The following is a 144,179-nucleotide window of genomic DNA, read 5'->3' as shown; positions in this document are numbered from 1 at the left end:
TTGAAGGAAACAATAATGGCCCTAAAAGTAGTAGAACATTTACAATGCATTTACACAGATATTTCAGCATAAAGACAAATTAACTACCTCCCAAAAGTCCCAGCTTTCACAGGACAGTCCTGATTTTAGGGGCCGCATTTTGCAGGCAGTCAGGAGCATGGGCCAGTTGGGCAGATTCCATGATCTCTCCTGACCGGCCCGGGAGCTTAAACGGGGCAGCACAGACCTCTAATTCAGCACCCACCTTGGACACCAGCAGCAGGAGGTGGCTTTCCTGGTAAGACAGGTGGTCAACCACTTCGTCTTGACCGGACACCTGAAATGTTGGGGGTATGATACGTTCCCTACATGGATACCAGTGTCCAGGCTCATAGAGGGCATTTAAATTCCCTATAGGGCATTTGGTAAAGCGTCCAACATGAACCCTAATGCCATCTACCCTTGATCCACATCTATCATTTTGATATATCCCAAGTTTTGTAATTATTTTGGCTGTTTGGCACCAGAAACTTTTTAGTAAGTCATCCACTGTGTTTGTTTGGGTCTCTATAATTAAATAAATAATTAGAACTAGAAGAAAACCAGAACATCCCATCAATCATTCTGCTCGCTTCACATAGTGAATTCATTATGACATAAACAAACCAAGCTTGTACATCTTTTGAAATCCTTCTGTGTTTCTGCTAATAAAACTTAAAGCACTGTTTACAAGTTTATTTGTAGACTATTAACTTATTAGCCGGCTGTAGATCCATACGGACTTTCACTCTTGTTCATCCTACGAGTAAAAAAGTCAACTGATCAGGCAGCAAAGTATAGAAAGCAGAGATTCTGTATCAACATTTACAGTATGGAAAAGCTACAACTCCTAAAATCCAGAAGAAAAGATGGCGGTAGAGATGAATAAAGGGAATTAGACCACATTATGCTGGACTGACCGCTAAAAGATGGGTGAAAATGTTTGTCCATGTCCTAAAAATGGCAGAAAACATCCGATTACTCTCTCAAACTTCACAGTATCCCTCATACAAGAAAATAATGGGGGTTTTGCCCACCTTTACTAACCAAAAGAAATCCTAGGTCCTAACTAACCTCCCTTGAGTCCCTGGTAATATGCCCTCCCCCCCATGGGCAACTGCAAGGATTTATTGATAATGAACTCATCGCAAATGTCTTAAGAATAAATTGCAGAAAATTGCAGGCAAAGAAAACAAGCAGTCAGCCTTGCGTCTTCTTCACACATCAGGTGCTTTCTGCCCTAACCCAAAAGCTGGCGCTACAATGTTCATGCGTAGAAGAAGAAAAAAAAACAAAAAAAAGAGATTTGCTCCCACAGACATATTTATTTCATTCTTCCTTTTCGGTATTTTTAAGATTTACCATCCAGATCTTCTAAATGTACAAATCAGCAGCAAAGGACATTCGCAGGGCAGCCGGTTGCCGTCGGCGGCGTGTCCAGCGACATCAGCGGGACTTCCTGCCTGCTTCCCGCAAAGGGGGGCTTTGGGGTAGCCTGAGCTAGAAAAGTTCTCAGGTATGGGCATAGATAGTACACTGAATCATATCCACTGACGGCAAAAATCTAACAGGCAATCCTACACCAGTAATTGTTAATGACATCGCTACTTAAAAAAAAAAAAAAAAAAAAAAAAAAACAGATTTCAACTTTCAAGATTAGAAATGAGTGCAGCCCTTTAGGCCTTGCTCGGGACCAGTACACTCAGTACTGAGATATGCCCACACCTAGGAACTTTCTAAATGACCCCGAGACTGTTAAAATATTAACCCTTTAACAGCTCACATGAAGATTTTATGTAGTGACTGGCCAAATGTGTTACCCATATGGCTCCTCATGGAAATCTTAACTTGTCATTATTTAAAGCGTGATGGTCGGTGACCGCTCTGTTGCTTAAGGACCTGATGGACTTGCCATAACTGATAGAACCATTTATTCTGGTCTCAGAAAACCCTGAAAGAGAATGTCCAGCCGTCACTTTGTCACCTAAAGCTCAAGCACAGTTGGGTTGCTCAGGAGGACACTGATCCGAAGTCCACCAGAAGAAACAAAATGAAGGTCATGGAGCGGCCGAGTCAAAGTTCTGACTTGAAACCCATTGAGATGCTGAGGTGTGAAGGCAATTCATGCTCGAGAACCCTCCAATGTGCCCAAATTAAAACTATTCTGCCAAGAAGAGCGGCCAAAATTCCTCCACAGCGTCATAAAAGACCTATTGCCGGTTATCACAAAGCGTTTAGTTGTAGTTGTTGGCTCCAAGGGTGGCCCAACCAGTTACTAGGTTTAGGGGGGGAACTTAAGTTTTTCATGAGCGATTTAGGTTTTGATTAACTCTTTACCTTCAATAAATGAAACAGTCATTTAAAAGCTACATTTTGTGTTTACTCGTGCTGTCTTTGTCTTATATTAAAATTAGTTGGATGATTTGAAACATGAAAATGTGACAAATAAGCAAAAATAGAAGAAATTGGGTAGGGAAACATTCTTAGCCACAGGTCTGTAGGTCAGTGAGGGTATTTAAACATGCAAGGGATAGACATATGGCTCCTGAAACCAACACGGGATCAAAGCCTGATTAACAGGCAGACTAGATGTTGTTTGTTGGGTTCGAGTTGGCCCTGCCTGGCACAGAACAGATTAGGCGCAAATCCCCGTGGTTGGCACGCTAGTCTTTATCTGTGTCATATGAGGGTAACAAAAGAACCCCCAGGACAGCGTTCTGGCACATGCTGGACGCTTCCGCTGGATCCATCCCTAGATAGAAAACAGAAGCAAAAAAAACGCCTCTCTCTTAAATTCTGTTACAATTGAACCACAAACCGAGCCAGGAATTCCCAACGATTGCAGAAACCTGAATCACCCCCCATACCCCCCCCACCGGGGGCAGATGCTGTTTATTTACAAACCTCTACAACTACCACAGTAGCGATGAAAGAGTTAACAGCAGCTTTCATTTACTTCGTCATCTCATTAATTAGTTTTGGATTTTAATTTTGGTATTATAGTGAAAACTCTGACACAAGCGCATATTCACTTAAAATTAAAACCAGCAGGACATCAATCAGAATTAAAAAGAGAAGCAAGCGCGTACCGCAGTTTATAGTAGTAGCGAGTAACACACACTAAGTTTGCTAAATAAAAAAAAAACTCACTGTACAGCACTTAATTATGAATAAAATATTTAATAATAAATAAAAATATACAAAAAAATCCACATAACCAAAATGTTATACAGCTGAGGAAGATATGTTTTTGTTTTTGCGAAACGTGTCCTGTGGCGCTAGCCTGGCCAGGTAAAAATATTTAAATTTAAATATATTGATATTTATGCGATTTCTATATCCTCTATTGCAGAATTTTGTTTTGAATATATATAGTGTTTTATTTTTTTATTTAATTGGTTTTTTTTGTTTTGTGAAAAAAAAATTATGTTATTAAGTATTATTTTATCCAAAAGTGATCTGGCAGGGTGGAAGATTCAGGCCATACATACACAGAGATGGGGTGAGGCAGCAGTGCAGGTGGGAAAGGGGGCCACTATCTTTACACAGCTAGGGACGGAGATCACTTTCTTTGTGAGCGAGACGTAGAGTCCTTCACAACCATACGCAAGAACTCTAAGGGTTTCACTCGGAGACTCCGAAGACACTCAGCCTCGGGGGACGATGAGCACTTTGGTGCCAAGACACATGACATCCCCCTTGCAGATGCCAATCACATGTCCTGACAAATGACCTACGTACCGCCAGTCACCCCCAGCCCTGGCCCTGGCTTGGCGAGTGTTCGGGGGAAGCCGCTTGGCTCGGCAATGATTCGCTTCTTCAACTTTCAAGAGGCTAATCAGCGTCTCTTTAAAAAGATGGAAACGTTGCAATTCGCATGCAAGCAATTGGCATATTCCTTAAATGCTGGGCCGCAGTCAAGTTGATTAGACTGCCAATGGCACCAAGACGGACGGGGGGACATTTTCAAGCCCCGCCACGCCAAATACAAGGGAATTGAGTGAAGGAACTCAGGGCAAGTACCGGCCATACGGGCTAGATGTGACTGCTACTTGGAGGGGTTCGTTAACTAAACTCGGAGTTTACAGGAGCGATTGAATATTTCATCATTCACTATTATGAAGGGTCAACCCCAGCACATTTCTCCTGGAAGAAGGAGTTGATTGTGAATAATGGATAGTAATTGCAGTACGATTCTCTTGACTCACCGATTTAAATATGCATTACGTAGGGGCAACTCAGCCGTTCTTTTAAAATCAGCATCTCCAAAGCAATTAGGCTGAAGACAAAAACCTCTATATCTAAGTAGCTTTGGTAAATACACGTTATGATGCTAAAAGCTGCGTATACAACGAGATCAATTTATTGATGTATGGGGGGGGGGGTTTTTTAAAAGGCATTATAAGCACTGGCGCAGGTGGATCATCTTGTGGCTTTCCAGCTGTTTTTGATCCACAACGTGAATATTTACAAACATCAGAACAGTAATGGGCTGGCCAAGGACCATGGACACCGAGGCTCATCATGATCAGGGAGCTGTCTGTTGTCTGCCTTAGCTACTGGACGTAAATCCAATCGGTGCCGGATTAAAATTCCATATAGCCCAAGACGGGGAACAAACGGTAGGGTCTCAATCTCTATAATAAACATCCAGAATCCGAAAGGCATCATTCCTGGCACAAGCCTTTAGTCTACTATATCTTGGCTCGAGAGGAGGTCCCAGGATGTAGACGTGCCCAGCAGTGCACCATGTGGACAAAGGCCTCAAGAGCAGTGTTCCCTCTAAGCTGTGCGCACATAGCTTTTTTAGAGAGCGCACATGTCCAAAAATTGCACAACAGTTTTTCCCAAAAAAGAAAAAAAAAATTCTAATTTTTTTGAAACTTTATGCAGCGCGGATATTGTGCGCACAAAATTTTTGCTCTGTGAAACTTTTTGCACAAGAGAAATTTTCTGCGCACGCCAACTAAGAAAAATTAGATGGAGCATTGCTCAAGAGCCATCACATTGTGTTGCCCCTAGAGGTGGGTTTCAGGGATCCCTTGATCTCCACAACCAGCCCATGGCCAGACTCCAATAGCAGAACCAGAGAAGTTGGACCCAATGTGTCGACCTGTGTTTTAGGAAGCCATCTAAGATGCCAACAGATACTCTACATCAGAATCTGACCCAGCCTGTTCACAAAATCAATACAGAGCACCGTTATTGAGCATGTTTAGCTTTCTGGACAAAATATTTTGCCTACAGCCCAGCAGCTCATTACTATGCCAGCAAGGGGTTAACATATTGTGTGCCTTGAGAGATAACACAGATCTTTCATATCTTATCTCTGAAAGCATAGTGGGTGCTAATCCAAACACTGTCAGCCTTCTTCCAGTGTCTGTGAAGTCCATGCAATGCTAGCTCTTACACCTTTAAACCCGGGGGATGCAGATTAATCACATGGTTACTTATAAAACAGCTCCCCCAATAAATGCTCCCGTGAAGCCACATAATCTGGGGTCCCTTCAAAATGATTAACCCTTTTTAATCATCAAAGATATTCAACAACACTTACCAACTGTAGTAGCGAAAAGCTAGCTCACCAACACTAGTCCTTATGAAAATCCTAAACGTATATCCCCATCCAACCTGTGTTCAAGCAGGGGGTCACATACTAGCAAGGAAGCCACCATCGGGAGCACCTGTGTATCTAATCAGAGTAAAGGACTCCAGACGGGGGGGACCCTGAGATTACAATGAAGCCCCTGAGACTCCGGGTCAGACTTTCCCATCGGAAACACAAAACAAGTTACTTTTTTCCAGATACCTCTATTAAGCCATCACTGCTCGCTTTACCTGTATAAGTGGATCGTCAGGGTCTATTAAACAGGGAATTTAAAGAATATTTTACTGGTCAAAAATGGGTTGACTGACAATTAACCCCTTACCACACTACAATTAATACTTAACTTTTTATCTGCTGGATAGGGGACCGCATAGCATTATATGTAATCTAATTAATTAGGGATACAGGATTTATTTAAGATTATTTTAATAAAATCTCCCAGCCGTGATGTCATCATATAAAAGGTAACAGATCTGATTTCAAAGAAGCTATGCAGCAGCTGAGCAATAACTACTTTGCACACCCCTTGAAGGGTTAATTTTAGCTTGTGTTCACATCAGATCAGAGTGCATTCATTTACCCCCCAGTAGGATCCATTTAATTTAAAAAGCATGGAGCCCTCTGACACAAAAAACCCCCTCCAATAATAAAACCACAGCATTAAGCTTAAACCCAGGGCTTGAGGGACACCCACATCTGGCATGATTTAAATTAAGTGGTTAAAGTCATGTCATGCTGGTTCCTGGGTTACAATGAATCACTCTCCTAGTGTGTGCTTCCTAAAAAAAAAAACTTACATGCAATGAACTCACAAACACAGGATTGCAACATAGTTTTCTCCAAAGAGAAGCAAACCTCATCATCCCTAGCCACACTGGCTAAGACTTATGAGAGTTGCAGCTTTACAGAGGCTTTATGGTGACCACTATGTAAACCCCCCCCCCAATTAACCCAAAAGTTGCTCACCATTCAGCAGAAGGAGGTGAAGGAAGGGAAACCAAGGTCTGCAGGCTCTCCAGACTAAATCCAGAGCAGATCCAGCACAGGTCACAGCAGCCCCCAGCACAGAAAGCTTGGTCTCAGCTCCACAATGTGTGCAGATTACAGAGCCCTGGGCTGGACTCACCACCCTCTCTCCTCCCTCTGTTTCACTGCACAGGAGGAGCAACCCCAGCTCTCCTCAACCCAGACTGCCCTCAAAGGCTGTGGAATGAACTGGTCTGGTTATGGAGACATCTCTGGCCAGAGGATGAGGTTCTGGCACCAAATGATTCCTGTGACTGCTGAACACCTGGGCCACAAATCAGGTCTCTGCCTTAAAGTTTCTTTAAAGTGACCAGAAGACATCCGATACGAAATATCTTCCCTTTACGTGTAGGATACATGATTAAAAATCAGTATGGATCTCAAGATGTCTAATAGGTTTATGGTCTCCAATGGGACATATTGCTTTAAAGCCGCTCCGCAACTTTTCACCGAATATACGGGTAATATTTTCCCGTTCAGTACATGATGCTGAAGTTGGCTTTTTATTCATTTTATTTTTTAATATTTTTGTTTTAGTCCTGAAAGATGTTACTGAATACTAAGAAAACGTTAATATTAAATTATTCAGATTGTGTATATCAGGGAAAACAAGTAAACTGGCAGAAAGGGGGATAACACACTAATTTCAGCAAAATGTATCTGTATAAACATCATCTAAAGCGTCTATATTGATCCTGTTTCTATACATTGGGTACCCCGCTATATGTAAATTTGGCCTGGGCGCTGGTGATGGACCAGCTGGTGGTCTCCCCGCTATGAGGAAGTTATTTGTCATTAAGTCTGACTTAATGGTTTGGAGGAGACTTCTCAGTGTTGCCGGCATGTAGTCAGGAAACCCTTGAAGCCTGGACCGTGGTCTCTGTGTCAGGGTGTGATGGATTGCCAGGGGCTGATATTGTGAATTAGCCCCTGCTATATAATCCAGCTGTAGGGGCTCAGATACTGGACTGCCCCAGCATTCATCATGTTGGGGACCATCTGGACCATAAGCAGCACAACTGAGTGGACCCTGAATTGGTTACACTCTGATCGCTCGATCTACCATTTCCGAGACTCAAACACCTTCTTCGACCTGGTCTTACAACTCGGAGGTCCACCTCCATCTATGAAATTGTAGCCTCCAGTTGTATACATAGAGCCCCCATTAATCTGCTCTAGTTCTTCCTTCCCCCCAAACTTAGCAAATTCAGGAACAATTGGAGGTGCTGTATTCCCCATACAGTGCACTTCCTCGCTCTCGTGTCCTGCCCAGATGCTAACTGGACATCGGTGCCCAACGAAGGTGAGTGGCCCTGGTAGAGGGCACCATGGTTTCCAGCCATGTATTCTTCAACCTGTTTTTAAAATTAAATCCCTCACCTCTAGGAGAAGCTGCAGTGCAACACTCCCGTTGTGGTCTTGTTTTTGCTCAAAGCAGCCAATCGGTAGCCGGAATGTGCCCCCATTCATAGGGAGCATTGTTTATCCCTGAACCGTTTTAACCTGTGCCAACTCCGTATGTGATGTGCGCTCGGCAAAGTGGGCCTGCGACGAATTCTACTCAGAATCTCCAACAGACAGACAGTGACAAAAAAAGTTTCAAAGCTTCCAGCAGCTGCTGTGACGCCATCGACCGAGAGTTCCCCTTTAAGACTAAATGTCACCAGATGAATGTGCCAAGCGTTTTCGCCTGGCATGTGGGGGAACAGAGTGAAAGCCCCCAGTTCTGAAATATTTGGGTCACTGGGTTTTTTGTAACATATTGTGCACATGGAGGAATACGCTGAATCCGGAGGATGGTGCAGCTGAATCCGTCGGTGCCCATCGCTCTGTGCCCATCGCTCTGTGCCCATTGCTCTGTGCCCGTCGCTCTGTGCCCTTGTTTATTGTAGTATGGAACTAAAACATCTGTTACGCCAGGCAGGCTGCATAACTTCCTCCCTCTGCCTCTCGAACGAGACGTTTCCCATCGTGGAAATTAACTGTTAATAATTTCATTAAACTTTGCAATTGTGCGTCGGTGCGTTAAGAATACAGAGCGAAAAAGAACTGGGTATTTAAAGTGACAGCGACACGCAAAGTGTAGAAGGGTTTGTCATATTCCTCTTTCCTTTTGAAAGCGTGTTGCAGAGATACATGCGAGGAAACAAAAGAGACAGGCGGTGTGTCCCCAATAAGAAACACGGCACATTACCATAGATTTCCGAGATGGTTCCTGTAAATGCAGGCGCCTATAGAAAGAGACACTATGCAATGTTTATTAGACATCCCCCGTAAAGGAGGAAAATCATCTGCCGAGAATAAGATACCGTCAGAAGAGCGCCTTGGGAGACAATTTTGCTTAAGCCCGGCTCTATGCAAATCTCTCACGACCGCCGTCACCAACAAGTTCTTCAGCCCTGAAATGCCTAATGAGGGGTTGAGCCCCAAGCTACGGGGACATGGACTTAGACAACCCCAACAGCGAGGAGGAATAAACAGGTAAAGTTCAGTACTGAGTGTTATAGGCAATGCACGGGTGGATCCAGATACCTGCATAGGTAAACTGCAGGCTGGAGTCACAGATGGGTGACACAGGATGCCAGGGGTTAATACAGGAATGGATGGTCAGACAGCAGCCTGCCCGCCGGTCACTGGTCCTGACAACGTGACAATAACAGGTCTTACATCACATAACAACTTGGACTTCCAGAAACAAAAGGTGAGGAGGGCTCTGCTCAAACCAGCCTATAATTTACATACAATTAGCAAAAAAAAAAAAAACATTTTTATTCTGGATCGTGTCCATTTTTGAAGATTCCTTAACGCTATATAACTGCACCTCCTGAAACCAAGGCTTCTGTTCTACAGCCGTCTCGTTCTGACCTCATCCTCTGAAAGACATGTTGATGGAGATTGCATGGATCAAAGTCGCTCTGGGGGGTGACAAACAATCAGAGTAGAAAATGCCTGAGCATGCTGGAGGTCACACAAGTTAATGGCCCATTCTGTCTTCTCCCACTCACATGGGAAGGCTTCTGATCGTATACATACCAATAAAATATACTCAGTTATATATGTTGAGGTCATTCTTCAGATTTTTTTCTTATTAGCTGTGTCTTTTCGTGTTGCCTGGGAGTTTTTATTTCAAGTAATGGAAACTGTAGGAAAATATTTACTAGTTTGGAAGGATTTACTAGTAAGGGAATATTTTACAAAGGCCGTGTTGTGCCTTCTTCTTCTCCTTCTTCTGCAAATACTTGGTGATTATTGGCTTGGTTGGATTTAGAGGAGGGCTGGCAACCTTCAGCCGGTGAGGCAAGTCCATCCAAGTGGTGAAAAACTCAGAAAACACATTTGTCAGACAACATACTCGACGTGTACAATCCTGCCCTGTCCAAAACACATCTACAGAAAATGTATGCATGAAAACACAATAAGAAGAAGCATGGAAGGGATCAGGTAGTGATGTAATAGATGTAAGTTGAGTGGGCAGCCCCAAATTTTAAAATCAGAACGGCCCAGGGGACAATTTCACCCCTGCTCTTCTCCCCAGCGCTTCCAGTCTGGATTTACCCCCAGGCTCCTCATTACCAGACCTTCACAGTACCTCTTGGATCTCTGGACAGAGTGTTGGGGATTTGACCATGTTCATTGTCTACTCAGCTGAACAATATCCTAACCTTAATGGATCTTCCATGGAAACTTTTGGTGTCACAGCTTCTTAGAGGTCTTTCAGGCAACCTTGGGTATCCAGGTGGTGGAGGTGGCACTCAGTTCTAATTACTCTCCTGCTCGGGTGCCGCCTCCACTCTTGGCCATATTACATATTCTATGTTAGCAGCAACGTTACATTAATTTTTTGCAGAAATTTCGATTCTTGCCAGTGATTGGCTGCTTGAAGACAGGTGCGAAGAACCAGACTCCAAAAGGAGTGGAATGCTGGAGCTGGAGCTTCTCTTCAACATAAGTGATTTTTTTTCCCTCCAGGTTTTGGTAAGGCGTTTCCCAATGATATGAGGGCAGTGGAGCATCTCTACTCTCTCATATCCACATCTGGATTGTATATGGATCTTCATCGGATAACAAAGGCAGATTGTGACATCTGATTGGAATTCATGCAAAAATCAAAGGAACATCTGCATGAAAATCCCCCGAGTATTTCACGGGCCACAGTCTAACGAGATGCGCAGGGTCTTGCAACCACACCAAAGACTTCGACTTAGTGACCGATTACCAGTATAAACTGGGATTATATTGGGACAAAAGGACCTTAAATGATAACAATGGTGTAACAGCGCAAATGTTTAATATTTAAATAGAAGAGCGCGTGTTTATATGGGAAGATCAGGGAACATTTCAACACGGAGGAAGAAAAGAGAAACGATGCATTTTGGAACCAGTAAAGATTGGACTTTATATCCACCAAACGGGAGTCTAATATTTTCCAGGCTCCCGAGATTTTAATGGGTTGTGACTCACAAAGCTGGAACACGTAGCCGCCGAGGACTTAATAAAAGCCTTCCTTTGTGTGATGGTGAAAAATGGAATCGGAGGTTGAAGCTTAAAAATGTAAAATTATTAGAATTATATGACACGCTAGAATCAAATAATAATAATGATTTTGTCCCATTTTGTACCTATGTGATTGTTTAAGTTGCGGGAGGTATGCGGTGTAACAACAATCTACGCAATGTGGAACGGAAAATGAGCAAATGTGTGGATCAAAGGGGTAATTTGATGGATATCACACGGGGGTTACCACGGTGACTAGCGTGCGATACATCTTGTGGTGGTTGGAATTTTATGCAATGTGCCTGAGGGAATATTGTTGGCAGTAAGGGAGTCTGTAATGCGCATGCACTCAGGGGTAGGGATATGTCTTCTCTTGCCGTGGAATGATAATGTCTTTTATTAATGTTTGTTGTATTCTCAGACAGTAAGTGGACCCCTTTGATGGGATGATAGAAACGAACCTACTACCTACTAACTGCATTCTTGTACCTTCCGCATGGTTCTTACTGTGGATTTCCCTGATGATTCATGGAGGACGTTAACCACGGTGTCCTCTGTATCAATCAGGAGAGATGCTACCAGCGCTGCCATCAGAAATCTTAGGGCCCTGTACAAACCTAAAGACAAGGCCCCCCAACAATGCCCACATACTACTCATGCCTGGGAACTTTCTGGCTCTGGATACCTGGAGCCCCCCTTACGGGATGTGGGTTGGAGGGCTATGAAAAATGGACTCTGAAATGCATTTGCTTTGAAAATCGGGCTGAAGTTATTTTAAAAATACATGTAACTTGTGTTTTGTCTGAAGATCTTCTGGCTTCTAGGGTAGTAGGTGGTACGCGGTGTACAGAGAGATAATTACAGCTTTGAGCGTCTTCGGTTAATAAACCCCTCCAGGTTAACCTTTGTCTGAAAGAAAAACACTTCACTTTCTGTGTTAATCCTTTTCATAAAACAACAATGCTGACAATCAGGATCTGCGCTTCTGTCTTAAAGGAGAAAGACGTAAGGGCTATAAAACTCTGGAATGGACTACCAGTGGAGGTGGTGACAAAAACAAAAACACTTCACAGAAGGGTATAAAGGGGTAAATTCTGCAATTTAAAAGTTGATTCTAACTGCCCAAGAGTCATGGAGGATTTTCCCACCTTCTGCAACAGATTGGCATTTGTTCTTGGCTAGTTTGAACTCTAGAACAAGTGTGGCATGTGGCCACATGGCCATGATTCATATGCCTCCGGCCCTAGGGTCAGGGCTGATTTTCAGCCCCAGTCCTGTACTGGTAACAATACATAGAGGGTTATAAATACATTTAAAAAATAATAATTCTGGTACAAAATTTGAAACTGGTCTTGGCACCATAGCAACTGATGGAAAGTTCCTGCGAGTGGGGTCTTGCGTCGGTTGCTATGGTAATTGAACCTGAAACGCTATTTGATATATAATCCGAATGCAGTTGCCCCAAAGCAGAGCTAAAATGGGGAAGAAAATAACCCCTGGAACCTTAAGGCCTCTTACTACCCTCTAGGGCACTGAAGGACCCAATCTGCCATTGGGGGGGCAGTAAAGGTAAGTATGCCGCACCACAGGCCGGTTCCCCATATAGCCAATCCGGGTAGATTTTCTACTTGTTTAGCAAAATGTATGCAATATTGGATTTTAGTTAGAAAACATACTGTATGTTTTGATGAACCTACATCTTCTATAAATAAACTAATTGCACTTGGAAGGACCCGGATTGCATTGTAATGGATTCTAATATACTGTACATACCCAAAACTTCCCTCTCTACTCCACCCCGAAAAAAATGTATTACTAATACCCCCCTTAATAACACAATATGTATTTCACGTGAATGCAGTAGAAACCCGCACAGCCTGTCAGCCCACATTTAATTTCTCCAAGTACCAAAGTCGATTGTGTCTTTACGAGGTGTTAACCGGTTAATTGGGACCGTGAAATGACGTGCCCTATGACTCCGGGCTGTTAAACTATAATTGCACAAAGCTGTTGGGACTCAAACATACAGTACTTGGGCTTTAGAGGCAGAAAAAGAAATAATGTAACGAAAAGAAAAGCTTAGAATGTGCGTATAGAGAGTCCATCGCCCAGTGTGGTCTGCGAGTGCGGAATTTACCGTGTTTGTGAGTACAGAGACAGAAGTCGTCATTCTTGGTGCTGTAGAATCCCAACCCTTCCTAGAAATAATTACTTAATCACGTCAAATTCAGACGCTTGATTGTCATGTGGCATAAAAACATGAACTTAAAGTTTTGCTGCCGTAGAGACTGAAAATAAACTTCTTATAACTTTCTTTGTTGTTTTCATGAGTTTAAACATACGGTGGGGAGAGTAAAATGACAGATCAGGTTAGCTTTTGTCGGAGGGGGGGCAGCACTTTTAAAATAGCCACCTAGGCCATTTATAGATAGAACTAGGACCCCGTCAGAGGGACCCAGTATCTATAAGCAGTTCAGTAAAGAGTAGGTTTAGGGTAGACAATATCCAGGGCTGGTTTTAGCACAAGGCAGCCACCTGGGATGCCTGAAGGAGCAGGGTGCCAGGCACTTGTATATTCTTCCTAGAAAGATAGGTCTGAAGTGGTGGCGGCCCTTGGGCTGCTTTATTAGGGACAGATCCCCTGATTAGGACCTACTTCCCTATTTCCTCCCCTGATGTCCATCTTTTCTAGGCACTCAGAATGTTTTCTAGGTATGAGTGTATCACAAGGTTCTACAGCCGCAAAAGTCAATGATTTTCTTGGGGGTACCACACTGGCACACAGAGGTCCCAAGTCTCACGGAAATTCTCTCTCTCTCAATGTCTCCCTACCTTTTCCACTGACCATTTCCGCGTCCCCATCTCCTTTCCCGCAGCTCCGCTTCCCCCTTTGCCTCTTCTTCTAAAGTGATCTTTCTTCGTCAACTTCTCCAGGTATCAACTTAACCAGGCCTCCAGGAGCATTTCCGCTCCACAACCCACACCACGTGGAGAGCTTCTCCCCTGTTCCACCAATTGGGAGAGAGGGAGTACGCAGAGGCTCCACCCTTTCGAAGAAGCGCTCCGTGAGGTCTGATCAGCAGAGGCGATACTAGGGAGAAGCAGCCAAAGAAAGAAGACAGATGAAGAAGAGGCAAGAGAAGAAGCAGAGCTGCAGGAAAGGAGACAGGGACAGGGAACTGGTCGGCAGAGAAGGTAGGGAGACATTGAGAGAAAGTGTAAGAGTGTGTGAGAGAGTGATTAAGTATGTGAGAAAGAATGGTTAAAAGTGAGTGTGATATTAAGACTGGGGGTGTTTTTACATTTTAAGGTGAAGGTGTTTGGGGAGGGGGGTATAGGTACAGCCCTGTAATAATTTTTTGATAAAACAGCAAGGGAAAGCAGAAAACAAGCTAATAAATTAAACACAGTAATTGAGGTTGGGGGCAACCATAGAGTATTGTTGCCAGGGTTGTCTAGGAATGGCCCCGGGAATATATTTAGTAATCATCAGTTTGAATAGTTGACAACTTTATATATTATTTTTAAATGCTGCGTACTTTGAAAGACACGCACACTCTCTTCTTACTAAATAACCCCATATAATGATGTTTAGAGGTTAAATCAGGAAATATATTCCTATGGGAAATGATCCATATGTGTGGCACAGTCATCTTCACTTCCTATTTTTAGGATCAATAGCATTATTTCTCCCTCATATCCCTCCCTCCCTGATTGCTGCTGGTTGGTTCAGGCAGCCTTTATAGGGTGAGTGAGGAGAAGGGAGAGAACTTCAGGGCAGGGATTGTTGGCTGTGAATTTGGCCTGAAATCTGGTCATGAGTGATGTACCTTTTTTGGGACAGTCATCATCATCAGGGCCAGATTGGGGATGGTAGGGCAGCTCTGGCACTTTAAGTCTGATGGCTGGATGTGGATGGCAGCACGTTAGGTTTTATGCTTACTCAGCATGCCGACGGGCATATCCAGCTGGAGCGTGTGCCAGATGGAAAGTCCGGGCCTGCCCATCATTTTTGTTCTTTTATTTTAACTTTTCAAAAACATTGCGAAACATTTCACAATAAAAAAAAATTGTCATTTCACATTAACAGAAAAGGTATTAATATTTGACAGATGTTGGGATGCTTCGGAGGAGATACTCCAAGCAACATGGCCAGTCTTCGTTAGTTCTTCTCTAGATAAATGTATTTAATCCTTTACATGCTGGATGAAAGATTTACAGACTCTAATACTGAAGGGATTAAGAAGAATAAGAGATAAAGCAGTTTATTTACTGAGGGAGGGGGGCAGGGCCGGCCCTACAATGGAGCCGAGTGGGGCAATTGCCCAAGCGCTTTTTTTTTTCTTTTTTTTTGAAGCGGAGGAGAGAGAGGGGCGCCGAGTGGTTTTCGCTTACCTGCTCTCTCTCCTCCGCGAGCCCTCTAGCTCGGTCTCGGTGCCGGCTTGTAATGCTGAGCGTCGGAAGTGACGTCAAATTCCGGCACTCAGCATTACAAGCCGGCACCGTGGCAGAGCAGGGAGACTCGCCGCAGGACTGTTTAACGGTAAGTACAAAGGGGGAGGGTAGATAATGGCGTCGACGAAGTTTAAAATTACGCCCCCCTCCCCCCCCCCGGCGTCGGCAGGGGGAGCGGCATTTTAAACTTCACCCCAGGAGGCATTAAGTCTTGGGCCGGCCCTGTTACAGGGTTATGATGATTTATGAGATGGTTATATGATATAAGCATATATGATATTCCATCAACAAAACCATATAAAGCAGGGACGATGGGCAGACTCTGAGCCGTCAGATTCTGTGTCGCTCTGCCGTACGCGTTCTGTGTTGTTACCATTTTGTTCTGTTGTTTTGAGTTCGGGGGTCTGATTACCCTCCCCGTGAATCACCGCTAATAGCGTTTTGTGACTAGGTTTACATTCGCTGCTGGTGCAGAATACATGCTCTGCCTGACAGGGTGGTAGGTAAGTGAACAGCCTTTCAGAAGAAATGGTAGAGCATAATGCAGCGAGGGAATGTTAGGCTGATTAATGTGTCATCAGCCTGGTAAGGGCAAGACCAAGCTGCTCCGATCACCAATGGGAAGTATGGTTCGGGGGGGGGGGCTTTTAGATTTAAAATAAATACTTAAATATTATATCTATAACTCGCATTTATCGTTTTATATACATACGCTTTCGCCTGCATTTTCACACTTAGATGTTAATGCAAAAATGTATTTGCGGATCTCGAGTGTTTAGAACTTCATTTTTCAATGCATTTTCTTTTTTAAATAAAGAGGCGTGAAGGGCTAACTGTATAACTAGACGACCCATTTGTAAGCTTACCCTAATTTCTTCATTTCCGAAAATGTTTCTATTTTTTTTTTCTTGTGCAGCTGGACAGTAATGGAATCTGGAAATGTTACCCATGAACAAGAAGTTATTCCCAATAAAGAGACAGATTAACACAGTTTGTGAAGGTCCGGCTCTGCAGTTCGCTCTTCTTGTACCTCGATATGTATAAAGTGAAAGAATGGCCACCGACTTTAGAGATTTGGAAAATTATTAATTTACTGTAGATGGATGAAGAAATCTGTGTATATATTAATATATCGCATTCCACATAAATAAAATAAATATATTTATGTATTTAAATAAATATCTTTAAGGCTATTTGCACCATATTTTTATTTTTTATATTTTATCATCTCTGTAGTTGTTTCCATTGCTATGTTTCTGGAATTCATGTCACCTTATAATGAAGCATGTCTGCTCTTATCTAATTAACGAGCATGTTAATTGTGGATTTATTCAATAGAATTGCTTAGTCCTTCCTACGAAAAGCTTTCTGGCGTTGGCCCTTCATACCGGAGAGCAAGATCACAAAGTTAAAATCCTACTTTAACAAATAAACCCTGTGATCTACCAAGCTAAACACTTGGGTAGCATTATACTACTTTAATGCTTATATCAAAAGTAGATTAAAGGACTGTCCATCCCTCTGGACATTAAGAGGTTAACCGTTTATACCCATAGAGAAGAAAAAGCAAAACAAATTTCACCAGAAAATCTCCACATATTATAGCTGTCCCTTAAAAAAATGGCGTATATAGAAGCCCTTATTTTCCTGCACACTTTGGGCCCCTCATCACTGGCTGCAGGTCTGCCTGTGAATAAGAATAGAGTTTATAAAGTAATGCTAATTTGAAACCTACTGCAAGTTAAAAAGTACAGTTATACACAAAGGAAAGATGCAATGTGTCCTTATAACACAAAGTGCATTGCTATTTTTGTTCTTTATTTTGTAAATGCCTTCTATACGTAAGATGAGTGGCACCCGGTGCGCTACTGGCCTATATATCTATATAGATTAAACAAACAAAATAAAGAAAACCCAGCTGCAGAATTATCTAACAAAATTGCTGAAAAGGGCTAATCTAAAGTTTAATAATTACAATTAATACAATTATGGAATGGTTACAAGAAAGGGAATAATGCCGATAAATGAATGACATATAAACATAAAAAAGGATAACGCAAAAAGGTTCATCACTAAAATTATAATAATAAAATAACTATGACACCTAGTTTTTAAAGTTTTAAATATTAGAAGCAGAATACTCTAGATGCATTGATAAGTAAAAACGTAATAAAACCTCAGGTCCTGGTGGATTTAAAGACCTATTCTACGAGTTGCTGAGAGATTGTATAAAGAGATTTAACTAATGTGTCTTTAAGGAGATCTTCATTGCACTGATCATGTATTTGCAATTGCATCGGGGGGGGGGGGGGGGTGTTTACCGCTGCACCGTCACTCTCATGTAAAGATTGTGCAGTAGGAGGAAAATTAACTAATTAATTGCATTCAAGTGATTCATACTAATCAGTGATAATCACTAATGATTTGATTTCAAACAATATATATATCAGTTACAACAAGATCATTCATCACAATATCTGGAACATCTATTACCACAATTAAGCCATAAGGAACAAAAACCACGAGAAATAAGATCTTAAAGTTTGGTGGTAAATTGCTGTGGATTAATGTCAAATTGTTATCAACAAAAGGTGTTTTATCATTTAACAAAAATAAGTAAAACCTAGGAAATTTAAAATAGTTTAAAGTGTACAATATCGGATTGTTCATTAGCTTATTTGCAAAATATTATCTTAGCTTATTATCAAAATACGTGAGATTAAATAAATTAGTAATCATTTAAAGCACACATGATGCATTACTGTGTATATTGTATACAGTTCAAATCATAAACTTATAAATAGATATATAGTCACCCGGACTTTACTAGAAACAAATGAAACAATTAAGATAAAGCTTACTGTCCAATTTATTAGCTACTATTGCTGATATACAGTATAACTTAAAAGAAAAACACTTATTTATGTAGCAGACAATTGCAATTACTCACTTTTTTGCTTCTGAATAAAGCATTTCATTTGCTACATTTATTTTAGTGTTGCAAGATGTAAGTAAATGTAACACTTTTATAAGAGGACCCTGATTATAAGACGACCCCCCAAAATCTGAATATTAATTTATGAAAAAAGAAAAAGCTTGAACATAAGACGACCCTATAGGAAAAAAGTTTTACCAGTAAATGTTAATTCATGTAAACCATGTGAACATTTTTTTTAATAAAAGCTATGATTGAGAAAAATATTTTGTTTTTATTTCCTTGCAATGCCTTATACCCCATATATACCACTGTGCCCCATGATATGCCTTTTAACCCTCTAAATGCTACTGTGCCCCATGATATGCTTTTGACCCCCTATGTGTCACTCTGCCTCCAGAATCGCCTTATACCCCTATATGCCACTCTGGCATTTAGAGGGTTAAAAGGCATATTATGGGGAAGAGTGGCATATAGGGAGGTTTAAGGCATTCAGGAGGCAGAGTGGCGTATAGAGGGTTAAAAAGGCATTTCTGGAGGCAGAGTGGCATTAAGGGGGTTAAAAGGCATTTCACAGAGCACTCTACCTCCAGAAATGCCTTATGCCCCCCATTTAACACTCCCCCGCCCCCCCCCAAACTTACCGGTGCTTCTGACTTCCCTTTCATGTAGCCGGGGCAGCGTGTAGATTCCACGCACTTACGCTGCAGCCGGAAGGAGGCGTGGCTAGCAGCGGGGGTTGTCTGCGTCCATCGCGCAGACCTTCCCTGACTGTCAGAGATCAGAGTTCCCCGCACCCATGCGGCACCGGCACCGGTGCGGGGAACTCTGATCTCTGACAGCCGGGGAAGGTCTGCGCGATGGACGCAGACAACCCCCGCTGCTAGCCACACCTCCTTCCTGCTGTAGCGGAAGTTGTCTACGCGAATCCCGTAGACATCTACACGCTGCCCCAGCTACACACCGGGGACTCAGAAGTACCGGTAAGTGGGGCGGGACAGGAGGATCCAGGTCGCCTGCAGCTGCGGGGGATCTGGATCTTAGTCGTCTCATAGTCAGACCTATTTGAGGTCTGATTATAAGACGACCCCGATTATAAGACGAGGGGTATTTTTCATAGCATTTGCTCTGAAAAAAACCTCGTCTTATAATCGAGCAAATACGGTAAGTTATATAGACACCTGGGAACTAGCTTGGCACTCAAATACAACACGTCTGAATTAAGTCACCTGTACTCAAGGAGGGGTATGTTTCATTAATGTTCGTGAGCTCAGCTGTTCTGAGAAAAGTTAAAAGGTACGCTAATTCACTTACATAATAAAACTTTTTATAATTATGTAAAATAGTGGACTTTGAGCCAAAAGGTTTCTGACTATGCTTGGCTTGCTGTGTAATTTTTTAACTCAGAAGTGCAGGGGCTTCGATATTCTCTTTCCTTGTAAAAGAAAAATTACTACTTTTTTATGCCCTTTCTTTAGCAGATTATACAAATAGGACCTATGAGATCATCATGGTGTCTATTGTAGGAAGTATTGTGCTGGTATGTGGCGTTATCTTATCGCTGGCAATCATGAAGAGGTACATCATGTAGCATTGATAAAGATTCTGCAGAATTGACAGACAGATAAGGGTGATTTTAAGGATTGGGGACCAGCTGATCCCCATTATTTTCTTATTTCTCATGATATGAGGTCATGGACTTGCACCTTTTTCTTTTTTACTTGTAATTATATGTATGCCCTCAAGGAGTATTTATGCTTAAATGAAGCTATGTCTTTAGTTTTGCCCTGGCCTTATACATAATTAGGAGGGACAAATAACCTACCTCCTCATCCTTGTACTGAGTGTAATCTTGGAGTACCAGGACATCACTTCACGTAATAACGCCTCCAAAGGTCACACAGGTTGGCCAAAGGGGTATTAGGGAGGGTCTGTGCTTGCTGAGATCTCCAATACATAGGAAAGCCTAGATCTAGTCTAGTTTTTAGTTTACAGTCTTATTTAGTGAGTGATAAGACTGTCAAGCGAGCATGGAGAGTCTTCATAATGTGTTTTTACTCAGCCCAACAGTTGCAAGGGTGATATTGGGTTATTACATCAAAGCCAATACTTTATTGGGCAACATACAAAACAATGTAAAGTTACAAAGGTTTTCAGAAAGGTATGGGTCTCTTCTTCAGATGTAACATTTTACGTGAATATCACTTGTTTAAATGGTTCTTTGTCCTTTGTACAGGCTTTGGGGTGGCTGTGACTCCTCTTACAAAGAGTACCCAGAAGAAACAGGAGTCCTCAAGTGTCAACGTGAATCGGAACACACATGACAACTTATCCACAACTGACTTTAAAGGCCCGGTGCATTTAACTTATATTACAGAGTAGGAGAAACCACACTCAGAGATTCCCATCAGTAGGGTGAAGTTATTCAGAGTTGTATGAACCTTCCCCAAGAACATTGATTCAGAAGAAACTCTTTGAAGATAACAATGCATCAACATGATTCTAAGAATCGTTCCTAGAATCCTGACTTGGTTGGTCAAAAAACACTTGTTATGGCCACGTTCCCATGAAACCACCAAGCCGTTGAAGGACACTGGGATGGTGTGTACTGTATATATGTCTAGAGGAACTCTCAAATTATCCGGTACCTAGTTACCACCTACCACGTCTTAAACCATTTCGAAAACATAGCAAACATAATAAGAAATAAAATCATTAATTAGAGAGAAAAAAACATTGAAAAAGGTGAAAAAAGTGCATTGATATTCAATAAATGAATAAGAAAGAGTTAAATGAAGAGTTCACACTAGAATACTCCTTCAAGGCACCACAATATAATAATATTTCCATTTGTCGGGCCTTTGTATTGGATCCGCTTGCCATGGCAGATAAAATTGAAGATCTGTAATCAATGTGATGAAAACCTGGAATACATTTCTCATAATGGGATTCTGATTGAATTAATGTATTTTTAATTATGTATATTTTGAAGAAGCCAGGCTTTGTATCAACAATGTCAACATTTTGTCAGTTCCATTGTACAGTTGTGCCTATGTTAAGTATCTATCGTGTATTTAAAATATTTGAAATAAAATTAAAGGTGTAGCAAAGTCTTGGTATTGTTCTCACAGAGCTCTATATGCAAAATGGACACTTGACAGCATAAGTTGTATGATTTATATTGATAGGTGTGTGTTTGGACATCAGAGGTCTCTCATAGAAGAAATGTTGAAGAAAAGACCTCAGAGGTCCAGAAAGCTTATGTGCCTATACCATGGAACAGGTTAAAAAAGTATGAAGATCAGTGGGTGCTGGATTATGTAGCAAGAGGTAGATAATTTCGATACCAGTCTGGAGTTGTTTAATTTTTTATATATGACACTCCAGCCTAAAAAGCTTCCCACCACCAATTGGTGTACCCAAAACAAAAGTGCTTTGTGAAGACATTCTGGCTGTTAGGTACCCAGCCAGACATGTAGAGTATGTTCTCTCCTTCATACACAATGAAAGTGCACATCAGGTATTTTCATAATCATTTACTGGAGTTCTCTACCATAACACATAACCTGTGCCAAAAAATTCTAAACAACACAGATGCATTGGTGAGAAAAGTTTAGGAACTTATTTCTATAGCTAATTTTGGCAGTGATAGGTGGCCAAATGCCTGCCTGGCATGTGTGTCCTGAAGCCACTGGTGACATATCCTAGATTGGGTGGTATTTTTGGCTTCTTTGTTTAACATTTCCAGTTACAAACCCAACATACTAAATGTAAAAAAACAACAGTTCCAAAACGGCAATATATACTTTAAAAGCACTGTTAAAATGCTCAAAATGCATATAAAGTCTGGACACCTGAATTGTTGTTGGGGGTATGTTCTGTCAATTTAACTGATTTAGTGAAAGATTAGATAAATAAATGAAAAATATGCCGTTCTATAATTTTTATAACATTACTCATGCTAAATGTTTAACTATGATGTGCGTGGAGATGCAAACTACTTCTCTACATCAGAAAAAAGACGCACTGATGCAACTTTGTAACCTTTTAAATTCATAGATTGTCCTTTTTTGTACACCTGTGCATTGGTGTTTTTTAATAAAGCATGAAATGCCTGGCTAAGAGCCCTTAGGAAGCCAGCCCTGCAGCTCTTTAGCGTACACACTGGTTGGGCCCCATCCACTTGTCTGGATAAACTCCGATAATTTTTGCTATTACATATGGTTACAGTTACTTTGAGTCAATAGTATCAAAAACCACAACAGACAAAAATGGTAATTAAATTTATTTATTATTAATTTAATAATCCAATTAATTAGGCCACAAAGAGCTGATCATGGTGACAGCTACCTCTGGACTCACGTAGAGTCACCTTTCAGCACACAGGAGAGGAAAAACCCCATTAGGGGAAACCTCTGGGGAACCATGGCTTGAAAGATTGTCCTTCCCTCTGGACACTAAGAGGTTAACTGTGTATTTATACCTGTATAGAAGAAATGGCAAAAAGTAACTGACAAATAGTCATATTTTGTAAGTGACAAATAGTCATAATCAGCCTCTGTGGATGATTATGCCTCCACCACAAGCTCATTCTCTTAATAATAAGCCTGCCTTAACACCATCAGTTCAATATAAATTGACATAGCATTAAACATAGACATAGCATTAAATATAGACATAGCATTAAACATGGACATGGCACTTCTCATGTACATAGCATTAAATATAGACATAGCATTACACATGGACATAGCATTACACATTAAATATTGAGATACCAGTGAACATGGATATAGAAATACACATTGATATAGCACTACATATGGAGAAAGCACTACACAAGGACATAGCATTATACATAGACATAACATTAAACATGGACAAAGCAGTAAACATGGACATAGCATTACACATTGACATAGCGTTACCAATCGACATAGCATTACACATAAAGATAACAATACACATGGAGATAGCATTAAACATGTACATTGGATTAAACATGGACATCGCATTACACATGAAGATAGCATTAAACATGGATATAGCAATAAACATGGATAAAGCATTAAACATGGATATAGCACTACATGTGGACATAGAAGCACACAAGGACATAGCATTACACATGGACATAACATTAAACATGCACATAGCATTTCACATGAAGATAGTATTAAACATGGACATAGCATTTACACATTGTCAGGGTCCGTACACCAGACCCCGACGCACTGACTCACCTGAGTACCCGCTTATCGCAGGTACAGGGTCCAGTGCTGCGTCTTCGGTCCTCTCCGTCTCCTCTGCATTCCGAATGGCTGCAGCTGGGGGGGGGGCACGCACCTTCACTCAACTTTACATGTCCCCACTCAGAAATGGCGGGGAACATGCTTAGGTGACATCACGCCAGGGGGTGTGGCGTTCTTCAGAAAGCAAGTTTAAAACCAAGCACTGAACATTGCTCAGTTATTGTGCTTCCTCTACGAAGAGCCTTGTGCATTTACTTACCTTAATTTCTGTGCGCTAGGCCGGCCGACTCCTTGGACTCTGCTCACCTACTTTGATTCCTATGGGCCAGGCCCGCCGACTCCTTGGATTCTGTCACCTGCCTTCATTCCTCTGTGCCAGACCAGCAGACTACTTGGACTCTGCTCACTTACCTTGTTTCCTGTGCACCAGACCCACCGACTCCTTGGACTCTGCTCACCTACCTTGATTCCTATGCGCCAGACCCGCCGACTCCTTGGATTCTGTCACCTACCTTGATTCCTGTGCGCCAGACCAGCCGTCTACTTGGACTCTGCTCACCTACCTTGTTTCCTGTAAGCCATATCCACCGACTCCATGGACTCTGCTCACCAACCTTGATTCCTGAGCGCCAGACCTGCCGTCTCCTTGGATCCTGTCACCTACCTTGATTCCTGTGCGGCAGACCAACTGACTCCTTGGACTCTGCTCACCTACCTTGTTTCCTGTGCGCCAGACCCACTGACTCCCTGGACTCTGCTCACGTACCATGATTCCTGTGCGCCAGACCCGCCGACTCCTTGGATTCTGTCACCTACCTTGATTCCTGTGCGCCAGACCAGCCGACTACTTGGACTCTGCTCACCTACCTTGTTTCCTGTGCCCCAGACCCACCGACTCCTTGGACTATGCTCAGCTACCTTAATTCCTGTACATCGACTCCTTGGTCTCTGTTCACCTACCTTGATTCCTTTGCACCAGACCAGCCAACTCCTGTGACTCTGCTTACCTACCTTAATTCCTGTACGCCAGACCTACCTAACATGATTCCTGTGCGCCGACTCCTTGGACTCTGCTCACCTACCTTGATTCCTGTGCGCCAGACCAGCCGACTCCTTGAACTCTGCTCACCTACCTTGTTTCCTGTGCGCCAGACACGCCGACTCCTTGGACTCTGCTCACCTACCTTGATTCTTGTGCGCCAGACCCACCCACTCCTTGAACTCTGCTCACCTACCTTGATTCCTGTGCGCCAGACCCACCGACACTTTGGACTCTGCTCACCTATTTTAATTCCTGTGCGTCGACTCCTTGGACTCTGCTCACCTACCTTGATTCCTGTGCGCCAGACCGGCCGACTCCTTGGAATCTGTCACCTACCTTGTTTCCTGTGCGCCAGACCCGCCGACTCCTTGGAGTCTGCTCACCTACCTTGATTCCTGTGCGCCAGACCCGCAGACTCCTTAGACTCTGTCACCTACCTTGATTCCTGTGGGCCGACTCCTTGACCCAGACCCTGGATTCTGCTCACCTATCTTGCTTCCTGTGCGCCAGACGCGCAGACTCCTTGCATTCTGCTCACCTACCTTGATTCCTGTGGGCCAAACCCGCCGACTCCTTGAACTCTGCTCACCTACCTTGATTCCTGTGCACCAGACCCACCGACTCCTTGGACTCTGCTCACCAATTTTATTTCCTGTGCGTCGACTCCTTGGACTCTGCTCACCTACCTTGATTCCTGTGCGCCAGACTGTCCGACTCCTTGGACTCTGCTCAGCTACTTTGATTCCTGTGTGCCAGACCCGCCGACTCCTTGGACTCTGCTCACCAACCTTAATTCCTGTGCACCAGAACCAGGACTCTGCTCACCTACCTTGATTCCTGTGCGCCAGACCAGCCGACTCCTTGGACTCTGCTCACATACCTTCATTCCTGTGTGCCGACTCCTTGGACTCTGCTCACCTACCTTGATTCCTGGGCGCCGACTCCTTGGACTCTGCTCACCTACCTTAATTCCTGTATGCCAGACCCGCCGACTCCTTGGACTCTGTCACCTACATTGATTCCTGTGGGCCAGACCCGCCGACTCCTTGAACTCTGCTCACCTACCTTGATTCCTGTGCACCAGACCCACCGACTCCTTGGACTCTGCTCACCAATTTTATTTCATGTGCGTCGACTCCTTGGACTCTGCTCACCTACCTTGATTCCTGTGCGCCAGACCGGCCGACTCCTTGGACTCTGCTCACCTACCTTGATTCCTGTGTGCCAGACCCGCAGACTCCTTGGACTCTGTCACCTACCTTGATTCCTGTGGGCCGACTCCTGGACCCAGACTCTGTATTCTGCTCATCTACCTTGCTTCCTGTGCGCCAGACGCGCCGTCTCCTTGCATTCTGTCACCTACTTTGATTCCTGTGCACCAGGCCTGCAGACTCCTTGGACTCTGCTCACCTACCTTAACTCCTGTGCGCCGAATCGTTGGACACTGCTCACATACCTTCATTCCTGTGCGCCGACTCCTTGGACTCTGCTCACCTACCTTGATTCCTGTGCGCCGACTCCTTGGGCTCTGCTCACCTACCTTGATTCCTGTGTGCCAGACCGACCGACTCCTTGGACTCTGCTCACCTACCTTGATTCCTGTGCACCAGGACTGCTGACTCCTTGGACTCTACTCACCAACCATGATTCCTGTGCGCCGACTCCTTGGACTCTGCTCACCTACCTTGATTCCTGTGCGCCAGACCAGCCGACTCCTTGGACTCTGCTCACCTACCTCGACTCCTGTGCGCTGAATCCTTGGACTCTGCTCACATACCTTCATTCCTGTGCGCCGACTCCTTGGACTCTGCTCACCTACCTTGATTCCTGTGCGCCGACTCCTTGGACTCTGCTCACCTACCTTAATTTCTGTGTGCCAGACCCGCCGACTCCTTGGACTCCGCTCACCAACCTTGATTCCTGTGCACCAGGCCTGCAGACTCCTTGGACTCTGCTCACCTACCTTGATTCCTGTGCGCCGACTCCTTTGACTCTGCTCACCTACCTTGATTCCTGTGCGCCAGACACGCCGACTCCTTGGACTCTGCTCACCTACCTTGATTCCTGTGTGCCAGACCCGCAGACTCCTTGGACTCTGTCACCTACCTTGATTCCTGTGGGCCGACTCCTGGACCCAGACCCTGTATTCTGCTCATCTACCTTGCTTCCTGTGCGCCAGACGCGCCGTCTCCTTGCATTCTGTCACCTACTTTGATTCCTGTGCACCAGGCCTGCAGACTCCTTGGACTCTGCTCACCTACCTTGACTCCTGTGCTCCGACTCCTTGGACTCTGCTCACCTACTTTGATTCCTGTGTGCCAGACCCGCCGACTCCTTGGACTCTGCTCACCTACCTTGACTCCTGTGCGCCGAATCGTTGGACACTGCTCACATACCTTCATTCCTGTGCGCCGACTCCTTGGACTCTGCTCACCTACCTTGATTCCTGTGCGCCGACTCCTTGGACTCTGCTCACCTACCTTGATTCCTGTGTGCCAGACCGACCGACTCCTTGGACTCTGCTCACCTACTTTGATTCCAGTGCACCAGGCCTGCTGACTCCTTGGACTCTGCTCACCAACCTTGATTCCTGTGCGCCGACTCCTTGGATTCTGCTCACCTACCTTGATTCCTGTGCGCCAGACCAGCCGACTCCTTGGACTCTGCTCACCTACCTCGACTCCTGTGTGCTGAATCCTTGGACTCTGCTCACATACCTTCATTCCTGTGCGCCGACTCCTTGGACTCTGCTCACCTACCTTGATTCCTGTGCGCCGACTCCTTGGACTCTGTCACCTACCTTGTTTCCTGTGCGCCAAACCAGCCGACTCCTTGGACTCTGCTCAGCTACTTTGATTCCTGTGTGCCAGACCCGCCGACTCCTTGGACTCTGCTCACCTACCTTGATTCCTGTGTGCCAGACTGTCCGACTCCTTGGACTCTGCTCAGCTACTTTGATTCCTGTGTGCCAGACCCGCCGACTCCTTGGACTCTGCTCACCAACCTTAATTCCTGTGCACCAGAACCAGGACTCTGCTCACCTACCTTGATTCCTGTGCGCCAGACCAGCCGACTCCTTGGACTCTGCTCACCTACCTCGACTCTTGTGCGCCGAATCCTTGGACTCTGCTCACATACCTTCATTCCTGTGTGCCGACTCCTTGGACTCTGCTCACCTACCTTGATTCCTGGGCGCCGACTCCTTGGACTCTGCTCACCTACCTTAATTCCTGTGTACCAGACCCGCCGACTCCTTGGACTCTGTCACCTACATTGATTCCTGTGGGCCAGACCCGCCGACTCCTTGAACTCTGCTCACCTACCTTGATTCCTGTGCACCAGACCCACCGACTCCTTGGACTCTGCTCACCAATTTTATTTCTTGTGCGTCGACTCCTTGGACTCTGCTCACCTACCTTGATTCCTGTGCGACAGACCGGCCGACTCCTTGGACTCTGCTCACCTACCTTGATTCCTGTGTGCCAGACCCGCAGACTCCTTGGACTCTGTCACCTACCTTGATTCCTGTGGGCCGACTCCTGGACCCAGACTCTGTATTCTGCTCATCTACCTTGCTTCCTGTGCGCCAGACGCGCCGTCTCCTTGCATTCTGTCACCTACTTTGATTCCTGTGCACCAGGCCTGCAGACTCCTTGGACTCTGCTCACCTACCTTGACTCCTGTGCTCCGACTCCTTGGACTCTGCTCACCTACTTTGATTCCTGTGTGCCAGACCCGCCGACTCCTTGGACTCTGCTCACCTACCTTGACTCCTGTGCGCCGAATCGTTGGACACTGCTCACATACCTTCATTCCTGTGCGCCGACTCCTTGGACTCTGCTCACCTACCTTGATTCCTGTGCGCCGACTCCTTGGACTCTGCTCACCTACCTTGATTCCTGTGTGCCAGACCGACCGACTCCTTGGACTCTGCTCACCTACCTTGATTCCAGTGCACCAGGCCTGCTGACTCCTTGGACTCTGCTCACCAACCTTGATTCCTGTGCGCCGACTCCTTGGATTCTGCTCACCTACCTTGATTCCTGTGCGCCAGACCAGCCGACTCCTTGGACTCTGCTCACCTACCTCGACTCCTGTGTGCTGAATCCTTGGACTCTGCTCACATACCTTCATTCCTGTGCGCCGACTCCTTGGACTCTGCTCACCTACCTTGATTCCTGTGCGCCGACTCCTTGGACTCTGTCACCTTCCTTGTTTCCTGTGCGCCAGACCAGCCGACTCCTTGGACTCTGTCACCTACCTTGATTCCTGTGCGCCAGACCGGCCGACTCCTTGGACTCTGCTCAGCTACTTTGATTCCTGTGTGCCAGACCCGCCGACTCCTTGGACTCTGCTCACCTACCTTGATTCCTGTGTGCCAGACTGTCCGACTCCTTGGACTCTGCTCAGCTACTTTGATTCCTGTGTGCCAGACCCGCCGACTCCTTGGACACTGCTCACCAACCTTAATTCCTGTGCACCAGAACCAGGACTCTGCTCACCTACCTTGATTCCTGTGCGCCAGACTAGCCGACTCCTTGGACTCTGCTCACCTACCTCGACTCTTGTGCGCCGAATCCTTGGACTCTGCTCACATACCTTCATTCCTGTGTGCCGACTCCTTGGACTCTGCTCACCTACCTTGATTCCTGGGCGCCGACTCCTTGGACTCTGCTCACCTACCTTAATTCCTGTGTACCAGACCCGCCGACTCCTTGGACTCTGTCACCTACATTGATTCCTGTGGGCCAGACCCGCCGACTCCTTGAACTCTGCTCACCTACCTTGATTCCTGTGCACCAGACCCACCGACTCCTTGGACTCTGCTCACCAATTTTATTTCTTGTGCGTCGACTCCTTGGACTCTGCTCACCTACCTTGATTCCTGTGCGACAGACCGGCCGACTCCTTGGACTCTGCTCACCTACCTTGATTCCTGTGTGCCAGACCCGCAGACTCCTTGGACTCTGTCACCTACCTTGATTCCTGTGGGCCGACTCCTGGACCCAGACTCTGTATTCTGCTCATCTACCTTGCTTCCTGTGCGCCAGACGCGCCGTCTCCTTGCATTCTGTCACCTACTTTGATTCCTGTGCACCAGGCCTGCAGACTCCTTGGACTCTGCTCACCTACCTTGACTTCTGTGCGCCGAATCGTTGGACACTGCTCACATACCTTCATTCCTGTGCGCCGACTCCTTGGACTCTGCTCACCTACCTTGATTCCTGTGCGCCGACTCCTTGGGCTCTGCTCACCTACCTTGATTCCTGTGTGCCAGACCGACCGACTCCTTGGACTCTGCTCACCTACCTTGATTCCTGTGCACCAGGCCTGCTGACTCCTTGGACTCTGCTCACCAACCTTGATTCCTGTGCGCCGACTCCTTGGACTCTGCTCACCTACCTTGATTCCTGTGCGCCAGACCAGCCGACTCTTTGGACTCTGCTCACCTACCTCGACTCCTGTGCGCTGAATCCTTGGACTCTGCTCACATACCTTCATTCCTGTGCGCCGACTCCTTGGACTCTGCTCACCTACCTTGATTCCTGTGCGCCGACTCCTTGGACTCTGCTCACCTACCTTAATTCCTGTGTGCCAGACCCGCCGACTCCTTGGACTCTGCTCACCAACCTTGATTCCTGTGTACCAGGCCTGCCGACTCCTTGGACTCTGCTCACCTACCTTGATTCCTGTGCGCCGACTCCTTTGACTCTGCTCACCTACCTTGATTCCTGTGCGCCAGACACGCCGACTCCTTGGACTCTGCTCACCTACCTTGATTCCTGTGTGCCAGACCCGCAGACTCCTTGGACTCTGTCACCTACCTTGATTCCTGTGGGCCGACTCCTGGACCCAGACCCTGTATTCTGCTCATCTACCTTGCTTCCTGTGCGCCAGACGCGCCGTCTCCTTGCATTCTGTCACCTACTTTGATTCCTGTGCACCAGGCCTGCAGACTCCTTGGACTCTGCTCACCTACCTTGACTCGTGTGCTCCGACTCCTTGGACTCTGCTCACCTACTTTGATTCCTGTGTGCCAGACCCGCCGACTCCTTGGACTCTGCTCACCTACCTTGACTCCTGTGCGCCGAATCGTTGGACACTGCTCACATACCTTCATTCCTGTGCGCCGACTCCTTGGACACTGCTCACATACCTTCATTCCTGTGCGCCGACTCCTTGGACTCTGCTCACCTACCTTGATTCCTGTGCGCCGACTCCTTGGACTCTGCTCACCTACCTTGATTCCTGTGTGCCAGACCGACCGACTCCTTGGACTCTGCTCACCTACCTTGATTCCAGTGCACCAGGCCTGCTGACTCCTTGGACTCTGCTCACCAACCTTGATTCCTGTGCGCCGACTCCTTGGATTCTGCTCACCTACCTTGATTCCTGTGCGCCAGACCAGCCGACTCCTTGGACTCTGCTCACCTACCTCGACCCCTGTGTGCTGAATCCTTGGACTCTGCTCACATACCTTCATTCCTGTGCGCCGACTCCTTGGACTCTGCTCACCTACCTTGATTCCTGTGCGCCGACTCCTTGGACTCTGTCACCTACCTTGTTTCCTGTGCGCCAGACCAGCCGACTCCTTGGACTCTGTCACCTACCTTGATTCCTGTGCGCCAGACCGGCCGACTCCTTGGACTCTGCTCAGCTACTTTGATTCCTGTGTGCCAGACCCGCCGACTCCTTGGACTCTGCTCACCAACCTTAATTCCTGTGCACCAGAACCAGGACTCTGCTCACCTACCTTGATTCCTGTGCGACAGACCAGCCGACTCATTGGACTCTGCTCACCTACCTCGACTCTTGTGCGCCGAATCCTTGGACTCTGCTCACATACCTTCATTCCTGTGTGCCGACTCCTTGGACTCTGCTCACCTACCTTGATTCCTGTGCGCCGACTCCTTGGACTCTGCTCACCTACCTTATTTCCTGTGTGCCAGACCCGCCGACTCCTTGGACTCTGCTCACCTACCTTGATTCCTGTGCACTAGGCCTGCCGACTCCTTGGACTCTGCTCACCTACCTTGATTCCTGTGCGTTGACTCCTTCGACTCTGCTCACCTACCTTGATTCCTGTGCGCCAGACACGCCGACTCCTTGGACTCTGTCACCTACATTGATTCCTGTGGGCCAGACCCGCCGACTCCTTGAACTCTGCTCACCTACCTTGATTCCTGTGCACCAGACCCACCGACTCCTTGGACTCTGCTCACCAATTTTATTTCTTGTGCGTCGACTCCTTGGACTCTGCTCACCTACCTTGATTCCTGTGCGCCAGACCGGCCGACTCCTTGGACTCTGCTCACCTACCTTGGTTCCTGTGTGCCAGACCCGCAGACTCCTTGGACTCTGTCACCTACCTTGATTCCTGTGGGCCGACTCCTGGACCCAGACCCTGTATTCTGCTCATCTACCTTGCTTCCTGTGCGCCAGACGCGCCGTCTCCTTGCATTCTGTCACCTACTTTGATTCCTGTGCACCAGGCCTGCAGACTCCTTGGACTCTGCTCACCTACCTTGACTCCTGTGCGCCGAATCGTTGGACACTGCTCACATACCTTCATTCCTGTGCGCCGACTCTTTGGACTCTGCTCACCTACCTTGATTCCTGTGCGCCGACTCCTTGGACTCTGCTCACCTACCTTGATTCCTGTGTGCCAGACCGACCGACTCCTTGGACTCTGCTCACCTACCTTGATTCTTGTGCACCAGGCCTGCTGACTCCTTGGACTCTGCTCACCAACCTTGATTCCTGTGCGCCGACTCCTTGGACTCTGCTCACCTACCTTGATTCCTGTGCGCCAGACCAGCCGACTCCTTGGACTCTGCTCACCTACCTCGACTCCTGTGTGGTGAATCCTTGGACTCTGCTCACATACCTTCATTCCTGTGCGCCGACTCCTTGGACTCTGCTCACCTACCTTGATTCCTGTGTGCCAGACCCGCAGACTCCTTGGACTCTGTCACCTACCTTGATTCCTGTGGGCCGACTCCTGGACCCAGACCCTGTATTCTGCTCATCTACCTTGCTTCTTGTGCGCCAGACGTGCCGTCTCCTTCCATTCTGTCACCTACTTTGATTCCTGTGCACCAGGCCTGCAGACTCCTTGGACTCTGCTCACCTACCTTGACTCCTGTGCGCCGAATCGTTGGACACTGCTCACATACCTTCATTCCTGTGCGCCGACTCCTTGGACACTGCTCACATACCTTCATTCCTGTGCGCCGACTCCTTGGACTCTGCTCACCTACCTTGATTCCTGTGTGCCAGACCGACCGACTCCTTGGACTCTGCTCACCTACCTTGATTCCTGTGCACCAGGCCTGCTGACTCCTTGGACTCTGCTCACCAACCTTGATTCCTGTGCGCCGACTCCTTGGACTCTGCTCACCTACCTTGATTCCAGTGCGCCAGACCAGCCGACTCCTTGGACTCTGCTCACCTACCTCGACTCCTGTGTGGTGAATCCTTGGACTCTGCTCACATACCTTCATTCCTGTGCGCCGACTCCTTGGACTCTGCTCACCTACCTTGATTCCTGTGTGCCAGACCCGCAGACTCCTTGGACTCTGTCACCTACCTTGATTCCTGTGGGCCGACTCCTGGACCCAGACCCTGTATTCTGCTCATCTACCTTGCTTCTTGTGCGCCAGACGTGCCGTCTCCTTGCATTCTGTCACCTACTTTGATTCCTGTGCACCAGGCCTGCAGACTCCTTGGACTCTGCTCACCTACCTTGACTCCTGTGCGCCGAATCGTTGGACACTGCTCACATACCTTCATTCCTGTGCGCCGACTCCTTGGACACTGCTCACATACCTTCATTCCTGTGCGCCGACTCCTTGGACTCTGCTCACCTACCTTGATTCCTGTGTGCCAGACCGACCGACTCCTTGGACTCTGCTCACCTACCTTGATTCCTGTGCACCAGGCCTGCTGACTCCTTGGACTCTGCTCACCAACCTTGATTCCTGTGCTCCGACTCCTTGGACTCTGCTCACCTACCTTGATTCCTGTGCGCCAGACCAGCCGACTCCTTGGACTCTGCTCACCTACCTTGACTCCTGTGTGGTGAATCCTTGGACTCTGCTCACATACCTTTATTCCTGTGCGCCGACTCCTTGGACTCTGCTCACCTACCTTGATTCCTGTGCGCCGACTCCTTGGACTCTGCTCACCTACCTTAATTCCTGTGTGCCAGACCCGCCGACTCCTTGGACTCTGCTCACCTACCTTGATTCCTGTGCACCAGGCCTGCCGACTCCTTCGACTCTGCTCACCTACCTTGATTTCTGTGCGCCGACTCCTTGGACTCTGCTCACCTACCTTGATTCCTGTACGCCAGACATGCCGACTCCTTGGACTCTGTCACCTACATTGATTCCTGTGGGCCAGACCCGCCGACTCCTTGAACTCTGCTCACCTACCTTGATTCCTGTGCACCAGACCCACCGACTCCTTGGACTCTGCTCACCAATTTTATTTCCTGTGCGTCGACTCCTTGGACTCTGCTCACCTACCTTGATTCCTGTGCGCCAGACTGTCCGACTCCTTGGACTCTGTCACCTACCTTGTTTCCTGTGCGCCAGACCAGCCGACTCCTTGGACTCTGTCACCTACCTTGATTCCTGTGCGCCAGACCGGCCGACTCCTTGGACTCTGCTCAGCTACTTAAATTCCTGTGTGCCACACCCGCCGACTCCTTGGACTCAGCTCACCTACCTTGATTCCTGTGCACCAGACCGACCGACTCCTTGGACTCTGCTCACCTACCTTGATTCCTGTGCACCAGGCCTGTCGACTCCTTGGACTCTGCTCACCTACCTCGACTCCTGTGAGCTGAATCCTTGGACTCTGCTCACATACCTTCATTCCTGTGCGCCGACTCCTTGGACTCTGCTCACCTACCTTAATCCCTGTGTGCCAGACCCGTCGACTCCTTGGACTCTGCTCACCTACCTTGAATCCTGTGCACCAGGCCTGCCGACTCCTTAGACTCTGCTCACCTACCTTGATTCCTGTGCGCCGACTCCTTGGACTCTGCTCACCTACCTTGATTCCTGTGCGCCAGACACGCCGACTCCTTAGACTCTGTCACCTACATTGATTCTTGTGGGCCAGACCCGCCGACTCCTTGAACTCTGCTCACCTACCTTGATTCCTGTGCACCAGACCCACCAACTCCTTGGACTCTGCTCACCAATTTTATTTCCTGTGCGTCGACTCCTTGGACTCTGCTCACCTACCTTGATTCCTGTGCGCCAGACTGTCCGACTCCATGGACTCTGTCACCTACCTTGTTTCCTGTGCGCCAGACCAGCCGACTCCATGGACTGTGTCACCTACCTTGATTCCTGTGCGCCAGACCGGCCGACTCCTTGGACTCTGCTCATCTACCTTGATTCCTGTGCGCCAGACCCGCAGACTCCTTGGACTCTGTCACCTACCTTGATTCCTGTGGGCCAACTCCTGGACCTAGACCCTGTATTCTGCTCATCTACCTTGCTTCCTGTGCGCCAGACGTGCCGTCTCCTTGCATTCTGTCACCTACCTTGATTCCTGTGCACCAGGCCTGCAGACTCCTTGGACTCTGCTCACCTACTTTGATTCCTGTGTGCCAGACCCGCCGACTCCGTGGACTCTGCTCACCTACCTTGAATCCTGTGCGCCGAATCGTTGGACACTGCTCACATACCTTCATTCCTGTGCGCTGACTCCTTGGACTCTGCTCACCTACCTTGATTCCTGTGCGCCAGACCCACCGACTCCTTGGACTTTGCTCACCTAACTTAATTCCTGTGCACCAGGCCTGCCGACTCCTTGGACTCTGCTCACCTACCTTGATTCCTGTGCGCCAGACCAGCCGATTCCTTGGACTCTGCTCACCTACCTCGACTCCTGTGCGCTGAATCCTTGGACTCTGCTCACATACCTTCATTCCTGTGCGCCGACTCCTTGGACTCTGCTCACCTACCTTGATTCCTGTGCGCCGACTCCTTGGACTCTGCTAACCTACCTTGATTCCTGTGCGCCAGACACGCCGACTCCTTGGACTCTGTCACCTACATTGATTCCTGTGGGCCAGACCCGCCGACTCCTTGAACTCTGCTCACCTACCTTGATTCCTGTGCACCAGACCCACCGACTCCTTGGACTCTGCTCACCAATTTTATTTCCTGTGCGTCGACTCCTTGGACTCTGCTCACCTACCTTGATTCCTGTGCACCAGACTGTCCGACTCCTTGGACTCTGTCACCTACCATGTTTCCTGTGCGCCAGACCAGCCGACTCCTTGGACTCTGTCACCTACCTTGATTCCTGCGCGCCAGACCTGCAGACTCCTTGGACTCTGTCACCTACCTTGATTCCTGTGCGCCAGACCAGCCGACTCTTTGGACTCTGCTCACCTACCTTGATTCCTGTGCGCCAGACCCGCCGACTCCTTGGTCTCTGCTCACCTATCTTGATTCCTGTGTGCCAGACCAGCCGACTCCTTGGACTCTGTCACCTACCTTGATTCCAGTGCGCCAGACCTGCAGACTCCTTGGACTCTGTCACCTACCTTGATTCCTGTGCGCCAGACCAGCCGACTCTTTGGACTCTGCTCACCTACCTTGATTTCAGTGCGCCAGACCCGCCGACTCCTTGGTCTCTGCTCACCTACCTTGATTCCTGTGCGCCAGACCAGCCGACTCTTTGGACTCTGCTCACCTACATTGTTTCCTGTGCGCCAGACCTAATGACTCCTTGGACTCTGCTCAACTACCATGATTCCTGGGCGCCAGACCAGCCAACTCCTTGGATTCTGTGACCTACCTTGATTCCTGTGCGCCAGACCCGCAGACTCCTTGGACTCTGTCACCTACCTTGATTCCTGTGGGCCGACTCCTGGACCCAGACCCTGTATTCTGCTCATCTACCTTGCTTCCTGGGCGCCAGACGCGCCGTCTCCTTGCATTCTGTCACCTACCTTGATTCCTGTGCGCCAGACCAGCCGACTCCTTGGACTCTGCTCACCTACCTCAACTCCTGTGCGCTGAATCCTTGGACCCTGCTCACATACCTTCATTCCTGTGCGCCGACTCCTTGGACTCTGCTCACCTACCTTGATTCCTGTGCGCCGACTCCTTGGACTCTGTCACCTACATTGATTCCTGTGGGCCAGACCCGCCGACTCCTTGAACTCTGCTCACGTACCTTGATTCCTGTGCACCAGACCCACCGACTCCTTGGACTCTGCTCACCAATTTTATTTCCTGTGCGTCGACTCCTTGGACTCTGCTCACCTACCTTGATTCCTGTGCCCTAGACTGTCCGATTCCTTGCACTCTGCTCACATACCTTGATTCCTGCGCGCCAGACCAGCCGACTCTTTGGACTCTGCTCACCTACCTTGTTTCCTGTGCGCCAGACCCGTCGACTCCTTGGTCTCTGCTCACCTACCTTGATTCCTGTGCGCCAGACCAGCCGACTCTTTGGACTCTGCTCACCTACATTGTTTCCTGTGCGCCAGACCCAATGACTCCTTGGACTCTGCTCACCTACCTTGATTCCTGTGCGCCAGACCCGCCGACTCCTTGGTCTCTGCTCACCTATCTTGATTCCTGTGTGCCAGACCAGCCGACTCCTTGGACTCTGTCACCTACCTTGATTCCAGTGCGCCAGACCTGCAGACTCCTTGGACTCTGTCACCTACCTTGATTCCTGTGCGCCAGACCAGCCGACTCTTTGGACTCTGCTCACCTACCTTGATTTCAGTGCGCCAGACCCGCCGACTCCTTGGTCTCTGCTCACCTACCTTGATTCCTGTGCGCCAGACCAGCCGACTCTTTGGACTCTGCTCACCTACATTGTTTCCTGTGCGCCAGACCTAATGACTCCTTGGACTCTGCTCAACTACCATGATTCCTGGGCGCCAGACCAGCCGACTCCTTGGATTCTGTGACCTACCTTGATTCCTGTGCACCGACACCTTGGACTCTGCTCACCTACCTTGATTCCTGTGCGCCAGACCCGCAGACTCCTTGGACTCTGTCACCTACCTTGATTCCTGTGGGCCGACTCCTGGACCCAGACCCTGTATTCTGCTCATCTACCTTGCTTCCTGGGCGCCAGACGCGCCGTCTCCTTGCATTCTGTCACCTACCTTGATTCCTGTGCGCCAGACCAGCCGACTCCTTGGACTCTGCTCACCTACCTCAACTCCTGTGCGCTGAATCCTTGGACCCTGCTCACATACCTTCATTCCTGTGCGCCGACTCCTTGGACTCTGCTCACCTACCTTGATTCCTGTGCGCCGACTCCTTGGACTCTGTCACCTACATTGATTCCTGTGGGCCAGACCCGCCGACTCCTTGGACTCTGCTCACCAATTTTATTTCCTGTGCGTCGACTCCTTGGACTCTGCTCACCTACCTTGATTCCTGTGCCCTAGACTGTCCGATTCCTTGCACTCTGCTCACATACCTTGATTCCTGCGCGCCAGACCAGCCGACTCTTTGGACTCTGCTCACCTACCTTGTTTCCTGTGCGCCAGACCCGTCGACTCCTTGGTCTCTGCTCACCTACCTTGATTCCTGTGCGCCAGACCAGCCGACTCTTTGGACTCTGCTCACCTACATTGTTTCCTGTGCGCCAGACCCAATGACTCCTTGGACTCTGCTCAACTACCATGATTCCTGGGCGCCAGACCAGCCGACTCCTTGGATTCTGTGACCTACCTTGATTCCTGTGCACCGACACCTTGGACTCTGCTCACCTACCTTGATTCCTGTGCGCCAGACCCACCGACTCCTTGGACTCTGCTCACCTACCTTGCTTCCTGTGCGCCAGAGTCCGCCGACTCCTTGGACTCTGTCATCTACCTTGATTCCCGTGTGCCAGACTCACCGACTCCTAGGACTCTGCTCACCTACCTTAATTCCTGTGCGTCGAATCCTTGGATTCTGCTCACCTACCTTGATTCCTGTGCGCCGACTCCTTGGACTCTGCTCACCTACCTTGGTAGCTGTGCTCCAGACCCTCGATTCTGCTCACCTACCTTGATTCCTGTGCGCCAGACCCACCGACTCCTTGGACTCTGCTCACCTACCTCAATTCCTGTGCGTCGACTCCTTGGATTCTGCTCACCTACCTTAATTCTTGTGCGCCAAATCCCCCGACACCTTGGACTCTGCTCACCTACCTTGATTCCTGTGCGCCAGACCCTTGGACTCTGCTCACTTACCTTGATTCCTGTGCGCCAGACCAACAGACTCCTTGGACTCTGCTCACCTACCTTGATTCCTGTGTGCCAGACATACCGACTCCTTGGACTCTGCTCACCTACCTTGATTCCTGTGGGCCGACTCCTTGGACTCTGCTCACTACCTTGGTTACTGTGCTCCAGACCCTGGATTCTGCTCACCTACCTTGCTTCCTGTGCGTCAGAGTCCGCCGACTCCTTGGACTCTGCTCACCTACCTTGATGCCTGTGGGCCAGACCCTTAGACTCTGCTCGACTACCTTGTTTCCTGTGCGGCAGACCTGCCGACTCCTTGGACTATGCTCACCTACCTTGATTCCTGTGCGCCAGACCCGCCGACTCTTTGGACTCTGCTCACCTACCTTGATTCCTGTGCCCAAGACCAGCCGACTCCTTGGACTCTGCTCACCTACCTTGATTCTTGTGCGCCAGATGCGCCAACTCCTTGCATTCTGTCACCTACCTTGATTCTTGTGCACCAGGCCCGTCTACTCCTTGGACTCTGCTCACCTTCCTTGATTCCTGTGCGCCAGACCCGCCAACTCCTTGGATTCTGTCACCTACCTTAATTCCTGTGTGTCGACTCCTTGGACTCTGCTCATCGACTCTGATTCCTGGGCGCCAGACCCTTGGACTCTGCTCGACTACCTTGTTTCCTGTGCGCCGACTCATTGGACTCTTCTCACCTACCTTGGTAGCTGTGCTCCAGACCCTGGATTCTGCTCACCTACCTTGATTCCTGTGCGCCAGACCCGCCGACTCCTTGGATTCTCTTCACCTACCTTGATTCCTGTGCGCTAGGCCCGCCGACTCCTTGGACTCTGCTCACATACCTTGATTCCTGTGTGCCAGACTGCCGACTCCTTGGATTCTGTCACCTACCTTGATTCCTGTGCGGCAGACCCACTGACTCCTTGGACTCTGCTCAGCTATCTTGATTCCTGTGTGCCGACTCCTTGGATTCTGCTCACCTACCTTGATTCTTGTGCGCCAAACCCCCCGACACCTTGGACTCTGCTCACCTACCTTGATTCCTGTGCGCCAGACCCTTGGACTCTGCTCGACTACCTTGTTTCCTGTGCGCCAGACATGCCGACTCCTTGGACTCTGCTCACCTACCTTGATTCCTGTGAGCCGACTCCTTGGACTCTGCTCACCTACCTTGATTCTTGTGCGCCAGATGCGCCAACTCCTTGCATTCTGTCACCTACCTTGATTCTTGTGCACCAGGCCCGTCTACTCCTTGGACTCTGCTCACCTTCCTTGATTCCTGTGCGCCAGACCCGCCAACTCCTTGGATTCTGTCACCTACCTTAATTCCTGTGTGTCGACTCCTTGGACTCTGCTCATCTACTCTGATTCCTGGGCGCCAGACCCTTGGACTCTGCTCGACTACCTTGTTTCCTGTGCGCCGACTCATTGGACTCTTCTCACCTACCTTGGTAGCTGTGCTCCAGACCCTGGATTCTGCTCACCTACCTTGATTCCTGTGCGCCAGACCCGCCGACTCCTTGGATTCTCTTCACCTACCTTGATTCCTGTGCGCTAGGCCCGCCGACTCCTTGGACTCTGCTCACATACCTTGATTCCTGTGTGCCAGACTGCCGACTCCTTGGATTCTGTCACCTACCTTGATTCCTGTGCGGCAGACCCACTGACTCCTTGGACTCTGCTCAGCTATCTTGATTCCTGTGTGCCGACTCCTTGGATTCTGCTCACCTACCTTGATTCTTGTGCGCCAAACCCCCCGACACCTTGGACTCTGCTCACCTACCTTGATTCCTGTGCGCCAGACCCTTGGACTCTGCTCGACTACCTTGTTTCCTGTGCACCAGACATGCCGACTCCTTGGACTCTGCTCACCTACCTTGATTCCTGTGAGCCGACTCCTTGGACTCTGCTCACCTACCTTGGTAGCTGTGCTCCAGACCCTGGATTCTGCTCACCTACTTTGATTCCTTTGCGCCAGATCCTCCGACTCCTTGGACTCTGCTCACCTACCTTGATTCCTGGGCGCCAGACTCGCCGACTCCTTGGATTCTGTCACCTACCTTGATTCCTGTGCGCCAGACCCGCAGACTCCTTGGACTCTGATCACCTACCTTGATTCCTGTGCCCCAGACCCGGCGACTCCTTGGATTCTGTCACCTACCTTACCTTGTACAATATCTGTTACTATTATTATTATTATTTATATAAAGTCAACATATTCTGCAGCGCTGTATAATGTGTGTTATTATTATTATTGATTTATATAGAGCCACCACATTCCTTAGCGCTGTACACTGCGTGTTATTATTTCTTATATCTTCATCCTACTCTGCAGCGCTGAAGAATGTGTTATTATTAATAGTTATATATCCATACCATCATATTCCACAACACTGTACAATGTGTGTTATTATTATTCATATAGTGCCATCCTATTCTGCAGCACTGTAAAATGTGTTATTATTATTGATTAATATAGCGCCAACATATTCCGCAGCGCTGTACAATGTGTTATCATTATTAGTATTGATTTATATAGCGCCATCATATACCACTGCATTGTACAATGTGTTATTATTATTATTGATTTATATTTCATCATCATATTCTTCGGCACTGTATAATGTGTATTATTATTTTTGATTTATATAGCACCATCATACTGACATTTTCTAAAAGCAAGTGTTGCTATAAAGGGAATAAGGCCAATAAATTAATCACAAATAAACTTCAAAAAGAAAACAGCAAAGAGGTTAATCACTAAAATTATAGATACTGATAAAAAAGTTATGAACCCTGATAAAATTGGCTTACGTTTTTGAAAATTTCAGCAAACTCCGTACAATCTCCTATCAATACTTCACCGAGGAATAGTTTAAAGATAAAAATGGGATGAAAATTATAGTTCAGTCGTTGATTCCTGCAAACCAAGTAGGTTTTGGTAAATAATAGAAGAGTATTAGACACATTAGACTTTAGCCTTTGGCAGATTCAGATGGAATCTCTTCTTAAAATCTCTAGAAACCTTTGGATTTAATGTTAGAATGATAGACGCTATAGGCTTTATATACTATCCCTACTGCTACAGTAACGGGAACAGGTTTCTCCTCATCACCACTCTTATATATTCTCTCATTGGGACCCTTGGCCATCTTAAATAGAGAAAACGCGAGCATTAAATGCTTCCCTACTGCACACGGGGAGCCTTTATGCCGATGATATACGCCAAGGAAAATCGCCAAGGAAAATCTGGAGATCTCGGTATAAGAAATAGTGAAAGCTATAGACGAATACGCCATATATTCAGAATACAAGCTCCATTTAGAAAAACATTCCAAACCATGTGAAATGCAAATTGATAAACAAACTTTGTTTTCACCCGGGCTAAAGATGACATTAAACACCTAGGAATAAATATGTTAAATAAGGGGCTAAAGATGACATTAAACACCTAGGAATAAATATGTTAAATAAGTGGCGGAGGATAACTTCCTACCACAACTACAACAAACTAATAACAATCTGAAAGAGTGGAAAACGCTGGAGATTAACGGTGAGGAAAAATAAATTCTATTAAAGCCAATATTCTCCCAAAATTGACATATCTTATTCAGATGATCTCTTGTTTCTAAACCCTGATTAAAACTATTACAAACAGCATTCTCTAAATGTATTTTATTAGGTAGAAAAGCGTGATATAAAATATTATAATGCTAGCAGGTTGGTCCGTGCTCTCATTACCCAAAAATACAAACTAGAGATGTGACAGATGGCCCCATATATAGCTGGATATCGCTAGTATTAAAAATGTACTCACTTAGTATAAAACTAATGCCTCGATGCTAGATACGGTTTCAACTCTCTAGTCTTAAGCAATATATTCAAATTCTGGTTCAGGAAAGTGTTCCAATTTGGAAAATAGGGTGATTTCATCTCAACTAATCGGGATACTGGCTAAAAATATAACCGATTTTAACATTACATGAGAGAGGGTGCGTGAGAGGAAATGTGGGCTTCTGACAACGAATTTAATTTCTGAATTTAAATTGGCCCACCGGAAACAAGCAAAAGGTATTCTTACCTAACACTCCCTGAACCTGAGAAAAAAAAGGCTAGTTATTATTAGGCTTTTACCCATTTGTTGCCCAAATCAGGATGTTTTCAGTCGTTTTAGGTTTTTCAGCATCCGCTACGCTCTTCCTCTGTATGTCTCCATGTTTGAGGAGCTGCGTGTTATTGGTGTGATTGTTAATATTTGTGTTTTGCCCAAAGATCAGTAATACATGTGTTAGAGAGAGCTACATATATGTTTTCTCTGGAAGATAAATAGGGTATGTTTGTTACTGAGAGCTGTCGCCGTGTCTGTGTGCAGGAGTGTCTGTGTGTCAGAACTATGACATCATAAGACATGAGAGTTGCTGGAGATCAGCCTGCTGGAAAGCAAAGAAACAATCTCCCACGAGGCAGATAAATAGCCAAAACTGTATTAAAGATTGTAATGTGTATTTTTGTGTAATAAATAGTTTTTTGAATTCCCGGCTGTTGTGTGTTTATTACCGGGTTTCTGTTAAGTGTATAAGCGGAGAGAGGATGATGCTCACCGGTAAAATGTCTTTTTTTTTAACGGGTTCTGAAAACTAGAGACATAACGGATTTTGTTAAACCGTCACACTGTGTGCGGAGGTACCGCGATCAGCGCGCGTCTATCGTAAAGCGTCTCAAGTTAAAACATCGGGTTTGTTTGTTTGGTTTAACTTTATTTAAAATCCTCCCTGTTAAATAAAGTAAAAAAAAAACAACTTTATTTAACATGGAAGATGTTGGCAGGCCGGCCCTGCCAACGCTGACACTACCCCCCCCCAACTTCGTGGAGGACTGCCACGCTGCTAGATATTTTCTGCGGTGGATCCGGTGCCGGAGGCCCCCAGCGGGTCACATAATGCGCCTCTTCTCTACACCCCGCAGTAAATCATAGGGTGTCGGGGGGGGGGGGGTCTCCAAAAGGCAAAGCCAGCTCTGAGAGCAGAGATAAGGAACATCTGATCATGATTTTATAACTCACTGGTGATGTACCAATAGCACAAGATGTATTCACTAAAATGTAACAGGTTGCAGGAGGGCTAAACATATAACTCTCCAATTTCTCTGGAAATTGCGAAGAACCAACCCAGATGAGTATCTTCAAATCTATAAACTGGTCCAAACACCATAGCAGCTTATAGAATGTTCCTGCCAATATGTCCATTCTATTAGAGAATAAGTCCTCTGTTCATTATAACTATTCTATTACCGGTATATACTGCGCCACAGCTACCCTCAGCGACATATGTACATATATATATATATAAATATATGCGGAAAGTGGCCCTGCTGGTCCAGTAAAGATGTCAAAGAAAGTGACTCTTGTCTGATTCTAGAGTGCTTTCTATCCTCTTGGTGGGTTTACTGGTTTATTGATCAACCCAGGAGTGTGCCGAAGAGTGGCTTCTCCTGCCAGAAGGGCCTGAGCAAAGCCTGTACAACACATGGTTAATGTTGGAAGACCCTACTACGCATGCACAGAAAGCTCTCCCATTCATTTAAATGAGGGTGATTTCCTGCCAATGGAGCAGCTTCCCCGAAATGTAAATAATTGATTTTATTCATTTCTTTCCAGCTTTAGTGAATGCAAAGTGCTTCACTGTCCATGGTTTGTTGACGAGGCTGCCTGGGACACTAGACTGTCGCTTTAAGAGCTGATTCACTATGATGTGATACAAAAACAAAATGTAATATGCGTGTATTTATAACAATATTCTAATTGTGTTTTATGAATTATATAGATGCAGACGCTGGCTTTGGCACTTGTGGAATTATCTTGTGTGACACTGCCCCCTCCTGGCCAAAACGGGTATAAATACATTTGGTGATTTACAGGGGGAGTCCTTCTTATTGAATCTTGAATTATAAATCAGACTCCAGGATGGGGGTTATTATTATATACTGGAGCCTACTGGTGCTCTTTGGTCTATTAACACGCCGGAGGACCAGTGTGGATACATAGTTTAAACACTGAGTTCAGTGACATATTTAGGGCGATCCAGCATCTCCGTGCTACAAAACCATCGCACAATAACCATGTTTTGAGGACGCTGAGCGCGGGGAGGGATCCGGTGGCTGCCCTGGGTCGGGCCAAGTGCAGCATCCAAGTTAAAGGCACCACTGACTGAATGTCATAAAAAGTCATTTAATTAGACGTCAATTTTCCCAAGTATTAAAATTTGCTGCTCACTACTCTAAATACGGACAACGAATGCCAAACTACAAATACGGACAAGAAATATATGAACTATAGGAACAAAAGTATGTGGACATCCCTCCTAATTACTGAGCGTAGAGGATTCAGCAGCACCTGTTGCTAACAGGTGTATAAAATCAGCACACAGGCAGCCGTCTTCTTAGACATCGGCAGCAGAACGGGTCGTACCGAAGAGCTCAGGGGCTTTAAACATGGCGCTGTCATAGGATGCCACCTTTCCACAAGTCAGTTTGTGAGTTTTCTGCCCCGGTCCCCTGTCAGGGCTATTATTGTGATGCGGAAGCAGCTAGGAGTAATAATAGCTCAGCCACGATGCAGTAGACACTCACACTCACAGAGAAGGGCTGCCGAGTGCTGGAGCTTGTATAGCGTAACAATCGCTTGTCCGCTGTAGCATAATTCACTACAGTGCCCCACGTCTCTAGAAGGGAGATCAGCACAAGGACTGTGTGTCGGGAGCCTCATGATATGGCCTTCCATCGCCGAGCAGCTGCACAGAGGTCAAAGATCGATATCCACGATACTAAGCGTCGGCTGGAACGGCGTAAATCGCATCGTTCTCTGGAGTGATGGATCCCGCATCTCTACAAGCTTCTCACGTGTCTGATGGCTGAATCTGGGTTTGGTGGATGCAACACTACCTACCGGAATACATAGCGCCTACTAGACTTGTGAATTTGTATTCGGGACAACATGAGAACGAACAGGAACGGTGCGTATTTGTTGTTCAAACCGAATACAGAATAAACTAACATGGTGGCGGTAAACGTGGAAAATGAAAGGGGGGGGGCGGTTCCCACCAAGAGGAACACGAAGACCTCACCGGCTACAGAAAATACCAGCCGCAGGCTTTTATCCAAACCGTTTAGAAAAGAGATGGAGGTATTGGTTAAAATGATAACTTTCAGGATCAGTAATTTGAACTTCACCCACCGTTTAGAAGAAGCTGGGCTGTGTTTTCCTCTAACCAGAACTTGTGGCCACAGCGTTCAGGAAAGGTGCGCCAGCCACAGGACAAAGAAGCGCTGCGTAGCCAAAGAACACGGAAAGAATTCCACTTTTTGAATTAAATAATCTGTAACCATTTTAGGCTTTAAAAGGTCTTTAATGGGCAAACTTTTATTTTTTTTACTTGGGCATAAAATCCAGTGCCGTATACAGTAATGTAGGTTAACATTATCAAAAATCTAATTTTATGTCATTTTGTTCCAATAAACGCTGCACATATGGAGGCCGCCAGTGCTGTCAGTCATGTTATATTGTGGGCAACTTTTACTGTTCAAGCACCACACCGAGCGGATGCTTTATGGTAATGCTAACGAAGTCCGTCCCTTCATAAAGGCATTAAGATAACGGAACGAGAGCTCAAACGGCTAATATGCAGCTGCCTGTAATCATATCACACAAAATAACGAACAGCAAAATACCCGATCTATCAGAAATAATCTGATACCAATTCCTAGCCTAAAAAAACTAAATAAGCGTAAAGTGCATGTTATGAACTCCATTACATACAAGTAAGGCTCTCTCTCTCATCACAGATCTTCCATATATCAGAAGGTTACAGATATTTTCTACTGGTTTTCCCGATGCAGCATTACAACAGCTTGTTATTTTTATCAATCACATGAAGGCGACATTATTTATATGAATATATAATGGTAGAACGCACAAATACAGTACACTTTCCCCAGTCGCATGTTGCTATGCCTTAGTGCGGCATAATCTAAAAAGGACAATGTTTATATTGATAAATATCTACATCCCCCTTCCGCTAATAATTCTACCACATGACCTCTGAAAAACACAGAACAGGCCCTAGATCATCACACTCTTCTTTTTGAGCTAAATAGGCTCCGGCCACAAAAACTACATTGTTTATATAATTCAAATCTAGTACCAGTTATATATATATATATATATATATATATATATATATATATATATATATATATATATATATGTGTGTGTGTGTGTGTTTATGCGATAAGGAAGATATTACATGTAATTCCAAGCATTCTTGGATTTAGTTCCCATTGTGTGTATTTCAATCGGGAGGCATATCGTTTGTTCCTAAGAATATTGTTCTAATAGCGGGGGGAGCATAAAATCTAAATTAGGGAAAAAGGTCTGGAAAAGGACTATGTGCCAACAGAACGATCTGCAATATGAATAATGAACAGATTGTTAAGGGAACATGTACATTCTTTCCAGTCTTCAAAGGATCCACGCGGTGAGGAACCTTTTTACTTGATGTACAGCACCGTGGTGACATTATGAGGGTTGGTGTTCAAACTGTGCCGCTCGGGAAGAAAAGCACCAAGCAAGCGCTGTTTGCACATAGACTAAGAGCCACGGCCAGAGAGAATACACAATGCGCGAGGGGAAAACATGCATTTTACGGAACGAAAGGCAACAGCGAAGCAGAACTGCCCCCTTTCAACCTCGATATAGCTGATCGATTATAGAATGGCCGTCCGACCCTACAGATCAAGCTTCTTCCCACCGTGTACAATGAGTGGCGGGTCATGGGTCGGCCGGCACATTTAATCTTTATATATATAATCTGGATCATTAAATTGAAGGCACCCGTAAAAGTTACAGTTTGGGTGTGTTGTGCGTACCTGTACAATGTGAAACGTACATACCCGGGAATTCCCAGAGCCCCCGGCGCAGTTTCTTCCACATGACCCTCATCCAACCCACCACCACCTCATCACTTCGACACCAAGAGTAGTAATGGGGGGGTTATGCACCTTATTCAATAACCTTTCAACTAGTTTAACTCATACAGATTAAAGCACATGTACAAATGACTCGGGTTTGTCGGTTTCAGGCACTTTAAAGATCATAGTTTATTTAACCGTATAATAAAAAGCTAGTATACAGGTAAGGGGGAATCCGATAACTGCAACAATAGTTACTTACCATCTTGCTCTGAATGTACTAACAAAAACATTTCCCGTCATTTAGAAAGCCCCCCTAACATCCCGTCCTGTGCTTCACGATCCTACAAAACGGCTCCAATGCAAGTCCCCCCCGTACTAAAAGGAGATGATGAATATCGAATGGTTTATTTACAGGCTGAACCAGGAAAACAAAAATTAAATAAAATCAAGCCGTGGGACAGAGCTAACAAGTGAATGCGGACAACCGAGCCTAAACGTTAATGTGCTAATCTGCATAATCATATACATAAAAAAAAGTTTAGGTTTTTGACCTACAGAAAAGCTGTAATTGGTTGATTTGCAGTTTTTTTTTTTTTTTTTCTGGAAACGCGCATGCAACATCTCAGGATAGACAACTGGATTGTGTTTAAGCCCAAACAGACAGGACAGAGATTTACAGCAACATTAAGTTACGCAAGTACATAGAATTTAAAACGGAGCGCGAGATTTACCGTTCACAGAAACCTCACGCAAAACGAAAATAAAAAAAAAACCAAAAAATCATGAGTTACTCGTTGGCTTTACGGTTCGTTGTATGTTTTGGAGCCCATGAAATAAGGCTGAAATGTAATTCTGACTCTGGTTGGACAAAAGGGAAAAACAAAAAAAAAACAAAAATAAAAAAAAAACAAACACAAAAAACACTTAAAACAAGGGAAGGAAAAGGTTTTACTATACAACTGAAACTATTTACATTATGGAATGATTCCTAATCCCAAGCTTCCAAAAACCACTGCATGTTCTCTACTCTGTGCGAATACATTAAAGGTTTAAAAATGGCCAACGCGGACACTTCGTTTATTTTTTGTTACGGCCGTGGCAGGAGATATTGGGTAAAAGAAAAGGGGGGAAAAGGAAAGTTTATGGAGCAGCCCAAAAGTGTTAAAACTATTCTAGAAAGCGCTAAGGAAGAAATGGAAAAATAAAGACACGTATTTAGACTTTGGTGATTGAAAGGCTTTTCCGTGACGCGTTTCACTTTGACCTAGAACCTCTCGAGCGTTGGTGAAGAAACTCACGGCGAGCAACTCCTGCGTTGCGTGGGCCAAAGCTTTGCTGCCAGTTGTTTAAAATGAACCCTTCCAGTAGTTAGAGAGGAAAAAAAATGGTTTCCAGGTAACGAGTTTTAGGAGTAGTGAAGTGCCAATATGGCAAAAAGAACTCTTTCGACGGGAAGGTCGCATCGTTCCAGCAGAATCCTGCAGACAGACGGAAACCGATGACTTCTTAGCCGACGCAACACAAGCAAAATACAAATGACCGAGAATGCCGAGCAGATTCACGTACGATGAACACCCTGGACCACGAGCGGGTTTTACTTTGTAAAGGTGGACACCACAGCCCAGAGGATTTCGTTGGCATTGGGTTTCGTAGACTCGACCTCGGGGTCTAAGTCGAGCAGCTGCCGCACTCTTTTCATACCCAAGTCGTATTGGTCATCCAAGAGCGGTGCGAAGGCGTTCTCTATGACGTCGGAGGAGTGGGCAAGGTAGATAAGGGCCAGCAGACGCTTGTCCATGCGGTGGGGATCCTTCACCCACTTGTCAAGAACGGCCTCCTGCACCTTCTTGATGAGACGCTGCTTGATGGTGTTGTTGGTGAGCGGGTGGGTGGTCATGTCAAACAGCAGGAAGTTTTGTTTCTCCGTAGTGAGGACGCCTTTTTCCACAAGGTTTTTAGCCAGCCGCTCACGGACATTTCGTAATTGGAAGTGGAGTTTTAGAGGGTTCCATGTCTCACCTGAAAAAAATAAAAAAAAATTTTTTAAATCTAAAGAACACAAAAAAAAATAATTAAAATGCATCATGACAAACAAAAAAGGTGAAGTCTTAGTATGTTTTTACATTTATCCGCTAGAAAAAAATAAATACCCAAAACTGAAATCTACACTAATTACTAACATAACATTCCCAATATATTCCGATAGACAAAGACTCCTTGTTACACCCAACCAGCACAGCTGAAACGCAAGGAATCTTATTCACGCACCACTTAGAAGTTCGATCCAGCTCTGCACAGTTTCCGGGGTAGGGGTTTCTTTTATATGTTTTAAGGCTTCGTCAAGCATAACGTCACCGGTGGGGGCATCGGATTTGCAGATAACCTAAATGGTGGAGAGAGAGAAACATGTTAGCGGCATTCAGCACGTAAAGTAACAGGATACGTTTCTGGTTAGTAAAATATGTTGTGGCGTCACTTCAGTCAAAAAGACACAAGAAGTTTTTGCATTTTTATGGCGGACGCAGGAGGCCAAAAGTGAAACTTCTGTCTGTAAAACAGATATGCAGGGGGTGGTTTTGGGAAAAATGCTGTGTTAAAGAACATATGCGAGGAAGACATTTTATTACCCATACGCTACCATTCAAAAAAAATGTAGGGTCACTTACAAGGTTTTTTTTAAGAAAGCATTAAAAAAAATGTCCATTAAATGGGTCAGAAATCCAGCACAGATGGGGTTAATATTGTAAATGACTATTGTAGCTGGAAACTGCCGATTTTAAAGGGAATCTCTTCATAGGTGTACAGTGGCCCTTTATCACTCCCATCACTCCTGTGTTCCAATGGCCCTTTATCACTCCCATGTTCCAATGGCCCTTTATCACTCCCATCACTCCTGTGTTCCAATGACACATTGTGTTCACTGACCCAAGTTTAACACTAACTGATGGTTAGAAATCCCTTTTGTTATTATGTTTTTTCCCCCATTAAAAAAAAAACGATATATATAGATCCCTTGTATGAACAGAAACGGCTTAAGTTCACATGTGTGCGGTGACAGCATTGGCTATATGCGTTCGCGGCACAATGCGTGTCTCGTGTGTGGTACGGAGAATTGCGGTTTCACATTTATTATAGGATTACGTTAAGGAATATAACCGGAATACACCGACGAGTGCGATGGGCGACATCTTATTTGAAATAGTCTTTGCCGTCCACATGTTTACAGCTCTAGACACACAGCGGTAACTGATTACTTTACACATTTATTCTCGGCTCCAACATTTTACAGCCAACTCGCTAGTCTGTTCTACGAATCCCTACAGATCCTCCGTATCCTCTTTCCTAAACTAATCCATCTGGACTGTAAAGACTGGAGACAGTCCGGCCAGGACTATTTAAATGAACACCTGGGGAGACAAGGGCCATGAGCTGGCAATATTCTTATATTTAGTTTGTTACTTAGCTACAAAACATTAATTCCAGCCACAAGAAGAAAAAAAACGAAGGGTGAATCACGGGGTGGGCGAGACGGGGTGGCCCGGTAACGGAACGCTGCCGATTTCATGAAAATTAACATTTCCGTGACACTTTCAGCACATATACGCTCCGGGGTCAGACTCCGGCTAGCAGTGTCTGCCGAGCCAAGCCTCAGCCGAATGCATATGGGGGATTCTGCAGCTATCATATGCATTACAGGGCATATAACGGCTACCATATACTTACATGATTTAACATTCTGTATAATATATATATCACACACACACACACAGTAATATCAGCACCCTCGAAGTATAAGCAGTTATTGGCACCCCTATGAATTCATATGATAAAAATATACCTGAAAGTATATTCCTATTGGTATTTTACATTCTGTGGTACACCTGGGTGATTAGGGACAGGAAATTGTTCAGACATGACTTCCTGTTTCACGGAGGATATAAATATGAGGTAACACACAGGCCAAATGCCCTTAGCCATTCATCGCAATGGGTAAGGCCAAGGAATATAGCTGTGATGTGCGGCAAAATGTTGTTGAGCTTCACAAAATTGGGAGTGGCTATAAGAAAATAGCAAATGCATTGAAAATGCCCATTTCCACCATCAGGGTAATAATTTACACATTCCAGTCAACTGGAAATGTTCTGAATCAGCCTGGAAGAGGACGCGTGTCTGTTATACGCACTGTGAAGAGGATGGTTCGAGCGGCCAGAACATCTCCAAGGACCTACGCTGGAGAATTGCAGAAGTTAGTTGCATCTTGGGGTCAGAAAGCCTCCAAAACTACAATCCGACGTCACCTACATCACCACACGTTGTTTGTAAAGAATTAAAGAAAAAAGAGTCTACTCTCATCCAAAAAACAAACTCAACCATCTTCAGTTTGCAGACACTTTTTGGCTATAAACACCAGAGGTGGGTTTGATGCACACACAGAGAGGTAGCCATATGGAAAAGCACCTCATGCCCACGGTTAAATACGGCGGTGGATCTTTAATGTTTTGGGGCTGTTTTTCTGCCACAGGACCTGGACATTTTGTTAGGGTTCACGGCATCATGGACTCTACAAATATCAAAAAATATTACGTGAACACCCGACTGTCTCTGCCAGAAAGCATAAAATGGGCCGTGGTTGGATCTTGCAGCAGGACAATGATCCAAAATCAACGCAAAAATGGTTAACTGACCACAAAATCAAGGTTCTAGCACTGCCATCCCAGTCCCCTGACTTGAACCCCATACAAAACCAGCGAGGTGACCTGAGGAGGATCGTCCACCAGCATCCGCCTCAAAAACTGTACAGAGGAACGGCCCGAGATCCCTTTCCCGAGTATTCTCCAACCTCATCAGGCATTATAGGAGAAGACACAGAGCTCTTATCTCGGCAAAGCGAGGCAGTGCAAATTATTGACTAAAAGGGTGCAAATTATTGTGCCACAAATATATATTTAACATTATTTACTTCCCTGCTGCTGAGCACCGACCAGAAAATGGGGGATCAGAGGGGAAACTATATATTGTTGAGAATCGTGAGACGAGGAGGCGGCTGGTAGCCGGGGCAGTGAAAGGTCCCTTTGATGTCGGTGAAATCTGCTGTTACTCTGTGGACGCTGGCCGCTGCAGCTTCCTTACCTTTCTTGTCAGGAGGCTTTTACGCCTCATCCCTCCGGCTTCGAGTGTAATTCGTCCCCTGAACGCCAGTTCAATCAGCATACAGCCACGTAAGCCGGCCGAGATACAATCGTTCCAGAAGGAGGTGTAGCCCTGAAAGGAAACAAGTTAGGATTTCATCTGGAAAGTCATGTTTGACAATCTAACCATTCATACGAAACACAAACAAGCAGAGAAAACGCAAACAAAAGACACGCATGTTTCAAATTCCCTCACTGTATTACCCTCTACCACTTATCTACCACGCTCTCAGAAAAGTTACTTAAATTACTTCTAAACATCTGACCCTATATTATAATGTTAAAACAAGAGGTCACCCTAATCCGGCACTCTGTTAAATTGATTACATATTACAAAAAAAAGTTATACATATTGGGAGAGAAGCGCAGAATTCTACTTATCAAAGCAAGTTGATGATTAGATTTTTTTTTAGGAGAGAATGTTTTATTATAGGCAGGGATGTTTCTGAAAGTATATAAAAAAACTAGACCTTTTATGAGCCACCCCAAAAAAAAAAAAAAAAAAATGTTCTGCCTGCAATGGGTTTGTTTGTGTTTTTTTAAAGCACCGGGGGGGGGGGCTGGGTCGTATGTGTTACAGGATTGCAGGATTATAAATTCTGTATGAGATGTCCCCGTGTGGCTGCTTTGTGCTTTTATATCCTTCTGAAGACAGACTCGTGTAGCAGAACCTGTTGAAAGAATCCGCACAAAGGGCTTTGTTTTCAGCCGTTTCCTGCAAAGCCAGGAGCCCGACGCGTACTAAACATCAAAGGCGAGAGGAGGTCGTGAGAACCCAAGCCGCCTTTTACCGATTCCGACGGAGCAACGGCAGCACAGCCGGCGCGGGTGTAATGAGGGCCGGAATAGCGGTACTAAGACATCGGCAGGCATCAAGTGAACACCCAAGAAAGAATTCCACACCCCCACGTTTGGTTTTGCTTATCTCATACACCCGCTTTTGTGGATTGCAACTCCGATCACCTTCAGCCAAGCTGATAAGTGTTATGGGGGTCGTGTCTCACAACAGCAGGTGGACAAGAGAAGGCAGACATACTGGTGAAAATATATATATTTTGTTAGCTAAACTGTGTTTGCATAGTACATCACCATTTAACCCTTTATTTTCTGTGTGCTGTTGCGCAGCGAGCGTGTCATGTAGCTCGTCCTATAGATTTCAAAAATATATACGGAAGCCTACGCGTGGGGTATCCCTGTAATCCAGAGATGCAGCTCAATACATTTTTAGGTTGATTTCTCTGCAGTTACATGTAATCTATGCAAACAATCCTAAAAACGGAGAGGTTGGCTGGGAAAACAAAAATCAACGTTACAGCTCCCTTTGCCACGGAATGGTGAGCAACTGGTTGCATGACGCGCTCCTAGCGAAATACTCCGGCTTGTCCCAAAGGAGACAGACAGAAATAAAATTAAACATTTTCAAGTTTGGAAAAGTGTACAGGAATGTTCCCCGTAACGTCCAAAAAAAAACAAACACAAAAACCTTGAGTGGTATCTTGATCACTGAACTGGTTTGGGGTCCATTTTCATAGTAAAATATTAGAAAAGATGTTTCTTTTACAAATATTTGTATTACACATACTAAATGTTGGACTACACAACTAACAAGGGTATCAAAAGACACGGGTGCACAAAAAAAATTAAAAAGGAGAATCATGGTTAAGGAAATCGTGTAAAACATCTCAGGTGTTTGGGCACAACACCCAGAGTAAAGAAGGGGTTAATTTATTGTCCCAGGGGTCAGAGAAGAAGCTCTCTGCTTCACTTAAGCAGTCCCTTTACATGCCAATGCATTGTACCCAATGGCACCCTTTGCCATCATGCAAGTCAACAAAGCCATGTAGAGACTACCACACAATTACTCTAAGACCTACAATATAGAAGAAACTCATCAAATATCCTCTCCCATCAATATAGGAAATGGGAGTCTGAGTTCTGATGCATGCGGTTTTCTGCCAAACATTCTAAAACGTACACAAAGTTCTAAAGAAATAAAAGATTAATTAAACTAGAAGTAAAGCTTAAGAGCCGGCATGTTCTGTGCAATGGAGACAAATGGGGTGGGGGATCTTAGTCTGACCAGGATGCCCCTTGCTGTATATGCCACAAAGGAGATGGCTGCTCTCATATCGTAAGCGGATGATGAGGACCAATCTGTTGCACAAACTTGGGGAGCCATGTCAACATCGAGGCACTGGGGCGCAACATCCAGACTCCATGCAGCCTTGACAGTAACACACATTCATAGCACGGAAGGCTCCTAAACAGACAGAATGAGTCAACTCAATAAAGGAACCAAGCACACCAGCTTTTCACCTTCGTGAATCTGTTCACTATGCAAAGTTGCAGATGGAACACAAGCTACTTTAGTTTCCCTCACACAAATTCCCCAGGTAGCTCTCAACTGATATATTTACAACATAATAAAGAGCTTTAGAAAACCCTTCCTGGAGAAAACCCAAAAACTGGCCAATGTCGGCAGAAACCTTTTCCCTGAAAACCATGAAGAAAAGATCCTCCAAACTTTGGGGTATTTAGAATTCTGTAGAAAGGTCTTAACCACACTAGAAGAAAGACTATGAATCATCTCCATCATCCAACCCATCTATCTCAGGTAACTTGAGTTGGGATGGAAGAGTGGACCCTTAGAACTCTTCTGTCTGGTAGTCTGAAGGGCTCGGCCACCGACATTCTTATCAGGACCACCTTAGACAGGAGGGGAAGAGGTGGAAAAAATATACAGAAGACCTTCCTCCAGAGCCACTGGATCTCCTACTGGAAGCAGTGGAACAAAACGAACATCCTGTTGAATCAGGAAGCCATCAGGTCTAGAAGTTCTAGGTAGCTGTGTCTGCAAGCTTCTGACATGCTCCAGAGACCTTGGACTGAGCTTCCTAGAAGCGTATATCCACAGCTGGATGGCTTGCATCCATGGAGAAGACAACCAAGATCTCCATAAAAAACACTGAATCTTCTTGTCTGATAGATAATGTACTACGCTCTATCCTCCATGTTTATGCTCAAGAGACTAAAACTATAGAAGGCACCATTCTCAACAGGAAGTCCTGCTAGTGGCCTTGGCCACAGCTGGGTAAACATTAGGGATGGCCCACAAGTCCGTGTTGCCTCCGGAAAGGGGTAGAAACGACACACTCTCCTAGATGTTGACAGTCATTTCCCAGGATGTTTTCATTGCTCTGAGAAGCTTGGACAAAGTCTCATGCACAGGAAAGCAGTTTTGGTCTAACATTGCCAGAACAGGAGGCCATCCTCTAAACTGATGGTAGAAACTGGTGGTCTACTTTTTCGGCTGGTAAAAAAGGGTTCATCTTGAACTTTCCCTTCTCCGGATAAGGACAAATCTGCTGAATCTGGGTCCGAAACCGCTGGAAAGGCATCCTTTCCCTGGAGGAGAAAAACTCCAGAGCAGGAATCATGGCATGGACAAAATCTAACATGGACACCTAGTCAAGGAGATGAGGATGCAGTAGGAAGAAAGCTGTATCGTTGATTACAAAAGGAAGTCAAAAAGCATTTCTGTAACAGGCAGAAATACTGCATCACACTCCAGTGACGTCAGCACACTTATACAAACCTATAAAAAAAGTGAAGATCGTGCGCAGCCGCAACCTAAGGACCGTCTCCTACCAGACTGACAAAAAACTCCAGACTAACAGCCACGAACGGCAAGAAGGACTGAAGACATCTGGTGGCCCAGCGACCGGGGCCACCCTGTCTGCTAGTGTAAAACCACTAGACATGTCACCAAATTACTATCACTTTGCTCTCCTATGCTAGGTACCCTTTAAAGACCTCCATCATACCTTTACATCCTTTGGTTATTGCCCTATGGGTGTAAGCAATAGACGAGGCCCAAAAGGTTTCGAATAGTAACTTTTTTTTTTGTTTGTTTGTTATTGTGATGGTCTATTTGCAAAGTTAATTCACATACCTTGAAAGCCTCTTGGAGATCAGAAGAGGGCACAGGCTGGATCAAAGACATACGCACTATACATCTGCTGCAAATAGTGTCAAACATCCTTACACAGTCCATGTATTGTTGCAAAAAATACATTGGCTCTGGCTACAATCAGGTAAAGGCGGCAGGATTTGGTGAGGGACTGGATGTGAGAGAAGAAGAAGTTGTTGGTTGGTGGTGTTGTGATAGAGATGTCAGGAACTGCAGGCAGCGGCCCAAGAACTGAGCCCTGAACAGACAGCGGTAGGGGAGAGGAGCACGTTCCAATGACTAAGACACTATAGGTACGGTCAGAAGTAATATTTAAACCAGGAAAGAGCCGTCTCACGGATGCCATCGCCATGTTTGTTGAAGGGGAGGTCAACTGTGTCAAAGGCTGCAGAGAGGTCCACGAGAATACGTATTGAGAAGTGGACTTTTGTTTTAGAGGCGAGGACATGGTAACTTGAGTGAGTGCTGTGGACAGAAACCAGATTGTAGGGGGTCAGGCAGAGAGTCTGAAGAGAGGAAATTAGTTAATTGGTTATAAGTTAGTAGTTCCAGCCGTTTGGATGCCAAGGAGAGAAGGGAACTGGACGGTACTTTGTTGGCGAAGTGCGATCAAGGGAAAGATTCTTTATGATGAGAGAGATGACAGCAGGATGGGAATACAGCAGAGGAGAAAGATTGAAGATGCTGGTTAGGGTTCAGATAACGACACTAGAAAGCGATGGCAAGGGCCGATGGGACAGGTGGGAGGACGAGAAAACCTATCAATGAACAGCAGGAACTTTATTAACAATGTGTTACAGACACAAAGTAACCAGGCTCGCGGGACGTTTACCGCGGTGTATATATCACATTCGCTTCGTTAACGTGCTGCAATCGCTCCACTTAACGGATTTTCAGGCAGGCTTTGAAGGGACTGGAAAGGAAAACAAGAGCCGTCGGCTCAGGGAGCGTCCAACATGCTGGTTTTAGCCAAGATATTGTACAGCACTGCGGAATATGATGGCGCTACATAAAAATAATGAGATGGATAAAGTGTAACAGAAAACAGTCTCTTTTATACCAAAACTATTACCCCGCCCGGCAACACCACATGAACGTATATACAAAAAGACTTAAGGGCCACCACCAGCAAGAAGGTGCAATATGGCGCCAAGTAAGCAACGTTAAATCTTTGTAACCCATGGCAACCATTTAACATGGTGCTTCCTGTAATGAACACTCACCAGCATGAGTAACCCCTCAACTTAGGGCAAAATCACAACATTTTTTGCTTAATATGTTGGCTACATATAACAAACAGAGTATAACAGAGTATAACAAACTGATACGTCTAAAAGAACGACGGGCTGAATATCCGGATGTCTTTATGAGACAGAGGATCTGTGGATTAATAAGCAGGTGACAAAACAAATAAGGGGTGATTCACTAAAAACAGAGTTGGGGGTTTCAGCTCCTTGCCTTCACTCCATTATGAGCGAGCTTCTGCAGGATGAGCTGTGCCAGCCCTGTATGATGTATAATGAAATAAGTGCAGCTCCTCCTAAGTCATACGTTATACAGGCTGCCCGTGCTGGCCCTTCACATAGCAAAGTTTGAGCATAAAGACCACAACTTTCCAACAGACCCAATGGCAGAGTGTCAGGAGCGGTAAATGTACAGACAGTATAGAACTATTAACGTGCACATTTTGGCTCGGACCACTGATCCAAACGGCACTGCCCCAGGGGGAGAATAACCCCCTCCAAGCGGCAACGAAGCAACCGTTCTGAAAGTCAGGTCTATAGACAGCTATCACGTCCAAACACCCAACTTACCAATAGAAAAGGAATCTGACGGCAGATCAGACCCATTCTATCCTCATGTAAGACTTGGACCTTAATCAGTCATTGGTCTCGTCTTAAATCCCCTGTCTGTGGTAGCTTGTAGTGGTACCCTGGGAGGCTGTTCTATGCATCTACCACCCTTTCAAGAAAGTATATGCAGGCACCAAGTAAAGCTTCCTTACATTCCCTCTAGTTTTAGATTATGGCCTCTTGTTCTAACCCTCCGGCACTTTATGAAATCCCTTTAAGTATTTAAACGTTTCCCTCACATTCCCTCTCACTTCTCCCCCAAGCTGTAGATGGTGAGCCCCCTCAGTCTCTGCTGATAACTTACTTCAGCACCCCAGCCCCCCCCCCGGTCCAATAAGTCACCGCACAGTCTTACATACTAATCACCGAGATTACCTGCAAAGTTTACCATGCCAGGGGTAGCAAATGCTATTCCTCTAGCTGCTGTGGGACTACGATTCCCATGATCCCCAGTACACCTCCCAAATGTGTGTGACTTATGGGAGATGTAGTTTCTGGTTAGCCACAGAGCTGCCAGGGGATTAGGCCACGGAGGGTGTAGGGTGCTGCCACCGAGCTGTGCACACCGACTGCAGGTAACCTAATAAGCTACAAACACATAGGGCCCTATTAAGGACCGCGCGAGGAGCCGGATCAGTTACCATCCCAGCCCCGATGCTTTGTTTCGGGTAGTGGGAGAGCTCGCACCCGCCTCCCCCTTGCACTAAGCGGGACACTCACCTCCCTGTCCTTCAGCCCCAGCAGTAGCACCTCCTCCATCAGGGTGAGTCTGGCCTCCTTGTCCCCGGCCTTGTCGTCTTCGTCCTGCTCGTCACGGTCTCGGTCCTCATCGTCCCCGTGTTCCGCCCTGTCCCGCTCGCTGCGGGAGGCCTCGGTGCGGCGCTGGACCAGCCCGGAGCTGCGCTGGGTCAGGGACGTCATGCTGCTGTTTGCGGAGGGAGTGAGGGGACAGAACTGGGCAGCCTACAGCGGGGGTCGTGGAGCAGCCGGGAACACCGTGCAGCAGGCGGGGAGGGCTATCTCTCACCCCAAACAAGTCTCATCAGGCCGCGGCTCCCTGTCCGCCGCTGCCTTACCTCTGCCAGGAGCGGGCAGCTGTACAGACCCCAGCCAAGATGGCGGTAGCCGCTGACGTCACCGAGAGATGTGGCACGGGCTACTGGCTTCAAAGCACCAGAGACACAAAACACATTAACGCAAGTGTACTAGATATTACGGCTGACGCGGTTCCGTTGAACGCAGGGCTGTTGTACGCGCGTTGGTTGCTCTCTATCGTTTATACGTCTACGTTGTAGACTCGATAAGAGGCGCAGCCTAAACCGGATGTGAAGTACCCAGAAGAGGCGGAAGGAGGGAGAGCGTCCATGTGCATGTTTTGCTTGGGAGATGCTCGCCTCAGTGTCAGGGAGATGGCGATTTCCAGGCTCCTGAATCCATACCGCTGCTGCTCTATACAGCGCTACAATTATACAAATAACCAGCATGGCTGCCTACGTCACATTCACACCGGCTTGCACTATTTATACTTTCATCTTAAGGCTTTGCAGATTATGAAAAGAATAATGCGGAATCATCAGTTTGAGGCATTTTCAGTCTGTAATAAAATTAACTTTATTGTTTTAAATGGTACAGATTATATATTAACTGTGTGACTGTCATACTGTGCAACGACCAGAGAGGGTGTGGTTAGAGGCGTGGCAAGAGGCGGGGCTGTACAAGACATTTTATGTGATTTTGTGACACCTAAAAAGTTACATAATCAAATCAGCCCGTCCCCCGAATTCCTGCTGCTTCTATACACATTAATGTGACTTTTAGGATACATTCATACTGTATTTTGTTTTTTACATATTATTACTAATTATTAGGTTATGCATTCGTGTTAAAAACTTGTCCTAAACAAACCTATGTATCATTTCTGTGGATGCATCAGATATGGAAATGGGAGATCTTGGTTTAACCCTTTAAGGACAATGGGCGGTCCCTAAACCCATTGAAAACAATGCATTTTGAGCCCGTACATGTACGGGCTTTGTCATTAAGGGGTTAACAAACATGGTAAAAACAAAAGGTCCTGAAAGGGTTAATATATCGGCACATTAGCGAGGACCGGTTGCACGCGTTCATAATGGCGCGGGGAGGGGAATGGGCAGCCCTACGGCGCAGCTTGCAGGGGTCCAGCGTTTCGCGTTAAGAACCCGCCTAGAACGTTCAGTCTAGAACTCAGCAGCTCCACCTGAGCGGCCACCTGGATTTTATTTTTTAACTAAATGAAGAGCACTCATTTCTTTACAGCCCTGGAAATTATTATTAGGGCTTTGCCGCTTATTAACACATTTACCCCTTCGTACTTCGTACAGATACCTCCGCAGATGCAGCTTCGCGTTTCCCCCATAGCTGCTGCTAAAAGATGTGAAAGCAGCATGCAGGGAGTGTAGAAGCACGCAGCTTACCCCCCCCCCCCATAGTCCTGGGAAAGAACCCGGCTTTGTGTTATGTAGGTTTAAACGAGGACAGGCTGATCGCTGCGAGCGTCTGACCTACAAAGAGTCATTTTCCTGCAGGATCTCGCAGGAACCTCCGGTTGGCGCACCACGTAGTGCTTGGATATAACCCGTGGAGGCAAGAAAAATGGAAATAAAATATTTAATTTTAATTTTGGATCATACAGCAGGAGGCGTCCACTGGCTACTGGACTACAACTCCCAAGATCCTTAGCTAACCCCTGGCTGACTGTCTAATGACCATGAGAGTTGCAATCCGACAGCAGCTTGGGAGCTAACTGCTGGTTACAATCCCATGTAGCGTTCGCTGTCACTATAATTATTAGATTGCGAGCTCACGAGCGCAGCCGCCATACGGCTAGATGGCAGCTCAAGGGCCGGGTTCTCAACTCCTGCTGTGTCTGTATTAATGTATATTTGTTATGTGTGTGTTAATTGCCGCATTTAAATTGTACAGCGATGCGTAATTTGTTGGCGCTTAATAAATAAAAGTTAATGATAATAATGAATAAAATGCGACACGGTGCTGTAGAACAGTCATTACGTGACATTTTGTTTAAAGAGCACCTGCAGATACTATAGCGGGGAGTTAAAAAGAACATACAACATCACAATATATTAGACCGACAATAACACACATTCATACTGTTACAGAGTCCTGCTCTTGTGATCTTACAATCTATTGCAGACGTGCGATATCACATACATGTATGTCTGCTATCTGTTCTCTATCATGTTGGGACTGTCCTGATACATTTCAGAACCATTGGCAGCTATGATAAACGTCTTCTAGATTGTAAGCTCCTCCTCGTACCTGTGTAATATGACGGCTCTTTATAAACCGATAAGTAACACAATCTGAAACAATAAAGCGCGTTCAGGTTTCAGAACCAAAATGCGAGCAGCGGGTTTCTCACCCGCTTTGTCTCTCATTTAATTGGATAGATATTTTTTAGTATTTTTTTTCTTATTTTTAAAATGCGGGTTAATGTTTCATTCTCTTATTATTGTGAAGCAGTTCCTGGGGAATCTGTTTATGGATAAAAGGCTTCCGAAAATCACCTAAAAAGTGCAAAGTAATTTTTTTAGACGACGGCCCTATTTTACGCGGTATTTATAAAGTCTAGTGATTTATTGTAAGCCTCTCGCCCTCCGCCAGCAGCAACAGCTTCTTAATCTATAAAATGTGTTTAGTTTAAACTACAAAATAAATATAATCATCATGAATTCAGGAACGGGTGTATTTTTCTTTTTACTGGTAAGCCCGCCTCGGAAATGGATATTTTTACCGCAGCGATCGTATGAATCGGCTCTTTATTCCCCCAGACCGGTTACAGACGCCAGCGGCCTCCTGCCCTAACAGCCCAGGTATTCAGTCTCTCGCAGCGCTCATCGCTTCTTTATAATTATATAATTATTTCACTCCTTCCCCCTACCCTAATCTTCCCATAGTCCTGAACCCTGCCAATGGTATAACACAAACCCGTGGCCCCTCACCCTGTATTCATCATGGTTTGGACCTAGATGGTAACGTCTTGCAGAAAATTTGCTCAGAATATGACCCGGCGGTATATTAAACACCCTTTGAATGCTCTGTAAGAATATTACAGATGCTGTATACAGGAGATTAGATTTTTGGGGAGCGCAGGGGCTGTTAGTGCCCGTGTTACTCCGCAGAGTCTCCCCCAATTACATTTGCCCCTTTCGGCATTTGCTGTGTTCGTCTGAACACATCTACCGAGCTGTATGATAATTGCTGGACGCAAGTGTATGAGGAGGGTCTAAGAAGACACCACCTGTAATTTGGTCATTTTCATTTAACCCCTTCAGGATATAGGGAATACGGCACAAAAAAAAACACCGGACGTTTCTCCCTCATCATCGTCTTTTTGCACCGGTAGGGATAAATGCCTGCTGGTGAACCGGTGACCTGTCATTGCTTAAATTGTGAGAGATCCTCCAGGGCCACCTGAAGACGATTGGGAGGATAGCTGTCCGTTATTATAATTCATACATTTATGGCACCCAGTGATAAGCCTTAAAGACAGCGCAGTCAAACCGATTCAGCAACATGGATAGCAATAGACTTGTGCAAACGGACCAGAAACAATTCGGATAGAATTTTATTTCCTGCCCTTTCTGTTCGGAGCAAAATTAGGAGGGCTTTTTTCATTGTAATTAACACTCATTCACTTTCTCACTCGCATTTAAGTGCTCTCTCTCTCTCTCTCTCATTGTCTCCCTCCCAACTTCTCCACTGACTGCTCCCGTGTCACGTCTCCTTTCCCTCTCCTTGCTCTCCTGTCTTCTTTCTTCGTCTGCATGAACCAGGCTTCCAGGAGCAAAAGGGCAGAGAAGTGTTTCTCCACCTATTCTCTGCAAATCCATCTTCATTATTCTGGCCTTTCTGGACTTCCATTAAACGACAGATGCACGGGGACAGACTCTCCCCTGTTCCTCTAACTGCGAGACAGGCCTGGTTCACAAAGAAGAAGGAGAAAGAAGAAGAAGAAAGAAGAAGAGGCAAGAGAAGAAGTGGAGCTGCGGGAAAGAAGACAGGGACACAAAAACAGTCGGAGAAGGTAGGGAGACATTGAAAGAGAGCGAAAAACAAAATGCAAAAGGAAATTCGGAGCGCTCTGTTTTTTACTTTCTTCGCTGGGGTGCCTCCTCCTGACATTTGTGTCAATGGATGAAATTGGCAAATGTTAGCAATACAACCGTGTCAGGACGAAACGGGCAAAGCAATATATGGTCATTCTGGCGTGAATTCCCTGTGTTTATACCTCATATAGGTGTTTTTATATAGTATCTGCGAGTTATTTAACCCCTACAACCAGCAGCATATTCATGCGAGAAACTAATTTACATTCCGTTCTTTGGAGGATAATTTTTTCCCCTTTGACAAACAACCCAACCCTCCCTTTCCAGCAAAGCAATCGGAGAAAAAGAGCATCGGAAATATTTATAGATTTTAATAACAAAATTGCCATAAAGTAAAAATACACAAAAATGCCTTTCGGTTCTCGCAACGATACAAGCCTGTGGTTACTGAATCAATTACATTTCTAAATATGTTAACAAAAAAAAGATGTGTAGAATTCAGAATATTGGCCAAAGCTTTAGAAATTGATCTAATAAATATATTGCCTCTAATATAGATGGGGCGATTGTTATTTATATGCAGGAAATATTACAAGGTTATTCCATAGACCAAATCTGCTACAATGTGGTGCAGTTACCACGGCAACCAATTTTCCCACTTTGCGTCAGAAATGCTCTTTATACCAAAACCCTGTTTTTCTTGGATCGTCAAAGTAAGAACAAGGCAGACTTATTTTAGAACAAAACCTTTTTTTTTTTTTGGTAGTTTTGTTACCTGGAAACAACCATTTTTTTTTTTTTTTTTTTTAAACGGACTGCACTTTACTCTTCCAGCGCTAGCAACGTCCTGAGCAATTGAAAGTGAAAAGTGCCATATTGCAACGCCAGACGGAGCAGAAGGGAGGGAGGTGCAAACATCTTATGGCCCTTTTCTTTTCATCTTTATGGCCAATAAAACATATAGACCGTTCACAACGATCTTCACATACGCTGCGGTCCCTGGCCCCGAGGCCTTTTTTGGCTAAAACTTGGCACATGGACGTGTTACCTACGGACGGATTGTCGCACTTAAGTGAAAAGCGATTGACTTTCCGGTGTAAAATCACCTTTTAAAGGAAGAACGTGTGTTAAAGACATGTAACTAGCTTTAAACGCAGTCCGGGTATTCCAATCACCCATTCTAGATTATCAACCCATCGCTCTTACTCCCGATGGCTGAACCAAAGCACAGGGCAGGACCGAAGCGCATGTCCGGACAGAAGAGGCATCAGAGGCGGTTGGTAGCTGCTAAACCGCGAGTCCCGGGGGAAATCCTGGAGGAACCTTACTACGTTCTAGTAAAGCGGAGCAAAAACGATAACTGAAAAGCCCTGAAAATCAGTCACATGCCCTTATTTAATACTCAGTTATTTATATAGTTCTAGACTGCAAGGATCCGTCCCAGTAGGAAGTTGTATCCGTCATCCAGGACTGTACCTGCATTTAGTTAGCATAGGCCAATGATTACCTGATACTTTGGCCAAAGGTACACAGACCATGCATGACCATCAATAGTCTTATTTTCGCTCTATATTTAGGTGTTTTCTTGGTTTTATGGCAGCAGATGCAGGAGGATGAGAGGAGAGGGAAATAAACCATCAGCTGGACTTCCATCTTGCCCTGGAACCCCAAACCCAGCCCCCCCGCTGGCCGGTCAGAGTTTACCTATATCATATAAGCTCAATCAATATATACATTTGATCAGCTAACATTTTTATCAATACAAGGTTCTCGGATGTCAAGATGACACAAGCACAGTGATAAATGACATCATATCTCCACTAGGACAATGTGGATCAAAGTCTTATCTACCCCAATGCTCATCATCTGGCCAATTATATTGCAACAGATATGAATTAAAAGAACCTACATTTAATGCAACGTAAAATGCCTTTTTATAATACAATATTTACAAAGATTTCAAACTTTGCGTTAATAGAGCCAATATATAAATTTAATTTTTAAATTATATTCCTTTAGAAGAAAAGTTTTGCTAAAACTTGTATGCTGCAAAAAATTAAATCGGTTACACGACTGTTTTCATGACAACTTAACTTTCATGACAATGAATAGTTCAAGCCGGCTCGGATCACAGCAACAGCGACCCAGACGTATTCAGAATATAAGATACTGCGATAGACCGATAATTATCGATAGAGAGCATTACTATGTTATAAAAGAATGAAAAATAAAACAGAGACTCGATGGGTCTTAACGATAATGCTTTACACAGTGTATAGCAATAAAATATTGTTCTCTAGCTGCCAAACATAAAAAAATAGGGTTTAACAAGCAGATTTTAACAGCAGATACGATGATAAAGGGGACGATTTCCCTTTTGTAGTACTAATGCAGCAGCGACCTGGTAGTCAAGCTAACGAGCGTGGGTCAGACGCCAGCGATGGGTATTTGAGCCTGCGTGTAGCCCCGTGGGTCCGCAAGCACTTGCCCGGCAGCTGTGTTGGGGGCAAGTCCTCTGTCTAGTTGGCAAGTCGGTTGGACCGGATGGATTGCCAGCATCAGAGAGTCACAAGCAGCCTCGTATAGCAATTCACAGAGAAACACCATGCGCGACGCAGGGTAGGCGAGAGGAGGACTGTAATTGTTTTTTTTACATTTATATATTTAAAAAAATAATTTTAAATAGGCTGTGAGAACCATCTTGCCACTCTGCTCTGTGCAAACCCGGCATGCAATAAACAATAGTAAAAAGAGACAACGTTAAAGCATATGTCATACCTGACAAGCAAATACTCATAATACTGTATTACCCTATAATATGGAGCGGGGGATTCTGGGTAATAAAGCGAAGTTGCCCTCCTGCACTTCTACGTCTGCGAGGTTGAGAAGGTTCGATAACACTACTGGGTGAGAACACTGCCGGTAACCAGGCCAGTAACCGGGATGGTGCTTTCCGCTGAGTGTTTTAATTTTTTTTTTGTTTTAATCCCTTTCTACAAGAAAAGGACTTGTAGATTTATTTTCTCCGTGAACTCTTCACGACTGAAGAAAAAAATATTTTCCTTTCATTTTTAACAGGATATTGCTTTCCAACCTATTTTTAATAGATTGCGCTAATCCGTCGGTGATGTCGGAATCTGCCCATTCCACGTCTAAACCAAAAGCACAGAAATAAATTAGAATTTGGCTGGCAGAGTGCATACAACTTTTTTATGTATGGAATGAAGAAGATATTTTTATAGAAGTCCCAGCTCTTCAGAGTCTATGAACTCATCTTCTCGATTGACGAGATCATCCTCCCCATCCCAGCTTTGCCACGTCGTGGTGGAAATGGACGGCCTGAACGAGCTTACATGTAGCATCGCGAACGGATACAGCGAAGATCGTCTCACAGACTTCTTGCGTCTCGAGTCGGCCTCGTTCACCTTGCTGTACTGTGGAAGTGAGGTAGGAGACTCTTTGACCTTCTTCTTCAGACTCTGTATCTCGTCTGTTAGTTCCAAAATCCTCTGCATGGTGGCCATGTTACCCCCACCCAAAACCTGCGCCTCTGGAATCCAGCGGAGGTGCCGCTGAGCCCAGATCCGGATTTCCGGCCCATCCACGCAGGGCAGGATCAACCCATGGAAGTCCACAGGCTTCTGGTGCCAGTTCTCGTAGAACGCCCTGTAGTTGCTCGGCACGTCGTCGGAGGCGCTTATTAATTTGCTGATCCTTTTGCCCAGCAGATTTTTAATGAACGGCCCCGTTTCATCTCTGAAGAAGCCTTTTTTGTTTGAAGGCTTTGACTGGGTAAGCGGCAGGGACAGCTGCCGCTGATGCTAAACAAAAGAAAAGAAACAATCAGCTGGAACTTTTTTAAAGCTTCCCCCGTGGCCTAAAACCTGGACAATCAACATAACCGCGGGAGAGACGCTGACGCGCTCCACTCCTCATCCCTCCAGCCACAACAATTTCCTCCACTGACATCATACTACAATGCATTGCTAATGCGGGTAAAGTGATGACGTTACCTTTGATCGAGGAGCCTTCTTGATAGATCTTTCCTGTTTCAGCTTCTCGGTGTACAGCGGGTTTGTTAAAAAGGAAAGCGCTTTCACTTCAAATTGCACCGACCAATCCCAGGCCGTGTAAAAGCGGACAGGCTCTTTCTGCGCGCCCGGTCCTTCCTCTACCTGCAAAAGCGAGCAAGCCAAGCTGATCCAGAGAAAGACGAAACCGAGGGGAACAGCGAAGAAAGTACTACTACTTCAAATGTTTGCGATGTGCATTATAACAGGTGCAGGACTCGAGGGGGGGGGCAGCATAGGCTTCTCTATACAATGGTATCTTATCTTATCAATGGATGGATCCCAGTTCCCACTGATTGGATTCTTACCCACTGGTGCTCGTCTTTTTGGTACGGGGAGTTGAAGAAGAATGTGCTAAAGATTGGGATGTTGATGCTGTCGGAGAGAACCGTCAGGTAGGTCTCCGAGAACTCAAAAGCGAGAGGATATTGCTGTACCACCTGCCACACGCAGTCCAGAAACAGGAGGAACACCGGCGCCTACAATGGGGGCAAAAGGAGAAAATGCCAACTCAGTGATACAAAGAGCGGGTAAGAGGAACAAAATAAATCTTGTCCATTAAAATAGCATGAAATTGATCAGAAATCCAGCGCAGACGAGGTTAATGTTATAAATTACTTTTGTAGCTGGAAATGGCTGATTTTTATCAGAATATCTTCACAGGGGTACAGAGGCCCTTTATCACTCCCATGTTCCAATGGCCCTTTATCACTCCCATCACTCCTGTGTTCCAATGGCCCTTTATCACTCCCATCACCCCTGTGTTCCAATGGCACGTTGTGTTCACTGATCCAAGTATAAAAGCCAATTGATGGTTAGAAAACCCCTTTTACAATTATGTTACAGCTAGAAAATTCCTTGTTTTCCATGAAAGATGCTAAGTGACCCCAAACGTTTAAATGGCAGTGTATATCCCGATCCTAAGCCGGTACTGGAGCAATAAAAACAACAAAAAAAAAGTGTGGGGCGTTTTTTGGTAATATCCATAAGCACCTCATTGTCATTTTTCCGGAGATGGTTGCACCGGTCTAGGAAGGCATGGCCTCCCATTACCCACTCCTTCTGGACGAGGCTCTGGAAGCCGTGCTTGGTGCGGTAATGCGGATCCATCATGATCTGAACCAAGCTGGAGATCACGCAGCACAAGTCGGAGCCGGTATCTTCTACAAGAACAAACAACAAGGGTATGGCAAGGGAGTCTCGAGAGGGGTTGTTTGGGCATGTGAAAGTCTCTTTCTTAGAGGGAAGCCCCAAAATGCACACAACTAGGACAGCTCCGTTAATAGTCTGCGCGGTCACAGTCCTTGATCTCCATACCTGAAGTTCCGCCTCCTCTCGATCGCCAGACGGCCCAGACATAGAATACTACGTGAAACATTGGTTTGTAACAAGGTAGGTATTACTATGACGCAGAGATACAAACGACCAACAACATCTGTAAGCCATCAGAGAACATCCCGAACAAGGCCTTTTGACCGTTCCGGTAAGTCTTTTTACTAATCAGATATAACATTCGTTTTACGGCAGGAACTGCGTTTAGTTAATCTTACCCCTGAAGTAGCCACGTAGAGGGAAACACACACCGGGTTGTAAGTTAAGTATTGCGCAGGATGACCCGAAGTACGGGGGGCTTCATGAGATTCCCCAGAATCCATTAAGACTGAAAATTACCGTTTCAGTTTATTTTAAGGTTTTTTTTTATGACTGTACGAACTTTGTGTGTTTGAAGTTTTTTTTTAGACTACATTAATTGATATATTTAACAATAAGTTCAGCTCCTGCCTCTTCAAGTTACAGAAGCGGCCATGCGCTCATATTAGCACGCGTCTATTATTGTACGTCGTCTACAAATTAATTTTATGCATTAAATTGCAGCGAAATACATGGCGGGTATGGGGTGGGAAAGCGGAGTCATACGGAGACCTAGCTGCGGTTTCAGCAGAGAGAACGCAGACAGAGGACGCATTATTTGAAGGCAAGCTGGAAAGATGAGAGTCATAAAACTCTTTAACGGGACCAAACTACCCCAAACTCCAGGCTGCGCAGGCTTTAAGCGCACAGACAGCCTTTTCATAGCCGTGCGATTTTAATCCCGGATCCCTTGCGGTTAAAATAATGAAGGTGCCGGCCGATGCCAACCGCTCCTCTCTGGCACTTTACACGCCGTGCCAAAGAACGCGTCATACATTCCCTCCGGCTTCTAACATCACTCAGAACTTATTTCTATTCACAGAACTTGTAGAAAGGCATAAAACTTATTAAAAGTTAAAGAAAAAAAATCTAAACTCTACATCTGATTTTAGCGACCAAAGGCATTGCTGGCAGAATTGCTTTACCTGTAACCCTAAAAAACTGCTTCCACCAGAAGGGGAAGAATTATCACCCAAATCATAAGAATGGACGTTAAAGCTGTGCAGTCCTCCCTACTTTGCGGAATTTAACATTTTTTGTAATTACTTCAATATGAGTTCATTAAACCTATAGGAACAAATAAGGGGCGATAACATATAGGGGATATTGCAGAACCCCACAAAAATGTAAAGGGACCACTCAGCTATTATATATATATATATATATATATATATATATATATATTATATCATATATATAATGGCTGCAGGGTCCCGTTCACATCGCCAACACATTGCCTCGCAACAATGGCTTGGGTATTGCCATAGCAGCTGAAAGAGCTTATTTTGTTGCTTTTCCACATTTATAATATATACACACAAGACCTCTCACCACCAATACTTAGACGGTTCAGAACGTTATAATATTCTCCCGTAAAACAAGTCACCGATTTCACAGACAAATCGCTTCATCCGCCCAAGAAAACAGTAATGAAATATATACAGAAGAATACAAAATCCCTAATTTCAAATAATAAAATAGGTAAATTCAATTTTTTTACCTTTAAGAACAACGTTTATTTTTTGCTCCTCCAAATGCTCAATAACTTGAATTGCTTTTTTAAGGCACTGCCTGAAAGTTACAAAATAAAATGAAATAAAGATATCGATGTCAATATAAGGAAAAAAACATAAATTATGCATTAAACCAGAACTATGTTAATGGAAACAGCACAATATTTTTAAAACCTTGCTTTTAATCTCCAGGTAATGGCACAAGACGCACGATAAACAGTCGGGGCAACTGTATGTATCTGATGTTTCACAAGCATGCTTATCTACCGCCAGGCGGAGAACCTGTAACGTCACCGAAAACTTTGGGTTGTTTTTTTTGCAGAATATAGTTTTTTCTGATCTGGTGCTGAAGCGGAATGATTAAGTAATAGTTTGAGATTATTTATGTTTTTACAGGATCCTGGTGCCTCTTGTAAAGGGATGCATTTTACCCCAAATTAAACACCGCTCGGTATAACACACCTGCTTCGGGACTAAGCAAGCCAAGAGCTCTTACCGACCTTATAATTTCAAGCCAGTTCGACGTCTCCAGCAAAGAGAACCATTTTAAATCCGTGTCCCAAAAGTCAGTAGAGTTATCTGAAAAAGAGACGTTAAAGAAATAATAATTAAGTTGTGCAGAGTACTCTGAGAAGCGCACTGTGCGCATAGACAATGGTTCTCATATTCCACAATAGATACAATATGGCTGTCTTTTTGCAGCACCGTTTACACGCGGGATGAGAGCCGCTCGTATGTCGTCATCTTAATCCTAAAAGCTTTGCGGCGTGCGCCTGACTTATTCTGACACCCAAATCGTACCAAAAACCTGAGCCACGTTTGGAGCAAATTTGTGTGATTTCTGTGTGATTTTCTAAAGCTCGATGCGCCCGGCGTTGACAGCAGAAATAAGACAACACGCGTCCGTTCATACCTATGAGAAATAATTGCTTAAATCGGCCGTATGCCATCTGGATTTCGGGGAGAGACGGGAGGCTGACGGAAAGATCTTCAACCCGGACTTCTTCATACGGGGGCCTGTGAAGCGCCTTCTCCACGCTGAACAGAGCAAAGTTACAAGGAAGCGTTAGTCTAGCTTATACTAAATGTTACATACATTATATATGTGTATACACACACACATACATTATATATATATATATTATATATAGCCTTTGAAAGGGGGGGTATATTTCTCTGCAACCCCCAAACATTATACGTGAACAGTGAGATGTTTTGGAGACTGTTCTGAATGGCGACGCTGGTCGTTGACTCGCCTTAACGTTAATAGCAGACTTTTCTATGTAAAGACATGAATCATTAAGAGGAACCCAAGAACATGGATTAAACACACATTTATAAAAATAAAGAACCAAACCATTGATAATCTGAAGCCATCAGAGGCTACCTAGCCTGGGAAACCTCTCCCATCATGCTCGGTGCACAGCAGCAGACTGCCGGGGGTTAACACATGTAAAAACGATGAGTCTTAGTGCATACGTTCCTGTAGAGGACATGAACTAAATGTAAACCCAGTCCACAAACCTGTCCAGAAAGGTCTTCTGCTCCTGCACGGTCGCATCGTCCACGTCTTTAGGAAGAGAAGCCATTTTTAAAAGGGCCGAACCGTTCTGACACGACCAGCACCAAATCTAAAGACAAAACACCGGCAAACAGACATTTTATTCACCGTACGGCCAATTCCGGACAGTGGGGGACAGAGTGTACGTATAAACGTATAAAGAGCAATATTATTTTACGTGCACACAAGCGGTTATATCGTCTTTTGTTTCCCGTTACGGAGATATCCGTCTCAGGCAGTCAAATCGAGCGCAGTACAAGAAATCATTCAAAAGCAACGGCCGGTTTAATGGACTACATTGTCTACGTAGCATCGAAAACACTTACAGGAATTCCTTTTCCTTGGAACTTAAACATACCATCTTCAGGTAAAGAAACGGGGATAATGAAATACTGCGGAAATCTAAATAAAAACAAAAAAAACAAGACGAAAAGATAGATTTATAGGGAAAAATTCTAAACATCAGATTTATTGCAGTTGCATCTCCTCCAGGGGTCTCCTGAGCCAAATCGAGGGGACTCTATGCTATGATGGGTAACGAGGGTGGGGTTACTCAGTGGGGTACTTCTGATGTCCCCAACAAGCCCATTTACTCTATGGCGCAGCCGCCATACATCCATAGATATGACATTGTATTGCGCCACCCCGTAGCAAACATGGAGGTCGTGTAGGGTGCGCTGCCCTGGGTCATGGCCTTTGGGCACCTCCAAAGCTAAATTCACCGCCATGAAAGTTATCCACCCCCTGCCAGTGCTGAATGGGGCCACAGGGAACGGCCTCAGCCCAGACTCGACCTACACAGCTCTCTCTACTTCAACCCCCGAGGAGACCAAGTGACTCTCTCTGTCTCACACGTCCTACATCGGCCAAAAACCAAAGCTGTGATAAACACGAGCCCGTCCTGTACCCACTGCAGCAGCCGCGTGGCCTCCTACCGCATGGACTCTTTGTAGCCCTTATTGGCAGACGACACCTTGTAGTTCAGTTTGCCTTTAGTCCGTTCCAGTTCCGTCTGCCAGTCATTAATAGTCTCGAACATCAACGTCTGATCTCTCGCTGGGTAAAGAAAAACAAACAAGACACGGGGGGTTAAACAGCGTTACCACTAATATTAAATTATATATATTTTTTATAATTATTATTATTAAAACGGCAAAGTGTTATTTCTAAAGAAATAAACATTTGGGGACAGATAGACCTAAAAAAAAAAGTTATAACTGTACAGCACAGTGAGATACAAGCAACACTTTAAAGCATATTTAGAAATAACTATACAAAAACAACGTCGTCCGCAATCAAAATGAGTAGCAGACAGATTTAAAGATATATATAGATATATATATATAGATATATATATAGATCTATCTATCTATATCTTAGAATGTAAGCTCCACAGGGCAGGGATCCTCTTTCCTAGTGTGTTCATGCACCCTGATCTAAAGGTCTGTAGACTATGTTACTTGTATTTCCCCTTTGTTACACTGTAAACTTTAAAGCGCTAGGTAAATCTATTGGCGCCCAATCAAAATATACATGTTTATCCATCATCAGCGTGACTGCATCTCTAAATCAAAGGGGAACGGTCACAGTCACAGCTTCCTACCATAACCAAACGGATATATTTACTGCCTACGGCTTGCGCGTTGTGCTTGGTTTGGGGAGAGAGAAGTGAAGATCGGTGGCATATTGTGGCAGAAACGAGAAGTAATCAAGTTCCTGTCCCAAAGTTCTCTCTCACCCAAATCCTAAGAAAGGGCCAACCGTCTCGCCTTTCAGTTTCCCCATTCTAAAACTTTGTTAAACGTGATGGCGCTGACATTATATATATAAAAATGAATATAAAAGAGTCCTGAAAGGATCTATATTCTTTCACTCAGCGGCTGAGATCACAAGCCGAGACATAACGGAGAAGAGCTGGAAGACAGGGTGGAAAGCGTGCGATCTCACCGATGTATCGCGGGACGATGGCCGCGTACGAGAACAGGAACAGGCGCTTCAGCCGTTTAGGACTTAAAACATGATGGATGATTCCACTGACGATCTAAATGAAAACAGAATTGGAACAACTTCAGCTGTAAAAACCTGATCTCCACTTTCAAGCAGTAATCCCAACGCAAGAGGAACACAATGGGCTCTATTCACTAAGAGCTGGCAGGAGAGAGGTGCTTTAACTCCCTTACTGCACTGTTTGTCACGAAGGACCAACACCAGTTTCTCCAGGTGAGCTGGCCCTGTATAATGTATACTTAAATGGTTAAAGAGACCTTATACAGGGTTAGCCAAGCAGCTAAAGCACAACTCTCACTTTAGTGAATAGACCCCATTGCCTGTTGATCCTCTGCTCATTACGTTTATGTATGCAGCGCAGATGAACGCACATCTGGTTATATTTGGAGCGATAAATGTGTTATTCCGCAGCGTTGCCCCGCAGATGCTATATTTACCCGTTTCACTTCCTCCTCCTTCGTGTAGCTCAGACAGAAGTGAAAGACGCGGAAATCTTTGCAGTAGATAATGAGCCTTTCCGGGTACTTTTTAACCACAGGCGCAGTTATAAGAACTTTCTTTTTATCGTCGTACACTGAAAAGAGATGTAACACCACGTGGTTATTTCTGCAAACAGGAGAAAACAATAACAAACATTTCCGCTGCTGGGAAACAAAAACTTACAGCAAATTACACGGCGTATAACAGAGTTAACGGGCACGTGCCTTGAGATATATGTGTATTCGTATATGTACATATTCTCTGGCTCTAATATATTATATATTTTATATGCACAATGGTATCACCAAAATGTATGGTTTTGTTGACTTCCCCACTGGAATAATAAAGAATCATCCTTAAATTTAAAGGGACACACCAGCCATCATATACAAACAAATCGGTTAAACACGTCTCCTGCTTGCCAGCGTACATGCGCAACGCACTCTCCGCCAGACCGCTCCAGTGCTGGCTCGAGCAAGAATCCCAGAGATCTAATGAGACCCCCGGCAGAAAGCGCTCTCACTCATTTCTATGGGAGCAGATTCATGCCAGCGGTCATCCAATACAGTCAAGAAAATCAGACATTAAAAAGGGTGGATGGGGCTGCAGCTTCTCCTTAAGGTAAATGGCTTCTATTACATCCCCCTTATGGACTAAAGTACTTCAATGTGCATTCATCGTTGGTGGGGGGGCAGGGACATCATACTGTCCCTGTAACATTCTGATCCGTTCCAGAGGCTGGGATAACAATGCGCAGTATATAATCGTTAATGTGTCACTAGCTTTACGATGTTTCGAGACAGAGACAGCGCTATCTATACTTCTGTAACAGCATCATGAAGATAAGCCGCCGGCACGCGCCGTCATACAGCCGCTACTATCCGAGGACACGCTCACTCAATACCCAACACTCCATTCTTCTGCAGCCCCTATTCTAACAGCGAGTCCCTTCTCACCTCTAACCTTCAAATCAGATACACTTTTAAGATCAATAACCACAGCCTGGAGGACTTCTACTGATAGATAAACGTTTGATGCGGAATGTAGAAAGGCTCCGTAATGAAAGGATTAGGAATTTATGCGATCGCAGAACAAATACCGCGCTGATTGCACAGGATTTGCCAAACTATAAAGACAACCAACTGGATATAAGATGATCCTACTGGGGGGGGGGGGGACACACATTTATGCCATAAAACACTGTGTAGGCATTACAGATTTTATTACAGGCAGATAAAACAAAATAGTCTTATAATCAAGCAAATACGGTGATATTCTGTACGCAGACTAGCAGATAAAATGACAGAGCACACATGGTGACATCGGCATCTGTGGGAATTAAGAACGTGCGGCAGAGAGACCTCACCGACTCTGTATAAATAAATATAAGTCATTAAGTGATGCCCAAAACTGGGGAGATAAAAACAAATCTACTACTATAGGAGCTACGAACGATCAAAGAGGAGTTTATAAATTGTTACCTGACAGAGAAAGTTTACGTAGGAACCCGACAGAACAGATCTACCCACCTCCGTATAACTGGTCCACGCATTGGAGCGTTATGTCATTTTCACCCGCAATCTTATTCCGGAATTCTGGAAGCTGGAAGAAAGCAAGTGGGAGATGTGAGCGCATGAACATTACACGGCCGCCATTACAGCCACAACATGAGATGTAACGGACATGTGAGCGCATGAACATTACACGGCCGCCATTACAGCCACGGCATGAGATGTAACGGTTCTAGTTTTTGCATAATATGTTTTCAGCCATTTGTATGCGTTCTCGCTCTGTTATCCTAGCCTAATCTACTAGACAAACAACCCCGACTCCTTTTTATACCGCCTGTGGGGAAACAATAGAATGGCTCAGTCTTAAATAATCACCCAGACGCTCTGCTCTGAATGAGAGCCTATGGAGGAACAGACTTCATTAGCATTGTCGTAAAGCATCAGCTCAGCGTGGTGATTGAGCAGAGAAAGCCACCCAAAATATCACATGACTGACAACAATGGCGGCCTCCAAGCTGCAGATAAAGAGATAAATACAGGTTTCCTATTACTGTATACAGCGCTGGGGTTTATGCTTAAATATGGCATTTGCCCACATTCTTCACAGTACTGAAAGGGTTAATGACACGGCTGCTGGAGGTCTGCCCGTCTTCTAATTAATCCCGCACAATGTCTTAAGGGGGTAACTTGTAATCACCAGATATTGTGTTGAGCGAAGAGGTAAAACAGAGACTGAACTCCGTGAAGCGTCCCCCGTTACTCACGCTGTCGTCAGGCGTTTCCTCGCAGAGGAAGGCGACCTTCAGGTTGGTGCAGATGAGCTTCCCGTAGACGCCGCGCTGAGATCCTTCTTCCTGCGAACACTTCAGCACCGTGTTGGCTTCGCACAGCAACAGCTCCCCTACATCACAGAAACGGAGACATATTACTCCTCCGAGAACACGCGGCACCGGGGCGGCCGGATCCCTTCCTAACGGGAATTTATTTTCGAAGCAAGAGGCGCCTAGAAGACAGTTTATGATTCGCTAACATGGGAAGCTGCATGGAGAAAAAACTATTTTCTTGAGCTGTAGTCAGTCTAAAATCAGACAGGTTTTTGGACGAAATATCAAAGTCTTCCTATACCTTCTCCGCCGACCCACGTTGCGGTCTCCTTTCCTGCATCTTCTTGTTCTTCTTTCTTCTATGTCCATCTGCTTTTCATAGTGTCTTCTTTCTTGGTCCACAAATCAGGCCTCCTGAAGCCCTTACGCAAAAGGGCGGAGCTTCCGGGAACAACCTCTCCTCTGATTGGAGAAACAGGGGGAGAGGATGTTCATGGAAGCTCTGCTCTTTTGCAGGTGCGCCGGGAGGCCTGATTTGCGGACCAAGAAAGAAGACACTATGAAAAGCGAAGAAAGAAGAAAAAAGAGAACAAGAAGATGCAAGATCAGAAGCAGACGCGTGGTAAAGGAGACAGTGACATGGAAGCGGTCGGCAGAGAAGGTAGGGAGACATTGGCAGAGTGCACAAGGAAGTCAGTATCAACGAAACAACTTAATTTGAGAACTATATATAGGTACACAGTATTTGACTTAAACGGGGCAAACGTTCCTGCCAACAAATCGCTGCCTAAGCTGCCAATCCACAAACGGAAAGAGCTCCCAACGATTTCAATGGAAATACCCCCCCCCGTCACTGATTGACAGCTTCAAACAGCCAATTAGTGGAAAGAAAAGTCAGACGATGAAGATGAATGAAGACTTTGCACCATAGCTGCAAATTCCGTGCCTGGCGAGTACTTTTATTACGTTTTGATTTGGAAGAATGAATTATAAAGAAAGAGGGTCGGATTCACTCGGTTTACTTAAATATGCATTATTTTACAACGGGGATATTGGACAGTTCCTTGCAATTTCTAGTATAGTAAAGAAACCTGTTCAGGTCTTTTGTAATTATTTTCACTGGCTATTCATTCATATAAACACCCTACGGAAATGTTTAAGAAGCTTTTTTCAGCGTCTATGGCAATAACCTATCAGAGCTAAAGGCGCGAGAGTAAGAGGCAGGCGGAACCGTACTTAAACAGAACCAGCAAAGACTTAATGTTTTAAAAATGCCAGAAAATGTTAAAGTTTGGTTAATGTGTAATATAAATGCACTCAACTGAAACCTGTGCAAGTCAGGACTGATTCTGTCTGCCTCCTACCAGGGAACTCCCTGCTTTCTGTCTCCGGGAAGCAGATCACGATGTACAACGCCACCAATTATCACTAATCACCTATAGATCTCATGTCCTAGCAGATCTCGGGAAATCCGTTTAAGTGTTCCCAGTGTACAAAAGCCAGCTATGGGGGTTGAGGAGGCCCTGCGTAGTGCATAGGCATTTGTTTAAATGTCATTTCCCCAATCCCACTATGCATTATGCAGGGGCAGCTCACTGGGGTCGGCCCTTCATAATGAATGACGAAATGTTCAACATTCCTGCAAACTGACGCACTGGTAAGCACATTGTAGAGGGGGCCACAGACACCTGCACACGGCATGGGGTTTATTCACCTGCCAGTGTTGCCCCTTCATAACGAATAGTGAAGTCAGGGAGTTGAAATCACACCTCTCCTGCCAGCTCTCCGGTTAGCGAATAGACCCCTAACCGGACAGATCAGAAGTCCGTTACGACTGAACACGTTAATTGGCAGCGTAAACAACTCAGTTGGCATCCGCACATTCTGCTGATGAGCTCATGACTTCCTTCCTTTTAGTACACATTACATCACTGGGGAGGCTAACAGCGAACTTCCTCCAACGGAAACCTCCAAGCCGGCCTCATAACCGCAGGAGCCGGCGAGTACAAAAGGACAAAAACGCAGGGCTTCCTTAACAATGGGTACCCCGGCCCAGCACACAGGGGGTTAATATGATTATAATCACGCTAGGAAGTACTGTTTTGGGAGTATATACGGTATATCCCTTGGCATTTAGCTGGGGAGTTGCATATCATTTACATTAAAGCACGTAGGATGCCGTAGAGCTCTTCTGTTTGAACTGTGTAAATAACACTCCGTTCTGAGCCAGTTTGAAAGCAGTGTAATAAAGCATGGTTTTGCTCCCAAATTTATTTTTAACCCCTTAGTGACAAAGCCCGTACATGTAAGGGCTCAAAATGCATTGTTTTCAATGGGTTTTGGGACCGCCTGTTGTCCTTAAGGGGTTAACGAATAGATTTGGCATGAACTCCGACACATCTTTCTGTGCGGAGATCGATGCAGGCATTCTTTTAGTTAATAAAGATTGTTGAAGCAGGAAGCATACCCAAGTACACTTCCTGTGCAGGCTCTGCAGCGCTCCTACTGATGGGTGCTGATGCGATAGGAGATGAACGGCTAGGAGAGCCGCCATTGGCTACGTCTATTCCCACTGATTACTACGCGCATTCCAACCCCATGGAGTAGAAGGAGCATGATAAGCGTACTTGGGTACGCTGCCTGCTTACGCTTCTTGCTTCCAATAAAGGGGGTGGAGAAGTCAAACCAGTTAGACAATCATTTTTTTAACTGGAATTACAAAAGTCTGCGTTGGTTTATATCGGCGTCCTCGCACAGTAGGCCGTCACCGCGCTCGTTACACGAAGATAGGGGCGGGGGGGGTCCTTTAAGCAGATGCTAAATGTTGACCGGAGGGGACGTAGCCGCGTCCGTAATGTTACCTGGCAGCAGAGGAACATCATCCGTCTTCTCGGGCTGTTCTTTCCCTTTTACGATTATTTCCTGCCAGGAAAACAAGGAAACAAAATTAGCCGATTCCACAGAATTCATGAAATTAACGGCGAGGAGCGAAAACAATCGAAACAAAACATGATTCCTATACCTCCTTAGTAAATAAATTCTAAATACTTAGTAACGATTACTTAGAAACACATGCACACGCAGCAGTTTACATACGTGGCAACCTTTAGACTTTTTACCTTACAGAGAGGGTAGTAGAAAAAAAATAACTTAGTCTTTGTGAAAAGTGACAGTTCTGAGTTAAAGGGACGGCGCCAACTAAAAGCACGTCGCAGAATATGGAAGAAACACCGGCGTACCGATAGAAAAACACCGGCGTGATCCACGGAGGAGCCAGTTTTCAGGCTGGGCCGACTGAAGTCTATTTATAGGCAGCTATTACGAGTGTTAGTGTGAGTGATGGCGAGAGTAAAGTAGCTCGACAACTATGGTGCGCGACGAGCAGGAGCGCAAGGAAAGAGATGGGGGCTGTGAGCATCTCCTTCCCAAAATCCTCTGCCACGGCAGGGGCCTAAAGCACCGCATCATGAGCATTGTAGTTCAACGAAAGCACGCGTGCGCAGTAACACGCAGAAGACATGTTCGTCTGAGCTCAGGGGCAGGGAAAGAGGCAAACACATGGGGGGGTCCCTTCACACATTTGAGAGGAACCCCCCCCAAAAAACTCCAACCATCATTTGCCCCTTTCACTGCCGCCACCCCCCATCCATTTTTTACGATCATCGCACAGGGGGAGGCCTAAGGAGACTCACCTTGCGCACGCGTTTAAAGGGCTCCCACTGATTTTCCCCGCTATTGGCTGCTTTAAGTGGTGGAAATCCACAGAGGAAGCTGCAGCTTCTCCCACAAGATATTTTTACTTTATTGGGACACAACTAGCACGAGCAATAAAACCGCATCCGATGGCCAGAGAGCCCCCTTAATGGACACTCGCATCACCTACATCCAGCGATAGGAACTTTCCGCTCACAAGTAAAAAGCCCCCCCCCAAAGAGACCCCCCCCATTCATAACGATGTTTTGGAGCTCTGCTTTCAGCAATACAGAAGCTTCCTAAACGCACGTCGCATTTTAATGGCCGCACCTAAAGTTTCAACAGCAACTCGGCGAACAGGTCTACCGGGATCCGCCGACCGGGACGCAGAAAAGCCGGTTTCCAGTCCCCGGCGCAAATTAACTTCCACGGAGAGCGGAAAAATACCCCTAAAAAAAAAAATCTGTTTCTTGCCATGACTGCTCCCCCATAGCGGGGTTGTTGGACAGTAAACCGCCCCTTTCGTACACACGGTGTTGAGGGACATCGTATGATGTATGACCTCTAAGGATGGACGGTCCAAGAGCAGAGACCATACAAGCAAAGCGGACTCGGGCGCTGAAACGGATGAACAGCAGCCCGCAGATATATTATCCGACAATGTCGACCTATACGCTGCCTAATAATAGCAAACGTTATGTAACTCACTGATATAGAATGACATTTAAAGGGACACGGAAAGGTACACGTTACACGTCACGCTAATTCCAAATGCCAACGGAAACTATTACCTGCCGCATGACAAAGAGAATCTCGCCGTATACGATAGCCGAGCGTCACGCTCCATGCCGTTTAATGTATACGATAACCGAGTGTCACGCTACATGCAGTTTAATGTATATGATAGCATCTGCAATCATCCCCAGCATGTTCTTTACATCGCAGGAGATGCGTGTGCATGCGCGGATACTGCCAACGCACGAGAGAAATATCTATATTTATAATATATTTATGGTTCTTTTCAATGTATAATATATACACACAAACCACCGTTGAATTGTTTGGGGTTAGTTAGAAATTTCCTTGTTTTTGAAAGAAAAGCAAATTTTGTCCATTAAAATAACATGAAATGGATCAGAAATCCAGCGCAGACGGGGTTAATGCTGTAAGTGACTTGAAGCAGGAAGCGGCTGATTTTCAATGGAATCTCTTCCTAGGCGTACAGAGGCCCTTCATCACTCCCGTGTTCCAATGGCCCTTTATCACTCCCATCACTCCCGTGTTCCAATGGCCCTTTATCACTCCCATCACTCCTGTGCTCCAGTGGCACGTTGTGTTTGCTGATCCAAGTTTAAGTTTTAGAGGATAATTGATAGTTAGAATCCCTTATGTAATTATGTCATGGTAAGAAATGTCTTGGTTTCCATGAAAACAGCCGAGTGACCCCAAACTTCTGAACGGCCGTGTATAAATTAACACACGAGTATAATGAACTCATCTGCCTCCCAGTCATATAACCAAACGAGGAGAACACAAACAAACGAGCGCGTCACGCGCGGCCTTCTGCCGTCAGACACAGCCCAGGGTGGAGAAACACACGAGGTAACACAAGCTCGGGAGTAACCAGAAACTACCTCCTCAGACTAATTCAGCGAAGGTCACTGGAACGCAGTCTCACTAATAAAGAGAGGGATGAGTAAGAAAACGGCCAATACTCGTCACAGCAGCTCCTCCGACGCTCCTCAACCTTTTAAGCAGATACTCCATACATTTACTTCCTACACAAGCCATATTAGAGTTATTTTTGGACGGCCCCAAAAAACGGAAGGTGGGACCTCGGCATCCTTTTGCTCCTCCCCTGGTTGCCTCGACTGAAAGCAGGAAATGTACCGAAGTATGGGAGTGCGACAGACGTGCACAGGAAGCATACTTCGGTACACTTCCTGCTTGCAGTCAAGGCAACCAGGGGAGGAGCAAAAAGATGCCGAGGTCCCAACCTCCAATTAACAAATAAAGCAGGCAGTAAAACCCCCCGAGTCCGTCCAAACGTTACTCTCATCCCTATCATAGAGGGAAACAGGGGGTTCTTTAACATGTGTTTAAAGCGTATACTTAACACATTAACTTGTCATACATGTAAGGTGATCCGACCGGTTTAAGCGTGACAAAAAAAAAAAAAAAAACAAACAAAAAAAACACCTTTACATGCTAGATGATACGTTGTGGCTTTTTTTTAAATTTATTTATTTATTTTTTTTTTCTTTTATTTTTAGGTTTTTTTGCAGAAATCTGTGAGGCAGAAAAACAAAAGGTACTTTCGTGGAGCGCAAAGGAAAGCGCCACGAGACTTCAGCAGCGACAAATTCCCGGAGCTTAACAAATTCAGATAAATCGTAAATGATTTACTATTTACGCGCTTTAATCCGACACACAGAGAATAAACAAGAAACATAGAAACATACACCGCCCACCCGACAAAAAAACAAAACAAAACGCATTCAATTTAAAAACACGCAGACTATGAGACGCTTTAAATATTAACTCTTTAACAGCCAACCACAAAGATTGCAGAGAATTCCCAACAGTAACAGCTACATTAATAACAGTCATTACGAAGAGCATTAATTATGGAAATATTTTGATGCCACCTGTCTTCAAGCAGCAATTTCAATATCATAGAGGAACATAAAGGAGTCGCACAATCTGGCCAGACGCCCCGGGGCAAAAACCTTGTGAATCTGCCCAGACGCCGCGGGTACGGGGCAAAAACCCTGTGAATCTGCCTAGACGCAGCAGAAACGGGGCAAAAACCCTGAGAATCTGCCCAGACGCCCCGGGAACGGGGCAAAAACCCTGAGAATCTGCCCAGACGCCCCGGGAACAGGGCAAAAAGCACGCGAAACTGCCCAGAAACTCGTCTCTAGTCAAATAAAACGTTTTATGACAAATATTTTTGTCCAGGGAAGGTCTTCAGGGCTCATCCCCTAGTTATTATTAATTGATTTATATAGAACCATTATATTCTGCAGTGCTGTACAACCAGCATCACGTATCAAAAGCGTGCGTGCAAGAGCGTGGCATGAGAGTGTGCGTGTGTGTGGCGTGAGAGTGTGTGGCATAAGAGTGTGTGGCATAAGAGTGTGTGGCATGAGAGTGTGTGTGTGGCATGAGAGTGAGTGTGTGGCATGAGAGTGAGTGTGTGGCATGAGAGTGAGTGTGTGTGTGTGTGGCATGAGAGTGAGAGTGTGTGTGGCATGAGAGTGAGAGTGTGTGTGGCATGAGAGTGTGTGTGTGGCATGAGAGTGTGTGCAGCATGTGTGTGTGGTGTGTGTGTGTGGCATGAGTGTGTGGTGTGTGGCATGAGAGTGCGCGAGTGTCATACCTGCATATAACGCAATTCACTGTTTTTAGTGCCCTGATGGGGCAGCACCCCGGGCAGGTAATCAGGTGCAGGGGGTATTAGGGGGTACTAGGGGATATATAGAGGCGGCGGTATCTTATAGGTGGGGGCGGATGCTAGTCCCAGTGCAAAGGGCAGCAAGGTGATACTGGCAGACAGGCATCCCTCACTGGGCGATACCGAGCCGTACTCACCTCGGGGGTTAGGTAGGACACGAAGGAAGGCTGCTTGGGGGACTTAGCCGCCCCTCCGGCTCCGAGCCCCAGCATATCCCCGCTCCCCGCCGCCCCTGCTCAGCGTGTAACACGGACACGGACCCTACCGCTCCCGGGCTCCGGCAGATCACATAGACCACGCCCCCCGGACTCTGATTCGTCAACCACGCCCAACATCAAGTGGGCGCGCCCTACAGAAAGCGTCTAGTGCCGAACCCTAAGGAGCAGCGTGTCATTGGATCGTAAACCTGTCCATCAATTAACTCGATTTTTTTTTTCTCCCCGTCCCTGTCAGTCAGGTGCCGCGGACTGTGATTGGTTGGAAGCTGTTCCTGGTTGATGGACGTTAATGCCGGGGGAGGATCCTGTCAGCTCTGTTACATGTTGTGTGTGGAGCCGTTCAATAAATATAGGCTTTATAAGACGGGGTCATTCTCTGGGTTCTGTGCTGAGTTCCGGGGGCCATACGCGTGTAACAGGAAATCGCATGCGAATGGATTCGGTGCCGTCTGAGACCGGGCAGAGCTGCTTCCTGTCTTACTCAGAGCTCTTCGAGTGGAATTTTCGGACGGGCTTAATAAATAGAGCGTAAAGAGCGCCGCTTACCGGCTTTATTCGCAATAAATAGCTGACTATACTTACAATATTGCAGACGCCATTCCTCCCGTGTGTCCCTATTTAAGAAGGACAGTCCCCCTTTCCTCCCCTGATGCCCCTCTTTTCTAGGAGCTCAGACTGTTTGCTGGGTATGGGGCCCTAAATACCCCCAGTAATGTGTATAGAAACGGCAGGAAATGGGTTTAGAATCTATACGATGTAAATAAAACGCTGATTCACACAGCATGTTAGTATTACGAAGATTGGTAAAGAAGATGTAACGCTACATGAGCTTTCCATCTGAAGAAGAGACCTCTGAGGTCCCAAAAGTACATCATTATCTTTTCTAGCACAATAAAAGGTGTGACTTTCAGACAGAGGCTAAAATGCAGATACAAAGCCTCGCTAAAGCCCCTCCCTGGTCACGCCCCAGTCACACCCCCTAAACAAAGTGTCTTTGGGCCATTTTGCCCCCCGGTCGGCGGACGCTCGGCGGTCCGGCGGCAGAAGAGATGGGCGTTTACTATAAATACAGAGAAAGGGGAACTCTTAATATTTTGTATAGAGGAACCAAAATAAAAGGCGACCGCTGAGCCTGAGGCCAAGGAGCGTGGTTTGTGAAGCCAGAGGAGAAACTGCTTGACTTTAGTTATTCTGTAACAGGGGCCAGGCCTGGACTCCCCTCACCTGCTCGCAAGGGGGAAACCCACGATCATTCAAAGGGACCTTGCAGCTATCATATGTATTAAAGTGCATACCTTTCTGCATGGTGTACACAAAATCACGCCTGGGAACTCCGGCCTCAAATCTCTGGTTGGTGGGAGCACCATTTAGACACTCCCACCCTATTCCAATACAAAGCAGTAGGGGCTAGCCCCACCCACAATATCACTGGCCCCACCCACCGAGCGCCAATGCCATTAGCACCACCTGCTGATGACAGCTGCCCTGCTCCCCGACTTCATCAGCCTTCTTGAAGATGGGGGGGGGTGCTCCAGGGAGCCGAAGCCTAGAAGTTCCAGGGTTTGCTGCACATAAAGCGGGTGTATAATTCATACGCGTTTCTTTCATTCCCCCGATTGCAGGTCACGTCCGAGATCCATAGGCCAGGGTTTGTACGACGAATCAATTCTAACCCCCCCCCAAGAAACTGAGCAGCGTAAAGCATTGCAGATATTCCTCCTCGGCTTCGCGGAATGCTAATCTTCTTACATAATCACATGATCCGGGGGGAAAAAATAAACAAAACTCAAAAGATGCATGAAAATAGCTTCCGCTTATTAAAAGAACCACGTTTGCCACAAAAAAAAGAGGCAAGCCCAGAAGAGATTTGGGAATTTTCTCATTAACCCTTTATTTACCACCCTTAATACAGGGGCTTTTTTTGCTGTTTTAACCATAATTATTGCACAATTTCCTTTTTGTTGTTAGAATGCTCACGCATTATACAGCAATCCATAGTTTTTAGATATATGGTCTTTAGTTTTGTATGAATAATAAATGAGAGAATTTTTTTTTTCACTTTTACATTATTTGAAGATACACTTAACTGAGTCACCTGCATTCAAGCAGGGATATCATCCATAACATACTGGTAGCAAAAGCATATACAGTACGTGGTATGTATGCGTAAAAAAATAAATCACATTTCTTGGCTTGAATCCATTTTGTGGTCCTTTTATTATTTTTTTTTTAACCAATTGCATCCCTATGGTATATCCATAAAAGGTGTGCCAAGATGTCCCTAAGGACGTACCAGTACGTCAGGGACTCTGCTGACTGATTGAGTGTAAACGCCCAAGCACCGGTACACCGTTATTACATGAACAGAGGGGCTGAACGGTTCTTATTCTACTTTTCTAACCAAAAAAATGTGAAAAACAGTAAATCAAATGTAATTAATTTTAGAAAGTAAGACCCATTACAGGAACAACTGGAAACAAGCGACGGACCACAAACACCAGCTGAACACTAATATACCCGCAATCCGGCCTTACTTCCTCAAACTCGCTCATAAATCCCCATCCGCTGCCGAAGGAATGGGGTCCGGGACCCCGAGCATCCTGTTTGGAAACGTCTTTAGAGGCAAACTGGGAATTGTCGAAAAATTAAAGCGAGGAGCATGCGAAAGGTTAACAGCGTTATAAATAGAACGTCCGCAGGGAACGCACGCTAAAGGTTAAAGACTGGGTCAAAGATAGCTAAATATTTCAATATATAGAATGAAAACATTCTGAAAAATTTTTTTAAATTGTTTTCGATGTTTACAAAAAATAAATAAATTCTGAAACAGAGATGTTGATTTTTCATATATATATATTTTTTTTACTAAAATATTAAGAATATATGATTTGTAAGAAGCGCTGCGTAAATTGTTGGTGCCATATAAATAAAAGGTAATAATAATAATAATGTGTTTTTCTCTCTAGGAGCCAGCGCTCCACTTAGTGCTGAGCCCAGTCATTAGGCAGGAATGGAAGGGGAGCGTGCATGCGCAACTAATTGGCTACTGCCGGGCTGATGTCAAACGGCAGGCGCTCGGTGACTGGTATGTGGAATTGTGGACTAGATTTATATTGGATTTTTGAAGAATTGTATAGTTTTTGTGTATTTAGCTTTGGGTTCCCAAAATCCAGGCCTTTTATTATTTGAGTATGTTTAAAAGTCTATACAGCACAGTATATATCTCTATCTATAAATATATTAAAGGGGTAGTCAACTAGAAACAGTAAACTCTTACCTGAGATTCTTTAACATTGCCATCCCGGAAAGCAAGGTAAAAACAGGCAAACTATAAATAAACCAATCCCCGCCACCCCTACCTCCCCACGGGTTTCAGGAAGGAACAAGGAAGTCTTCCCCCTGGTTCTTGTTTTTTTTTAGTCATCAGGGGATGACCATCAATAGTCCCGCTGTACTCCAGGTGGAGTGCTAGAAACGCGTCGGCCGTCGCCTCCACAGTGGATTTTCTCTGTGTTCCAACCACAGAAAGTTTGAGGATGGTGGTCTGCTCTTACTGCGCTGGGCCGTAGGACCCTGTGGCTAAGCTCTATGCCTTTTTAGATATATATTTTATTTATATAAGAATCCGCTCAGACAACAGGACTGTGGTGGCGTGCGTGTGTGTGCGTGTGTGCGTATAAAAAAAGACGGGGAGACACAAGGAACTGCAGTTTGGGGCATTGATAAAAGGTCATAATTTGTTGGGTCTTAATGTCACGAGACAGTCTGATGGTGGTCTATATGCAGAGTCTTGAGCACCGCGTGCATTTCCCAAGCCGTCAGATTTGGAATGGAGTGTGGACTCGAAGGTTTTTTGCCCTTGCTTGCAGAAGTAGAATCAGGTATTCACTGCTGACCATCTGCCATCCTACGTTTTACCCAAATCCAGCATCCGACTCAGAGAAAGCTTCACCCGCTAGATGTAAGAAGTCTACGTAAGAGACTAGATTTGCACCTTTGATGCTTTTTCTGGGACCTCAAACAGAAGGAACGAGCAAAGAGCGTGCTCCGGGAGTCCGGTGGGAACGGTTTGGGCAGAGACTGCTCCGGATCAAATTTTGAAGTCAGCTACTTGGAAGAACGTACACACTGTCACCGAGCATTACAGGGGACATGTGCTTTCTTCAGCAGATGCAGACTTTGGGAGGAAGGTCCTTTAGGCATCTTTATGTTGACCTTTCCCTTTTTCTTTAATATATACCTATGTTATAGCTGCCAGGGATAGCGAGGAAAAGTTAGAATTCTACATAGCAATTCTACGTTCCTTGTTCATCCCCTGGCAGTATTTATTTCCCACCCAATAAAGGTTTTCTTTTGCATTATTCCCAGTGTCCACAATTTCACATGGGAAAGGTAGAAACCCCCAAAACTGCCCTGTAGCTTCAATAAGCAAAGAGTTAAACGCTCAAAAAATAAAGGTCCGGCCCGACCTCCAAATTTGTTGGTTTTGCTACCAACAGCTGGCCTAGCTCTGGGTAACTTGTGCTCTTGGGGAAATCTGGAGCTATAAGGATCACCAGGCTCCCTTCCCATCTCATCTTCCGCAACACCGGATAAGAAAAGCAAGGGTCGAAACACATAACTCATCCAAGATCCACCAGAGACCGACCTTCAGAGAGGAGATCCACTTTATTGTTGCATTGGCATTTCCCAAATATTCGTTATCTCTAAAAATGGGCATTCCCCAAAGCTCTGTATCTCTTAAAAGTTGTCCAAGTAGGCTCTGTCCAAGACAGGCCCTCTCAGCGGCCATCACCTGAGTGAGGATCTTACTCTCCCAGGAATGTGGCAATTTTCCCCATGGAGGCAACAAACCGATCCTAAACAGTTGAGAGTTGCCACATACGCAGAGGTATCCATGGCAGAGCTTGTCTCGATGAAATCATGAACAGCTTTATCACCTTTCTCACATCTGAGCTCCTGTATCAGAGGTTGTCAATCCTACCAAGCTCTGGAATATCCAGCAGGGATGGAACTGACTTAATGCACAGGAGGCATGCGGTCACAGTACCACACTTTAATTCACTGAGCTCTTCAAAACAACCCATTTTTTTTTTTTTTTTTACAAATGTTTGTAAATGCAGAGTGCATGGTTGGGTGCTTTATTTTACACACCTGGATTCAATAAGGTGCGTCCCAATACTTTTGTCAGTATAGCCTACTTGTCTCCTTGAGCATAAATGCTGTATTGCAGTGCGCTCCCAACAATCTGGATCTCTATCATTTTGTTCCAGTAAGCCTTTATCAGCAGTCTCGGAGGCTCCGATTGTCAGTCATGTGATATTTTGGATGACTCTCTCTACTCCAAACACCACGCTAAGATAATGCCTTATGGCAGTGCTAATGAGGTCTGATAAAGAGTAGCCTTGTGAATTGCCTGGGGTGCCAGAGCCAAAAAGTTTTTAGGTAAGGCATACAGATACATTATATATAGCAGGTTCCCCAGTTTAATGGCAATTTAAAAAATATATATAGCGTGCTTAAGACAGTAAACAAACAGATTGCCAACAACTCAGGTTTATTTCACTGCAGTGCTGTGACAACAAATGATCTGTACCAGAGCATACATTAACATTATAATGCAAACTACATTACACCACCGTCTTACCGCGCCTTTAACAGCAAAATAACGGAGGCCAAAACAAAGTATTCACCTGCAGGTTTTAATACTTTATTTGGTTCCTATGATTAGACATCATGGCATTAATGAAATGTGCACTAGAAATTAAAGTGCAGACACACCAGTCAGCTGGTGCCACTTGAGGACACTATTAAATCTATCCAGAAGACATTCATTGTCATCGTTTGTGGTAAGAAAACCCCAAAAAATCATTTACAACAAACAGCAATGTGTTAGAACAAGAACATCTGGTTCTGAAGGTCCAATAACTGCTCCACGAATCCGATGGAGCCAAAAAATCATTTACAACAAACAGCAATGTGTTAGAACAAGAACATCTGGTTCTGAAGGTCCAATAACTGCTCCACGAATCCGATGGAGCACTTACTGGCGGCTTATACGATAGATGCCCAGTTTTAACACCGCTGCTTCATAAGGCATAAAAACCTTAAAACAAAAATGTCCAGAACTGCATTATCTGGAGAATTCTGGACTGGAATACAAGCAGCTATATAACATGCATGGTGTAATATTTGGAGACAGAAGCCGATGGGGACACTAGTGGATCGGCGTGTATATACTGGCTTAAGTTACAAAAATCTGTCTACAGGAGAGCGACCGGCAAATGTTTTCAGAAAACAGGGAACGCCAGGTGTGTTAAAAAAAAAAAAAAAATCCATCAGCACTCCTGCTGTTGAACCTAAAACCTCAATGTTGCAAATTAAAAACGGAGTAGAGAACTTAGTAGTGTCTTAAGAGAATTTGAGTAAGTATAAACCTTATGAGTTCTTATAGCCGGCCGTGTCTATAGAGCAACGCTAGGACACATATAGAGAGGATCACCTTTAACATGCCGTTGGTCTCCAGGCTGACCGATCCATACTGCTCTTCAGAATGGCCTAATGTATCACAACTTCTAATTGTAGAAGGTTTCTGCGCTATAAAGTCTGAAATCTTACCAAGAACCCTGGGAGGATAAAGAAACTCCAAAACTAAAATTCTTAAATAAAAAGGTTTTCATTATCTACAAATCACAGGGACACATCAGCTCTACATTAATGCCTTGTTATAGAAAGTTTGGTAGGTCATCGGAAAAGTGAAGTTGTTAACTCACAAATATGATTTAAAATGTATCCACCTCGCTACGGAACGGTTAGCAAATGTAAGTAGAATCGGTGAAAATAAAAGCCATGCGGGGATTACATAGAAAACAATTTTTCAAAGACCATACCATAGTTATACATTAGGTTTTATTCTGTGGCTAGCACAACTAAGCGCAAAAAACATCATAAAAAATATATATAACAGAATGTCGCCTTAGCTACATCTATATATTGAAAAGAGACAAATGTCACAACGTTGTGGGGGGGAAAAAGGCCTGTGTTATAACCTTAACGCATTAATGTACAGAAAAAAAAAATATAAAATAAAACAAGGCTCATGCCATATCTAATACAAATTAACTTACAACCAAAGAAGGCTCTCCCTCGTTATAAACAAAAACTGCACACAGAACTAAGATTTTTTTTTTTTTTTTTTTTACTGTTTAGCCAAATTAAATCACAGGGGCGAGTTGGCAACACCATAGCCTATCATTTTTCCTCTAATATGGAGGACTCCAAGCCAAACCAAAGGACTGACACTTGGGGAAGTTGCACGGCACAACCGCCCTCTGGAGAGGGACACCATACACAATGTTAGTAGTTCTTCTAGGAAGGAGAAGGGAAAGAAATGCCTAACAAACAACTATACACATACTAATATTAACTGGTATGAGGGTCTCTTAGGTCTGTGGCAGGGTTACCGGGGCTCGAGTGGCAGTTTAGTAAAGATTTGCCCTACAACAGACTCAACTAAAGCCCTACAAGTGGAAATTAGTTTTTTGGTGGAAGAACCGCATACAAGGCGTCTATCTTCTAAAAGCCCTCGTAATCTTTTTTATCTTTCTTCCCTTCAGCCTCAAAGCTGTCCACTCCATCGCTGTCACGTCTTCTCTTGCGGTTGTTGTGAACATTGAAGCGCTGGTTCATTTGGGACAGCGGGTCCATGCCGAGTACCTTGTGGATCTGTCTGAATGCAAGCAGCCGGAGTGCAAACTGGCATTGAAGGGGAGGAAAATAAATAAATTCAGGTATTCTACTCATAGTCAAACAGTTTGTCAATTTAAGAGTCTCCACATTTCTTCAAAAAGCCCTAGTAATGAAAGTCTTAAGATTTAGATTCATAGATAATCCCACAAAGTCCATTGTAAATCTTTAGCTCATAACACACACCGGGGGTTTATATACCTATCTCGGAAACTTGATAGAGAGTTTTCAATATACTGGGCCCGTTCACATTAAGTATTGGATTTGACTTAAGGTTGGAAATCAAAAGTACTTTTTGCAACAGGAATTATACAGAAAGCTACAATGCAGGCCATGCTCCCTTACCTGTGCACTGGAAGTAATATCCTCCCGCTGTTGATCAGTCATTGTAGCCAATGTATCATAAGGATCTTTTTCACATGGGTCCAGTAAACCGGGCCCGCCTGCAAGTCAAACACACAGATCAGCATCTCTATGAAACTGAAGGCTATTTCACTGCGGATAGCAGTTTATATCCGTACGCTAATCACGTGCACACTGTTCGACTTTTTACCCAGCACACTTTAGCATTATCTATGCTTGCCGTGGCAGGGCAGACGAGAAGGGCCATGGAGGCAGGCAGGGTAGGCGAGAATGGCCATGGAGGCAGGCAAACAGGATTTGCAGACCTTCTGCCACCCGTGCTTGCATTGGGAGAACGTTAGAGGCTCTAACAATCCTGTAAATTAACCTGTTATTTGCCTGGGTGAATCCCAAGCAACCACCTTAGCATGTATTCCAACAATCCAGCATGCAGAATAATTTTAGGTTTTCTTTGTACTCATATGCAATTAAAGTTTCACCCATAAACACTCCTTGACTTTACAAAGGTCGAAAGAGAGCTATGCCGAAGGCAACGCTTCACAAGTGCATGACAGTTTCCATTTACTTTTACACACACCACTTGCCTTTTAAGATTATACCAGACGAAATGCACTCAAAGACTCTTCTTAAAGCATCGCCCGGACTTTGCGGTCCTGAAGAACTGCTGATGGCCTTCTCGACTAGTAACTCCATCGCCTGCAAAATAAACATTTTTAAAAACAGTGGAATCTTTCAAACCCTAATTAAGGGATACTTTAAGCGGACAAGCAAAAGATACAAGGGGCTTTTGTATTTTCCCATGGTTTATACCACCATAATTGTCCTCGCCGTTCAAAACAAACGGCTTCCAACGTTGGCTTTTAAGCCTTCAACACAAATTGCAACATTAACCGGAATCTTGCAGGAGTGTTAATTCTCTGAAAATCATTATTTTACAGACACAAAGCAAGGAGCACCTATTTAGCGCAGCAAGGTAACGAGATCCTGACACACTTGTACATTAAGTACATTTGCAAGCTCATACGAGCAGGGCCATCGTCTCCTTGCGCAGGCAGAACGGCTAATGCCATTTTCTATGTTAGTTTGTTTTGGCTCTGCTCTATAATGCATTCTATGGAATCTTCTAGCATTATAAAGTGTTCTTATGTGCAAAAGCAACCACCATATAACTACTGGGTCACTATTCAGCCCAGAAGGGCAAAGCTCCATGCATACATCCATGTCAGAATGTCTGTGCACTCTCGTCCGAAGCAGTTTAATTTGATTCAGGTGGCAGCGAGCAAGCTCAAATATCGTGGCCCTCAACGCCTGTATAAAACGCAACTCGCTGACCCGCAAGCCGTTACCTTTCATAGCTTATGCTGCCCTCTATAAATCCATTAGCATTTGCTTATTAGACCAAACTGCACTACAGCCAGCTTACCAACGACCGGCATTACATACCCAACTGGGGAAGTCTGACCACGTGGGCACACGCTGGCACAGGTCGCGCAGGATACGGATGATTATGACACAGGACTGCAGACCGTTGGCTCTAGCCTTATGTAGGACAATAAAACGTTATTAGTTACATTGGCCTGACGTCACGAAGGACATGTTAAAATACCAAGTCATTGGAAACCCAACGAACAAGCTTCCAACTACACTGGTATTTCAAACTTATGCTAGAAAGACGTTGGGTCAATGCGCACAAACTACGTATCGTGAGCTCCTGGAAATGACTGGCAAGAATACATTTGTGAAAAACCTATTAGATATGTTTAGAAAAACAAAATAAAAAAAACAGAAAAAGATATTGCATTGAATGAAACCCGTCGGTAGGGACTGAACGGTTGTCTGAATCTGTTTGGTGCAAATGTTCCTTTGCCGTAGCGCAAAGTCACAATATCAAACAGTTTCATTAAACCTTTCACTTCCTACAGTGGAGTTTAAAAACAGGATAAAAGTTTTAAAAGCTAAAAACATGAAGCAGTTTACGTGTATCCCGTTTATTAAGCAAAGATACTATGCAGCCTTATGGAATATTACAGATTCACAACATGGTATATGATGGGGACAATGGGGGGGGGGAAATAACGAGTAAGTCTTTACAATTAATGACTACTCAATGACCAGAAAAAATAATAAAATTAAAAATTAACGAGAAAAGAAATGAAGAAAAATAAATAAAGGACCTACTTTGCATTTAAACAGCACAGAAACGCTAAACATTACATTATTTTTACGTGTACATTTTTCTGGTCATTTAAATTTAAGAAGGAACATATTACCACGTACAAGCGTGTTAACTATACAACAAATTCACATCGATAGTGCTAATCTCGCATAAGGCTACAATAAGAAAGTAAAATGATGTTGCGAACCTGGAACCACTTAGCGTGGCGTAGAGCAGCCAGAGCGTCAAGGCATTTTTGCCTGTCCAAGACGTCCGGTGGGTCTTTCACCATACCCGAGGTTACATCTAAAATGAATTGAATTGGCAAAGTGCAGTGAGGGACGGGTGTTTGACCAGGCGAGCAAGACACATCTTTTTTATATAGCTTCAGTGTCACACAACCCATTGAAAAGTATTCAGCCCATTGATGCTGGTGTTTAATTAAAAAAAAAAAAAATATATATAAAAAAAGAAAAAATAAATGGAGGACCCGGGGCACAGAGTGCAGCAAGCTCCAAAAATGAATACACAAAATAAAAAAATACGCCATTAAGCTGTTTTGTATAATGTATATGAGTCTTATTCTGTCAATGTATTGACAGAACGGAAAACAGAAGGAAGGATGGTTGGCAACAACGCACCAGGACAAAGTACACGAGACAGAGGATGCAGAAATCCACTTTTCGTTATATATGACTCCGTTTAACTACTAACCTGAACTCAGCCACACTACATATATGCACATTATGCACAGAACGGGCAAAACAATTTTGGTAACTTAAACCCCCCTTTATTCTGCCAACATGTCAGTTCGATAGATGACAAAAAGTACCAGGAACAGTCATCTGTGCGGTGGATTTCTGCACCCATTGTATGGATCAACCCCTTAAGTGCAGTTCAAGAACAATTTCAGAAATAAAAACACTTATTAGCTGTAAGCAAGGAGTAATCATTTCTAAAAAATACTCTAAGGGGTTAATCTCTTCTGCGAAAGAGGAGTGCCCACATTATTTGGTGCGTGAAGCTCACCCTGGTACAAAAACGCCAGTTATCGGCTTCAATCTCCGGCGTACGGGTGATGGCTAACCAGAAAATAGTGTGAGCACTGCGTACATTTTAAAGAAAAAAGATGAGGGGGAGGACCAAAAAAATAAATAAAAAGAAAAGTAGATGTCTGGACTATGCAACCAAACCCCCTCCTCAAACACAATGGCTGGTGTGACACTGAGCTAGAAAGACCTTGGTCAAAAATCCTTCCGATGTCTCGGCAGTAATTCCCGGCAGGAACAAATTCTGTTAAAAAAACGATTTAGAACTTGATAGCTAAGGATGGAGAAACAAAAACAGAGAACAGAATACTTGCTGGTGGTTCGGCAGCAAGGGTTAAACGAATCTCATAAATCAATCGGAACAGACACGGAGACTGTTAAACGCACAACTATCTATAAACGGGTTGCGATTAACAGTTCAAATTCAGAAGATCAGGTTTGTGTATTTTTTTTTGGTAGGAGCACGCCTCGGCTGAAGAGCTTGCAGATATCCTCGTAGCTGTGCTACCTGTCTGAGTGAAAGCAAGTCACTTTCAGAGAGTGGGACACACAATGGGATTGTGGATTAACGAACAGGAATGTTCGCAACAAAGATGTAGATTATAGATAGGAAATTAATAAAAATTTGTTTTCATTATCGGAAATATCCGAGATCCAAACCCGCTGCCCAGCTCACTCCAGAGTGCGGCATCGGGACTCCTGATCAAAACCAGGTCAGACAAACGACGGCTTTGTTTCCTTGTTCGGTATTTAGCATGCAAAGTAAACTTAGACCATGTAAGTGTCTTAACGAGCAAATTAATATACAACAGCATAATAGACAGTGAATGGACTCATGAGCGTCACTGCTGCCCTGATCTAACCATAGCGAGAGGCTGAGCCGACTTCCAACTCTTAACGTTATCACGGGATAAGTGGTTTCTGGACCAGCTACTGCTCATGACGGACTTTACAGAGTAAGTAGCTGCCTTGATAAACACAGGGTAAGGAAACAAACGTCATTCCATCTGACCTGCGGAGCGACAAACCTGGCTGTATGCAAACGCTGCTCATGCGGTCTTTGGCTTGAAAGCTAGGAAAGCCTTAAAGTTGCAGAACAAACCTTTTCAAGGATGCTGGCAACAAAAGCATTTCATTTAAAAAGATGCAAAATGTTTCCCTCCCCAATTATCAGCTGAAGTACAGCGAGACTACTCTCTTAAACCTTTCACAGACAATTCTCACATCGTAATGAGAGGATTAGAAGAAAGAGGAACACTGGAGATAAAGCTTCCATGGGGATCGATTAAATAAACCTCGGTTAAATGCAGAATGGAGGAAAAAAACCCTGCTTTTCTACACTTTTCATCTCAAATGAATACCCGTGCCAGCACGTTTGCTCAACAGAATATTGTCATCCCAAATTACATTTCACGCAAACAGTTATGGTATTAAAGATAATGTTATGTTTCTTCCAACCTCCATCTCTCATGTTTTCTTCGCGCATAACAGGAGAGGTCAGTGTTATTGTAACTTGCATTTTGGGCTCCGCACAAGAATTTAAAACAATGGCTGCTTCTTGGAGCGAGCAGATCACCTCAAACTTCTCGGGACTTATTACCTGCAATAAGAAGGGGATACTAGTTAAACGAGAAATAGAAAACCATTTCGAATGGCATAAAAATGACCTTTTGAGTCAAGCTCAGCTTTCAACTACCTAACAGGAAGTAGAATCATTCTGAAGGTCTGAAAACATTACGCGATAATGTTCAATAGTGTTTTTAAGGCAATACTCTTTGGCGTATTAGATGTTTGATTTCAAACAGTTACATCTAGTTATTTAACAGCACTTACTGCCAGCTGCTTGGGCAGGTTTTCAGCTATACGACTCAGCAGAGCTCTAGTTGGTTTTTCGGCACAGAGCAGAACCAAGCTGACGTTGCGGTCCCCGCGTAGCAGCAGTCCTTTAGCGAGTACACCAACGCGCAGAACTCCTTTCAGGGCCCTGTCACAAAACAAGTCACACGCATTAGGATCATTTATCTCAAAAGAGAAATCCAGTATTGCATGAATAATGTAAAATATTTAACAGATCAGTATTAAAATGAAAAGGAAAGCAAAAAAGTGACCTTTTAAAAAAATCAATGGCATGTAACAGATAAATATGGAGTGACATGAAACACGGGCACAACCCGCGGGGCAGAGAATCCTGAAGTATACCCCATGACTGATGCTTTAAATTCTGTGTTTGATATCCAGATTCTGGAAGGGACCTTCAGGGTCCCCTTTAAATATTTACATGAGAGATTCATCTGAACAGTTTTCCATGCAGGCGATGCTTTTGGTCGAATGCATCTTCTCCGCTGTTGGCTTGCATGGGAGATCCATTGAGTTTAATAAGACAACCAGCACATACGCCCAGAAAGAGCTCCCATTGATTTAAGTGGAAACACTTTCCTACAAGTGACCGGCTGCTACAAGCACGAAGCTTTAAATCTAAGCAAGCCCTTCACATGCAGCTGGCTTTTGTGCAGAAACAAAAAGTTAAACATGCGCAGTCTGGGAAGGGCTAGTGCTTTTCCATCAAACGTGTAAGACATACGTCTAACACATATAACGAACAAGATTTAACACATAGCATTACTAAATGAGCTTATATGCCAATTTATGACCATACCTTTCTTTTGTAGGGTCCTTCTTATCATCACTCTCCTTGTTCTTACTCTTGTCTTGGTCAGCCATGGAGTCAGAAACCAGCTTCAGAGCTCTTTCGGTGAGCGACACGATTTTTTGGACCGCCTGTAATTCCTCCTCTGTTGGGTAGATTGTCGCATGTTTGGTCATAACATAACGGTCGTCAGAAGAGTCTGGTCTGCGTAACGGCTGCAAGGATGTTAAAAAAGAATGTTAATGTGCACCTAACATGTAAATCGCATTAATTTATCATGAACCAAAAGCTAGTGGAATTATCTTGTGTTTAGAAGCTATGAAGTGCCCCCAATTTGTTGCAACTATTACACTATACAAGAGGGCTTGTCAGATCATGCCGTGAGCAAGGTGGGGCATAAAGAAAAAATAAAAAAAGTGACTGATCGGAAGAAAAGAAAAAAGGAGCCAAAAGAGTTTAAAAAAGTCTGGCACATACGCTAGTTGGGATAATTTGCTTGCTTTAATTGCAAAGATAAACGGTTTTAACTAAAGACTTTTAATCTTAATGTTGTGGCATGACATGTAAATTCTCCACTTAAGCAACTTAATAAAAATAAAATATACGTTTCTGAGAGAAAGGACACATTCCGAGATATGAACAATTTCTGCAGCTATCCAATAATGGATGAGCTGCAGATACCGTCAGTGCAGGGCTCAGCCAATCAGCAGAGAGCACTAGGCAAGCAAGCATTCTTTAACATGCTCTCCAGATCATGACTGAGTCGCTTACTGGGTAAAGTTGGCACCCAAATCATTGGCAAGCAGACAGCACCAGTCTCTGAGAAAGCAACTTAAACATTTTGGTGAAAATAACTGGCTTTCACAAGAAGCCAAATGGTGATTTTACAAAGAAAGTTATGAAGCATTTTAAGAAATCTCAGAAAACCAACTTACTGCTGGCCCTTGAGGCTGAGGTGGCATTCCCGGCCTAACACCCAGTAATCCTGGTGGCCCAGGAGGACCATGAGGGTAACCTCCATCCGGTACCCTTCGTCGATCATCCCAGTGATGTTGCTCTTCCTCCATCCGCCGCCAATACATATCCTCTTCATATCGTCTGAAAAAGGGAATTGTGATCCTTGTTACTGTAAGGTCTATCACAGTTTATCAAAAGCTGTCGGCTTACATGTTTTACAGCAGCTGCTGATGTTTTCAAATATCGTTTTAAAAAACGGGTAGGTACTTTGAAATTATATAGCTTGGGAAATAAGTAGTTCAGTGTAAAAATATAAAAATGCTGTAAAAAAAATAAATAAAAAAATATATATAAAAGTGTAACCAGTGTAGCCACGGTAAAAATGGTTAAACTCACTAGATGAGCTCCATTAATACAGTGGGTTCGCCGAAGAGAGCAAACAATGTATTGGTGGCCTTTGGTTCTGCAGAGACGCCATAGTTTGGTCGTCTGTTATGATGAGTCTTATTTGTCGTGTATTACCCCAGAAGTTGGAGGGCTCCCAGGAAACTGAATTGAGGGATTACACTCTGAAAATGCTAGTTTTCCACACGGTTAAATTAGAAATTTTATTTCAAGGATACCTCATTTCCATTCTCCATCGCTCTTCTTCCTCACGCCTTCTCCAGTATTCTTCTTTCTGCATTTGTTTTCGCATTTTCTCCTCCTGAATCTTTCTGGCTCGAATGCTCGGCTTTACTTCCACCTGCAATTCCGGATTCACTTTTTTCTGTCGAAAAGAAACAAGATACCCTTTAGGTTGGCACCTTCCAGTGATGAATACATTTATATTATTTGGACCGACCGCACACCTCCTAAATATTTCAGAGAGCACAAACACGCGCAAAAACACATTCAAGAACTCTTTAGAACTAACCTTGTACTGCAGTCTATGTCTCCGTCCTTTCAAATGCATCTCCTTGGCGTTAGGATCATTGAAGCTGCACTCGCAAAGCTTGCAGTGAAAACGGATAACTTTTCCTTCATCGTTTCGAACCTGCGGAGTTACAGAAACAGAACACTAAAAGCACGTGTCTGAAATACCCGCCTGCTCTTCTGGTATCGGTTTTGGAAGTAAAATAGGTTCATATGCATGTCACTCAGTTCTACACTTGCTGGCCTTCCAGTTTTTAATACATCAAGAGTATCTCTACCCATTTCAGTCATGTTTGCATTAGTTTGACCACCGCCATTCAGCAGAGTGCCTACATGTAGAGACTAAAGTAGGCCAGAAAAACGAAAAGTAACTGCAACAAATCATTCGAAATGTGATTCAACATAAAGCCACAACGTGCTACTTACTGAAGTATGAAATACTTTTTTTGGCCTAACATTCCATTTTAAGGATGAGCTTGAGACTTAACCCATGCACCGCTGCCCATGTCTTACACGCACGTTTTGTGGTTAGCACTGATTTTGACTCGGTAAAGGGAAGATGATCCTCTTGAAAGCTCATTTTTAAAATAGAATCTCAGTCCAATAAAAGTATTTCATGCTGCAATACTCAGAGAGACTGAGATCTTCCATTCCTTTCAGCAATGTGAGAACTTAAGATATTTTTGGGGTCCTGGCACAGCACACAAATGTTGCTACCTTTATTCAAAACTTGATTCAATTGAATTACATTAAAAGATAATTTTAGCGTACCTCCTCAACGTAATCATGGCCAACAGGCTGCACGTCGCTTTGCAGCGCTGCGAGTGTCTGCGCGGCCTCAGACATTGGATCAATCTTTGTTTCTTGCGGCTGCACCGTGGCAGTAGTCACTGGCTTTGTGTTATCATTCACCTTGCACTCATCTACTTTATTGCCAGTCGACTGCAGCTTGTTGCCCCCTAAAAAAAAAAAAAAAGTCAAATTTTACTGTGAAAAGATTCCAATTACAGATACTGAAGAACGGGGAACATTTGCCACAATGATCACATGGCTATCTTCCAGGTGTTTTTTTTTTTATGTGTTTTGGTACACACTGTAGCATGCATTGTGGCAATAAAATGACCGATTTTGATACAAACAAGTTGACTTGCCTACAAACGTGATTTTTGGTGTGGTAACTTTCTTCACGATACTGCTAGAAGACAGAGCGGAGGCCTTGCCACTGCTTGTGCTCAGCGAGGAGCTGGAAGAGGACGAGAGCAGTTTCACAGTAGACGTGGCGACAGAAGAATTCCCGTTAGCGTTTGATGAACTGCCCAAGGAGGCAGATGGTTTGGAAACAGCTGCTGAGGTTACAGACTGGCTGACAACATTCGGCTCAGTTGATGGAATGGGTTTGCCCAGTTTAGTGTGCAACTTCACAACCTTAAGAGAAAAACAAATTAGGAAGTGGAACAAGAACACAAAAAGTATGCAAGACAAACTGAACACAAATGTAGTTTTATAATTCAGGATAAACAGGACAAGAAAGTGATATCCAAGCTTATACAAGTAATAGACAAAACACCAATAACTGGGAAATTATAGAAGGCGTATCCATCTGCATTGATGACATTTGCTGTACTAACTAAAAAGAGTCTATAACATTGTTGTAAATAGTTTAACACGGCTAATTTTATGTTAATGTGCCAGTGTGCTCGTGAACTTACTACAATAAAGGAAGGGACATCAAGAAAGCGATGGGTTAATTTTACATGATTACCAAATAAGCTACCGTGTTTGTATGTGTCATCTCCCTGCTGGATTGAATGTACTCCCAACAGCAGTCTAAAGAGAAGTATGTGAAGATAATGCAACACTATGGGTCACTCAGCAATCCAGCAAGTAAAGATATAAAAGGCCTGGATTGTGTACTGCACACCGATAATACAATGGAAATACAAAAATACATTTGGTGGCAGAAAAAGGGCAGAAGAGCGATGACAGCAGCCAAGTGGCAGGGAAATGGACTGTCTGTTGTGAAGAAATGACAAGCAAAGAAACTGTCTTCCGTTGCATAATCCATTCTCACAGCAGTTCACTTTAGCAAACGTGTTCCCCTCGCTTCTGCAATGGGATGCAGAGCCAGTGATCTGGTTTGCAAACAGATGCATGAGAAAGATGAAACGAAACCTAAAGTACTATGTGTTCTGATCACCATAAGACAGCCTGATACAGACAGAAGAATGCGTCATATGGCAGCCCACAGGCTCTGAAGGCTGATCAGCCTACGTAGCAGTTGTTCTAACTAGGAACACACATTGAGTGTTAGCACGATGGCTTAATCATCTCGTTAAAAAGATGAAGCCATCCCCCAAAGGTCAAATCTTTCACATAACCACTTTTAAAAAAGGGAAGGAGATAAAAGCATGATTTCCAGTGACAGTATTCTACATTAACTTACAATGCAGATTACACATTTCCAAACACACGAACAGCAGATGTACAAACCTTCTGGTGCTTCGCCCCTCTAATGTGAGCCGCATAGGCATCTGCCCCTGTGCAGGAAACATCACAGAGCTCACAGCGAAGCTGGTTCTGGCTCCCGCGGACAGCCGTGTTACTGCTGGTTGTGTTCTGAGAGGCCTTTAAGGCTGCTTCTTTTTTCTTATGTTTCTGACCTTCTAAATGCTCTTTGTAAGTCTATTAAAATGCAATGAGAAAAAGTAGTCATATACAAATCCGGTATAGTACAAAATGTTTAGAATCGATCTCATAACTCTCGTAATCGGAAGGAAAAATACGCTTTTACGTTTTTTACACCACAATCCGTACAAATTTAGCTATGGTGGATACGTATATAATATGGTTTGTGCTGGGTAGTAACAAGCAGTGAAAATGTTTTCTACTGCCTTTTAGTCCACACAGCAGTTTAATTTAGCAAACCTATTCCCCTCACTTCTGCAATGGGGGGCAGAGCCAGTGATCTGGTTTGCAAACAGACGGGGTTAAAACATAGCAAGTAAATGCTAGTTACATGTAAACAGGACTGGTACCCATGTCTGGAAATTCCCAAGAAACATGTAATTATTATAACAATATCCAATGAAGAAATGCATTGCTCATCCGATAAGGGCTGACACGTTTGAAGTGCAGCTGACCAAAATCTGGGGCAGCAACAGCTGCTTGGAAACACAAAGGCGAGCTCAGAAGACACTAGATGTACAAAAAAAAAGCTCACCGACATTTGTACCACCATAAAGCCCAGGCCTCGTTATCTTACATGTCATACATTTGACAATGGGACAGCAGTGGCCATATTTGTTTCTACAGGCATGAGTGACACGCGGTTACAAAGAAACACTACTTTATTATTCTACTGACAGGCTGCTGCGTAGAAAGAAAAAATTACACGTTCAGATGCCTATAAAGACAACAAGGATTAGCAATTAAACTAATCTACCTTCACAAATGCAATGAAGTCATACAAATCCGCACAGGAGGCTTTAGTGCGAGCCCACCGCTTGCCCACCCCGCATTTACTATAATCCTTTGCATATGTACCTGCGGTCCAGCACAGCTGATCTTACACACATCACAGTAGTGGATCTGAGGTGGTTTGGGGGGCTGTTTTGGTTTCAGTTGCTTATTCTGAAATTGAGGCTTTTTCGTAAAGTTGGACCCGGTCCAGGCGGCGGTGGCTGCTGCTGCAGCAGCGGCGGCCGCTTGCTTCTGTTGTTGCTGTTGCTGCTGGTAGTAAGAGGATGCGGCTGAATACACCGCGGCTTCATAGCCAGAATACGTCGCACCTGGAGATACAAAGTAAATCTTTACCCAACAATGTTACGCCAAGCATGGGGCAGGACAATTTAGAATGGGAGGTAAACACAAAACAACGGGTTTATAGCCTCCTTTTACATTACTACAGACAAAGCATATCTGCATAATTGAGAAGATATATTTTGCTTTGTCTCCCATATTAGTACACACACAAAAAAAAAAGTACGTATATTAGAGATTTAAACAGAGGAACGTACCGGAATAGGTAACAGCCGTATTACTGTAGGTGGCGCTTTGCGTGTAAGAGGGAACCACGGTGGCTGCAGCCGCGACAGGTTGCACAGTGGAGGAAACGGGATAGATCGAGAACGTCGTGGTGGCCGGACTAGGGTTTGCAGGTTTGATGGCCGTCACTTGCCGAGTCTGTTGCGCTTGAGTGTATTGAGCAGCACCCTGGCTGTAAGCAGCCTTGGGGGCAACTGGAAGAGACAAGGCGAAAGGAGCTGGTACATAGGAGGAAAAAAAAGATGTGTTGCAGAAGAAAACAATGGGATTTAGTTAGAGTTCTGGGTAACAGTTCACTTAATTTATATTCTTAACAGCTTCTACAAATATTCAGGTGGTCCATACTACACCGAAAGCGGTAAAAGAAAAAAAAAAAAAGTTATTTTACAAGAACATTTTTATAAAACCGGCATTATAAAAAACATAGCAAGGATGTATCAAGAACCACATTATATTTTTACATTAAAATGGCAGATTTGTTTCTGGTATTAGAATTGGCTGTTTAACATGTAGAAACAGCACTAATGTATCATGGCTACCAGCACAATGACATGCCAGCTTGCCAAGGAGGCTAATATGGTATATCACTAAAAGAGGGAGTGACTTTTTTGTTGCTCTATGAAGCAAATTGAGATGCATCAAATCTAAACATTAAGAAAAACAACCATTTGTTAAGCTATAGTGTTTCTACCACTGGATGGCTGCCACTGTCTCTTTACAAAGTAAACAAGTTTTCGATCCAGTTGGCAAACGCTCCAAGCTGCTGGCATCCTACCGGGCGCCTCCACAGCGGGAGAACAGTCTTCATATCGCTACAGGACTACGTGAAACATTAGAGTATTCGATAACAGAATAGCATAGCTTATGTGGGGACCTCTAACCAAAATTCTGAAGGCCCTCATGCCCAACAGATTTACAAGGTGAGCCAATGCTTCATAAAATGAATGTTTAAGGTGAACTATAACGGCAAACCCCTAACTGAAGGCAGCCGTGAAAGACATATCTCCAGCTATTTTACATCAGATTAGGTGAAAACGTCAGTTCAATAAAATCGATGGCAATGCAGACCGAGATTATCTCCCCTTTAATAAATTGGACAAGGTTGTAACTCATGAGATGCACAGGACATGGCCTTGTGAAACAATGGATTGTTTAAATATCAAGGGAATATTTTTAACCCCTTAATGACAAAGCCCGTACATGTACGGGCTCAAAATGCATTGTTTTCAATGGGTTTAGGGACTGCCCATTGTCCTTAAGGGGTTAATAAATTCCTATAAAAGTCAAACAGGAATAGGTTAATCCTTTATTTTATTGATGTGGAATGTATTCAGTCTCTCTGCTTTTATTAATCCATTCCAAGCTGTTCAAAGGACACTAAATTAAAGCTTCTGCATGGACCCGTGACCCAACATGCATGTTTCCACAATCCATTTAACAAGTGGGGACACAACATGGTACAGTATCCAAGCATTATATCAACATATTATAGAGCAGCGTGAAGCAAGCACATATCCAACTAAATCTCTGCACAGTAAAATGCATATAAAGACTAAAAATACTTAAAATATAACAAAACACTATGAGCAGGATATACATAATTACTAAATCCTCTCAATTATACGCCACTATGAAGTGTTCCAAACCAGGCAAAAGGTTTAACAAAAGAAACTAAAATAAAATGGATCGCATACCTGTCTGATAGTAGGATTCTGCCACAGATGGTTGTTGCTGTGCAGCTACAGCGGCTGCAGTTGCAGTTGGTTGCTGGTAATATTGTTTGCTGTCGTACGCTACGGCAGGAGCCGTGGATCGGACATAAGAATAGGAATCCTAGAGAGGGACGCAGAAAAATGAGAAAATCCTAGTTAGTGCAAACCTTAATTACAGTGTACTGAAACAAGTCAAAACAAAGCTTTGCAAAATACAGGAGTATTGTACAAAATGCACAAACCTGGTAATTTTGTGTAGTGACCGGAGGAGGGGGCGGTGGAGCTTCCTGCTGCCTCTGGGTATAGCCATAGTCGGTCGCCGAATGTGCCGCCGGGTATCCCCCGTAAGCTGCCGTAGCCGCAGCTGCAACCGCCACAGGTGCAGGACGAGCAACGGCAACCGTAGCTGCTGCCGGAGCATAGGCTGCCGTAACCGTGTGAGCAGCTACTGGAGCCTGGTGAACCGTGTAGCTCGCCACTGTAGTCGGATGGGAATAAGCGACACCTGATGCCGGCTGTTGGCTACAAATCAACAGAGCATTAGGAACAGATTCACGGACTGCAAAATCAGATCATATACAAGACATGCAACGGTTGACGATATATCCCCAACATTTATTGGTAACACAAAAGACAAATCCCATACTAGGAGTTATTTTTTTTTTTAAAGAAAAATGTTTTTGCCCATTTGTGTTCTTTAATGAAGTTCTAGAACTAAGTGTGTACACCAGATCGAGGATTTGGATAGCCAAGCGCAGCACACTCAGGGCCAGCAGCAGGAAACATTCACCTGCTCCATAACAAGGTGATCACTGGGCATCTCTACTGAACATCAGGGTAGCCTCTTAGTGTTGATAATTGTAAAGATTTCAATGATCATGTACACATGATTTTACATACTGTACATTCTACTTTATAAAATAATTTAAACATATTATGTGTTGAAGGACCCCTGTGATGTTTAGACATTTATGTTCCTTTAAGGCATGATTTCATCATCACCCACCAACCCCCGTATAGGATTAGTTGTATAAGTTTGTACTGAAACAGAAGTTGCGGTCAAAACATGATTTTTTGCCCATACACTTCCATCATCAGAGTTAATTTCGCAAACATGTTCCCCTTGCTTCAGCAATAAAATACTGGGCTAGTGATCTTGTTTGCAAATGCCTTTCCTCCTGGAAATGTTAAACTAACAGTCTTAACACGCATTTTGGAAAATAAAATGACAATACCTATACTGGGCAGCTCCTCCATGGGCAAATCCAAAGTAGTTGCCCGTAGCCATTTTGGCTTCTTCACCCAGCCGGCTGGGCACTGTGTATTCAGAAATAAGAAACGCAAGTTTTAGGTGCAGGAGACAGTCGGCATGTATATATTCAATAATGACAATAATCCCCATTACCCCCATCTGGCATTTACTGGATAAATGGCAAATGCACATCGACAGGATCATAGAGACACAAACATACAGAACACTTACCATAGGTGAAGGAAACCACTGGACATATGGGAATCATGAGTTCTTCCTTATGTTGACCGATAACAGAAAATCAGAACCTGGTCATAACGCACACAGACAGGCGTGTGAATTCAACGTTCCCCTCCGTACCTGCGGAGACATGCATCATTTCCCTTAAAAGCAGAATCACACAATGCCTTTTACACCCACGGTTTAATCAGCGCGGTTACCATCGCATCATAAAAAACAAAGCAAATAAAAAAAACACGGAGAATGCTGTATTTGCGTCTTTCTTGTTCTCATCCCAGCCCACAAAAGAAAAGTCCCACCGCGCAAGCTGTTTCCAGCAAAGGCACCAAATGTTCAATTCTAAGCCAAGATGTAGATGGAAACCGAGCAAAACACGAGCGCATCTTAAGTCAGATCGTGAATAAAAATTAAATTACTCTGAAAGAGCTTACGGAACATATGGGCAGGAAAGGTCACGCGAGGAAACCCGGGCTTTAGTCGCCTAATGACCTAGAGTTGTAGGACTGCAATCAGGATCATTCTAAGTACTGAGACAAAGCTCGTTAAGGTCTGCAAAAGTTGTTTATATCGACAATCCCAAAAACAAGCCAGAAAGGGCCAAGACGGACGGGGGTGACGGCTACCGAGAAAGACGGTCTTCAGGAGTTGTCAATGTAACAGAGTCTTGGCTCAGGCTTGTATCCCAGATCCACAGACCGAGTTAGACCGGGGGATTTCATTCATCTCGGCCTCCCAATGACTATACCACCAAGTCACGATAAGGGTTATAATGAAGCAGCAAAACGTTTAGGCAGAAATGAGCAACGCGAGCAGCCTTTGCATCCGCGTGAAGATATATTACATGCAGCAACCGCGACAATTACTGAAATCATCACAGCGGAGAAATTCACTTTAAGGGCTATGGCTCCTAAACAGATGAATGGAACCGTTTGTTATCTTTCCTGATGAACCCCTTCTCGGCTCCTTAAATAATTCAGACTGGCTCTTAAATCCTCCCGAGAATCTGCCCTCATAACGGTGCCTATTGCACCGACACAAATGGAAATGTTTAGAAGGATAGAAACAGGTTACCCACCCACCGGCCTCCATAACGGCGGCAAGAATTGTTTAACATTTCCTTAGATATATACGTTCTTTAGATATACGTGGAGAGACTGGCCGACTGAAGCACAGGGGAACCTATACAACTACATGCCCTCCGCTGCCGGCCCGGCACACACGTACTATCTGAGCATTAAAGAGGGAAAGTGTTTCTTTGGGCATTAAGTACACGGCTGTACACAGTGATGTACAGAACATGTATAGTTTATGGCAACGCTAATACACAGACCTTCGTTAGCAGATCCTCCCGGGGGTGTCTTATTGGGGGTGTTATATTTACTGAAAGGTCGCACAGAACGAATCTCCTGCGAGGCGAACAGCCCGTGGGGGCGAAATGGAAAGAGGGGATCCTGATGAACCTCTCGACGTGTTTGCACGGGAGAAAAAAAAATCCTTAAAGGTTAAACCTGTCATATATAGTATGAAGGCAGTCATGGAAAGTTACTTTTTTTTCTCCAATAAAGGTTGGTTGATCTGTTAATTGTAACTTAAAACTGTAGTTTCACCGGATACAAAGTATTAAAACTATACTTGACCGCTCACTGAATGAAGCGCTGGCTCACAAAAAAATCTCGGGGGTCTAACAAGCCCCCAATGTGCATACGTGGATTTGGGAGCACTGTCTAGCGACAGCCGAAACCGACGGAAAGAAGGGGCAAAGCAGACGGGACTTTTTAAATACCAACCTGAAAATAGGAATTTAAGGATTTCCATATAAATTGATGTTCGGCAAGACTGGCGCTACCTTCTGAATAACGTTGCACTATAGTGTCATACTCAATATATATTATATATTCTTTGCTGTTATCAAACATTTGCACGCCCCAGAGGAGTAAATTAAAGTACATAGAGATTTCGGAAGCTGTTAAAAGCTTATCTCAGGGTTGCCGGAGTTTAAAGCCCGGTTTTAAACCGCTTGAGTACCAGAACATGGCGACACATCATTACAAGAAAACGTCACTCACGGTACTCTGTGCTAGAAAATTTCAAGAGCCTCAAACCGGCACGCGGATCTTCAACGGCCGATGAATTGAGATCAATAAGTTATTAGAGATCATTTCACAAAGAAATAGCGACGGCGGTCAAACAGCATTTTCTGGGACGCACACTAGATATGCCTATAAAACCGAGTACTTGTATCGCTTTACGCTCGCCCCTTACAGCCGAAGCGAAGTACAACAGGCATTTACGGGGGGCAATAATGGGATACGTCATCAGGAGACACAATCACCATACCACGGCTGACAAAAGCATTGATGCATTCGGCAAATCCCCCGAAACATATAACCAGACCTCCCTTGGATCGGTAAATGTGATGGATGGGGTCTGTTGGGCTGGGGCCACTGAGTTGTAGGTGGGAAAAACAAAACATGTAAAAATAAATATGGGATGATCGGATTATGCCGCAGGCGCTGCTCCTTTGTGAAGTTTAAATTGACTGATTACGTTTAAAAAAAAAAAAAAAAAAGAAAAGGAAAGAAAGAAAGATTTGCACATTTTCTTCCACCAATTACAGAAGAAACACAATTTACACAGCGAGATATAAGGGGGCGCTTTATACCGCTGCACATACCTAACAGCTACATTATACATAAACCAGAATATCAGGCCATCTAGTCAGCCCGGTATACCAGCTGTAATGCCCCTAATCAGTATTTGGTTAGATTCAGGACCCATGCATTATTTAAACTCCCTCACTGTATTAACCTCTACCACCTCTGTTGGGAGGCTGCTGCTGTCGCTGTGAGTTAGCCCAATGCACAGCACCGGTGAATCTGTTTACCTTTATAATTCATCTATGTTTAGTAAAGTTACAGCCTTAAAGCTACTGATGACTGTAGGACAGATGAGCGCCATCTTACCCCCTCCCCCCGCAGCCCCTCAGACTCTATGCTGGAGGTGACCGGTGATACAGCGCAGGGCCCGAGTAGGCCAGGGATATAGGGGGGGGGAGGGGCAGGCTGTCGGTATGAGGGGGTTATCGGTATCCCCGCGCGGGGGAAATTTACCTCTCCGTGACACTGAACTCTAAGGGCCGTTTTGGTTGCACGAAGGGTTAAATGGCAGCGCGCAGGAAGGAAGGGCACATTGCTGGCAAACGGAACCTCTAATCCACCTCCTTCCAGAGTAGCGGAGGACAAGTGCAGGCCCCGTCCCTCTGCATCCCGCCCGCTTCATCACCCCCAGCCTCCGCGTCAGCCCAACTCCTTAAAGGACGTTATCGCCATTACAGAATGAAATGAAACCGACTAACGCGCTTATAGCAACAGCAGAATCACCACACACCTGCCCACTCACACCCGTGTCCGGCTCTAAGGTCTTCTCCAGCAGGAACTGACGTAACCTAGACCACGCACGATGGGGGGAAAAGGGCGGGGGAAATTAATGGCGTCACATAACAGCAGCACGCACCTGATATTGCCACATTACGGTTGGCAACATTCACAATAGGAACTCGTGACGCGTAGGAGGACCTTAACCCGTACGTGCCATCCAGTGACGTCAGTGCGTAAGGTGGCATCGGCTTACGCTCTTTGGAATGTTCCAGAAGGAACACAAAACAGCCCAAGAAAGTGGCTGAAATGGTTACTGTTAGAGCACACAGATGTATATGTTTCTATTTAAGTGTCATTTATTTTCCTTAATTCATAAAATATATGTTTTACCAATATAAATGTTGCAGCAAAGTTGTACATAAAGCAACAGTCTACTACAGGGCTGGAATTGGGATGACTAAGTGGCCGTGGCTCTTTAAGGCCAGCTGTCAGGTGCATGCAAGCTGCCGGCAGAAAGTATGGGGTACTGTTTACCAGCGTCCCACTGGGATCCCGTAACTTTCTAAAAGAGAACCCTGAGACTCTTGAAATATTTACCCTTTAATAGCCCATCAGGAACATTCTATGTAATGAATGTCTTTCCGCTCCATGAGAGCAATTGTGCAGCGTTAATCCCTGCAATTGCTGCAATGAAGGGGTTAACGGTGGCATCTTTAGCTCCCACAGGAACTTGTGAAGACCTATCAATGCTGTGCACAAATTAGTCAGAAACATAATTTTTACTTTTATTACCCGATTATTGATGTCACTAATTATTGATCTGATTATTTTTAATTTAAATAGTTATTTGATTTTCAACAATCAAGCTAATAAATTGCTATGCGATTACTGAATAATGACTCTGTCACTGGTCATTGATCGGTTTCACCTTATCTGATCATCCCTATCACTAACACAATACAGTAACTTTAACCTTAGCCCCGTACCTAACCACATCTAACCCTGCCACTATCCATTAACAGTACCCCAGTACTATCCCCTTAACTGCTAGATTTAATCACTGAGACACAAAATAAAGAAAAGTCCCCAAACCCATTGAAGGAACTTTGGCAAAAACCATGAAATGTGCCCAAGAAAAAAAAGTTAGGACTCACATGCGTAGCATTTATTCTGATATGTGCAAAAATGTGAGGAAGAAAAAAAGTATCAATTATGCTGTGTTCCGTTACATTCATGTTTATGACATTTCACATAGAACTAGGGTGTCTTTGAAATCCTCAAGTGATGTGCTTTCAGGGGAATATATAGTTTATGGGGCTTATTTTGTTTAGTTGCATTTTACTCCAAAAGCATGAGGTGCGTCAAGGTGAAACCACTTTGATGATTTGGGGTCTCTTGTGACTGCGTAACGCTGACATACCACAGATATGTGGTATACCCCCCACCTCATGGCATGTTTAGTAAATCAGTTGAGAATTTCTGAAGATTTTAAGCGCTAAGGTTTCTGGTTAGAAGAGGTTGTTTGGAGGAAACTGAATTAGTAAGAGGCAAGGTGAGAGAGCAACTAGGAAGTTGTGATCAAAGAGGGGGGAAGGGGGTTATAGAAGTTAGTAAGTAAGCACATGCTAGAAAAAAATAAGGCCCAGAGTGTGACCATCTTAGTGAATAGGGTTAGTATGCTGTGTGAGATAAAAAGAGGAGGTAATGGAAAGGATTTTTGAAGCCATAGGACTCAAAGGTGCGTCTACTGGGATGTTGAAGTCTCCCAAGGATGACGGGGGGGGGCAGAGCAGAAGAAGTGGGGAACCCACGAGGATAGTTGATCAACAAAAATATTAGCAATAAGGGGTCAAATAGCTGGATAGCATAAACCCTTCATTGGTTGATGCCAGAGAAGGCCCCTACCGGGGACCAATAGAATCTCTCGTATGGACCTTTAACTTCTGGAGCCTTCCCAGGCAAAGTTTACGTCTGGAGTTAAAGGTCTGTATCTGCGAGTCTATTGGTCCCGGCAGGGGCCTCCTCTGGTATCAACCAATAAAGACCAACGGCCCTTCATTGGTTGATGCCAGAGGAGGCCCCTGCCGACGACCAACAGAGTCGCTCGTACAGACCTTTATCTCCCAGAGCCGGGAGACCAATGGTCTCCCCATGCCAAATTTCGGCGTCAGGAGTTAAAGGTCCGTACGAGCGACTCTATTGGTCACCGGCACTGAGTTTCTCTGGCATCAATTAAAGAAGGGCAGCTCTAGAGAGAGCCTAAATTTATTCACGAAGGGAAGATTTGCCAGGAGAATTGGATGTTTCTCCAACAAGTAGGGCTGAGCTGGCCCTGTATTATGCATAAGTCAATGGGTGGGGAGACATCAACGAAATGTATCTGATTTAATTATATTTTTTATAGGACCAGCCAAGATTTGTCTTAGTGGACATTTACTTTGGTTGTACCTTCACAATGCATAGTGAGCTTAAGAAGTTAAAAACATAACTCTCTTTATTCACTAAAGGGAAACTCAACTTTCCCTTTGGTGAATAAACCGCAGTGGTGTATTTACTTTGGGAGATGCCTGACCCCCATAATTACCAGTCCAACAAGCAATCTTAAAGTATGAAAAAGAGATTTAGAATTAAATGACAACAAAAAACTAATCCGACGTTATTTGAGCCAGCGCTTCCTAATGTATATCTAGCTAATGTAGGTCATTGCCTTCAGGCTGATGTCGGCACACAAAGTTCCAATGCCGTATAATGCAATATTCAAAAACATTACTAAAAAAACACTGGAAATTAGGTTAATACAGAAAAGGTTATACAGGTTTGGGACAGTATTGAATCTTCTCGGGAATGAACATCCAGCCAAAATATCATATATAACAAAATAATCCAAGACATAATAAAGGTCTCTAAAACAACATCCAGGGATCTGCAGGCCTCTCTAGCCTCAGATCAGGCCAGCGTTTGCCATCAAAAAAAAAAAAAACACTAAGCAAACATGAGGTTTACGGCAAAGTAGCGAGATGGAAGCTGCTGATAGAGTTTGCTAAAAAGAGCCTGGATGCTCCTCAAGAATTCTGAAACAATATTCGGACAAAATAATCAAAATTAGTTTTTTTTGGGTGACACGGGTCCTTCTATAGCAGACGAAAAAGCAAATACTGTATGCCGCAATAAGAATTTTACCTGCATGTTGGTGATAGCGTCATATGGGATGCTTTACTACATCAGGACCGAGATAATTTGCCGCCTCAAGGTACCATGAATTATGTTCGTATTAAATAATTCTACAGATTATACTCAATTGGGGTTTGCAGCAAAGCAATCATTTAAGCAAGCACTTCTACATGAGAATTGCTGAAAAACAAGAAAATTAAGGTTTCGGAAAAAGCCTAGTCAAAGGCTATAAATTAATTACATAAGTATCAAAACGATGTGCCGTTTCTTCAATCTGATTATAGGCTTTGGTTGACAATCTAAGAAGCCATATTGAAATAGAAAAGCTAATAAGATTAAAATGTAATTCAGGACATATTTAATTAATCCTATGTGGCGGGAAGCCAGAAATATGCCCACATAAACAAATTAATCATGAATGGGCTATATAGTATCACAAAGTATCCCTGTATAAGCGAGAAATAACCATTTCATTCCAAACGACTTTGTAATAATATATACCGTATATAAATATATATACAATATATATATAATCTGTACGGTGGTATCATGATCGAAGAAGAGAGAGAGAGAAGGGGTCATCCAAGTCACAAAGCAAAGAAAAACAGACACATATTATAAATTAAAAAATATATATTTTATTATTTTTTCCATTTTTATTAGATAACTGATCTGATCAGTCAGTGATCAATATGAGTGGACTAAATACATCACTTACAAGTGGTTTTATACCAGTTACAGTTTTTGTTATTTTACAATGTTTTATTTTTAACAGATATTTTTTATCTGATCAATAAATAATAACTCATTAAGGCACTGAACAATGATCGGCCTCACCTGGTGGGTGCACATTATACACAAATACTTATTTTTCGTACAAAATAAATAAATGGCATCTTATATTTTATGGTATCTCTCTATCTTTTCCCTGCTGGCCCGGACATGCAGAATTCAGAATAATGGGTTACAAACCACAGGTTTACAACCTGTAATCCAGCATGAACCCAGTGCGTAGAGATCTGTATATACAAAGACACGGATCTTCCTGCTCCTGTAGTAGGCACACGCTGGAGTGATGTTGCTGGGGGCCCAACTTAATGGGCTGGTGGTGAGGAGATCTCCTTTCTAACCAACTCATTTGCACTGCAGAGATCTGTACTTTAGACGGCACAAACTTCCATCATGCAGGTCTGGACTGGTCATCTGGCACGTTGGGAAAACGCCCGGTGTGCTGGTGGCCGATACGGTCCTATACTTACAGATAAAGGTTGGGACATGCAGAGTGTGACTGCGTAACGTGTGGCTGCACGTAAACAGCCGGGAGCTGTACTTTCATAATTTGGCAACTACAGGCTTTAAAGTGCCACGGCCGCTTATTCATCCCCAGCTCAAACTTGCCATGGTTTTCCCCATGATGAAGAGCGTCGTGATACATGATGTTCACCAGAACACATATAAGTATCACATATTGCTGAGCACGACACGCGGCAGTTAACTATGCAATTGGTTAGATGAGATTATACATTGTGTGCTGCAGGGGGAAGCACTTGTTAAAATTATACGTGTCCGTGAAAACATGGCCTATGTGGTCACCCTATTGAGATATGACATCATAGATGTCCTAATGGTAAGGCCTAGGGCAGCGCCCCTAATACATGCAACATTGGGCTGTACAGCCACCTGTGATGTCATGCGCGATGCTAATGAGTGTATTGCGTACAACGAATGGGAGCGTTTCAAACCACCTTGGACAACGCGTTCTGGTTCTGAATTACATACACTGCAATCAAACCCCACTGAAACTAAATATAGGGGTTCTATACTTCCAGATTTAGCTGACAAAGGCTACGGTATCTGCCAATAAAGAATAGGACAGAGCCTTATGAAGTCTGACGTACTACTACTAGTGCTTAAGATCAGATTCAGCCCGCTCTTTGCACGTCAGGCTACAGCAAGCTTCTAAATGCCAAATCTGATTGGCGGCATGGAATCCCCCGGGTTTCCTCTTGCCAATCACAAGATGGCGCCACACATCTTCGGCCTATTCGCGTTCTAGATCGTACGCGACGCCGCTTTGTTTCATCTGTCATTGCGTCTTAACTTAACTCGCCCCCTTTGTATCCTGCGTGCTGTGCTGACGTCAGTTCCTGTCGGAAAGCATCCTTACATTCGGACGCGGTTTTAAGTTGACAGGTGTGTAGCGCTCGCTGCTCCTTGGTGGTTTTTGTTTGATGTTGTGTCTGGAAGATGGGGGTGGCGGCTGAAATGTTAGCCCGGGCATTCTGTAGAGACGTCTGTCGGTGGAAAAGATACACGGAGGGGGGGGAAAAAAAGTTCCCCGGACAGCTGGTTCTTTGTCTCATAAAAGGAGGCGGGAATAGTGGTCCCTCTTGTTACCGCCATGCGGTCCGTTGCTGGCAGTGAATGAGTTAATCCCGCTCCATGCGCGTGGAAACCGAGTGGCGGCGCGAGACAATGAGACGACGAGTCTATTGGTCCCGTGTCGTTCTCGTGCCGATGCTCGCGCTCCTACCTGGGATGGGATTAACCCTTCATCTGCCAGCGCAACAGAGAATAGCGGGAACACACTGCAGCGAAATATATAACCTTAAAGGAAAAAAAAAAACACCTCACTATAGCTTCAAAGGATATCCTGCTGCGCTGTGGGAATGGGGAGGATGCCATATTGGGATACCGTTAGCATAATAAAATGGCGCTTGGATAACAAAGGAGGCTCGGGGGGAGGAATCCGCGCAGTTAGGGCATTCAAATGGGGTGTTGTGATGGTTACCCGTGTATGTTGATGCTGTTACACACAGCCACTCACAGCAGACTGCAGACCCATGCCATAAGAAATCCTGGGGCCCAGAACAAACCTAAAGGCAGGGCCCCTCTGCCCCATTCCACCCCATGCTGCTCTTATTGCCCTGCCTAATGCTTGCAATAGGGCCACTGGGCCCCAAGGTTCCTAAAGCATCACATGAGCCATAAAAGAGGGCCTGTGACAGACTAGAGAGGTCAGACCTCCCTCCTGCTTACCTGGGCCAGATACGTGGCTACTGGATTCATGGCGGCCTCTGGTCCCGCTATAAACTGAGTTTAGTTTCGTTTCTGCTCTTAAGAAAAATGTGTGAACCTTCATTACATTAAAAGTAAGGTTTGCCCATATTGTGTTTTGTATCAAAAGGTCAGATGGGTTTATTTACGTGCTGGAGCTCACCTCCTCCTGCGCGTCTCCTTAAGCGCCTTGGCTGGTCTCAGACAATATGGCAGCCGTCCATGTCCATATTGTGCTGTCTGGCCCTTCGCTGCTGAGTTAATGCTTTTAAAATAAATCATCATTGCGTTACGTTTATTGAACATTAGAGAAACTCCAGGGCATGGTGTTTTATTTAAACGTGTATCTCTAAGCAATTTCAGTTAAGTCTGTCGCTGACATTCTATTTGGATTGTGCAAAGCAACACCACCAAACAGTACCGTTTTAGGCAGGCGTGGAAAAAGTGCTGTAAGGTACAAATATTCATATTTTTATAATTCAACAAATTGTGAAGCAAGGGTGGCCAACCTTCGCCTTCAAAACAGCATTAATTCTTCAGTGTAGACTTGAGCAAAGTCAGGGGTTTTGTAGGCATCTAGTTAGGTGTATGATTAAACAATTGTACCACACAGGTGCTAATGATCATCAATTTAATGTGTAGGTTGAAACCCAATCATAAACAGAAACAGCTGTGTAGAAGGAATAAAACTGGGTGAGGAAAAGCCAAACTCACTCACAAGGTGAGGTTGCTGAAGCCATACGCCATGCCAAGACTGAGCACAGCAACACGACTCAAGGTAGTTATACTGCATAAGCAAGGTCTCTCCCAGGCAGAGGTTTCCAGGCAGACAGGGGTCTCCAGATGTGCTGTCCAAGCCCTCTTGAAGAAGCACAAAGAAACGGGCGATGTTGAGGACCGTGGACGCAGCGGTCGGCCAAGGAAACTTAGTGCAGCAGATGAAAGACACATCATGCTTACTTCCCTTTGCAATTGGAAACTGTCCAGCAGTGCCATCAGCTCAGCGTTGGCAGAAAACAGTGGGACCCTGGTGCACCCATCTACTGTCCGGAGAAGTCTGGTCAGAAGTGTTCTTCATGGAAGACTTGCGGCCGAAAAGTATGTAACTCCCATGGTGCTCTGCTCTTGCTGCATCAGAAAGGTTTTTTTATTTGTATAGTAGCTGGGAGGACACATGATGTTCAGCCCCATATGGTAATTACATATCTCCGATCGGAAGACACACCGAGTGGGACACGCATTTCGCACCTGGTGCCTATTTATGAGCTTATGCACACGCGTTTGGTGTGAAATGCGTTAAATGTCTGACTCTCTCGTTATGCGTGTAAAATAGACTTTTATTACGGTTTTTATTTGATAGGAGATATGTAACTACCATAGTGGATCAAAATAAGCTGTCGTTTCTTCCAAGGGTTTTAAAGCGCAGCATGGTGTTAAGAATTATGTTGAATATGCATTGGTGGTTGACGTTATAGTTTGCATGAGCATAACCATTGGGAGTTACTCACTAAGAGGGTTGTGTTTCAGCTCCTTGACTTCACCATACGTTACAAAGGTCCAAACCTAGAGAGCTTCTCCTGCAGGAAGCGGTAACATTGAATTATGCATTATACAGGGCCAGGAGACATGCTTTACGCTGGAGACGTGTGCCGTTGTTGGCCCTTCGTGATGTATAGTGATGTGGGAGCTAACCACAACTACTCCTTTAGTGAATCAAGTAAACTTGTGCATTCAAACCTCCGAAAATGAGGCAAGCCCCCCACAAAGCGAAAACAAAGCAAAAAGCTTAGAATTTTTGTTTGAATTTCGCAGGCTTATTCTCCAACGCTCTCGTTCTTATTTACTCTCTCTCACACACTCTGACTGTCTCCCTACCTTCTCCTCTGACCACTTCTGTGTCTCACAGCTCCGTTTATTCTCTAGCATCTTTTTTTTTTTCTTCTCGCTTCTGCCTCCTTTTTTCCTCTGCATCAGCAGAGACGTGACATCTCTGTGACCTTCTGATAACATCCTCTCCCACCCCCGATGTGAGGATCGTGGTGGAGAGGTTGCCCATAAGCTCCACTTTGCCCAAAGATAACCTCCCCTGAACCTCCACAAAAATGGTCGAGCTTCTGGTGACCTCCTCTCCCCCAATTGGAGCGTGTCACAGGAAGCGCAGGCATTTTTGCGGAAGTTCACCGGACGGTCCTGTCCGCAGTGATGCGGGCGAAGAAGGAAGAGAGAAGAACAAGAAGATGAAGCGGATCTGTGAGACACGGAAGCAGTCGACAGAGAGTGTGAGGAGACATTCAGTTAGTGTGGGTGAGAGTCAATATAGGCTTTGAGCAACAAATTTTTGTTTAAGATTTTAAAAAGTCCCCCGATTTTCATCCGTAACCTATTTGCAGGAAACAGACTTGTTGTTGGTGTTCCAGTGTTTGCCTTAGATTTTTTTCATGTTTATGTTCATACAGAATTTATTTTAAACCTCCTAATCTTTGTTTTTTCTTATTTTAACATTTTAAGTTAAAGGCAGTGCTTACTCTTCTGAGCTTTTCCCTCCTGGTTTATGCCGGGTGTTTGTAAACGTCCGTTCTGGTTACAGCGAATCACAGTCCACGAGCCGGTCTCCAAATTTTGATTTGTAGGGATTTTAAATTTTTACTGATTTTGAAATTGCTGAAAGCAATATTTTTTAATGCCTTAATTAGGAATTTACTTTAACGTTATGCATAAATTAACCAAAGTTTGTGTTTTTCCCCCCTCTGTTTAGCATGCCAAAAACAAAGGAACTTGTTTCGTCCAGCTCATCTGGCAGTGACTCAGATAGCGAGGTTGACCAAAAGGTGAGCTTTAGTTGTAGCTTGGGTGCCAGGGTCAGGGCAAGTTTATCTGACATTGGCTGACTTCTCTTTCAAAGGGAGCATTTTCCTGCCACAGATCTGCAGTGGCAAAAATAATCTGCCTATGATGAGGGAGATCTAGAGGGATAAATTGCCTGTATATTAAGCTCCCGATCGATTGAATAAGTACAGGGTGTTTTTTCTTCACTGCATGCGGCCACCTTCTGGATCGGTTATCCTTTGTTACTGTTTATTTTCTAAAATTCGTTACATTTTTGGTAGCAAATTCCTTTTGGTGCCTTTTGCGTGCCTGCAATAAGGGTGAATAGCAAAGAAAGCTCTGCTTATGTGTAAGATTAAAAAGAAGTGTTTTGAGACGGCAGGCTGTGTTTTCTGATCTCGCAGTGCAGCGAACCAGCGGGAGGACTGTGCTGATAATGTGAAGCTTTCTTCCTACTGCAGAGTGTTGGGGATAAAATGTAACCTGACGCTCAATGTACTTTCTGCAAGTGATCTTAGTGTAGTTTAATAATTTGGTATATTTAAGTTTATGTGGCTCCTTGATAATTAGTCATACATATTTTGCATATTAAACAGCAACCTTGTTTTATGGTCTGCCTGCTTGTTTCATTGTCTATTTTTCTTATTGCACGTTAGTGGTAATATATATACAATAGCATACTGTTAGGAAAACAGTATAGACAGCCATACCTTGGCATAAGCGTACCTAAGTAGGACAGAATACTTAATCCCAGGTATAAGCCCATGACGTGAGTTCTTCATTGGCTCTGGGTCTGTTTCAGATATAGAAGGTATTTATTTTTCTTAAATGTTGTTCATTTTTGTTTTTCAGCCTAAAAGAAAAAGCCAACCCCCTCCAGAGAAAGAAAAACCTGCAAAGAAACAAAAAACAGGTGAAAGTTCTAAAGGCGCCGCATCCTCCAAACAAAGCGGCGGCAACAAAGATGATAACATGTTCCAGGTAATGCTGAACTCCTGCAGTTTCACTGGGATTTATCTAAATGTTTTCTAGTTATTGGAGTTGGAAGCAAATCAGTATGCTGGGGTTATAATGGCAAAAGTCACTTTTTTGTAAAAGTGAAACATTTATATTATGCTAACCACAATTCAGAGTGGAAGGGCTAAAACTCACTTTTTGTTGTAGCAAAATAAGGTGGTGATAATATTCCACTATAAATATTCTGTTAATATACTGTATTAGAATGCTTATATGTATAGTAAATGATTTAGGCTCTAGTCACTGGATATTCAATGGGCTCTGCAACGCTCACAAATCAAACTAACGGTACAGGAGGCTACTGCCTTTTCTCTGTTTCGTGTGTATTAAATAATACCAGAGTTGGATACCTTTGTGTGTCCCTAACAGTCTTCCCTCCACTCTCTAAAAATATCAGTATATAAAGTTTGTTTTTTTTCTTTTTTTCTTATGATCAGATTGGAAAAATGAGGTATGTCAATGTTCGAGACTTTAAAGGGAAGGTCCTAATTGACATCAGAGAATACTGGATGACTCCAGAAGGAGATATGAAGCCAGGAAAGAAAGGTAATTATATTCAATACATTACATTTAACAGCAGATTCCGTAGGGTTTTTACACTAAGGGGCAATGAAAATATTTGACAATAATGGCTGTACTGAGGATGTATATTATATTCTACTCAGTTAAGTGAAAGTCTGATTTATGAGTTCAGTGACCTTCCAGCTCTTAACTTTCCCCAATAGAAGAAATTATCTAAATAAAACAAAAGTAAAGACCTTAAAGTGCCACAAGTCTGGCTCTATTTGGTGGTGTTGGTTGTATTGTTTCTGATTACTGTTGTAGTTGAAGGATTAGAGTGTTTTTCTACATTGGTATAAGTCTTCACATATAGGTTTCCGGTTTAAAATGATATCCTCTCTAGGACAGGTGAACAGGTCTGCAGGGATTAGAACAGTACGTAGTTAATGGATCCTTCCTATTGGTTGGTGTTAAATAAGGATTACTAAGAGTTTTATGATCGTAGCGTTTGCAGCAGGTTCTGCCTTTGGAGCTTTATTATATTCCTTTCTCGGAGACTGGTCAATTTAACAAAACTGGGTTAAGGACTCGGGACTGAATTTGTGCACGCACTCTCTCATATGCCCGCGCGCACGCACTCTCTCATATGCCCGCGCGCACGCACTCTCTCATATGCCCGCGCGCACGCACTCTCTCATATGCCCGCGCGCACGCACTCTCTCATATGCCCGCGCGCACGCACTCTCTCATATGCCCGCGCGCACGCACTCTCTCATATGCCCGCACGCACTCTCTCATATGCCCGCACGCACTCTCTCATATGCCCGCGCGCACGCACTCTCTCATATGCCCGCGCGCACGCACTCTCTCATATGCCCGCGCGCACGCACTCTCTCATATGCCCGCGCGCACGCACTCTCTCATATGCCCGCGCGCACGCACTCTCTCATATGCCCGCGCGCACGCACTCTCTCATATGCCCGCGCGCACGCACTCTCTCATATGCCCGCGCGCACACCAACAGACACGCACACCATTAATAAAAATAGAAGTGACACCTTGGAGGATCCAATTCTGTCTCTGGAAATAAAACTTGTGCACCATTCATCTACTGTAAAGGTGATTGATTTCAAATGAATATTACTATTCCATATTGCGAAAATGTATTTTGTATTGTAATTTATTAGTTTTGGTAAAAAATAAAGAAGTCTTGAATCCCTGTACTATGAAGCTTTTCTGGAGTTTATTTTTCTCTAGTTATTCAAGTAAACACATTGCAGCCTTGTTTTTAATATTGTCACAGTACATATTTTATATACTTTTTGTATAACTTGAGCTGTTGCGGGCAACACTTTATTTTGCCCCTATTTTGAAATTATAAATCCTAAAGTTTAAACAGGAACTTTTGTGTATTTTAGGTATTTCTTTAAATCCTGAACAGTGGAACCAGCTGAAGGAGCAGATGTCTGATATCGATGATGCAATAAGAAGACTGTAAAAGACCCTTAATTGCAGTGAAACCTCAAGCTGTAGTTTTAAGCACTCTTTTTACGTTTTGCAATCGTTTTCTACTCCCCCCCTCATTTTACCAACTATTGTACGTTTTGGTTAGCAGAACAATTTGACACATGAATCATTTATGTGCATTTCAGTGTACACTGGTTTAATTGAAATCTTGTCATTAAACTTATTTTTTTTTCCGAAAACACAGTAATAAATTTGTCCCGGTTAATGCAAAGATGGGTTACAATTTAAAGCCGCTGAATGTTGCCGATTATCCGGTAGTTTTGCTTTGTCTATTCGTTTTGGAAATAACTACACGTAATGTGACAAAAATGTGGTTGACGCTATGGATAGTGGTTCCAATAAGGGATACAGAACTGTAATGACTTAGATATCTTTATAAAGAAAATCTGTTTTGCAGCATCTGTCACTTCAATATAACCTGCAGTGTGTATTTATAATAAGCAGCCTTTAACTCCTTCCTGGACTGATCATACATTGGGGAACAGTATTTATAGTGCTTGAATAATACTAAAACACCCTCTTGTTTAATTGGGCTGCCATTGTCTTGGGTACTAGACTGGATGTTGGGTAGTAGTTTTAACCTTAAAGTCTCCTCCAAATTTGTATTTTATTTTATTAATGCCTTTAGCGCTTGTACGTTGGAGCATGCATTGTTTAGTTATTAGTGTTAAAATTAGATGTCTTATTCTTTTCCTGGATGCCTCTACTGAAACCTGGGAGAATAGGCACTTAAACGTCTTGCGCGTTTTTAGTAGCACTCCCAGAAATGCAGCAGCCAATCACATGCGTGGTAGCAAAACGTCGGTGTTCAGGTTGCATGCATATGATTGGCTGCTGCCACTCCCGTTGATGTCAGTGGGAGTTGTTTTTCCAGCATGTGTAAGAGGCATACCGCGGTATGCTCATTGCTCTTGGTACAGGCAGCTCAGGAGTTAAATGGAACAGAACTCCAATAACTAAAGAATGCCTGTAATCTCAATTTGGATGCAGTCTTTAAAAAAGGATTCAAGCGCTTCTTTACCATTTAATACCCTGAACAGCTACATAAGAAACAACGCAGTGTGACAACGGCTGAGGCGACATAATGATCTATATAGAAGTTCATGTGTAGTCCACAATATATTTGTACCACGGCTAAGCAACACAACAATATCTGAACTAAAATCCCCTTCAAACCTTTTTTAACCTTTAAGGAGCATCCAGTATAGAAGCTATCTATATTACACTTTTTGACTCGTTTGTGTTCTTTTTGAAGCCATGTTTGAGCAGCCTGACCTCCTTAGCATGTGTGAAGATTTGCAAAACTACAGCAGGCGATTGCTTTTGTATTTGCTAGAACTTAAATGTCTTTACGCTAAGTCCTTTACAATGCATAAAGTAACTCTTGGTGTATTTTGTACGTTTTTGTATCTATATATATATATTGTGACAAACCCTATAGCATGAGGGCCATACATGTCACTTTTAAGGGTCTTAAGCACAGTCCTCTAGGGCAATCAGAGTCAGGAACACCAGTGTTTAATAAAACAGCGCTTTATTTTAACCGCTTAAACACCAAAACCAAATCATAAAACAAAAACCTAGCTCCCAATTGGAGCCCTGTCTAACTGAACTATGCTGGTCCACACTGACCAGCCTAATCACCCACTGCCTAATCACGCACTATCTCAACCTCCCAACCAGACCCAGCTACGCCAGGCTCTGGAAAACCTCCCCCAGACAGCACACAAAAGAGTCCAGGCAGGTATTGCCTCACTTGGCTCAGGGATGATCTTGTTCAGGGCCTCTCCTTGCCCTGGGAGTACAGGGAACTTCCTCTTCCCCCAACAGTCTCTCTGAGTATCAGGCTCCAGGGGTTTTTAATGTCCAGCACCTGTGCCTGATGTCAGCCTAATAGAAATCCCGGACCGGATCCTGTGGACTTCTTGCCTCATGGAAAACCCGGCATGGAGTTTCCACAAAATGGGGAAATGGAGCATTGGCCCACCCTGCTCTCCAATTGCTCCACCCCAGGGACCCATACGTATACTCTGCATAGCAGCTGTACCCAGATGCCATGCTAATCATCTCCCTGGGGTTCACACTGTCACAATATATAAAAAGATCAGTGGGGTGAGATGTAAGAGTACACATGTTTTTCTCCATGAAGTGAATTCATTTTTGGACTGTTAAACATTCAGGAAAACTACACCATCCGTTGTCCTGACTTCCCACTGCAAGAAAGAAAGACTGATAGGTTACATCTTAGTCTTTTGTATTTTTTTGTTATTTGGAGAATTACAATAGAAACCTGAAACAGTTATGTAGTAAGGGACATATACCACCCCCCCCCCGGCAAACCCACAAGGATGTTCTATAGTGTACGTATGAAGGAAATAATTTGTGTTGATGTCTAACAGGTGAATGTTCAATAACAGTATCTCGATTAAATTGTTTTCGTATCCAATTGGGTAAAACCCTGTTTTTGTGCTGATCGGGGCAAACTGTTTTATTTTTCACATACTAGCTGGTTCAAAAATGTTTACGTAGGCACACCGAAATAGACAAAAAAAAAAAGATTTTAGGCTGCGTGAATCGTCAACGTGAAAGAAAGGTCTTTGCCATCCAGTTGAGGAGGACCTGTATGGATGGGGAGTAGTTGGGAAGACTCTCCCACCAGGGGGGACTTGTTGGCCTGGGCAGTTTGACCAAGGGCTGTCTGCTATAGTATAGAGAGATCCTCATCTGTGTGCAGCTTTTCCAAGCTCACAAATATCTATGATCCATCCACAAAGTGAATTTTTTTCTGCTAAAAACGCTACATTGCACAAGAACCATAGAAAGAAAACAATTTCATTATATTCCCAGACTATAGACAATTGAAGATGTGAATCATTAAGGCAACTCCATGGGGATTTTGAATGTTGGTCAGGTGTACCATGGGCTCGGGGGAGATGGGCTACAGTTTCATGGAAGGTTGTCGTCGGAGTAGGGGTGTCAGGCGCTCCCTTGTGAGGATTTGTGTACTTTGTGTTGCACTTTACTTTCTGTTTTGGAGCTCCATGTAAAGATGAATATAATTCAGCCCTAGACAGACATAAATGTATAGACATAAAGCGTCAGGCGTTCTATTTGCTTTTCTCGAACTGCTTCGACATTGAGGATATTTCCATTAGCAGCTATGGGGATCCAGTGGGCAGACAAGGCCATGGATTACTAAAGCATTCAATTACTCTAACAGATTAAATACTAATATAACTGAAATAGCACTCAGGAGTTATTTAAACTATTTCATTTTTTTGTGGGCCATAATTAAGTCAATCATTCTGTTTTCCAAGGTTCCTTTACCTATTACAGACACTCTCCCTCATACTTTGTCCGCAGAACAAACCGAGGCTATACTAACAATTGAGAATATGTTTTTAGAATGAAAAAGGCTGGGAATATCCTTCTATCAACAATTTTCACCAAAGTTCTAAAGCCCGGGATGTTCCGTGTACAGACCGTGGAAATCCATGATTAAAGTAGTGAGAATCAACTTCTTTATTCAACGGTTTGGCATTCGGTGGCAAGTCTCCTTACATTTATTGCTTCTGAACAACACACCTTCATCAGCTGTCTTAGAGTCAGGAGTGTTCTTTTTACCCCATGCATGTTTAAGTCGCCTCACTGTATCACCCTTTACCACTTCTGATGGGAGGCTCTTCCATTTATTTTCACCCTATTGTTAAAGTAAAACCTCCTTACATTACATCTAAACGTCTGACCCTCAAATTTTAGCGTATGACCTCTTGTTCTAACGTTCCTTCTCTGAAATGCTTTGGATGGTCAATTTTAAAAGAAGTTCCCCAAAATGAGCATTATATTTTTTTCTCCCCTATAAACAAACGCATGCCTGTGCTTTTCCTGGCTGCTTGTTAGGTTTCTGTCTAAGATGAACGGCTGCAATGAAATATATTTCCCTTGCCATTCCAGGTGGCACATGAGAAGTAGGCTCCGCCTACCAGGTAGGGCAGGAAACACTATAAAAAAAGGATACCTCCCCCTTCCTCCCCAGTGTTGTTTCCTGCCCTACTCAGGTAGCGGTTAGGCTGAAGCTTATCTCTTTTTTTGTTTTCTTGGAGCCCCGGGGGGGCATCCTCTCTCCCGACACCCGGTAGTGGTCCCGGTGGATCCAGGGTGATGCGGCAGCCTCGGAGGCTGTAAACTCCGCGGTAATCGCGGTAACACGAGGCTCAGTCCTCGTTATACGTTGCCCACAGCCCAGGGGGCTCACTGGGACGTACATCCCCGGGCTCCGGTTCTCTCCGTCCCGGGGAGGGGGAATCCTCAGCGTGCGGCGGCAGGAGAGCGCTCCGGCGCGAGCAGTTTTCTTTAAGCCGGCAGTGCCGATCTCTCGGCACCCGGTTTTATTCTCTCCTCTCTGCAATTACTCCGGCTTCCGTCCGGGGTCACGAGAGGTCAATTGACGAGGAATTTCCGGATGTGACGGTTTCCGGGCCTTGGCGCCTAAATGCCTCTATAAAAACGCCAGAATGGGTAAGATCTTTCCATGCTCTTCGACCTGTACTGTATTATTGGATTTTTTACTCCTCTTTTTTTGCCTGCCTGTGCCTGAGGACTGTATATTGCCTTTTCAAGTAGGTGTTTTCTCTCCTAGTTTAGAGAGAGATTTCTATGGCCTATTCCATTGCTTTCTGATGTTATAAATTTTGTGTTTTCTCCTCAGTTATGTCAGACAAAAATCCAGACATTCCTTCTGAGGCCTCCCCACATAGGAAGTCTGTGGGGAAAACGAAACATAAAGCCTGCTCATCCTGTAAAAAGACCCTACACGATCCTACGGCCAAAATGTGCAGCTCCTGCTCTCGGCCTAAAGATGTTTCCAATTCAGAATTTACCTCCTGGTTGAAGGGGGAGCTGCAGTCCACCTTTGACTGTTTTCGTGCCATGGCAAGCTCCGCTCAGGGGCCGGTGTCTCAGCATCATCTTTTCCAGCAGGGTCCTCCAAATGTTCTACCAGATACCCTGGAAGATTATTCGGCACCCTTTTCTGAATACGACTACAAGTCTAATGACCCCCAGTCTTCGGATGAGGAGGGGGAAGTTAAAGAAGAAACCTTTTTCTTCCCAGTCGAAGAAACAGGGAAGCTAATCTCTGCAGTCAGATCTACTCTAAATCTACAGGATGATATACCAGTTTCAAAACCGGATCCTTTTCAGGGTCACTCTAGGAAGCCGCAGACCTTTCCAGTTCACGACTCGCTTTCGGCCATAATCACGGAGCAGTGGAAATATCCGGACCGGAGATTCTTCACGTCTTCCAGAACCAAAAAGCTGTTTCCCTTTGATGGCAAGAATTCTGAGGCCTGGGAAGTCCCGAAAGTAGACACCGCAGTAGCCAAGGCTACGAAGAAAACAGCCATTCCGATGGAGGACGCGTCCCACTTCAAAGACCCCATGGACCGGCGGGCTGAGAATGCCGCCAAGAGGGCTTTTGAGGCAGCAGCGGCGAACTTTCGTCCAGCCATTGCAATAGCGTCAACTTCTAGAGCCATTAAGATCTGGCTCCAACAAGCGGTGGAAGATCTTGCAGCTATCCCAGGGTCTGAGCAGGTCGCAAGAAACTTGTCCGACACCTGCCTAGCTATTGACTTCATCTCCGATGCTTCCATTGAATCTGTCCGTACATCTGCTAAAGCTACGGCACTTTCTGCGGTTTCTAGACGAGCGCTCTGGCTCAAGTCGTGGTCTGCAGATAACGCCTCCAAACACAAGCTGTGCAGCATTCCGTTCCAGGGGAACCACCTCTTCGGCAGCGACCTTGACACGATTCTGGAATCCACCACGGGTGATAAGCACTGGTTACCTCAGAGGAAGGGACCACCGCGTTTCAGGTCCAATTATTTCAGAGCTCCAAGAGACAGGGAGTCCTACAGGCCCTCAACATCCTATCAAGAGTACCAGTCCTTTCGGGGTAAACCCTACGCGAGAGGCAGATTCCAGAGAGGAAGAGGCAGAGGCAGGGACGGCAAATCAGGGAAGTTTTGACGCCAGCAGGTTTCAGGTAGGGGGCAGGCTATCCGGTTTCCTGCATGCCTGGGAAGAGATCACCTCAGACCCCTGGGTTCTTCGCATCATCAATCAAGGCTATGCTCCGGAGTTTACTCACCTACCTGCCCAGCGATTCCTGCTGTCCATGCCTCCCACAGATCCTTGGAAAAGAGCGGGATTCTTCTCCACACTCAACAACCTTATTCACGAAAGGGCTCTGGTCCCGGTGCCTCTTCAAGAAATAGGAGAGGGAACTTATTCCCACGTCTTTGTCGTACCAAAACCATCCGGGAAATTCAGACTAATAATCAATCTACAGTTGGTAAATGCCTGCATCAGATACAACAGGTTCCGGATGGAATCCCTGAAGTCCGCCACGGAGGTTGTTTCATCGGGGGACTTCATGGTCACTATAGACCTGCGAGATGCCTATCTACATGTCCTCATCAGAGAAGACCACCAAAGATTCCTCCGTCTGGCCGTTCCACTACCTCAAGGGATTCGGCATCTTCAGTTTCGGGCGCTTCCCTTTGGGATTGCTTCAGCACCACGAATCTTCACAAAACTCATGTCAGTCGTCGTGGCCTTCCTGAGGCAAAGAGGCATAAAGGTGGTCCCATACCTGGACGATTGGCTCCTGATAGCAGCTTCGGCATCATTGCTCCAATCTCATCTAGAATTTTCCCTCAGGACGCTCCACAAACTGGGATGGTTAGTGAACCCCCTAAAGTCAAAGTTTCTGCCAAACAGACGTCGGTCTTTTCTGGGAATGATCCTCGATTCAGAAGTACAGAAGACGTTTCTCCCGCAGGACAAGATCCTAAGGTTACGGGAATTCTCACATACAGTCCTGCAGTACAAGTCAGTGTCCCTCAGATCCGTCATGTCCTTGCTCGGTCTCATGACTTCCTCCATCCCGGCGGTTCCCTGGGCACTGGCTCACGCAAGACCCCTTCAACAATTTTTACTGGATCACTGGGATCGCTCCCAGACATCCCTACACAAGAAGGTCCGGCTTTCTCCCCTCGTTCGGGAGTCACTCCGTTGGTGGCTGTCAACCAAGAATCTTTCGCAGGGTCTCCCTTGGCAGACGAGAGATTGGGTGGTAATCTCCACCGACGCCAGTTTGACAGGCTGGGGTGCCGTCATGGGAAGCCATTTTGCCCAGGGATCCTGGTCTCCCCAAGAATCAAGCCTACACATCAATTTTCTAGAACTACTGGCGGTCTGGAGGGCTCTCAGGTTCTGGTCTTCAATCCTGCGGCACAAGTCCATCAGGATCCTTTCAGACAACATCACCGTGGTGGCCTACCTTTCCAAACAAGGTGGCACCAGAAGCAGACGCCTGCAGACCCTGACTGCTCAGATCTGCAGATGGGCGGAGTTCAATCTCTGCACACTCTCTGCGGTTCATATCAAGGGGTCTCTGAATCAGGAGGCGGATTACCTCAGCAGGAAATCAGTACCTCCAGGAGAATGGTCCTTAAACAAAAAAGTCTTCGCCCTCATAACAAGGAAATGGGGCACTCCTCAGATAGACCTGATGGCCACGCACCTGAACGCTCAGGTAAAGGAGTTTTTTTCTCTTTCACCAGTCGGTCATCCCCGAGCACTGGAAGCACTCTCGCAGACCTGGGATTTCGACCTCGCATACGTTTTTCCTCCGCTTCCCCTTATCTCCAGAGTACTCCGGAAAATTCGGGGAAACCCTCAAAAAGTCATCCTGGTTGTTCCTTTCTGGCCTCGCAGGATCTGGTTCTCGGACCTTACCACCTTGTCCATAGACGAACCTTTGCTTCTTCCTCAGGTGAAGGATCTTCTCATTCAAGGTCCTGTTCTCCACCCAGATCCATTCCGATTCAACCTCTCTGCATGGCTTCTGAAAGGGAGATCTTGTCCTCCAAAGGATTAGCTGCATCTGTGGTGAACACCATTCTCTCCAGCCGCAAAATTTCTACGGCCACCAAGTACCAAAAGGTTTGGGAGACATTCATCGCCTGGTGCAATGTGCATGAAGTATCCACTCCATCTATCCGCGAGGTGCTGCACTTTTTTCAAGATGGCTTTGATAAAGGATTTCAACCTGCTACTATCAAGGTCCAGATCTCAGCACTGAGTAACTTCTTGGATTTCAATCTGGCCTCTCATCCGTGGATCTCCAGATTTTCTAAGGGAATGTGTAGACTTCGCCCTAGGATCCGGCCGTCGGTCCCTCCTTGGGACCTTAATCTCGTATTGCATCAACTCACCTTGTCTCCATTTGAGCCTCTAGTAGATACCTCTCTTAAGCTGCTCACCTACAAGGTTGTCCTCCTCGTAGCCCTCACTTCCGCTAGGAGGGTGAGCGAAATCCAGGCTCTCTCCAGAGTTGAACCTTTTCTCAGGATTCTGCCGGACTGCATTATCCTTCGTTTGCCTCCAGAGTTTCTCCCTAAAGTGGTCTCCCCTTTCCATGCGGATCAGGAGATCGTCCTACCTACACTCTGTCCGGATCCCAAGAATCCCAAAGAACTGGAACTCCATTCGCTAGACCTGCGGAGATGTATCCTGTCATATCTCTCACGTACGTCGGCCTGGAAGAAATCCGATTCTCTCTTTCTGTCCTTTGCGGGGCCCCGCAAGGGCAGATCAGTATCCAGGGCTTCCGTGAGCCGCTGGCTTAAGGACGCTATCGCTTTATGTTACGTCTCCGCGGGAAGAGTACCTCCCTCCGGCCTGAAGGCTCACTCGACCAGATCCGTCTCAACTTCCTGGGCCGAACTCTCCGGGGTGTCTCCGTCTCTCATTTGCAAGGCAGCGACCTGGAGGTCGATCCATACGTTCGTAAGGCACTACAGGCTGAACCTTCATCTCTCAGACGAGTCTCAATTTGGTCGTCGTGTCCTTCAGACTGGAATCCTTCCCTCCCTATCTTGCTAATTCTTCTCATGTGCCACCTGGAATGGCAAGGGAAAGAGAGAATTCTTACCTGGGAATTCCTTTTCCTTGTCCATTTCCAGGTGGCACACTTTTTCCCCGCCCATTAAAATCTATTGGTTTTTGCTATTATTTGTCTGAGTCTTTCTTTTTAACCACACTGGGGAGGAAGGGGGAGGTATCCTTTTTTTATAGTGTTTCCTGCCCTACCTGGTAGGCGGAGCCTACTTCTCATGTGCCACCTGGAAATGGACAAGGAAAAGGAATTCCCAGGTAAGAATTCTCTCTATCCAGCATATTCAATCAGCTCATTGTGTTTAACACTACGATTGCAAACCGACCTTGATTCATTGCTCCAAGGCATATCGAGATAGGCTGCATTATTACCTTAGTTGTCTGTCCTAGATAAATAAGACATGCTAAATCTGCAAATATTTATAAATATAATAAGATTTTGCCTGTTGCTTATATGAAATATATTTCAACAATGTATTTTCAATTAAGGCTATAGAACAGTCTCCCCCTTCGGGATAATATCACCACTTCAAATATGATGAGAAAATATTGAATGGCGGAACAGAGACTGCCCCGCAACTTTATTAATAAAATCCCACTCACAGGTGAGGCTCAGTACAATTATCCGGATTGATTCTAGACCAAGGGCGTCCAACCTGCTGCCCTCCAGCTGCTGCAGGACTACATCTCCCATACTCCTCAGCCAGCCCCTTAGCTGAAAGCATGTTGTGGGAGATGGAGTCCTGCAGAAGCTGGAGGGCCGCAGGTTGGACACCCCTGTTCTAGATGGTGTCAAGCAAAGGCTGGAAATTTAGGAGGGTTTGAGCTCTACAAGATGCTATTTGTTCTCAAGGAGTCGTACTGCAATGTCTGCGGGTCGGTTAAATACCGTATATCAGTACGTGTGTCTAAATATAGAGTGGTCCCTTTCAATGAAACACTTTTTTCCCTGACCTTTTAAATGTTATTTCGAGGCCATTGGGAATTTAAGGTAAGATAAACTTTTTTTTTTTTTTTGAGCGGTGAATTGTTATCAAATGTGTGAATGTAAAATGAAATATAGAATGCTTTGAAGTTCTTCCTGGAGTTTAGGACTGTTTAAACAAATGTGATTGGACTCACGGCGATCTGCTGTTTAGTCTGTAGCTAAATGTTAATATTTAGTCCATCTGGTCTACACTTGCATAAATATTAAAATTAGCAGGAGTTTATAGTAATCATATCTTTGAGGCCCGCTATTATAAGCAGCAACGCACCTGGAGATGTACAGCCACCCCTGGTACCTTAAGGCCAGCGCATGTGGCCAAAGGTAGGTGGGAGCTGCCCCTCGTTGGTGTTTGATGGCCACTCCGGGCCCCATGCTAGGGTTTCCTATGCCTGGGTTATGAATGAACAGTTGGTATACACCGCTTGGGTTATTTTTTGAGTTAGGGGAGATGGTACAACTCCTTTTCCTGATCTCAAATCACCATCCCTTGAATCCTTGGTCTTTTAATCATAGTGGACCATGGGGCACGACTGTCCATTGTGTCGAAGATAAACTTTGCTCATCAGGAGACTTAGAAGGTTTCCAAAGGAGATCTATGAAAGAGGTGCCGGGAAGCACTTGGGGCTCCGAGTGGTTGTGCTCCATTTGTCTCGCGATTCATACAAGACTTTCCAGTTGCATTTTTCAATGGATGACCGAACTGTTCCATTATGAGAGTTGCAGGGGGGTTACGTGGACGACATCTTGCCCCGGTTATTTAACCAGAAAAATTCCAGTGAAAATAAAGCATATTCTGGGGCTAAAACCAAAACCATTGCATTGAAAACTTTGTAACTATGGAAATTTTCCATGATGACAGCAGCTAATGGCGAATACTATGTTCTGTCTGAGGTTGCCTGCTCTGACCCAAGGACTTTCCCAAAAATAACGGTCTCAAGTGCGCAGGAAAACAGGGCAGCAAAGTCTCAGAATCCGACAGACGGTAACTCAGTTCTACATTTGAACGTTCACGCCGTCTTGCGGACCATGTGTTTATGGTATGAGGAGATGTAGCGTGCGCTCATCATCGCAGTGTTGAAGACAAGTGACATCATCTTCACAGATCAAACTATAGAAAATGAGTCCTCAATAAACACTCATCTATGAAATATGCCTTTTACGTTAATATTCTGATTATGTATGCAAAACATTCCAGAACTTGACATGTGTGTGGTTTCTTCTGGAGGAAATTAATGACTTTTTCTTTATGACTGTGTAGGGGGTCTGTATTACTACATGTCTAGGAAATATAAGCCACATGTATGATCACATCAATCCAGGTGGGGGAAAGAATCACTTTTTTACCACAGGCTTCTAACACTCAATAATTCTGTTCAGCCTGAAGTTCTGAGCAATAAGATGGAGATGGGAAAGCTTCACGGTGTCATCGTGTCTTGTTTCCAACCACTAAATACTATATTTGGGATTCTCCTCTCGCTGTATCTCACTTTCCATGGATACCATTAAGTCTTACATCTTTGAGGTTCAATTAATTTAAAGACGTAGATAAAATATTAACTGGGTGCTCGATAGTTCACAAAACTGAAGTTCTGCTGCTATGGCAACAAAACCTTTCTAACCTAACTGTGCCTTTTATCTAATGGGAAAGATGAATCGCTCCCAAAGAAAACAAATGAATACATAATATTGAGTTATGTTCTTATTCCGCATTAAGTGATAATGGTGATTAGATGGATGACTTTTAAGTTATTTAAAAGCTAATAAGAGCTCTAGGCTGTGGATATCAGGGCCATGGATATTTTAGGCGTCAGTTATACCCCCGCTTGGATCCTGTGCTTCTTTTAAAGGTATATAGAAAAAAACTGCTATATTTTGTTATTTACTTCTGTTTGTCCTGTGAGTACTCGCCTACCCCTGATGATCTGCTATTTAAGAAGGTAGTTCTGGTGACCTGGAAGCCTCTTGGAGATCAGAACATGGCACTGGTTGCATTGCATGCGCCGCAGCATGTTAAATAGTCACATCGATATTTATGTCGCAAATGGAGTCAAACGTAAATCCGCTTCGGCTAGTACCGTTCCTTGGTGTCTAAAGGCTTACTCCGACAAGCAACACAACCGTAGCTAAGACTGGATGTAAGTCACACTTACCCTACTTACCCTACTAGCCACGTCCACAAAATAAATACAGTCAGTTCCTGGTTAACTGTACATAGTGTAGTCATTTGTTCAATGTGGTCTGTATTGAGGGCATAAGTATAGGGGCGCAAATGAGTTAATTTTATCAAAATGTTAGTCTAGCAAATACTTTTTTTTTTTTTGCATCTCAGTAGATGTCCCTGGGAGCCTCAACAAAGAAGAAATCATGTTGGTAGTAGTAGTTTATGAGCACTTTAATATGCATTCTATTTAGGTAACCTTAAGTAGAAGCTGCAGCTCCCTGTCGCCTCCATGGTCAGGTGATTAGGTCAGGTGGTAGGAAAGATCTCCCGCATGTGCACAGCGCGTCATTAGAGTGCCTCGTGGCGATCAGGACTGGAGCATACCTTGGTAATAAGTATATCACGTGGCACATGCGTGTCAAATAGCTGGGCGGTGGCCAAAGGGGCAAATGTATATAATGTGTGCATTTAAAGGGGTTTCAGGCTATCATATGCATTAGCTGGGGTGCCCCTTAAATGGTTAATTTTTAGCTGCCCGAGCTAAATGTCGTGTATCCACATTTTGGGTCTGTTTTTGCAGCTGTACGTATGTGATACTTTATAACTTTGAAGTGACAGTATGGTTACACTGACTGGGAGCCAAACCATCGGCCTCGCTCGTAGCCTTCCTCCCACCAAAGATGCTGCGCAAAAAAATCTAAGCAATGAAATCACTTGGGTCAGGAAGAAGTTTGGCTTTTTGGACCCAACGCAGACGTCCGCGTCTCTATCGTAAATCTGAAGCATCTCAATATTTGTGTGTCTGGTTTCCAATCAAGTCATTTACTTGCATAGGTTAGAATTACTGGAAATTAGGATTTCTGTCCTTCTGTCCGTTTCTTTATTTTTTTTATTTTATTTTTTTGCTTTCATAAATGACGAGGTGTATTTTATTTGTAAAACAGCCTAACGACACCGCATGGTTCGAATACACAAGACCTTGAAAAAATATTTGAGTCTGAATTCTTCAGGGTACAAATGTAAATGTTCCAAAATAAATTCTTATTTTTTTTTTTTTTTTTTTTTTTTTAATACATATTGACGTAGCAGTCGACGTGAAATTTGGAATATGGACTAAAATATCAGAAATGGTGCATAAAACAGAATATTTTCTGAGGTTTTAAGAGAATGTCACCTGGTTACCTTATTAAATCCCTTTATCCTGCGGCTTTGCTTTTGATTTTCTAGTGGAAATATTAGGATTGTCTTCCATCCTTAAACTATTTTATTTATGTGAATTATATTCTAAACGCCCATCTAGTCTGCCCATTGTTCTTGATGTAAAGACTCGGACCTTAACCAGTTCTTTGACTCGTCTTAGATTTAGGGTAGCTTTATAAATATTCCATTTATGTTTAAATATTCCCTCACTGTATTAGCCTTTTACCAATTCTGATTGGCGGTTGTTCCGTTTATCTACCGCTCCCTCGTTAAAGTAAGACTTCCTTCCATTACATCTGAGCCTCGGACCCTGTGGTTTTAGATTATGATCTCTTTGTTCATCAGCTCCCCTCCTGCACTTTGTTGAGGCTGTCAGGGATATTACACGAGGCAATATTTGGAAGGGAATGCAGTGTTCAAACGAGGCAAGAAAGAACGGGTTGCACTCGGCTTGAACTTGGACCGCAGAATTCATAATGGTAACCATTACATCATGGAACCACAGAAAGGAGAGTACGGTGACCCAGCACTCTATACTTCATGGCAACATGTAACCTCAGTAGATGGTTTCCATATGGAGGACACTTGCACTGGAAGTAATTGTATTGGGCCAACCCAAAGCCGAAGCAAAGGTGCACTGATGAGTGCCTGATGAGCAGCTGCAGGACCGATTGACGTAACTCACAACGTTATCCCTCGGCGAATGGGGATGGCGGCAGGGATGGGGTGGACTTGCGAGGTATTTGCTATTGTGCGAGTGTGCAGTAGCCCTTACCGCTCAAGCTCTAGCCCTGCTGTTGGGGGAAAAATGAGGGCTGTCTGGCACAAAGCGGGGCAGTTGGGAGATATGGGTTGGGGAGATCACAGATCTCTCCCTCTAACTGGCCCAGCATTAAGGGAGTGCAAACTCTGTCATGTCAGACCTTGGCTTCCATGCCCCTATCACTGCAATTGCTGCAGAGTGCCAAAACATGACGTCATATCCCGGCGCTCAGCTTCAGTAGATGTGCGCACTGCCAGAGAGTAGCAAAGGAAAGGTCTGAAGCCACAGGCGCAGACCTCACGCTCCTACAACTAGACATTAGAAGGAGAAGAAAGGAAGAGGAGAAAGGGGGTAGAGGATTGATTATACGCCTCCCTGGGTCATTCAGGAGAGATAAGAGGCCCATAATTCCCACTGGGACAGTGGGACCACGAAGTGGGACAGCCCCCCCAAAAAAACACGATACTTGTGAGGTATGTTCTTTATGTGTGGATTTCGACAAGTACATATAGTTAAAGCAAAGGTCCTAACATGGACCTTCTGTCTTAGTGGCATGGCATCAGAATCAGACTGCAGCAGCTTAGTGAGCAGCACCAAATAATAAAAAAAAAAAAATAAATAAAAAAAAATATATATATATATATATGTGTGTGTGTGTATATATATATATATATATATATATATATATATAATGTGTCTATACATATATATATGTATATATATTTGTCTGCTCAATTAGTACAACTTTTAACTAGTTAAAATAACATTGTTTTTGGACTCTCCTTAGCCAGCATTGAAATTGTAATTACCTAGCACAGCCTGTTGGTGTCACTGTTGCACCAAGAAAATAAGAACAAAGTATTAGGTAACCTGCCTGCTGGTCTGTCTGAAGAAGAGGCAAAAAGCAGCCATGGGACAAAACTTTTTAAGGGATCTGTTTGTAATAGGTGGCTATATGACATAGAAGAGTAGATATTATATATATATATAGATATTATATAACTACTCAGCTGTGTGTGACTGTTGGTGATACAAACATAGTTTATGAAAAGAACCATTGAATAAAAGAAAGACTGCATTTTCAAATGCTAATATAATTTGCTATAATTCATATAATTCAATACATATATATATATTTTTATATATATATATATATATATATATATACATACAGCACTGCAGAATATGATGGTGATATATATATATAACAATAAATTATATATATATAAATTATATTGTATATATATATATATATATAAATGTAATTTTGATTTTCATCTACTCAATTGCAAAGCAGTGAAGCCACTTTTATGCACCGTATTATTTAGAGGAGTTTTTTTATGTTCTGTTTAAGATATTGAACTATTTTAACCCATAAAATGTAGTTTTTTTCTCAATTTAAAATGTGTATCCTTAAAGAGACAGTATAATGTCCCATAGAAACCCACCAACAAAGAATGCAGTTTAAAGTACCTTGTAAGTATTTAAATATGCATTCATGAAACCACAATGCTGAAGTGTCCCTTTAAGTCATCTTCTTTGGAAGTCTAGCGTGATATAGAACTTTGATAACATTTTTGGTAGACAATTGGTAATTGCCCAAGTAGGGTTTTTTTGCCTTCTTTTGAACTTTAGAACTTTAGAAGTGGGTATGTGTGAAAGGTTGAACTCGATGGACTGAAGTCTGTTTTTCAACCTACTACTATAGTATACTAAATACTGAACATGATGTTTCTCTTTTTTTATGTGAAAGTAAGGCACAGAACTGCAAACTGAAGTTTTTGAAGAAACGGACAAGATAGCATATATTGGATAACATTTGATTAGATGACATCATGTTTGTGGTTTAAATGTGATGTCTCTAAAAACAGCTACTGAAATATATATCAATAACTATAGTAATCTCATTTATTGCCACTTTGGTCACTAGGCCGCGCTGTCTACCCAGCTAAGTGATTATACCTGCTTGTTTGGGAACTCTTCGGGTTTTGCCCAGAGTCTCCAGGTGAGGCGCTGCTTCTCCGGTTCTCCTGATCATCGTGTCTCCAGGACGTGGGAGTGGTTTATAGGCATGCCCGCCCCCTCATTCTCTTCCCCTCCCATTTGCATACACATTTAAGCTATGTGGGACTAGCCCCGCCCTTATGGAAAACCAGGCCCATCCCTCACTAAACCCTTCGCCCAAGAGAGAAGACTCCGGGTAGCCAAGAGTTCCCGGGTGCGCCAATTAGTCGCCTTCTCACATAATGTACATTCTCACATAATGTATCAACCAATTTTGGTTCTTAATCGGAGTTAATGAAAAGTTATTGTGTTATCCTTAAGTATCTTGCAATGTATGTTTTTTGCTTTAATGCTCCCACCCCAGGGTCCAGGCTATTGATCTGTCCATATCCCGTGGACTCCATGCTGTCACTGGCGCTTCTGTGGCTTATCTATAGTAGAAACCTCAAGATTTTTTTTAAACAGATCCAAAAAATGCATACTATGTTATTTATAATGTATGAATTATTAGGATTGCCGCCTTCACTATATCCAATGCATGACGTTGGGTCATGGAGGGTCTGTTCTGGCATAGAGCCAACAATAAAGAATTGTGTCTGTGTGATTATGGCCGCCGAATCACATTTTCCACAACCACCATGAGCCTACAGCGTCCCTCAAAGTGGCTCTGGACCAAATGGTGACCTCGGTCGATTATTTTAAGGGGATTCTGCAGTGATGACCCCAATCCAATGGAATCCCGTATGCAATAATTTTGGAAATAATTTCCTGTCCGTTTTAGGCCATGCCATTGAACGGATTCATCGGTGCGTTTCAGCAGCGCAAGGCTTGGCCGACAACCCTGTTCCCTTTTGGGACAACCTGTCAAGAGTTGAAGGACTTGATTGTCATTCCCTGGAGTCCTAGTAGATGACCCAACGCATTTTCTAATTTGATAAATTCATTATTTTGTCTTGTAAATCAAAGACTCTTCTTTATCTCCAAAAAACCCTCTTATAACCAAATCCCCAAATGTAATAAAAAAAGACACAGCACAGATTGACTAGTATTTTACCTCCGTTTTATTTGTAGAATAGAAAGTTACTACTGCAGAGAATTTAGATCGTCACAAACTCTTTCTGGACAGTTAACCTTTTATAAGGTTGTAAGCATTCATTTTATTGCTCTTATATAAAACAATAAACCAGCTGATTACATTCTGGTGTCTGCGAAATCATACAACCCTTTGACGGCAACCCGATCACCCTGCTTAAGGTCGTGGCCTTGAAGGATTTCTTCATGGGATTGCAATGACTCGAAAAAGTCAGAGGAGTATTTAGTCGAGACACAGAAAACAACTCGCACAGCAAAGATCGTGTCTGCCTTGAGTTATTTAACCAGCATGCATATCTTTCTCTTACATGGATGCTTGGTCCTTGACTTTGGGTTTCGCTCCGAGACAGGACTGTCTCCCGTTTCATACCTAAGGTCTTATGCGCAGGGTGGACGGGACTATGAGAATTACTGGAATGTTGTATCAAGAACTCTCTATTAACACTCTGAAGATAGTCACTTAAATAATATCCTACCATGTAATCCTTTTCACGCCTACGGAACATGAAACAATTCCATCCCCGCTTGCCATTTGAAAAGTATCCTGGCAAAAAAGACAAGGCTGAGTCCCAAAACCTTGGAAGATTTTAATGAATGATATACTGGGAGGTAAAATAAGGAGAACATATAATATAATGTAATAGTTATTGAAGGAAACCATGCTGTCCACAGAATGTAAGTTCTATGGACCAGTAGGGACGGACACCAACATAAAAACAATCTATATATAAATGTATATTTTGAAACCTATATTCAATATTCCTTCCCCTTTTTATGGTAGGAAAAATAGGTTAAATATGAAACATATAGCACTATTATAGTTGTTTCTAAGACTTTTTGTACTGAATACAAGGAATTTTTTTTCTCCCGCCTTTAAACTATGTCCAGGACTTTGAAATGATTTTTGGGTAGAAGCCGAGGGAAATATATATATATATATATATGATTGCTATTAGAATATATTTTTTACAAAAACCCAGAAAAGGGATGTTAATATGTAAATCACTCAAGGCAAGGCCACTGGTTTCTTCTGTTGTTTCTGATCATCCAACTAATTTTAATTTCCTGTAAGAAAAAATGTAGCTTTTAAATGATAATTTAATCCAAACCTATTTAACCCATGTGAAAAAATAATTGTCCCCTAAACCTAGTAACTGGTTTTGCCACCCTTTGCGCCAACAACTGCAATCAAATGTTTGTGATAACCGCCAATGAGCCTTTTATGATGCTGCGGAGGAAATTTTGCCCAGTCTTCTTGGCAGAATCGTTTTAATTTGGGGAGATTGGAGGGTTCTCGAGCATGAATTGCCTTTTAACGTCATGCCACAGCATCTCAATGGGTTTCAAGTCAGGACTTTGACTCGGCCGCTCCAAAACCTTCATTTTGTTTCTTTTGAGACATTTAGAGAAGGGCTTGCTTGTGTGCTTCAGCTCATTATCCAACTGCGCTTAAGCTTTAGGTCACCAACTGATGGCCAGACATTCTCCTTTAGGATCTTCTGGTAGAGAGCAGAATTCATGGTTACATCAATTATGGCAAGTCTCCCAGGTCTTGAAGCAGCAAAGCAGCCCCAGACCATCACACCACCACCACCACCACCCTGTTTGACTTTTTGACCACAAGATGTAACGGAATTCATGTCTTCCAAAAAGTTCCACCTTTGACTCATCAAGATGATTTTTGGCAAATATGAGTGGTGGGAGCATGAGGCATCTGTCTCGGGTGCCGGCGCTTCACGCTGAGCGCCGGCATATGATGTCATATGAAGGCAGAGCAGTGAGACAGAGGCCTCGCTCCCCACCACAGGACTGCACGGTAAGTGACCTACAAAAGGGGGTAGGGAGAGGGTAGATAGTGAGAAGGGGGGTAGGGAGAGGGTAGATAGTGAGAAGGGGGTAGGGAGAGGGTAGATAGTGAGAAGGGGGGTAGGGAGAGGGTAGATAGTGAGAAGGGGGTAGGGAGAGGGTAGATAGTGAGAAGGGGGGTAGGGAGAGGGTAGATAGTGACAAGGGGGGCAGGGAGAGGGGGTAGATAGTGAGACTGGGGGGGTAGATAGTGTAAGGGGGGTAGGGAGAGGGTAGATAGTGAGAATGGGGGGTAGGGAGAGGGTAGATAGTGAGAATGGGGGCATAGGGAGAGGGGGTAGATAGCCTGAGAAGGGGGGAGAGGGGGGAGATAGTGTGAGAGGGGGGTAGAAGTATGAGAGGGGGTAGATTGGGTAGGGGGGTAGATTGGGTTCTCTCACCGGGGCCCTGAGGCTTTTAGTTATGCCCCTGCTCTTGGAGGAATTTATGTCGGCCGGCCACTTCTGGGTAGGTTCACCGCTGTTCCAGGTCTTCTCCATTTGTATATAATGGCTCTCACATGGTTTGCCGGAGTCCCAGAGCCTTAGAAAGGGCTTTGTATCCCTTTCCAGACTGATAGATGTCAATGACTTAGATTGCAGCATCATGTGCTGTTCTTTGAGACCTATTTACATGATGTTTAAATGTAACTTGGCTGGAAGTAATCATGCCTGGCTGTGTCTAGTGAACTAGAACCCAATTATCAATTAAATTGGGTTAATTGGTTGTTTTAGTAACTAAGTGGGCAATTACTTTTTCACATAAGGCCAGATAGGAATGGATAGCTTGTTTCCTGCTATACATGAAATCATCGTTTAAAAACTACATTTTGTGTTTACTCGGGTTATCTTTGTCTAATATTACAATTAGTTGGATGATCTGAATCATTAAAGCGTGACAAATATGCAAAAAAGAAGAAATCAGGAACGGGGCAAATATACTGTCTCTTGTTCTGAATTCCTTTCCTCTTAAAAGGGGAGAACCAACAATTATGATATTATTAACAACAAATGAAGGTGGCCGCAGAGCATCTTGAGGTGGCCGCATGGGACCTCCATTAACTTTACAGCTCAAAATGGAGAGATCACAGGAGCTTCCAACTGGACCATGATCCCCACTTCCCACAAAGGGTTTCAGTGGGGCAACAACTTGGGATACTTGGATACAATTAACACTTATTAATCAATTATTTTTACAAAACAAAGCAGATTATGGTTTTTCATTTAAATTAATTTGAATTCAAATTTAGGAAAGGATTCTTTGTGTTGTTCTCCTCCTCCAAAGCCACCACCATGTTTATACATCTAATCTGGACAGTCTACCGATGTGCACTTGCGCGTAACATGATTTCACAGGTGTACACGCGCGGCCCACATACATTACTTGCATAGTGAGTGCATGAGCACTGAGGCACGTAATGGACGCACTTAGTGAGAAATACATTAGTGACAGTTGTCTTCAACAGGTGTTATTTCTTTGCCCTTTATCACTTAGCTGTCATTTTCCAGAAGTGATAACATTTTCTTTGTATATGTACATATAACTCTCTCTCTCTCTCTCTATATATATGTTGCACGTTCCTGCGCGGAAAGGGCTTGTATCCCAACGATGGGTTTATAGACCAGATCAGAATCTTAATTGATTATATGTTAATTATAGAACTGATCCGATTTCAAAGATCCGATACAGATAAAGTGTC

General features: G+C 44.5%; 4 protein-coding genes, 1 long non-coding RNA gene and 3 other non-coding genes across 9 annotated transcripts; 1 reads left to right on the top strand and 7 right to left on the bottom strand.

Annotated features, from left to right (window-relative positions):
* Positions 1 to 49,118: 49,118 nt before the first annotated feature.
* GOLPH3 (golgi phosphoprotein 3) lies at positions 49,119 to 60,414 on the bottom strand. Its single transcript, XM_053448157.1, has 4 exons — positions 59,775 to 60,414; positions 53,173 to 53,304; positions 50,311 to 50,425; positions 49,119 to 50,061 (listed from the first exon to the last, which is right to left on the bottom strand). Exons 1-4 carry the CDS (start codon positions 59,973 to 59,975, stop codon positions 49,637 to 49,639), a joined length of 873 nt encoding a protein of 290 aa, XP_053304132.1. The 5' UTR covers positions 59,976 to 60,414; the 3' UTR covers positions 49,119 to 49,636.
* Positions 60,415 to 67,125: 6,711 nt separating this feature from the next.
* Positions 67,126 to 85,005, bottom strand: MTMR12 (myotubularin related protein 12). The gene is made up of 16 exons (XM_053448156.1): positions 84,827 to 85,005; positions 80,401 to 80,461; positions 77,480 to 77,616; positions 76,734 to 76,806; positions 75,162 to 75,298; positions 74,665 to 74,758; positions 73,653 to 73,773; positions 73,044 to 73,119; positions 72,681 to 72,787; positions 72,070 to 72,194; positions 71,657 to 71,735; positions 71,144 to 71,214; positions 69,226 to 69,395; positions 68,541 to 68,711; positions 68,176 to 68,337; positions 67,126 to 67,983 (listed from the first exon to the last, which is right to left on the bottom strand). The coding sequence occupies exons 1-16, from the start codon at positions 84,899 to 84,901 to the stop codon at positions 67,399 to 67,401; spliced, it is 2,244 nt and encodes a 747-aa protein (XP_053304131.1). The 5' UTR covers positions 84,902 to 85,005; the 3' UTR covers positions 67,126 to 67,398.
* A 5,442-nt stretch (positions 85,006 to 90,447) lies between these two features.
* Positions 90,448 to 91,097, bottom strand: LOC128465332 (uncharacterized). The gene is made up of 2 exons (XR_008345122.1): positions 90,935 to 91,097; positions 90,448 to 90,820 (listed from the first exon to the last, which is right to left on the bottom strand). It is a non-coding gene; the product is annotated as an uncharacterized LOC128465332 (long non-coding RNA).
* A 483-nt stretch (positions 91,098 to 91,580) lies between these two features.
* ZFR (zinc finger RNA binding protein) lies at positions 91,581 to 111,524 on the bottom strand. Its single transcript, XM_053448158.1, has 21 exons — positions 111,375 to 111,524; positions 107,979 to 108,107; positions 107,731 to 107,812; positions 106,738 to 107,017; positions 106,478 to 106,616; positions 104,756 to 104,977; positions 104,283 to 104,527; positions 103,230 to 103,421; positions 101,891 to 102,164; positions 101,511 to 101,698; positions 100,741 to 100,860; positions 100,448 to 100,593; positions 99,803 to 99,965; positions 98,877 to 99,082; positions 98,054 to 98,204; positions 97,679 to 97,820; positions 95,380 to 95,477; positions 94,460 to 94,555; positions 93,601 to 93,712; positions 92,999 to 93,096; positions 91,581 to 92,662 (listed from the first exon to the last, which is right to left on the bottom strand). The coding sequence occupies exons 2-21, from the start codon at positions 108,013 to 108,015 to the stop codon at positions 92,483 to 92,485; spliced, it is 3,171 nt and encodes a 1,056-aa protein (XP_053304133.1). The 5' UTR covers positions 108,016 to 108,107; positions 111,375 to 111,524; the 3' UTR covers positions 91,581 to 92,482.
* LOC128468403 (small nucleolar RNA SNORA66) lies at positions 102,747 to 102,882 on the bottom strand. Its single transcript, XR_008345830.1, has one exon. It is a non-coding gene; the product is annotated as a small nucleolar RNA SNORA66 (small nucleolar RNA).
* Positions 103,587 to 103,716, bottom strand: LOC128468404 (small nucleolar RNA SNORA66). Its single transcript, XR_008345831.1, has one exon. It is a non-coding gene; the product is annotated as a small nucleolar RNA SNORA66 (small nucleolar RNA).
* LOC128468843 (small nucleolar RNA SNORA66) lies at positions 107,530 to 107,661 on the bottom strand. Its single transcript, XR_008345909.1, has one exon. It is a non-coding gene; the product is annotated as a small nucleolar RNA SNORA66 (small nucleolar RNA).
* A 5,039-nt stretch (positions 111,525 to 116,563) lies between the features above and the next one.
* SUB1 (SUB1 regulator of transcription) lies at positions 116,564 to 123,654 on the top strand. 2 transcript variants are annotated; one of them, XM_053448152.1, is made up of 5 exons: positions 116,564 to 116,728; positions 120,348 to 120,420; positions 121,271 to 121,399; positions 121,873 to 121,981; positions 123,355 to 123,654. In XM_053448152.1, exons 2-5 carry the CDS (start codon positions 120,349 to 120,351, stop codon positions 123,432 to 123,434), a joined length of 390 nt encoding a protein of 129 aa, XP_053304127.1. In that variant the 5' UTR covers positions 116,564 to 116,728; position 120,348; the 3' UTR covers positions 123,435 to 123,654. The 2 variants fall into 2 exon arrangements, with proteins under 2 accessions (XP_053304127.1, XP_053304125.1); XM_053448150.1 differs by lacking the exon at positions 116,564 to 116,728 and adding an exon at positions 118,273 to 118,690.
* Positions 123,655 to 144,179: the final 20,525 nt, after the last annotated feature.

Source organism: Spea bombifrons, chromosome 1, assembly GCF_027358695.1.
Source record: "Spea bombifrons isolate aSpeBom1 chromosome 1, aSpeBom1.2.pri, whole genome shotgun sequence".
In the NCBI taxonomy this organism is placed as follows: domain Eukaryota; kingdom Metazoa; phylum Chordata; class Amphibia; order Anura; family Pelobatidae; genus Spea; species Spea bombifrons.
This window is presented reverse-complemented; position numbering and strand designations above follow the sequence as displayed.

Bases quoted from the DNA above. Each gene is read 5' to 3' on its own strand.
- GOLPH3 (XM_053448157.1), bottom strand. From the start codon at position 59,975: ATGACGTCCCTGACCCAGCGCAGCTCCGGGCTGGTCCAGCGCCGCACC. The intron at 50,426-53,172 runs GTAAGGAAGCTG...TCCACCATTTAG, and splicing joins AAAGCCTCCTGACAAGAAAG to GTTATCTGCAAATCCGATGC. The intron at 50,062-50,310 runs GTGCGTGAATAA...TATTTTTTTCAG, and splicing joins CTGGATCGAACTTCTAAGTG to GTGAGACATGGAACCCTCTA.
- MTMR12 (XM_053448156.1), bottom strand. From the start codon at position 84,901: ATGCTGGGGCTCGGAGCCGGAGGGGCGGCTAAGTCCCCCAAGCAGCCT. The intron at 76,807-77,479 runs GTGAGTAACGGG...GCTTTCTTCCAG, and splicing joins AGGAAACGCCTGACGACAGC to CTTCCAGAATTCCGGAATAA. The intron at 74,759-75,161 runs GTAAATATAGCA...GTTTTCATTTAG, and splicing joins AGGAGGAGGAAGTGAAACGG to ATCGTCAGTGGAATCATCCA.
- ZFR (XM_053448158.1), bottom strand. From the start codon at position 108,015: ATGATTCCCATATGTCCAGTGGTTTCCTTCACCTATG. The intron at 106,617-106,737 runs GTTTGTGCATTT...GTCCCTCTCTAG, and splicing joins TCACTACACAAAATTACCAG to GATTCCTATTCTTATGTCCG. The intron at 97,821-98,053 runs GTAAGTGCTGTT...TTCTTATTGCAG, and splicing joins ACCTGCCCAAGCAGCTGGCA to GTAATAAGTCCCGAGAAGTT.
- SUB1 (XM_053448150.1), top strand. From the start codon at position 118,338: ATGCCAAGACTGAGCACAGCAACACGACTCAAGGTAGTTATACTGCAT. The intron at 121,400-121,872 runs GTAATGCTGAAC...TCTTATGATCAG, and splicing joins AAGATGATAACATGTTCCAG to ATTGGAAAAATGAGGTATGT. The intron at 121,982-123,354 runs GTAATTATATTC...TGTGTATTTTAG, and splicing joins TATGAAGCCAGGAAAGAAAG to GTATTTCTTTAAATCCTGAA.